Source organism: Eupeodes corollae, chromosome 3 (genome assembly GCF_945859685.1).
Source record: "Eupeodes corollae chromosome 3, idEupCoro1.1, whole genome shotgun sequence".
NCBI classification, from domain to species: Eukaryota; Metazoa; Arthropoda; class Insecta; order Diptera; family Syrphidae; genus Eupeodes; species Eupeodes corollae.
In genome coordinates, this window is record NC_079149.1 from 61,852,419 (window position 1) to 61,996,597 (window position 144,179).

The 144,179-nt window shown below is 33.6% G+C and overlaps 6 protein-coding genes across 7 annotated transcripts; 3 read left to right on the forward strand and 3 right to left on the reverse strand.

Annotated features, from left to right (window-relative positions):
* Positions 1-250: 250 nt before the first annotated feature.
* On the forward strand, positions 251-3,273 carry LOC129951400 (trifunctional enzyme subunit beta, mitochondrial). The gene is made up of 9 exons (XM_056063525.1): positions 251-352; positions 416-548; positions 1,404-1,560; positions 1,630-1,804; positions 1,866-2,066; positions 2,138-2,312; positions 2,369-2,499; positions 2,570-2,959; positions 3,028-3,273. The coding sequence occupies exons 2-9, from the start codon at positions 482-484 to the stop codon at positions 3,139-3,141; spliced, it is 1,410 nt and encodes a 469-aa protein (XP_055919500.1). The 5' UTR covers positions 251-352; positions 416-481; the 3' UTR covers positions 3,142-3,273.
* A 5,440-nt stretch (positions 3,274-8,713) lies between these two features.
* Positions 8,714-11,439, reverse strand: LOC129950304 (zinc finger RNA-binding protein-like). Its single transcript, XM_056062201.1, has one exon. It carries the CDS (start codon positions 11,245-11,247, stop codon positions 8,965-8,967), a length of 2,283 nt encoding a protein of 760 aa, XP_055918176.1. The 5' UTR covers positions 11,248-11,439; the 3' UTR covers positions 8,714-8,964.
* Positions 11,440-14,084: 2,645 nt separating this feature from the next.
* LOC129949468 (oxidative stress-induced growth inhibitor 2-like) lies at positions 14,085-79,504 on the forward strand. Of its 2 annotated transcripts, none has more exons than XM_056060955.1 (8): positions 14,085-14,336; positions 68,967-69,744; positions 75,458-75,663; positions 75,740-75,823; positions 77,045-77,685; positions 77,752-77,942; positions 78,009-78,166; positions 78,332-79,504. In XM_056060955.1, the coding sequence occupies exons 2-8, from the start codon at positions 69,681-69,683 to the stop codon at positions 79,001-79,003; spliced, it is 2,016 nt and encodes a 671-aa protein (XP_055916930.1). In that variant the 5' UTR covers positions 14,085-14,336; positions 68,967-69,680; the 3' UTR covers positions 79,004-79,504. The 2 variants fall into 2 exon arrangements, with proteins under 2 accessions (XP_055916930.1, XP_055916929.1); XM_056060954.1 differs by having other exon boundaries at positions 14,085-14,332.
* On the forward strand, positions 59,814-60,915 carry LOC129950507 (uncharacterized). The gene is made up of 2 exons (XM_056062442.1): positions 59,814-60,264; positions 60,317-60,915. Exons 1-2 carry the CDS (start codon positions 59,814-59,816, stop codon positions 60,883-60,885), a joined length of 1,020 nt encoding a protein of 339 aa, XP_055918417.1. The 3' UTR covers positions 60,886-60,915.
* Positions 79,505-82,059: 2,555 nt separating the features above from the next.
* Positions 82,060-95,498, reverse strand: LOC129951327 (uncharacterized). Its single transcript, XM_056063423.1, has 3 exons — positions 95,106-95,498; positions 94,768-95,034; positions 82,060-82,489 (listed from the first exon to the last, which is right to left on the reverse strand). The coding sequence occupies exons 1-3, from the start codon at positions 95,391-95,393 to the stop codon at positions 82,124-82,126; spliced, it is 921 nt and encodes a 306-aa protein (XP_055919398.1). The 5' UTR covers positions 95,394-95,498; the 3' UTR covers positions 82,060-82,123.
* A 30,541-nt stretch (positions 95,499-126,039) lies between these two features.
* Positions 126,040-133,719, reverse strand: LOC129948859 (tubulin beta-1 chain). The gene is made up of 2 exons (XM_056059980.1): positions 133,526-133,719; positions 126,040-127,393 (listed from the first exon to the last, which is right to left on the reverse strand). Exons 1-2 carry the CDS (start codon positions 133,580-133,582, stop codon positions 126,107-126,109), a joined length of 1,344 nt encoding a protein of 447 aa, XP_055915955.1. The 5' UTR covers positions 133,583-133,719; the 3' UTR covers positions 126,040-126,106.
* Between the last annotated feature and the right edge of the window lie 10,460 nt (positions 133,720-144,179).

Below are 144,179 nucleotides of genomic sequence, written 5' to 3' on the forward strand. Positions count from 1 at the left end.
TTGAATTCATTTGAATTTGTAAATGCACCAAACATATGTTAGAACTTTTAAAACTCTTATTTACACATAAAGTAGAAAAGTAAAATAAATACTTTTTGGGGAAGAAGTCACCAGACCTTAAAAAAAATACACAATCAAAATTCCCATCCTTTCGCCTTTACTTGGTGAAAAAATGTAAACTTTAACTAAAGTCACCTAACGGCAACCTTGCCGTTCTGACATTTTATGACAGCCAAACTTTTACATCTATATTTTATGGGATCTTTGGTCTGAATCTAGATTCTTAACTTGAATCGTGCATTTCAGTTCATATTCATGTACCCGGTTGGTTATTTTGTTCGTCTCATTACTTGTAATATTTTTCTTTCTGGGTGTTTTGTTTAAATTTAAATTTACTAGACTTATTTGATTTCAGATACATTTTAGATTATTTGTAAACAGCATTTAAATAGTTTGTTAAGTTTGATTAAAATCTACAAATATGGCCACCTACATCTGTAAAATGAATCAATTAAATTCCATCGTTGCCGCCAACCTTCGCCGTAATGGTAATTTAATTTAATCTAATTCTTTTCACATCTTTTTTAGCTTTCAATTTTTAAAGAATTTCATTTATGTATATAAAAAAATACTTCATATCTTAAATGCAGTTATAAGAAAAGTTCATTTTAATTATGTGATCATGAATATGAAATGTACTGAGGGAAAATCTCTCGTCCAAAGTCCAATTCTCCGCAACTCTGTCACTGTCATCACCTATCACTATCTCTAAGTACTGGAAGTGATTTTCCTTTTGCGGTATTAAGTATTTCTCATTTAACCAGAATTGTAAAGAATTAAATTTATTCGGTGCACTACTGTTGTCTTAACCTTATAATGAACAGAAGACGGTATACCTAAAGTTTAAAAAGGTTTTAAAAAAACTCATTTTGGGTCAACAGCATTTGTATCAAGTTGTAATTATGCAAGTTTGTGAATTGCATATCTACTTTCAGTTGTTTATTTCTCTTAAAAAAGACAATCTGTAGTACTACTTTGTTTTAGGCAAATAGACCTCAAACATTTCTCGAGGAGTCTCAGATTCGTAAAAAGACTGCTGCATCTGACCTAACCTTATTGTGCCTATTCAATGTTATTAGGATCTGATCGGTGATTGCAAAATGAGGGACTACCCTGGTTTGATAAATTTAGAATTTAACTAAAAAAAGTGATTTAAAAACGAAAGTTCTGAACTCTGGAGTTAAACTGAATTTGCAATCTTATTAAGATTAATTTATGGTCAAAGATTAAGCTCTATTTTCCGATAAAGAGGAATACTTCAAAATGTATAAATCATCTTCTCATTCATTCTCTCACTGTTTGTTGACCTTCCTTACAACTAATTATATTCTTTTATACAAAAGGTATTCGCAGTTTGTCCACAACAACTCAAAAAAGAACTGCAGCTAGTCCGAGTGGCCAAAATATTGTATTGGTCGATGGTGTGCGGTCACCGTTTTTACTTTCTGGCACAACATACTCAAAGTTAATGCCTCATGAACTGGCTCGCCATGCCCTTTTGTAAGTATCTGCTTTTGAAATAAAACAACACAACGAACTTTATAATTACATTCATAATTTAATTAATAGGAGTCTATTGCGGAAAACAAACATGAGCAAAGAACTTATCGATTATGTGATCTACGGTTCAGTTATTCAAGAAGTTAAAACTTCGAATATTGCAAGAGAAGCTGCTCTGGCAGCTGGATTCAGTGATAAAACACCCGCACATACTGTGACAATGGCTTGCATCAGTTCAAATGCTGTAGGAATATGCTTTAAAACAGGCTTCTACAATATTTCTAATCTAATTCACACTGTTTTAGGCTATTACTACTGGTATGGGACTTATTGCAACTGGGACTTATGATGTTATTGTTGCTGGTGGTGTTGAATTTATGTCGGACGTGCCCATTCGCCATAGCCGAAAAATGCGTGGTCTTATGCTTAAAGCGAACAAAGCTAAAACCCCCATGCAAAAGCTTTCACTTCTCGCCTCAATTCGACCAAACTTCCTTATTCCAGAGGTAAGTTGTATTTTTGTTCTTAAGAAAAGTGGAAAGTATTATTTATGGAATATGTTTATTTTTTTAAATAGCTTCCAGCTGTTGCTGAGTTTTCTTCTGGAGAAACTATGGGACACTCAGCTGATCGTCTTGCCGCTGCATTCCAAGTGAGTCGCAAGGAACAAGATGACTATGCTCTTAGATCACATACTTTGGCTAAACAAGCTGAAGAAAAGGGTTACTTCACCGACATGGTCCCCTTCAAAGGTATGAAATAATATAATTTTGTTAATATTTATTAAATTATTTATTTTTGAATTTAGTATCTGGTGTTGATAAAACAGTTGACAAGGACAATGGCATTCGTGTCTCAACATCAGAGTCCTTGGCTAAATTGAAGCCAGCTTTTGTAAAGCCACACGGAACAATTACCGCAGCAAACGCTTCATTTTTGGTGAAAACAAACCAAGAACCAATAAATTTGCGAAAATTATAACATAATCTTTTTATCATGTTCTATTCAGACCGATGGATCATCTGCTTGTGTAATCATGACTGAAGAGAAGGCCAAGCAACTTGGACTTAAGCCAAAGGCATATTTGAGAAACTTCTTGTACGTCTCGCAAGATCCCGTTGATCAACTTCTTCTCGGACCAGCCTATGCTATTCCAAAACTTCTCAAAAAATCTGGTCTGACTTTGAAGGACATTGACTCATGGGAAATTCATGAGGCCTTTGCTGGACAAATTGTTGCCAATCTCAAAGCTCTCGATTCAGATTGGTTCTGCAAAACTTACTTGGGATTGAATGAAAAATACGGAGCTCCAGATTTGAGTAAATGGAACAACTGGGGTGGTTCTCTTTCTATTGGTCATCCTTTTGCCGCAACAGGAGTTCGTCTTTGCATGCATACTGTAAGTGTTTGAATAAATAATATTTTATGTCATATTTCTAAGTAAATAATTTTTGTTGTTTGTATTAGGCAAATCGTTTGGTAAGGGAAGATGGGAAACTTGGCGTTGTAGCTGCTTGTGCGGCCGGTGGACAGGGTGTTGCTATGCTTCTCGAAAGATATCCTGGTGCAACAGCAGACTGAAAATAAGATTTAATTTTATATCTTAATTAGCAATAACTACTATGAAAGTGCTCTTACGAAATTTATATATATTTTTTTCCTTGTTCTGTTAAAATCACACGAAGAGTTATTATAGATTTTTATATTACCTTATCTAAGTTTTGTTTGAATTTTCTAGTCTTTTTTCGTTGTGAAGTTTCAATTCAAGTTGAATGCATACAATTTCTTAAGTTCTTATGCTTATAGAAGCGATAGTTATAACACGACTGACGATTTGATTTCCCATAACATGTAACATAGATCATTGATGTTGGTACGACGGAGAAAACTTTGAATACAAAAAGGTTCCCGTGATTTATTCTATATCGGTTAAGCATTGATATAGAACCCTTAGATCAAAGACTAAAGGGAGTTTAAATTCTTTCGCGATACTAAACAACTCCGAAGAAAACTCTCGAACTTATTTACATTATCCCTGTTCGGAAGTAAAATATACAGTTTTATTATTTTGGCGTGGTGCCATCATTATAAGAGTATCTGAAGTTTCTCAGATTTTGTTTTTTAATCAGATTCCTTTATTACGTGTTTTACATTAAATGTATGGATGAACTGAAGCACTCTGCGGATGGCTTACAAACAAAACTTGATTGCTCCTCATACATACATTTTATACAATTTGTGCCAAGAAAGGAGTGATTTCCACCCTTTAACGTTTGGTTTTACAGCAACTATTGCCAACTATCCAAAAATAATAATAATAATCAATTCTAAGAATTAAAAATTAAATTTATGATTTCTAAACTTAGCTAAATACTATAAAACCTTTAAGTTTTTTTTTCAAAGCATATTTAAGCGTGCACCTTGGATCAAATAAAGACAACTTACATACAGTCCCTGGCCATATTATTAGACGAACTGCAGAATTTTTGTAATTATTAGATTATACGCAATATTTTTAACCTCTAAGAATGGATGTATGGGTACATTTTTAAATCGAGCCCCATGCCACACAGCCCGGTCCATAAAAACTTATTTGAGGGAAGAAAACATCCCATTGGGTTCAGCCCTGATATGAATTCAATTGAAAACGTGTGGGAGCTGATGAAGAGGGAAGTAGCTAAAGATGCGGTCACTTTTTGAAAGAGTAATTCACGTGTGGAATCACCACCCACAAATGCAAAAAACAGTCAAATACATGACAGTATGCCGCGTAGAATTAAAGCTCTTATTAAAGCAAAATGCGGTTTAACAAAATATTTAAAATATTTCTAGGAAGTAGTTTATATTCTGCATACAAAATAATTTAAATGCAAAATAGCTCGAAATCAAGATTTTGCATAAAATCTAAATTGCGTCTAATAATATGGCCAGGGACTGTATATAGCTTTCTGAAAAGCTGAGTTTCAGTTTTGTTTAGTTTTAAGTCTTTGAAGATTGACATAAGTTATATTTAAAAAAATAAAGAAGCAAAAAAACAGTCTAAAAAAAATTGATTATTTTATTGATCATTGACTCTTAGTTTTACATCTTTTTCTTCTCCATCGACATTGTTTTTATATAACATAAGAATGGTTTTAAATTCAATTAGTTATCCAGCTTTATGCGAGTCATAAGTCCCAAGTAGAATTGAATGAGATTGGCAGTTTTTGACTAACTTAAATAAAATTTTGAACACAATAACTTATTATTAGAGTGAAGAAAGATCTTTACTTTACACTTAAATAAAATTAAAAGAATCAAAACTGATTGTACTTTCAAAAGTCTGTGAAACTTGGTGCAATTTTTTTGTTTGAATTAAGATGTTAGCTCCAGGTTTTAAAATATTGTTTATTATTATTATTATATATTTATTAAACAAGTAATAAATTAGGTGCTAATATAAAATTATTGAGCTTCTAGCTGCAAAGGCCTACAGCTCTATACTTAAATTTACACACATACATTTATATAATGGTTTCAATTTCTAAAAGAATATCATTGACCTCAATTATATTTGCCAAACTTGGGTATCTCAGCGTTTGGATGTTGTCGTTTCCATTTAGAATTTTCTCAATGATTGGCTCAGTTCTGTTGCAGTTTTGGAGCAGGTGTTAGAGGTCAGATTCAGATTGAGCATTGCAGGTAGGACAAATGGGTGGAGGTGGGGGTGGCAGAGGTATGGCCAAGTCGGAGTCGTATGAAGTTTTTTATTTTCGATTTTTTTGCAGTTTTAGGGTATATAGGTAATGATTTTGTTGGATTCACACCTCCATATTGATGATTGTAAATTCTCCATTCATTTACTTGGGTGCTTATCAACTTTCGTGTAAGGTTCTTCACAAGGTCATTCTTGGTGTAAATATTATAGAGGTAGGTTGGTGACTTGCTTGCAAGGTTGGCGGCTTTATCGAACCGCGAGCTCATTGAACCGGATACCAATGTTTCCAGGGGTCCACATTAGTTTTATGTGCTGGTTTGAATTTACTAATAAGGAGCGGATGTTGTTGATGAGATTTGTGGAGTTGTTGTTGGTATTTTCAACAGCTTTGATCGTAGAGAGACTGTCTGTACAAATAACTTGCTTATTTCCTTCTTTTAAAGTATCTTGAATAGCAGTAAAAATGGCAAAGGCTTCATCAGTTAAAATGGATGCGACTAGTGGAAGTAATCCAAATAGAATCTTGCTACCGTCTTCATTTGTGATTGCAAACGTTGTAGTCTCTGAGGTTTTGGACCCATCAGTAAAAGTAAATTTCCAGTTTTTGGACTTGAGCTCAGATGAAATCCTTAGAAAAATCTTGCGATATATCTCAACGTTTGTATGGGTTTTCCATTGAGATGCGAGTTTCATTATGAAGGAGTTGGAGTTGATGGGCCAAGAAGGTTTAATCTAATTGTTCAAATTAAATTAAAACTGGGCACTAAACTGATTATATTCTATTTATAACTGAAGAACTTATTTCTTTCAAAATACAAACAGCCCCAATTTATCGTTTAAAACCACCACCACTAGGAAGATTTAAAGTTGCAGATGAAAAATGTGTTGATCTTATTCCTGGTGTTAAATTGAGGGACTGGAAATTATACACAACTCAGTCGACAAATTTTTAAGAACTTGAAATTAATGTTATTTGTCTTCAAAATGACTTAGTAATACAGTTGTGTTCAAAAAAATAGGAGTGCCTGTTCTTTTTAGATTAAATCGTGACTCAAAAGTTGTATAATTTTTTTAAATGTATTTTTTCTTTTGTACAAAATAGATAATCTAGTCTTTTATTATTATGCTTAAAGACTACTTTGTTTTAAACAAATAAGGTAGTAAAAACATGAACTTTATCAAAATAAAGCCAAAACGAATTGTTCAAAATAATAGGAGTAAACAAAATAAAGTATAAAAAACTAAAAAAAAAATATTCAATATTAAGATTTTTTTGTCAGTATTTTGTGGAAAATCCTTTTTTTTTTTTTTTATAATTGCTGCACATCTGCGTGGCATAGAGTTCACAGGGGCCTCACAACGCTCAACTGGAATTTGGTTCCATATTTCCTCGACTGCGTCCCACAACTGCCTCGAATTCGTCGTCTTCGTCGAGAAACACCCTTTTTAACATCTGCCCATAAATTTTCTATAAGATTTAGGTCAGCCGACTGAGCTGGCCAGTCCATGACCTCAACCCCATTGACCCGAAACCATTCCTTGGCAGACTTATTGGTGTGTTTCGGTTCATTGTCTTGTTAAAATACCCATTTAACCGGCATATTCCAACTCGCATAAGGCAGCATCACACTGGACATTATATCCACATAAACGCGCTGGTCCATCCTGCCAATGATTTGATATATGGGGCCAACACCAGCATATGAGAAACTGCCCCATGCCATCACTTTAGAACCTCCATGCTTTACCGTTTTAATGGTGTACCGAGGCTTAACCTCGGAATTTTCTGGACGTCGGACGTATTGCCTAGAGCGAGTTCCAACGAATAAAACAATTTTGGTCTCGTCAGTCCACAAAATGTTTCGCCATTTCTCTGCAGGCCAATTAGCATGGCTTCTTGCAAATTTCAAACGAGCGGCTACATGTTTTTTTGTAAGCATCGGCACTTTTCGTGGACTGCGAGTTGAAAGATTGTGTTCCAACAATCGCCTTCCTATTGTTACACTACTTACTGCCAGTCCTAGATCTTCCTGGATCATCTTAGAAGACGCAAAAGGATCCTTTTCGCTGTAGCGAACAATACGACGAACGTCATTTTCACTCGTTTCTCGTTTCCGTCCCCGGGTTTCGACTTTTTTTCATATTTTACAGCAATGGCGATCATTTGGTCAGAGCACCCCAACATCAACTTCATATCCTTATACGTTTTTACTTCATTTCGCAACTTTTTTATGATTTCCCGTTTTTGTCGGTGCAGTGCTTTCCTCGGCCCACTAAATAACGAAACTTGTTTAGATATTCCAACTATTTAATATTCCTATTTTAATTTAGTTATACTTACTGTTCATTGTTTTCTCATCTTTAATGTCCCGTTATACTTACCGGTAGAGAAATGGGCTGATTACAAGTATACACATGGTAAAAAAAACACTTGAGCAAATTTTGTAAAATCACTCCTATTATTTTGAACACAGCTGTAAATATTCATAGAAATTTTCAAATGTATTTTTGTACATAATCCATTCGGTTAGGAAGTTCCATAATATTAGGTTTATCATTTAAATTGATTCACAGCAATTGAACGTTTTTGTGTACATTTCAAATTACATTATTTTTACTTTGATGTTCGTAAATTGTTTAAGCTTAATTGATAGATAATTTGTAATCACCTTATGTGGAGCAAAATCTTTATTTTTAATGATGAACAATCGACTATCGCCTTGCGCGATCCAACCTCATAACTACAAGCTAAATTAATAAAGCCGTTTTGCTTTTCGATTTCATCCTATCGGGTATTCGACAAGTTTTCTGTGAACCACAGTTCTATGTCCAAATTTCTTTCTCCAAATGTTCAATGAGATTGAGGTGGTCTACTATTATAAAGCAACCATTCCTCCAGAACTAACGATGTATATTTAGGATCGTCATCTTGTTGAAAGTGAAATGTTGCTGATAAGTTTAGTATTTCTTTTTGGAATATCCACAAATTTTCATTTGACCATAATTGTTCCAATGAATTCAAAGGTTCCCGTTCTACTTGCATCCATAGACCCAAGTTATTTGGCATTACCTCCTATGTTTACCAAATTCTTCTTTTTCTTGAATTGTTTATTGGGCTTTCTGTAAGCAATTTGCCTCCCTCCAGATTAAAATAAATTAATTTAAATATAATAAAAAAGAATTAAAAGGAAATATGTAAGTCGCATCTTATATTTTACCAGTATGGAATTTTGAGAGTAACTAAACTATGCTTCTTTAAGAAGCGAAAGAACTTTTAGAATTCTTTAAATTATTCTTATCTCCAAATATTGACCACAGAATAAGAACACACAATTTTATTCCCTTTATAGTAAGTGTTGAAATATAGGAACTTTTTTTACTCTAAAAATGTCTTGAACTAATAAAACTGAATTCCAAAAATCCGAAACAAAGCTATTCAAAAAAAAACTCAATAAATGCAGTTAAATGATTCTTGATAATTTTTATTTGTATTGAGAATGAAGAAAATATCTCTCAGATATAATAATATATAATATATGTATAAATAATAACATTATTCATGAATTGAATTCTTAATGTTCTTGCTTCGGCTTCGTCTTCGTCTTCGGTCATCATGTTTGTCCAATTTTTTGAATCCAACATCATCCCGTATTCTCTCAACTTCATTAAATTTCTTTGTTTTTATTCGCGATTTCTTAATCTAACTATCAATCTGATGTTGTCTTGAGCAATTTACCATCGGTTTCACCTTCATTGTCGCCATCGTCACACGCACGCTTCCTGTTTAGAAGCCAGAATTTCCACTTCAATTTGGACGTTGACATTTGTTCCATACCTAGGATCTTGTATATTTGTTTGAATGCAATGTAACGCAGAAACATTTGGCCACAGTGCGTAATATCTTCGCGCTGTTGCGGAGTTAGGTTTCTAATAACATCTCGACGTTCTTTTTCGCAGGGGTCAATTAGACCCGGACCATTGATAAGGAGACCCGTAGAAACGGCTTCCATTATGCGTCGCAGACCGTCCGATGGTCCGAGCGGGAATCTAGCTGAGGAAATCACCTTCTCGACCAGCAACTCTATGGCCCACTGGGACATAGCCTGCCAAACGGGGAAACGCTGGCGGATGTCGCGCATCACTCGAATAACTAAAACACAAGAAGGCAGAGTAGCCGCCTTAGCCTGGAACCACTTGGAGTGGCGTAATTCCGCAAGGGCCTGCAGAGCCGCCTCCCGAGGAAAGCCTTCATCTTCGTCGTCAGTTTCTTGTTTTACAATACCACTGCGACATACATCTTCTTCACGGAAAAGTGGCGTCGTTAAGGAAATATTTACCGTCATAGTTCCATCTGTGACTGAGATAGAGCCATCGTCAATGCCCACCGAAACCAGGTACGTCTTGTTGCCAGTGGAAAGTAATTTCAGCTGAATGGTCAGTTCGGAGGCCACACGCTCTAGAAGCGCCAGCTTCGGCTTCTCGGCACACAGAACCACTAGTTGAACGGAATTGTCGCCTTGCAGGAGGAGACCCTTGGCCAAAGCGCCAACACGCATAACTCCTTGGAGGACACGTACCTTTCCGTTGTCGCCTGCCTGTTGGAATGAAACTTTTGCCATACCATTGTTAGACTCACCTTCGTTACCAGCGTCTGTTGCTTGATCGTTATTTGGTGAATCGCCGAACCCAGCTAAGATATCTGAGACCTGGCGCAGAACTCGCTCAGTGTTCGACACAATCTCGTGGATGTTATGGAGACTCTTCTCTTTTGGATAGATTTCAGAGTGGCGTGCAATTGTGTAGAAATCATTTATGCCCTCGGGGCGAACATTCGGAACGATGCCTGCAAATCCTCCCCAGCCCATGAAGGGTGGTCCACCTCCACGCGCGTTCATTGCACGTGGAGGCATTCCGGGGGCTGGTCCACCCACCATGTCAAAGTCGTTAAATCCACGGCGTGGTGGCCAGCCACCACCTAAGTCCATGGGATTTCTTCTCATGTTCCATAAATCATTCTGCAGAAGAGCCAAGCGCTTCTGTCGGGCAGTTGGCTTCAGATCTACAACCAAATCGGGCTTTACCTTACGTTTGTATTGCAGTCGATGACGCCGGCCCTTCATGTGCATTTCCTTTGCGTTCGGGTCGCTAAATTTACAATCGCATAGCTTACAATTAAACATTGACACCTTGCCGTCCTCTTTAATCTCCTCAATGTACTCAGCGCCCACTGGTTTCACCTCAGGAGCATCGTCATCTTCCTTAACGGCTGCGGGCGCAGCGCCAGCTGTTCCAGCAGCACCTCCCTCGGCAGCTGTTTCACCAGTGGATTTCTTTGCGTCACTTTTGGCGAATTTCGAAGGATCTTCTTCGGGAATGGGCTTACCAAGCTTTGTATGAAGCTTTACTACTTTCTGGTGCTTTGATCCGCGAACGTGAGCAGCATAGGCATCCTTGTCAGTGCAAATGACATCGCATAACTCGCAATGATATTTGTTGGGACCGGTGGCCGGTTGACTGCCAGCGGGAGCATTCAGACCGGCTTCGCGCTTCTTGTGTTTTTTTGACTCTAAATGCTCAGTGTAAGCACGGGGACAGGAGCAAGAAATCTTGCAAATCTCACAATAATGTACTTGTTTGGGTCGAGGTGGCTGCATCTTTTGTCGTTCTCTGTGGTGGTGGGGATGATGGTTGTTAGGACGAGCGATCTGTGGTAAATTTCGAGTAGGTGGAGCAGAATAGTGGACTTTTGTTTGTTGTGGAGCGCCGGCGGCGTCATAAGGATTGTTAAAAGGTTGCATAGGACGGCCATATCCATAACCAGAATACGGTGGTGGCGGTGGATTTGTTGCATGGTAAGGAGCCGTCGGATAAGCTGCGGCGGCGTACGGAAATGGTGGAGCGGCACCGGGATTGACCGAAGCCGCTGCGGCTGGGGTGCTGTACTGAGTTCCATCACCATAGGGGAAACCGGAATAACTATTTGCCGCCATTTGGAGGTGAACTTGGTGGGAATGGTTTGCAGCTAGATTTTTAGAAAAATAACTGGGTTTTCAAGGTTTTATTTTTCGCGGATTTATAATTTTTATTTGTTTGAGGTTGCCGAGGGTCGGTTTTTTTCATTAAAATTACTGAATTTAGACTTTTTTGACGTAGCGTGTGCGCCAGACCGCAATGCTACCAACCACGACCATCTGTGAAAAAAATAACAATCTAGTACAAAATTGGTTTTCTACTTGGAATTCGAAACCTTTGGAATTCTGTACGAATTGCTTAGGACAATAAGATTTCTAAGGGCGTTACTACATTTATGCAGTTTATTAGATTTTGAATATTTTTTCAGACGAATTGACAGTGCGGGAGAGTGAAATATAAACAAAAGTCACTGTTTTTTCGCACCTAGCAATCAAATTAACTTTGCATTTCTTAACATCCTTTTTTAATTATACGATAGTGTTCTTGGGAAATCGAATCATAAAAATTCAGTTCAGATTCAGATTCAGCAAGAGTTAGAAATTTGTAGGAGAAATGTTTATATTTTAAGTTTTGTTATGTATTCTAGGACGAGATGAGTACTAGAATTAACCTTTTAAAACAGAGATTTGTTAAATTAAAAAATTCTCAAAAACATATATTTTAAACCCTAGTTTCATTAATATTAAATGCAACAGTAATTGAGCAGTCAATAACTCTGTTCAAAAAAAATCTGACAGCTGAACTGCGATTACAACGGCAGTCATTTTATTTCTGTTGCCACTCTGAAGGGGAATGTCAGAACAAGATGAGCAAGTAAAGTAATTGAATTATTATTAAATTCTTGGCAAAAATAAAATGGAATTGTTGTTTTTTTGGATACTCCTTAATTTTGTTTTGTTTTTAAACAAAAGAATAATTTTGTTCGTTTGTTTTTATTCTTTTTTTCTTAAGTATTTTATGCCGTGAACACTTTCAAAATTTTTTAAATTCAATACATTTAAAATAAGTCCTAATAAAACGTATTTAATATGCATTTAAAAAAAAATTAAGACACAAAAAAAAGCATAACCCGTGTAGTTCGAAGAAAAAACTTACTTATTTCTTTCATTCTTTTTTTTATAGACGTCTACTTTGATGACATTTATGACGGATTCTTGCAGTAGTTTTTCTGTTCATAAATGCATTGCATGAATTTTTACGACTTGGCTTTTACAACTAGTTGCATTTTTGAACTCACTCGCTCATAAAATTGTCAACATGAAATTTTTAATTAAAATTACTTTTAATTATATTGTGACCCAACAAAATGAAATCAAAAAGTGAAAATCACCCTAGCAGCTAAGTGTTTTTTTTTTATTTTCAAAAAGTAGCTAGGTTACATTATTTATTGATTAACGGGCATTATGTGTTAACCTAATGAGCCAAATATACTTTAGCAATAAGAAAATCATTAAACACCCTTTAAGGCATCGTCGGTTTAAATTTTAACAGCTTGTTAATTTGTATATATACCATGATATTGGTTCCGTGCCTAGAACCTTGTATATTTGTTTGGATTAAATGTCAGGAAGAAACATTTGGCCAAAGTGCGTAATATCTTCGCGCCGTTGTGAAGCTAGATTTTCAATAACATCTCGAGGTTCCTTTTCGCACGGGTCGATTAGACCCGGATCATTATCATAAGGAAACCTGTTGAAACAGACTCCATAGTTTTGAAAATAATAATAAACTACCTTACTTGCTGTGGGGGGAAACCGTCCAGAGGTAAACTTGCAGAGGTAAACCGGCGGTGGTAAATCAGCAGAGTTATACAGTCACTTACCAAAAATTTGTGGTGGCCTGGTTGTTTATATATCTGACACTTTTTTTTAAATGGTGCCACCAATAATCACAACAAATCTTATCCCTTTTGACCTCGCAAATATTTATTTTTTGTGCTGTCAAAATAACACTGCCAACCGTGGAGTTATATTTAATCCTACGTTGATAGTTTAGATTTGCATCAATACAATTCAAACGGTAGATATCGCGACTATTAATATGGTTATTGGTATGGCGCAATATGGAGTAAAATATTTAAGTGAGCTCTTATTTTGATTCTTGGTAAGGCCTGCAGAAACGAACTGTCAAAATTTGTATGAGAAACTTTTTATACACCTAAGCTTTAATTGACGAAATGAATAGAAAATCTCAACAGCTCATATCTGCTATCCCTGTTTGTCCAAATACTAATTTATAGCTCGCATACGTGTTTGTAAGTTTTGTTTCTTTGCCTAAATTATCTTTTTTTTTGCAATGGAAACTAAATACAAAAATTCAGTTTAAAAGTGTCTCCATATATCCGGTGAACTTATTGATGTCTAACAGGTCAATGTTAATAATAAAATCTTCGGTTTATTATCGCCAATGACACAAAAAAGGTCAACTTACAAAAATAAAACAACGTAGAGATCAAAGACATAAAACATTCCTATATTTAACTCCTTTTTCTTAGGTTTGTTTGTTTTCCAAACATTTTGTGTCTGTTGTCTTTTAACGGTAGTTCACACTACGCTACCATTTTCAATAGAAAATAGTCAAAAATCCATCATTAAAAAAACAAAACCGGTATCAAATTGTTGTTATACTCGTATTATGTGTTAAAGGATTACCCATATGAATTATTTTAGATAATAAACAAAAAGAACATGTTTCTTCGCCTTATCGGAAAAAACACCTTGGAACGCCCCCAATCATACATGTGCATGCACAAAAAAAAACCGAACATATTGTGAATTGAAGTCGTCTGTCAAACGGCAGATTTCGGAAAAACGAAAAAACTAATTTTCCTGCTACTGCTACCAAGTTACGCGAAAAACCAAACAAAAACCTGTGGAAATCTCTGTTAGTTTAGAAAGATATATATATTTAACTACGTGAAAGCATCAATAAATGAGTATTTAGTTTTTATAAATGAAATTTGATGTCGCAAAAGTTTAAGTGTTATGTTTTGTTTTCATAAAATTGATTATTTGCGGTTATGTATTGCTTTTGTTGTGCTTGCAAAAATGTGTGAATGTGAAAACGAATTGTGCATCATCTGATGAAATCTCTTGTTGATTGGTATGTAGGTACCCTTTTATCTTTTTAATAAAATAGAACTTAAATAGTTTGCCAAAATATGTAAAGCATGCTATGCTAAGATAATTTATGATAATTTATTTATTTTAAAAATATTAACAGGAAAGAGCTATTGTTTTTTTTTTTTTATTTCGAACTTGTTCCTTGGAAATGTAAACACCACCTTCTTAAAATTCGATGCCGGAAGTTTTCTACCTAATCAACCTCAATAGCATGGAATGTAGTTATAATACGGAATTCATTAAAAATCAATTCCGGTAGTGAAATTGTGCAAGTTATAATATTATCACCATTGTTGTGCATTTCTACAATTCTGTTCTCTAACAAACACAAGAAACAAGTGATTTTTTATTTATTTTTTAGTCCAAAAAGAATGAGGAACTGATACCTATTATGAATTAGGTGTTTACATACATATTTCAGATATATCACAAAAATATCAACTCTTATATTTGGCAAAAGTCCAAGCAAACTTGGCTCGGATTCTTTTAGCATGTTAAATACAAAAATATATAAACTTTTGATAAAATTTGGAAAGTTCAAATCACCATTCAAAATAAAATAAATTATAAACTGGGTTAATGTACTTTTACCGGAAAATCTAACGCGTTTTAGCTTTGAATACTTAACTTAAAAAAGTATGTGCATATACATACCTTACCTATGTTGTATTTTTTTAACATAATCATTTATTTGTTAATTTAATAGCCAAAAATGTAAAAAGAAGTCATTTGAATTATCTGAAACATGTACGACCATGTCCCAGCCTGATTTGACCCCGTTGTTGGTCTTAAAGAAGGTCATTACTAGGGTGACGCAAACGAGTTAAAGAAGCCAGGGATGTAGTTGCTCTCATAATATTAAAATATGACATGTTTAAGATTCAAAAAGAAATAAAGTGTCCTCCAAGTTTCAAGGTTTCCTTTATGAAAGAAAATTAGTAATAGAAGAAGATTTTTATTTATCTAATTTCATGGTTTTGAACATTATGGAAGACAATATTATACACTACTTTACCACCTACACTTTTATAAACGCCTATCTTTTCAAAATTCATTTCTTTTAAATAAATAAAATTATTGTTTTTTTAAACTTCTCCATAACCTTTCATAAAGAGAAGGAATGCATTCATTGAGGAAAACATGATGATAAACCTTCCAGTTAGAATTTTTCATTTTTATAAAATATTATTTTTGTTGTTAATGATTTTTAACCGAAAGCTGAAGGCTCATTTTTGGCGTGAAAGTAAACTAAAGTTAAAGTTGTAGCTTGTAGGTAGGCTTAGTAATAACAAAACGTTTGTCTGGCGGCACGTAGTTTCGCTATACTTCGATGCCTGAAGCTTGGAATGTTATTTTTGGAATCCAATCTCTTTGTATTGACAGATTTAAATAATTACCTCTTTATATTAATTGTTAACATAAAAATTAGCATTCGAGACTTAAATCGCCACAGTGAGCAGTTGGTTGAATTTAAACTTTTGTCAGTTACCATTTCAAATGTATTCATTTTAGAAGTTAAACCCTTTTTGAGTTACATTCAATTTAAGAGATTACCTTTAAGGGGGTCATCCCATTCGCTCTTCTAACATGTTAACAACATCAATATCAAACATCTTTTTATCGAACACTGGTAATTAACGCGAAAGACTTAACAGAGGATCAACTCTGCAAGTTTTCCTGGCAAAAAATTCTCTGTATAATTTGAAATCTTTATTTCTTGACTCTTGAGCCTCTTCACTTAACATTCCGATCGTTAATAAAGCCTCAAGTACTATAATAGAGCCTCTATTGTAGTATTGATAATACTATATTGTAAATTCTTCTTATTATCTCTGTATCAGTTTTGGCAATGTTTGCAGAAGTACTGTAGTTTTGAAAGAATTTACGAGCTACATTACCATCATTTGAATTGCCAAAGTCCAAGTTCTGTTTTAAATTGGATAGTTTTTTTCGTTTGTTTTACCAAAAGTTTATTTTCACTCGACAAGCGCCAGGTAAGTGTTGGTAGCTTATAACTTAAGTGCAGCAATGATTCTAATGATCGTATCCACGTATGTAGAACGGAGATTCCAAACGACACATATTATGTAATTATGGGCCTTTGGTAAATGTTATCCAGATCGTTAAAGTTTTTTGAAGTGGCATTACCTAAATAGCATTTTAATGAAAATTTAGTGCCAGAAAGTGAGTTACAAATTTTAGTTCGTGAGTAACGAAAATTGTGTTGCCATCTATTAAAACTTTTGTAGGAGTAAGCAGTTTAATTTGACGGTCAATATTCTCTTTTTTTGAAAAAGCCACTTCTGTTGTTTCTTTTTTATACTGAAGTCTTATTGGTCTACAGAATCTTAGGATTTCGCCATAAAACTGAAGACTTACCGTTTTCTTTTCGCTATTTAAATTTAGTGGGACAAGGCAAGCCAAAAATATATATTTGTCATTAGACGGATCAGATTCAAATTTCTGTTTGAATTGTGTGTGGCTCGAGCTGCCTTCAAATCCCCATTTGGAAAACAGAATTATTTTTTCAAAATTTTCAACTTCTGACTTAATTACATTGTTTTCACTTCGTATCAAACGAGTAGCTGTATAGTCTAATAGGGTTTGTAAAGGTACTTCAGCTCCAGATTCCGAAACTTTCACATCATCAGGATAAGATCTTTTTTTCTCTGCCTGTAATTATTTGTATGATGCAAATATATCTTTTACATAGTCTCTTAGTTATATTGTGTTCTACTAAGCTTAGCTTCAATGAGAATGGAAAGTGCGTCGCGAGGCGTAAGTTTTTTGATTTTTGAATGATTATTTAAGTTTATGCAATCTTTAGCGTATGTTGGCACCGTTGAAACTTTTTTAATCACATCCGCTTCCATAGTTTTTCCTTCAGCTCTTGAACTCATCTGTGCGGCATAAGTCAAAAGATCTGAAGTATGTTCAGCACGGATATCAACTGGTTTCATTTGCTTAGAGCTCTCGCTACTTTCGCGAAAGGAAAGACTCAGTCTACCACCTTTTTTGGAAGTGTAAAGAGTAAACTCGCAACATTCATTTAACCAAATCATTTCATTCTTTTTAAATTGAGTTGCATATCTATCACTCCTCGCCCATTTCGCTTTTAATTAACTTTTAAAATCTCGAAGCTTATTGGACAAGTTTGATTTTTCTTAAACGGGACAATTTGTTTTAACAACAACATGTTCAATAAATTCGTCAAATTTGTTATCAAAAACCTTTTTAACACTATTATTGAATATGTGAAAAATTGTTTCCCTCTTAATAATTATTTTTGGTTCAGTTCCTAAAAGAAAATGGAAACATAGGGTAATACTGTGCAAGAACATTACTATATCAAGGTAAGAACAAGAATTAATAAAAAAGGGGCAACTCGCTTTTACTTTTGAATTAAGTTTCACATTAAAGATATTTTTCTGTATTGAAGAGACTCATAATTTTTAAAAGTAATCTGCTCTTACAAAAAATAAACCGTTTATATTGATTAAAACACAAAACCTTTGCAAGCTTTCCCTAAGAAATATTTTTTTTTCAATAAAGCTTATTATGTTTGATCAATTTTTTTAAAAGAAGTAAAAACCATTAAATAAATTGATACAAAAATTATGAAATTCGGGTAATACACTTGACACTTTTGGTTTCACAACTTTATAGCTATAACCTACGCAACACTTTAGCATTATGAGCATAAACAAATCATAAGAAAAAGCCTGAGAGCACAACTTGACATAATAATAAAGAGAAAATAATAACGGTTATAATTTGAAAATTGAGTTTTGTTTATCTCTCCCATACAGTGAGTCGCACTGTGCGGTGTTTTAATCTGTAAGCCTTAATGCATGGAATGAACTATCATCAAATGAAAATACAAAAAAATCGTGAATTTTGCGTTTTTTTTGTTTTAAAAAATTCGAAATTTTTGCTTGTTGATAGTTCATTCCATGTGGTTACATGTGCTGAATCTAACCCAACGAATTTCAAGTCATTTGGTCAAGACGTTTTTGAGATACAATGGAGGAAAGTTTGAAAAACAAGAGTTTTGAGAAAAACTAGTTTAAAGTTTTAAGTCCTCTTAACAATGAAAATATCAACTTACCTTTCAATCGACGATGCCTGGTGCATAGAGTATTCCTTCCTCTAATTCTTGAAAATCTTTCAAAGCAGAATGTTCAGCTCTTGAATCAATTCTGGTTTGTTTAACGGCATCACTTACGCGGTGCTCAGAACGTGAGATTCGCTTTTCATCACGTTTCTCAACATAAGTATGGGCTTCGCGGCCTATAGGGCATCCCATAACCGACATTACTTTAAAATTTCATTAAGGATTTCCTCAACAACTTTATCAGTAAGTTTCCCTGGTCCTTTTCCATCGATTCCTTTATTTGCAAATCAAAATAAATAATTGTCTAGGTATAAATGATAAACAAAAATTAAAAATTGAAATTAAATAAATTTAAACAAATTCGGTTATAATTAACATCCTATGTGTATAAATGGATTTCAAAAAGGAATAGAGTGCTTTCCATTCGAAATTTTTTAACACTTCTACTGTTTCTTGCAGCGTCAGAGATTTTTTTTCCAAAGGTTGCATTTCTGTAGCCAGAAATAATTGGACATATACTCATGAAGTGGAAGCAATCTTCTTTTGCTTTCAAATCACATAGCGTTCAAAACTTATTAAAACTGCCTTTGTATGGTGATCCGCTTATGCTAAGGACTTAACATCTTGTTTTAAATATTAAGGATATTTTACTGTAATTCAATGAATCATTAAAGTAGTTTGATTCCATAAGATTCAGGTTCAGTTGTGAGTAAAGAATCCTGCTTTGTGATTTTCAACCTTCCTCCATTAGAGCATCGCGTTCCATTCAAATTTGATGGATTCAGCGATATTGTTTCTCCACACGCGTTTCCCAGAGCTTTACATATCGATATCCACCGGTCCTCGTTTCTTAGCTCATAAAGTGCTATTTGTTTTGTCAGTCGGTCATCATGATAAATATTAATGGAAGTCATTATTCCAAGTACAAGGAATTTTTAGTGGTAAATTTAAAAGTTTATAAAAAATATTTGTGAAACTTTTCTATCTCCTTGTATTCGTTAATTCCCCGTATCTGGGCAGCATAGCAAAGCTTTTATAACAGCATCTAGTATTTCGTAGATAATACTATTCGCTGGTTTAAAAATATGTTCTCCAGGCTAGATTTAACAAACTTGTAATCAAATTTATACAAGGCTAGATTTAACAAAATTTGTAATCAAATACTATAAAGCATTCGCGACTTTTAGCGCGATATTCTATGGTTTCGTTTGTTTAAAGCATCTGCTAGTTAAGCTTAATTTCATTGGGATTAAAAATCTTTAAATTAGTGTAATTTACAATAGGTTAATAAAAAAAAACACCCATAACACTCGTGAATAAAATCGCGGTTTTCAAGAGTTTAGCAGCACTTCAACAAACATCTGCTGCTATTGTTTTTTAATTTTATTGGTGTTAATATCATTTTGTTAACATTTAACAGAAGTGACTTCCCTCAAAATCCCATTACTAAACATTTAATTGAAAAAATAGCTCCCCAGCTGTTCAATTTCTTGCAAATATAATTATACTATGGCATCCAATAGTTTTCGATTGCGATATATTTTAATGGACTACGTCTGCTATCCAACGATTTTCTTTAAAACTCTGCGATTTTAATAGCGTGTGTTTGGAGAATGCAACCAGATACACGTTTGTCGTGTACATACACATAGTCAAAAAAGCCACCATACAGCAGCTTTATTTTTGTTGATTCGAGATAAAATATTTACTTTAACAATAACAAAACTTATTGAAAATAACAAACACAAATTTTTTAAATCGGTAAAAAGGTGAATGTGGAAACTAACTTTTTTCAATGTTACCATTTTGTTTTATTTCTAGTACTATTTCTAGTACTTTTTGCAAAAAACACTAAAATTAGGCTGCTGTACGAAGACTTTTTGGAGTAAGAGTATAGTCCTTTGAGAACTAGGGCCTAGTGATTTACAACTTTCAACCATTCCTATGTGCGAGTACTGTTGTCAGGGATGGATGGATTCGCTGTATTACTATTTAAATAAAAATGAAAATAATGGTGTTTTAAACTTAGTCTTTATTGACTGATATTATTTTTATGATTGCAATTAGTGATGATTACTACTTCCAGCATTTTTTATTATATTTACTTTTCCAAAGCCTGCAGTGCAGTGAATCATTAAGGTAACGCAATAAATTAAATCTCCTTAAAAGATTACACTGGTCAACACTGGTTTTGTCACACGAACTTTTTGATAGCTAATTTTGTTTTGTCAATCTAGTCTCATTATTAAATCACAATTGTCAAGTGTCAATTAGCATCAGTTTTATTGTGATACGATATAACTCAAAACTTGTACTTGGCAGCAAATTAACAGAAGCGCTTCCAAGTAAACCGTTTTAAAAATGTTTAACACCTTTTTGTTTTAGCATTTTTTTGTTATTAACCCTTTGAACATGTCGAAGAAGTGTAACAATGATCCTATTTATTTTTGTTATGTTTGCGGAGAACTGACATTCAAAAAACAAAGACGAAACTTTACGAATCTTGTGTTGGAGTGTTATCACCAATGTTTTGGTTTTTCTGTCGCCCATCAAGACAAATCCTGGGCTCCTTATGTTTGTTGCTTAGCGTGTGTGAAAAATTCAACCGACTGGAAGAAAGGCGCACGACCTATGCAGTTTGCAGTACCCATGATAGTTTTTGTCTCACTGACATAAACGGTATAAAATACAAGAAAAAAATACTGTTATTTACCCTAACTTATCTTCGGCTATAAGACCAGTCTCTAAATGTAAAAAATTGCCAGAACTATTACTAGTTGCAACTACGTCTGTTGAGAATGACAATTCACACCCGTCCATTTCAGGTAAATGTGTTGACGAGGACGATGACTTACAGTTTAAAGAAACCACAAACGTGCCACATTTCATAACTCAAGGAAACTTAAATGATTTAGTTCGGAATCGAAATTTGTCCAAAAAGCATTCAGAACTATTAGGATCTCGTCTAAAAACTAAGCGATTTAGAAAAATCTGCATGGAAGGCTTTTAAAAATGTTGTTGCAAATTTGTTGGGTAACCGCAAAAGTGAAAGCCACAGGGAGTTGGTTAGAGAGCTGTTAATGACATATAAAGCTTTGGGTTGCAACATGTCACTGGACTTTTTTTTTACCATTTAGTGCCTGTCAGCGACGAGCTCGGTGAGAGGTTCCATCAACACATTTTGAATATGGAAAAGCGATACTAGGGCAAACCCAAATATGTTAGCGGATTACTGCTGGGCAATTAAAAGGGACCAAGCAAAAGCGAAACATGGAACAAAATCTAAGATTTATTAAGGGGGTATTCGGTCTAGAAATAAAAAAAAATCGTTTTTTTTGTTTTCATATTTTCATAGTTTAGCTATTTAAGAATATGTCTAGGAGAAGATTTTCCCAAATTCAAATTATTTTCGGAGAAATAAGTATTTTTTTTTTTGCTGAGCAGCCATCCAAATCTATTGAGCTGCAACTAATCGAACAAAAGACATTATGGGGTACTTTAAACGGGTTTTTCTCATAACTGTCTTTTTTAATCGGATACCCACGATTTCTCAGGTTCTGCTGAACCGATTTACTTGAAATTTAAATTGAGTCTTCTTTAGGGACTTGTCTACGTTCGGAACTACGGCCATCCCCAAATTTTCGTTTTTACTATTTTTAACAAATCGAAGAATGTTCAAAAAAGTGGTAAATTTTGTATTTCTTTAGGCAGTCGCCAATTTGTAAAAAAAATGTTTGTAACTTTTTCGTAGTTCCAGACATTGCGAAATTATTGTAGATTAATAATCTTTTTTAGTTTTTAATTTCAAATTTCTAGGAGAGTTGAAATCGTGGGTATGGTCACGCACCAAATTTTTGAGACGCACCACTCCATCAGCTGATAACTATCGGAATTTTGATTTTTGTTTTACTTTTTTTATTTTTTTTTGTATGCTTCTAATGTGAATAAATAATGTATAAACAAATTTATGGTAAAATTGTTGCTTGCTTTTTTCTACAGCACTTCAAAAATTACCTAAAATTCATGTCTCTAGACCAGAATACCCCCTTAAGTCATTTATAAAAAAATACAGTTTTGATTAACAAGATCTGTGTTATTTCGCAATATTTTAAATTACTCAATAAAATAAAATCTTTGGCCAACACATTTTTTTTAACTATTAATTTTTTCTTATGATCACCAACAAAAGCAAAAAATATCAAAAAAGTTAAAATTTTGTTGACCAGTGTAATTTCAGGTTTGTTTTTAAAGTCTTCTTAAATTGGACTAATATTGGTTTTCATATGATTTTTCTTACTTCGAAGAATGTGTCGCAAGACCGCATGTCTTATAGCATATTTTAATAGCGATTGCTACGACCATCGTCCTTTTTTGCTCGTATTTGAGCCTTTTCTTTTAAACATTTTTCCTTGTCAAAATTGATAAAAATAAGTTTTTAACTTATTTTTTGATCGAATTTTCTAAAATGTTTCACACTGTTCTTTGATAATATTTTTTTAATTTATTACAAACTCAATGAACCTGTTAGAGTATACTATAAATATATATCACACATGAATATAAATACAAAATATGCATGTTGTTTGGTCATGGCCATTGTCAAACTTGCTTTTCCGTTTCCCTGGACCAATATTCCACGAATTTATAATTGTGTTTTATTACGACCTGAATGTTTCTCCTACGCAATATTATCCTATTTGATTCTATAATTATAAGAAAATAAATATGTCCGCAATTTAATAAATCTCAATTCAAAATAGAACAAAAACAATAAACGAACTAGAAAATTGTAAACTTAGTATTTTTGAGGATCACAAGTTAAGCAACAAAAACAACAAAAAAACAATATTAATATACTAATAATTCTAGTCAAGGCTTATTCTAAATACAGAAGAATGATTCATTAATTCTTCTTGATAACATATCAGCCTTGATTCTTAAACGTGACCAAAATTGTTGCATTAATCATTAGAAATACTACTAACAACCTCGGGTTTCCGATTCCTCTAGATCATACCGTTCCCTCAGGTATTTATATTGTCTGTCAAGTGGGCGTCTTGTCTCGTCGTTATTCATTCATTGTACTGTACAAGTTATCTTAATGGCACTTAGCCAATTTAATCTGACGAGTGAATGAATTGCAGTAATTAATTGCAAATTATTGGTCACAACGAAACCATTCAAATTTTTTGGAATGATCTGTTAAAGACAGATGTCGAACAATAAATATGCAAATAAAAATATTCTATTTAAAAAAAAAAAAACAACATACATTCCTTTGTGAAGGTGTGAGTTCATTAGACAACAGAAATATACAAAAATAATTTTAAAAAATGTGTTCTAGGCTTTACACATAAACGACCACTGCTTCGTTTGCAATTGACAATAAAGTTCTAGGGTTGCATACATATTTTGTTTTTCATTAAAATAATGAAAATATCTTAATTTCAAAGAATTTACAAATACAATTAAAATTCGCTTTCAATTGAAATGAAGACATCTAAGTTACATGAATTTACAGTGTTGGACAGAATTAAAACCCATTTATACAAAATAAATCTGATGTGTAAATAATAAATATAAGAACATTTTTAGCCACTGGTAATGTACATATTTTTTATTTTATTTATACATTTTGTATTTATTTGGAATGTATAATTTTGTTAGTTTTTATCAATATTTTCGTTTTGATTTGATTAACAGTCATGAAAAACACGATTATGGGGATAATTTTGATTTTCTATCTAAATATTGAATACTTTCTATGTCTGCTTGATATAAAAATTAGCTTTAGTCAAGAACTCTTCACTTTTCCAAAAATGTTTGATGATTTGTCATTGTTTTGAAAAACCTAATGTATAAATTATTGTTTGGATATTTTTTTGTCAACACTGTACAGTGCATTTCTACATTCTAGTTCCTTTGTTTATTTTTCTACTATATTAAAATATATTTTATTATATTATGTACGTACATACGTATGTATTTATTTTTATGAAAGTGGAATACAAGACTTTAATGCCGAAATACTATCTAATGTCTCATCCATCACACTAGTACCGTTAGTAGGTCATCAAAAATAGAACTGATTTTTGTTTGCAAAAAAAATACGGTTGCTAATCTTGAAATAATTTTGTCTAATAAATTATGTGCACATAATTGTATTTTTTCAACAAGTTAATATTGAAAATTTAAGTTGATTTCTTAAGTGTTGTGAAATTTTTCGCATTTTCTTAGACATTGATCAAAATAATTGAAAAATAAAATGCACTATACTCGGGTTGTAAAATTTCAAATTCCTACTTACTTACTAACATAAAGTAGCGATACAGTCCTGTGTAAACTTGGGCCTCTCCCAACAAACTTCTTCATCTAGCTCGGTATCTAGCTAGATGTCTTTAGTTGCGAAATCCAAGTTGGGCTATCCACTTGTGCGAGCCAACTGCTCCGCTGTCCTGTGGGTGTGGATTCAAAGGCTTTCCGGACTTGAGCATTAGTTTCCATGCGCTCTATGTGATCCAGCCATTTCTGTTGTTGGACTTTTATCCTTCTGGCTAAGGCTACAGGGCTTTTTATGTAAGACAACTAAGAACAAAGTTGAGTTGTAATCCGGCAATCGGTATTACCGATCACAACTTGTTGGCTGTCATAAGTCAACCAGTAGTCAACTAAAAAATGGTTGACTTTTTAAGTGTGTTGGGGCGTTGGGGGTATTATGTAAGCCAGTTCGGTTTTCTTTCAGTTGTGATTGTTGTCAAAATTCAACAACTGTGCATTTGTGTGTACACAAATTTGTATGTAAATTAAAAATACGGTCACTAAAATGAATTCATTATCCTGATCAGTTGCTCCATGGACAAAATCATTGACATCATGATCATTTGAATCGATCGCGTCAACATTGTGAATTTTACCGACATATAATACTTTAAAATGTTGACTTATGTTATGTAAAGCATAACTTGCATTGACAAATTTCGCAGCTCTTTCAGTACTGTAATGCAGTCCTCGGGCAGATAAAAGGAACTTGAATTTACTTTTGATCACGCCAATCGTTCTTTCAATAATATTTCTTGTTTGTTGTATGGTTTTGAAACGTGATTCTGGACACCCACTTTCAGCCAATCAAAATGGAGTCATTAGATGTTTCTCTAAAGGATATCTAGCATCTCCCAAAATAAAAGTGTTATCATCCAATTCATTTAACATTTCCTTATATTCACTTAAATTCTAAATGAATGAATCGTGATTAGCACCGGAAACACTTACAATCATGACATCCAGAATGTAGTAACCTTTTCTATTTAAATAGAGACGTTGAAGATTTTTTTTTGTGCTATGATTCGAACATGAGTTCCATCGATGCATCCTATTACTTCAGGAAATCTGGTTTTCTTCCATAAATTCATCTCGTAATTTGTCATATGAGACTTAATCCATTGTAGACAGATACGTTCTTCTAATACTTCTAGCACTTCTTTTAATACTACCGAAACTGTTGGCAGAGCAAGGCCTAAACCAAAATCATTACCACTACACTTTTGGTAACTTCCTTCTGCCATGAAAGGTAGGGCAGTGTAGAGTTTGGGAATTGGTGGGATTGCGGAGGAACGCTGTGGTTGTTTGTAATAATCTTTGATTTCGTTTAGCACATAAACAAATGCGTCTTATAAATCTGCAACAAAGGGAAGACATTAAATCAACACTTTTCATCAAAGAATTTGTTTACAAACAATACTTTTTGTTTAGAAGTTCCAAAGGATTGGAGTGATCTCGTATATTTTTTCTCATCACCGCAACATTGAGGGGACTTTATTCTTCCGAATTTACAAGAAACAAATCAATAGAACTTTCCATTTCGTATTATTTTTTTTTTTTTATGTCTTTTTTATATATTTTGCACTGAATTCAAAACTACCTATTTTACTTTACCCAGCTGATTTTGACAAAAATAAGTTCATAAAAGTAGGTAATGTATTTGGTTTACTCAATTGAAAAAAGTTGTCGCCCATAATACGATTTTTTTTGTAGTTGTCTTCAAATTGAGTTATCTTTATTACAACTCAACTAAGTTGAGCTGTGGGCCATAATAGTCCCCTACGTCGCTGTACAGCCCGTTCAGATAGTCGTTCCATCTTCCCATTCACCTATGCATATTGCATATGCATACCTATGCATACGCTAAGAACTTTTCTCTCTAAACGATTCAATTTACTTTCATCATCTTTTGTCATTGTCCATGCTTCTGTACCGTATAGCAGGACGAGAATGATGGGGATCTTATAAAGCGACAATTTGATTCCTCGAGAGAGCGCAGTACTACTCAATTGCTTTCTTAGCCCAAAGAATCAGCGGTTAGTAAAAGTCATTCTTCGTTTGATCTTAGCGCTGGTCTTGTATTCTGTGTTTATAGTGGAGCCGGATTCAAAAGTCCTTAACTATATCAAAGTTACGTCTGCCGATGGCTACGTTTTGACTGAGACACACACAGTGTGGTAGATCGCAAATCTAGCAAATTGACAAAAAAAGTTAAGCCACATGACTTCTGATCTTTTGCTTAGCTTCTCAATACAATAGGTAACTGTTATTCATTTTTTGTTTTTTTTTTTTTTAAACTTCTAAAACTTTTAAACTTCAAAGTCAGTTGTTGTCAACAGGTGCATTCACATAACAGAGAAAAGTGTTTTTTTTTTTTTGGTATAACTTTGGCTTACGATTACTGTGATTTTATTGTTATATTTTTTTTATTAAACCATATTCAAGGTAAAATATTATAATTTTTATTTCCATTGGAAATTTAAAAAAAAAATATTTTGGTGAGAGAGGAAGAAGAGGAAAAATAAAATATTTTATTTTTTTAAGTAGAGTTAAAGTTAATTATTCCGCTGCAAGGATATACTTAAATTAATCTGTTTAGTGTTCACTTCAAGGTAAATAAAAATTGTCTTGCTCGTTTTTACGACCGCCATACATTTTTTTCACTTTTCCAGTATGACCTTCACTCTATCGCGCAAGAAATTTTTTTAAGAATGGGAAAAAACTCCCAAAATACATTGAAAAGACGTCGTTTTGTCATTAATAATGGAAAGATATGGTCTTCAAGACATATCAGAAAAAGTTAAAACAAATCTTAAAGCAGATATTAACATTGTTTGCTTTAAGCTAGGCGAAAGATTTGAAAAAAGTGGAAGGCATCGCAACCATTTTTTGATAACAAATGCAGTTCGGCTTAATGAACCCTTATGTTTTACCTAAAAGCGTAAAACCTCAAAATCTTGATAAAGTTGGAAGAAAATCAAAAGTCTTTAATGACTTTTATGAAAAATCAAAAAAAGGAAGATTCAAAGTCTTTTAGATTCAACTGACATTCAAGAAATTGTTAAGGCTAGTGAGATAGTGCTTCGAAAAATGGAAAGGTGAGATTCAGCCAAGCTTTTGAAACATTTGTCGGAAGCTTCGTCCAGTAAGGGTACGAAATTGGAAAAAACGTCGTAAAAGATATAGTTCTGAGTATGTACATACCTTCAGTGGGCTTTTTTGCTGATAAAGCATTATCTTTAATGGTTGATGCTAATTTGCCGAAAAATCAATATGATGTTATTCTGCAAAAAGTCGAGGCAGAATGCAAAGATCTTATTCCCTCATATACAAACATTCAAAAAGCTAAGAAAAGCTGTTATCCAGCTAAGTTAACAATCACTGGGGTATATGCGAAAAATTCACTGCAGTCATTAGTAAATCATACTATTGCGGGGCTTTGCTTTGGTCAACAGGAGGTTTTACTCGGAATAGACGATTTGAAAATTGGCGAAAATCGTATTCAAATTTTGGTAAGGTGGAAATGCGATGGGGCTCAGCAAAAGTAGTTAAGTAGAAATTTGTTTTGGAGGAGGGTCATACGGAAAGTTTATTAAGTATTTCAATGGTGACTATTCAAATGAATTTCAGTTATTCAAAAGGAAAACTAATTGTTTGGCTAAATCCAGCTCCTTCATATACAAGATATTTCCGTCCAATCAAATTTGTTTTGGTCAAAGAGTTTACTGAATTAATTTCTCAAGAATTTAATTCAATCCAGCAAGAAATAAGAGATTTGTCTCCAATTCGTATCCGAAATGGCGAAACAAAATTTCTTGTCAACTCTACGTTTATGACTACAATGATAGACGGTAAAATATGTACTCCACTTTCATCTGTGACTTCGTCTTCTCAAACGTGCTTCATATGTGGAGCAAAACCAGATGAATTAAATAAACCTCCCGTGATATTAAATAAAACTGTCGATCAAAGATCTCTGACCTTTGGAATGTCTCCGCTATAAGTGTGAACAAAGAATTAATTGAACGATTTCACATTATTTTTAATGCTTTAGAAAGTGGATTTCCAATAAACGAAGATGCTTTTGAAGGTTTCATTATTGCAACAAGAACCTTATATTTAAATGAATACCCTTGGTATAGAATGCTAGTTAGCGTCCACAAAATTCTTTTTCATGGAAAAGATATACAGCCCTATTTTGCAATTCACGTGGATCGTATATTCGATTCACCCATTCGATTCCCTTTTACACTGCCTTTGCATTCTGCTATCCATCGGGTGAATTACATTATCCCAAACCAATTTGACATTCAAATAAACAGCTGTTCATGTAAACATCTTGGGAATGTTGGAAAATTTGTTTTGATTCATACACAAAAATTCACAAAAAACGGAATCTTGATATTTTAATATGTAAACAAAGAAAAAGGATTTTTGTGCGTAAGATAAAGCACCCTGTATTGTAATAATTCTTGCCTAACGTCTACCGAACCTAAGTTATCACTGTTGTCCTGAAAATTCGAACTTTTTTTTATTTTTCATTGTTTTGTCTAGAATTTTAAATTTAAAATACCACCAAAACCAAGCAAAAGGCACCGTGCTCAACAACAAAAAGTGAGAGTGATTCTTCTCTGAGAGACGCTGAAGTTAGCAATTCAAATTGCATTGCTGACAAGCTGTAGAGCCGCATTGAAAAGAGACTGGAGGAGTGGATGCTCACATTCAATAAATCACTGGACAATAAACTTGCTTCCTTAGAAGAACGATTGAATACTAAAATCAGATAAAGCTCATCACTTATGGAATAGAACAACTGCAAAAAGCAGGCAAAAACATCAAACAACTAGAGCTTGCAGTTGATCAACTCGAACGAGAAAAGTTCTCTTGTGATGCTGTACTGGTCGGCTTACCGGAATATGAAGGAGAAGACTTAAAGACGACATACAACAATATTTGTGTTGCTGTAAGTATTCAGCCACCTCAAATACAGAACATTTTTCGTGCAAAAGGAAACAACATTCCCCTACTGACTTCAGCATCATACTAAAGTTTGTAAATAGACGTGGTAAACAATTATTTATGCAGGCAGATGCGAGCTTTCGCAAGATGAAAAAAAGTCCGCTTAAGCTTTATCCTTATCCCTATCCTAAAACAAGGAAAAAAGAAGGAATATAGATAGACCGATAGCTATCCTATTTTTTTATCTAAATTTTTTGAAAGTCTGATAAGTAACCAGATAAAATATTATATTAAAGACAAGCAATTATTGAATCCTTTCCAATGTTGATTTCGGTCTGGACATAGTTGTGTTTCAGCTTTACTCAACGTATCTGATGACATAAGACATTCTTTAGACAATAAATTTACAACTGTGATAACCTTACTTGACTTTTCAAAGGCATTTGACTTTGTAAACCATAATATTCTCTGTGATAAACTGACGACCCTATTAAGCTTCTCCGACACAAATAAAAAACTTATTTACTCATATTTGACAAATCGTATGCAAGCCGTGTCTTGTAATGGTAGAATGTCCTCATTTCTGCCTGTTAATAATGGTGTTCCCCAAGGATCAATCCTTGGACCTTTACTGTTTTCATTGTTCATTAATGATTTGCCCTCTGTTTTGTCTTACTGTCAATCATTTTCATATCTATGCAGATGATGTCCAATCATATGTTTGTTTTCCTGAGATGATGCTTAAGAATGCAATATCTAAAATGAACATTCATTTACAGGCAATATATGACTGGTCGACACGGAACGGACTTAAACTCAATCCTGAAAAAACGAAAGCTCTTCCAATTTCAATAAACAAACCTAATCCAGAAAATTTCCCTCCCTTTAGGTTGAATAATTGTATTATTAAAGATGTTGCCCAAGTTAGAAATTTAGGTTTGGTCTTTAACGACAGGTTAACTTGGAATAACCATGTCGATACAGTTGTGTCAAAGAATTGTGCTTCACTTAAAGGACTATCTGTTACTAAATCCGTACTACATACCCATATTAAATTACCTATAATAACATACGGGTGTGAGCTGTTTGCTGATCTTGATTTTCAATCAGCTCACAAACTAAAGGTGGCATTTAATGCTCGGTTTGTTTTTAACCTACTTATACGTAGGTTCGATCATGTCTCTTTTCAAGCTCGTCAGCTTTTAAATTGCGATCTGGTAGCTTTCTTCAAATATCGTTGTTGTATTTTACTCTTCAAACTGATTGTTAAAAAGACTCCAAGCTATATATCGCCCCCTTTCTGCCTTAACCACGTATCTACAAAACAACAATTTTTCAGAAATTATGGTTAGTTTCCTTTAATGGAACATAACATCGAAACATTATATTTATTTAATTTATATTCCCCAATTGTTAATGATTGCAAGTATTCAATCTCGTTTAAATGTAATAATATATGTTTTCCAGCCTTTTTTGCTACTTACGAGTTCCCATCACTTATGATTTGATATACAATATGCAGATACGAAGTTATTGCTTTTATTTGAAATACCTTTGAATGATTGCCACTGCATATTCAATGCACACAAATAGTTGAAATAAAAAAGAGATTTAACAAAAATATGTTTATTTAATTCATGTATTAAGCTTATTTTTAAATATAACAAAAGTGTGTACACTTTTATAAAGAGAGTGATGATGAAAAAACTCAAATTCATTTAACTTAAAAACTAAAAATAATTCTATTCTTTTTCAGAATTAAATTTTAGATTATCATAAAAGCTGTGGTAGTCTTTTGGAATTATTTTCTTCAAACTCTGTAAGTCCTTATATTTTTTTATCGGCAAAGGTATTGAGGTTTCATATAGAGATTTTAAAATAATTTTTGAAATATTTATTTTTGGTTTCCTTTGCGGTGATAATGTCCAATAATTGTCAAAGTCAAGTTTAAAATACATGCCCGTGGAATCATATTTAATACATTTAAGATCTGTGACTTGTGGATCACCTGATTTGATTCCTGGTCTGATAGATTTATAATAATTTATTTTCGAAAAGTTTTTAAAGAAAGAATGATCTAAATACGTCACTTTATAAGGTTCTGGAAACGTTCTAGCTTCTGCAATGATTCGAACAAAATCTGCAGGAACGTACATTTCCTTGGCCTTTTTTTTTCTTTCGATTGTTGAGTGGACAGAATCACATTCCATCTGGGTATGTCCAACAGTCAAATACTTTTGATAAATAGTCGTATTATACTTTATCGCAACAAATTGTAGAAGGTTAGATAAATTGACATTTCGATTTTGTGCGCTACAACCATCGCTAAACAGAACTGTTGGGATAGTGAGATCACAGTAATTTTCTAAAACATGAGAAACACAGGAAGCAAAAACATTAGAGTCCATACCACCTTCTCCTTCGTGCCATACGTAGCAATAAACTTTAGATGTTTTCAAATTGAAAAATGTAAATTGATGTACAGCAAGCTTTTGCTTGAAGTATGTTGCTGATGCAGCTATAAAAGGCACTGATTGAACAGCCTGGACGTCCACAGTATACGCATTTATTTAATTTTTTTAAGCTTTATCTTTGTCAGTTTCTTTTTCCAACCGTGTTTTATTTTTATTATTAACGTGTTGATTGTATGTGGCTTCGTCAATGTTACCGTTCTTATAACTAAAGCACAAATCACACTGATCCTTTTTAGGTTCATATAAACCAATATTTAATGAATGTGTTATCTTCAAAAAGGACAAGTACGATGATTCTTCATTTCGTGGTATGTTTTTATCCTTCACAAACTGTTCATAAATCCTATAAACATCTTTAAAAGCTGTGTAGTTAAATTTTAAATACTGTTTGTCTGTTTTTTGTCTGCAATAATGTGATTCAAGTTTAGGTAATCCGGTTAAAAAATCTTTGACATGGTCTTTTTTTTTAATATTAATCATGGATACTTTTTTTCTTGACTTTTCTGTCTAAAGAGGAATTCCAGAATCATCGCTTTCTAAAATCCAATTTCTTACTGTCCATTCGCCCAAACTAAATGTATTCAAAAACATTTTCTTGCAGACTGGTATAACTACATTTTCAATTTTTAACTGATATTTCAATGTTAAATTACGTCTTGAATTACAATCACTTGTACGTCGGCTACTGGGCGCTTTTCTACAAGAACTCCAATCATAACTTTACGTTCTTTTCCAAAAGGAATTAAATATTTCTTTCCTTTGGGATTCGGTAACTTCGTTACATTTAAAATACTTGCTCATTTTACACTTATTTGAATCACAACCACACGTTTTTCTCTTTTTTGTTTCCCAACTTTCTTGCCTTTTTCTGTTTTAGCACTATAGTATTGTTTTCTTTCTTGTCTTGCTTTTTTCACTATGTTTTTCTGCCATTTATATGGTTTCCCTTGGCCTTTCTTCCTTCTTTTTTTAGAAATCAGACCGAAATTTTCATCCAGTTCAATGTTTCGGCGATTAGAATCGTTAGAATCAACAGAGAAAGATGTTGTTGAAGGTTGCCAACAGCTCGATAAATCAGTAGGAACGAAATTTTGATCATCGTTTTTTGGTATAAATAATCCTGTTTGTTCATCAAGGATAAAGCCCGAGTAGCCTGATGTAGAAACATTGTCTTCGGTTTCACATTCAATATACTTGAATTCCCCTGTCGTTTCATCTAACACCAAAATATGTTGTTTCAAAATGGTGGATTTAGAAGTACCTGGCAAAATAATGTTTTCATTGTTTTTTAAGTCCTCGTCCAATTGATTTTCTTTGAAACTGGTATGCCTTTAAAGTTTAAAATTGACTTTCAACTTAACACAATAACAACAAATTTTTAGAGGTAAGCATTTAAAATTGAAAAATTATTACCTACCGATCCATATTAAATTTGATAAATGATAACTAATAATTAATAGGTATTTATAAATGTATTACATTGAGGTAACTAAGACTTCTCAAATGAACTCTTAAAAAGACGCTAGAGTACTAAAGGTACCTAGTTAATATTTTTGATAACAGAAAAACTTATGTATGCAGAGAAATGTAACTTACTTAAATTGTGCTTACGGTACTTACGAGCAATAATTCATTAACTGTGCGAAAGGTTAGGTAGATACGAGGTTTTCATAGAAACTCAACGACATGAATGAAGTTGCGAGGAAAAAGAATTAACTGTAAAATATTTTAGTTGTATTATTTCGACATTCATACTCTTCTCTCTTTATTCTTGAAGAATTTACCAGTGTTGTTATATAAAAAAATAGATTTCTCAAAAAACGTACTTACGAGGTTAAGGCAGAAAGGGGACGATATGTGACAGACTTAATTTTTGTGTTTCTAGCCGTTCCATTTTATTGCACTAGTCTACCTTTACGTGTTTGACATCGTTCATGCTGTTAGCCTGTGGTATAACCTTCCCAGTCACATGAGGTCTATAGAATCGAAAACAGAAAGTTTCAAGCAATTTGTTTTGAGTATTTCTCAAACTTGAACTGAATTTACTTTCAAATTAATCATTTTCAATTTTATTTTCTTCTTTCTGAGATCTTTAATTCTTAATTTTAGGCCATTTTTAATGTATAATTAATTTTAATGAATTTTTTGTTAATTTTGTTCTCACACGTTTGTAAATATTTCATTTGTTAATTGTTTATTAAATCAATGTTTTATATCCTGTTTATTTATTTGAGAGAATGAAAACCACTCCTAATTTAAATCAACCTTTTGAACAAGCCGGTTTTAGATCAGGTTTTTCAACAATATATCATCTACAAACCGTTAATCAAATAATAGAAAAATGCAAAGAGTATAACATCACAATATACTTTGCCTTCATCGATTTTGCAAAAGCCTTTGACACAGTAGAGCAAAGATTTATTTGGAAGGCGCTTCTCAATCAAGGTGTAGACGAAAAAATAGTTCGAATCCTAAAGAAAATGTATGACAGGAGCACATCCCACATAAAAACGGAATGCATCGGATCAGATTTTAAAATATCGCGAGGTGTAAGGCAAGGAGATCCAGAAGGAGTATTTAGAAAGCTAGACTGGGAAGACAAAGGATTAAAGATAAATGGCAAATGTCTCTCAAACATCCGATTTGCCGATGACATTTTAATTATCGCAAACAGCAGTGAAGAACTTCAAACGATGCTAAACGAACTATGCTCGGAATGCGAAAATATTGGGTTGTCAACAAATCAACAGAAAACTAAAATTATGACAAATGGTGCTTATGATCCAGTTAGTGTTAATAACAATATATTAGAATACGTTGAAGACTACACATACCTTGGTCAGATTATCTCATTCAAAAACAAAGAAAAAAAGAATATAGAGCAGCGAATGACGAACGCTTGGAGGCAGTTCTGGAACGTTAAGCATCTTCTTAGATTGAATATTTCGAATAAAACAAGGAAATATGTGTTTGACTCAACAGTTCTTCCTGTCCTCACCTATGGGTGCCAAACTTGGCAAGTCACGAAAAACACTGAAATGAAACTCCAATCATGTCAGAGAGCAATGGAGAGAGCTATTTTGAACGTTCATATTGCCTAGCAAATTAACCATCACAATATAAGAAGTCAAACTAATTTTGAAGACGTTAGACACAGGCTTGGGAATGGGCAGGACATGTAATACGTACACCTGATAATCGATGGACAAAATTAGTAACCGAATGGATACCCTCTAAGAAATGACATCCGAAAAATATGCCCACTTTATTGGAGAGAAGCACTAGATAGAAGAAGATGGAGAAGTCTGGGGGAGGCTTATGCTCAGATAACCTAAAATAATACCTCTCTTTTCAAATAATGTATATATTTAAATTAGTTTTAAACCTTCATTGAATTATTTGTTTCTTGTAATTTAATTAATTTTACGTACACATACTTGTTTCAATGTAATGTAAATATATTCAATCAAATGGTAATTATAAAATTATTGTAAATTTTAAAGTATTAATGAGTGAATAAAGCTTGGAATAATAATAATAATAATCCTGTACTATTCATAAGTTTAACTTGATGTACAGCTGACATACAAATAAATAAATATAAAAAAAGTAAAAAGTAAAGAAATTAATTTCATGATAATTAGCTGAGCTAGCTTAGTATCATATTGATCCATCCCTAGCTAATTCAGCTCAATAATAATTAACTTTAAATGTATCGTTACCTAAGGTTTATTATTGTAAATGTACATTTTATAATTGAACGATTATCAAGTAATCTTTTTTGAAGAAAAAAAGGAAAGCGGAAAGAGATTAGCACTCGTTTTGTCTAAGGTATTGATTGCACCCGTGCCGCAAACATCTAAGTTTTGTTTTTATTTTATATTTATTTTTAATTTTATTTTGCAGCGCGAGGTTTAATTTTTGTTTATCATACCCAATAGGTATGGGTATTAAATATTTATGTTTTTTTTTTATTTAACTTTATTTTGATATTAACATATGGAAATTGTTTGCTGTTGCCACTTTGTCGATTTCAAATAAAAGAAATATATTTAAACGCTATCAGTACAAACAAAAAATTTAAAAATGCTTTTATGGTTAGTGCAATGCCCTTATTTATATATCCGAAGAGCTACGAACAAAAAATTCCACCACAAAACAGTCGAGATAAGTGTGTTAATGTGTACAAAATTTCAAGATCAAGTGTCATAATCATAACTCATAAGTACTTTCTTGTGGTCTTTCAAAAGATGGTAGACAAATTTGCTTTGCTAAAAAGTTATTTCTACTTTTTGCAAAGACTAAGAGTGTTGTTAAAAGTTTAATTTAGTTTATAAAAAAGCTAGAGCTATCTTTTGTGCCTCAAAAAATGTGTTTGCCAGAGTAGGTTTAAGTTCATAAAAACAAACCCTAGGGGTAATTTATTGTCTTTACGAATATTTTCATTTTTTTTTTGCCAGTTCAGTAATTAGTACCATAATATTTGACCTCTAACATTCATACTGATTTTACGGACTATCTGCTATAAACCTCACATTGTTGCATTGATTGATTACTATTATTTTATTACAATCATTACTTGCTTATTTCCGTTTGGTTGTTTTTTTTTGTGTACATATTCCTCGCTTAATTACACCAATTATTTTACCTTTTTTTAGTGGACTAATTGCCTAAGTTTTCATTAATTAACAAAAAGCATCTACATGAAACGCTGAGCAATTAAACAATATTCACTTAGTTGAACGAATAGGTCTATCAAAAAATGAACAAAACATTTAACAAAAAAAAATACTTTTTTTGTAACAATAAAAAAAGAAAACAAGTACAGCTGCGGTCAAAATAATAGCAGTAAGAAGGGAATACTGAAAAAATTGAACCTAATAAATACCTAATGATTTTTAATCGTTATAAATATTTATATTTATTAAGCCACATTAATTTTAATCCAGGTTATGACAAGAAAAGTTTGGATTTTATCAAATAAATAAAAATAAAAAATTTTACCTTCCAGGTAAAGATTTGCTCCGGTCAAAAAAATAGAAGTATTCACAAAAATTAAGGAAATTAACAAAATGTTGATAAAAATTTCAAGAAAATTTATTAATATTTGTTGTAGACCCCTTATTGCTTAAAACGGCCTCACATCGTCGCTTCATAAAATCAACCAAAGCCTGACATCTCTCTAATGGGATACTTTTCCATGCAGTCTCAACTGTTATCCAAAGCTGATTATTGTTGGTCGGTTTTGATGCTGCAACCATTTTTTTAACATCTGCCCAAAGGTTTTCTATTGGGTTGAGGTCAGGTGAGGCCAATCTAAAACAGAAATATTATTGACCCGAAACCACTCCATAGCTTTTTTGCTGGTGTGCTTCTGGTCATTGTCTTGTAGAAATACCCATCTGATTGACATTTCCTCCTCTGCGTAAGGCAGCATGGTTCCCTGAAGGATGTCAACGTAAACATGCTGATCCATCACACCATTTATTCGGCATATGGGACCTACACCGTGGTATGAGAAGAAACCCCATACCATAATGCTAGAGCCACCATGTTTAACGGTTTTACGCACGTATTCAGCAATTGGTGGGCGTCGCGCATATTCACGAGAACCAGGGCTGCCATACAAAACGATTTTGCTTTCATCCGTCCATAAGATATTTCGCCAATCCTGAAGGGGCCTTGGCAAACTGAATTCTTTTGGCAATGTGTTTTCTTGTCAAAAGTGGAAGTTTTCTGGGGCTTCTGGCGTTGAGATTATTTCTTCTTAAAATTCTTCTAAATGTTTCTACACTTGCATTCAAATTTAATTCTTTTTTTATCTCAGTAGCAGGCAAGTCGGGTAAGGCTTTCGAGCATCTTACAATTCTTCAGGAAGAAGTTGGCGAATGATTCGGCGTTTCTCCGGAGTGCAGTGTTTACTACGGCCCATACTGTAAGTGTATCTGAGTATAAATATGATAATACAATGAGGCATTGAAAGCTTACCTTGAAACTTTAGATAATTATAATTTAAATGTGCACAGGATCAAAAAACAATATACAAATACCATAAGCTTGCTAAAAGTGCTATTATTTTGACCGCTAAGATATACACTTTAAGAGCATTCGAGTAATATTTGGGAAAAAACCGTTATGTCATGGAATTTTTTTTCCGGAAATGCAAGACAAAATATCCTAGTACCAAAAAAGTATTTTAAGAATGTAATTAATTGTTCATATATTGCATTGTACTAGAATATATTAATAGGAAGGTTACACTGCTATTATTTTGACTGGCACTGTATGTATAGGGTTAGCCATTTTGCTGTTTCGAAAGTAAATGTAAATAAAACACATTTTTTGAAGGCGAGAAATTACGCGGTCAGGAAATGTCTCTTGCAATAAAGCCATATTCGCTGGAGCTGTGTGGCATGTGGCACCTTCTTGTTGAAACCACATATTCTCCAAGTCGTATTCTGTAATAGCAGGCAAAAAGGTCGGTTATCCCGAGTCGAAATTTTGGCTCTATTTTTGTCCCCAAAATTCTGGGTTTCTTTTTACTTTCTGTTAAAGTTTTGCTCCTCATTTGAACCTTATAGTGGCAGTTATCGGACAAAATACTATGTTTAGGATCAAATGAGGACGACAGCAAAGAGCTTTAAATGAACCTTTTTCATCTTGACCATAGCTTTTTTCTTTCTTTCTTTCTCTTTCTCTGATGCTACTTTATTATACTCTCTCATTGTTTTTCTTATTTCCTTTTCTCTCTCTTTCTTACTTGCTTTTGCTCTTTCTCTCTCACTCGTTTTCTACTCGCTTTTGTTCTTTCTCTCTCACTCTTTTTAATTTTATTTAGCTTATTAAGTTTTTTTTTTTAAATATAATATAATTTAATATTATTCTTTTTTTTATTCATTAAACAAAGAAGTTTTTATTAACATTAATAATTAATTTAAAAGTAATAATTCTTCGTCGAAATCATCTTCTTCGTCAGCGTCGTCGTCGTTATTGTACTCGTCGTTGGTGTCGTCGACTTTTTCACTATTGTGACAACAACAAAAAAGCAGGTACACGGCAAGGTAGGCTTATTAAGTATGAAAAAAGAACGACATCTTTTTTCTATATTGATAAACCTTTATTTAGGACGAAATGAGGTTCACAACATATGCGTAGAAAAACGGAAAGATTCATTAAGGATGAAATTAGGACGATGAAAAATCGTTGAGGATGATATGAGGTTAATTTTTGTGTATGTATTAGCAAATGAGGAGAAAAGATCCTTTTAAGGATCAAAATAGTGCCAAAATTTCGTCTCGGGATCATATGGCCATTACGCTCAGAATTGACGGTGAAATTCGTTCCATTGTCGTTTTCGAAGAAGTAAGGTCCTATCACATCTCCGGATCAAGGAGCGCACCAAACATTGATTTTTTGTGGATGTAATGGCCTCTCTTCAATTACTTCAGTATTCTCAGAACCCCAAATACGACAGTTTTGTTTATTAACATACCCACCGAGTGAGAAATGTGCTTCGTCGTTTAAGAAAATTTTGTTTGATTGTCTTCCACATATTCGATGTATCTACGATGTTGTGAATGGTCAGCTGGCTGCAGTTGTTGTGTGAGCTGGACTTTATATGGATGTACAATGTGCCCTAAGACAGTCCTAATTCCTGGGAACGAATTAGGACTGTCAACACTTTCACTTACAGCATCGATATGTTCAGTGGTAATATCTGTAACCAATCCAGGCTCTTCAAATTTCTTCACAATTTTGCCAATTGCTTGCGTAGTTGGTTAAAGCACGATATATTGCTGTGGCAGAATCACCATTTTTGAAGAATGTTTCAAAAATTTGTATGCGTTGTGCAATAGTTAAGCGATCCATTTTTATAAATATCAGACATTTAATTGACATTTTAAAAATTGATATAACAACTTAGTTTGACAGATGTAGATTTCTAGACCTATACTTTTGAAAACGCAAAATGGATAACCCGCTATTTTGTACGTTCCGTCATTTGTTGTGCAATTCTAATAAATTGAATATAAAATTAGTTCTTCTGATTCAGATCGAATTGGATCTGCGACAGTCCGTTGAGAACTAAGGCCTAGTGACTAACTACTCTAAGGGCTTCCCGTGTGTGAGTACTGTTGTCAGGGATGGAGGGGACCTACAGTTTTAAGCTGAATTTGAATAGCTAATCTGAGAAAGCACTTTTCATGACATGAATTACTCTTGGAGAATTAGTCTATTCCTCCGAAGTAGGATTACCCGTAAAACAACTTTAGATGGCAAAAGAAGGGATTAAACCCAAGTCCTGTGGCATGACAGTCCAACAACAGTTTTAGTTTTATACAATAATGAGGCATACATTCAAAAACATGAAGCTCAATTCTCGCATATCACAGTAAAAGCCCTTTTACTCTTTCCACAATAACTTTTTGTGTGTAGATACTCTCTAACTAGCATTGAAATGGATCAATTTACTATTGGTTCCCGTGCTTTCATAAGCATACAAATGTGGGCAGCACACGGACGACTACTTTTTGGATCTGGTCATCTATTCTTAAAGACGTAGCAGACTCTTGGAGAATTTGATTTCTGAACATATTTGTTGTTTCTAGTGGTTTGTAAAACAAGGAAATTTCGCCAGAACTCATTCCTTAAATATGTTATTGCTATTCTATTTTTTTCAGCGCATCACTCCATGTTAATAGAAGCAAGACGATAATATACTATTTTATATCAAATGGATGTCTTGAGGAACCAGATCTTGAAGTTTTGTAACAGAATTCATGTTTTTTTAAATTTTTTTTTATTTTATCAAAATTTTAAAACTATCTTAAAGCTAGATGAAAATTCTTTAAAAAAACTAGCGTGAATTTCAAAAACTTCTTCCTGCATCTATGTGGGCGCTCTAAGTTCATCCATTATCTAATAACTACTGCCTTTCGGCCTAAAAACAATTTTAATACTAAATAACAATAACTTTATCTAAAACCAAGAAAATTAGAAAAAACTTGGTATCTTTATTTTTATTTTTTATTTTATATAAAACTTAAAACGAAATAAAAAAAACTGAAATTCGTTATAACACTTAAGCTTATTAAAACTAACCAAAACCAATTATACTACTTAAAAATACTTAAAAACTAGAATAGCCACAGTAAGCTTCTTTTTTTTGTGCCACCCTGACTGTCCATAAGCTAATACTTAAACCTATGTAAGCCGGCCAAGACCAAACGCCCTGGACAACTTTAAATGGCATTCTTAATTTGAAGCCACCAAAACAGGTTTTCCTGCCTCACACTATTTCTTCGGTCCCTATCGGAAACAGTCCTACTGGACCGAAGGCGCTCGGCACCGTCCAGGGCAAGGACGTCTCAACTGTAAGAGAGTCGCCTATCTACAGTTTTACAGCTGACGTGGTAGATTAGCGGAACCGCCTCCTTATCCTGTATCACCCCTTGATTGTCTAAATAGAGGAAAGCTTCGGGCGGAATGTTGGTACTTAAACGTGCATTTTCGCAGTACTCATTGTTGGGGTAGTAAGCCCCAAAAATTAAGCTGTTAGTTAACGACATCGCTCTCGCAATGTGACCCCTACCAAGCTTCAACAAGAAATTATCTATTCTGTTTATGTTGGCTTTGTTGTATATAACCTGGTTGGAATAGTAATGTTTGTACTCCGGCTCTGGTGTTCTGTGTAGTCCAAGGCGACGTCGCAGACATTGTCTCGCAAACACCCGAATCTTTTCCATTTGAGATGGGGAAACGTTGAGCCATAGGCAATCATCGGCCGAATAAGGCCCATGTAGCAAATACCCTTCACACTGCTGTCGAGATGGCTGCTAAAAAACAACCATTTTGTCGGAGCAAAGGCTCCCCTAGCTCTGGCCAGAGCAGCACTCATATGTCTGTAGGAATACAAGAACTGATCCAACCAGATGCCAAGGTACTTTACTACACTTTTATTCGCCCGTGGCTGTAGACTTGGTCACATCATCTATAGATTTGTCCAGTTCTATCTAATATCCTATGAGGCTCTATACAACGGATTCCTGAACAGAATAATTTCATATTTTTGAAAGTGGATTTTCAACTTCCATACGTCGCAATATTGCTCTTCTTGTCTAAGTCACCCTGTCTTGATAACCTCAATTTTTGGAGGCGTTCTGTACGCAATTAGATCTTCGGCGTACGCAATTGCCTGAGTCAGACTTGCTATCAGATCACTGGTGTAAATGCTAAACAAGATCGGCGAGTTAACCGCACCCTGTTGAAAACCATTTTTAATATCAAAGACTTTGGTAGATATTACATTGCCAATTTTGACTATAAACTGTCTACCATTAAGCATGTCATAAAGCATTATACAACAGTGGTTTACTTATGCCAAGTCTGGCTAACTTTAGATACAAACAAGTACTCGTACATTGCCTTTTAGATTCGTTCCACTGGATATCAGAAACAAGTTTGGTCGCAGCATGAATAGTGTCATGTCTCGCCCTAAAGCCGAACTGATTATCCGGATTTATTTTGTTGTTATCAGCCCTCTTGGACATAGCTCGATTTATAACCTTCTTGAATACCTCACTGATACTCGGCAGAAGACTTATCGACCGAAGATTCGACGGATAAGAGTTGTCCTTTTTGGGAGAGGATTTACCACAGCTGGCTTCCAACGGACCGAATAATATACATTATTCAGAACGTTTTTAAACAGAGTGGTATACATGTCCACATTTTCTGAGGTAAATGTCAGAGTACAATGTTAAATATACCATCGAATTTATGGTAGTTGACATGAGATGTACACAATTTTAAAACAGATAAATGAAGAGGTATTTAATCAAAAAATTAAGTTATACATATTATAAAATGCATTCTATTTAATTTTTGTTTAAACAAAAAATCCGCTCTTAAAAATATGGCAATAAATACAAAACCGTTGGTATTCGTGCTCTGATAGTTAGTATGTTAGAGGTATGGGTTTAATCTCTGCTTCAGCCACCTATATAGTTTTTTGGACGGGTACAGCCTTTTGTAAGTATTTGTTAAATTCTTCAATAGTAATTATTGCCGTTCGAATTTGGCATACAAACTGTAGGTCTCCTCCATTTCCGATAGTATTTGAAAGATTTGTTAAGAGTTATAAGCGACTAGACCCCAGTTCCCTAAGAGCTGTATCGCCACCAAAATACATTAGAAAAACATTAAAGTAATTTCAAGAATCAAAATCAACATGTAACGTAACAACTCTTTTTCCTTTTCAATACCGTTGTATTTATTATGCTTACTAAATACTTACTACATACATTTCAAACAATATTGCATTTCTAAGTTCAACTAAATATTTATTTAATATTCAAGATAAAACTGTATATTTTTTTTAATGGTCTTTAATCTTTAAAATGGTTTATAATGTCAAATTTATTTACAGCTTTTCTAATGTAAAGAAATTTTACTTTTAAGAAGGAGAGATTTAAACTCATAAAATAACTCCCCCACAAGAACTCGTAATGCACAATTTATGGGCTAAGTGTTAATTTCACTTTAGAAGAAGAAAAAAGGAACATTGGGTGTAATTTTGCTGACTTGTATATTTATTTTTGCTAATTTATTAAGTTAATAAATATGTGTTGTTGTGTGTGTTTGTAAGATTAAATAAACATCAAAGGAATAATTAAGGTTGCAGAGCCAATAATTATTATTTAACGTTTGTTTATGCAATATCAATTTACTTTTGACTATCTCTAGTGCTAAAGATATTTAACAGCTTATCGTTGAAAATTAATTTGCGTCTTATATTATACATATATGCGATTTGAAACAATTTTTTGCAGCTTGTTCAAGTTCAATGTTAATTACACAAATTAAAAGTACTGGTTAAGCAAATCATACAAGATTCAACTTGGTGGGTTTGGTACATCATATTTTTGCTGTTTCAAATTGATTTAAAAGGGCTGGTTCAGACAACTTAAGGGACTTTATTTGTTTCAACTTCATTCTCTAAAGTACATTTTAAACAAGACAACTATTTGGGTTTTCATCTGTCATACATTTAAACTCCCAACTTTACTTTACTAACCTCTACCTTCAGTTGGTCGTTCAAAAACTACCAAACACATTATTATTAACAAGACACCCTTTAGACAAGCAACAAGGGCAATTACGACTTATATTTTGTATTGCAAAGAAAAATTATTATTTTAACAAGGAACCCTTGCACACAAAACAGAAAATAAGTAAATTACAGAGTAATAAAGTTTAGCTTTCAGGCAAATGGAAAAACATGTTCAGCTGCCATTTTGGCAAATGTAAGTAGTCTGAACTTAATATAGTTAGGAAGATTTTTTTGACTAACTTTTCAGTCAACTTTCCCATAACTTTGCCTTACTTTGAAGAAAGTTCAGACAACATAAGTGACTTCATTAGGTGTAAACTTCATTCTTTGAACGTAAATTTTGCAACCAGTTAGTTTTTCAAGTGTCCTGAATTTCAAATTTAGAACTTTATTTCAGAATCAAAACATTATTGTCAACAAAACACTCCTCAGGTAAGTTACAATTCCATCACGGTTTGTATTTTGTATTGTAAAGAAATATAACTTAAATTGACAAGGAACTCTTTTACAGAAAGCATTAAATGAAGTTTTATAGAAAATAAATACATCATAGAGTTATAAAGTTCAGCTTTCAGTTGAATGAAAAAACATGATCAACTGTTATTTAGATAGAAGTAGACTTGACTAAATAGTTTAGGAGAATTTTCTTGACCAACCTTCTAGTCAAATTTTCAATAAAGCAAAGATAATTTTTGGCAGCTGGCCAATCAGATACTAGAAACTTGCCTTACCTTACCTAACCAAGTCCCCAAAGTCGACTGAACTTGCCCAATGTTTCAATTCAATTGGAATATGTTGAGCCTAGTCATTTGCCTTAACTGACAAACCTTGCCAAACTTTAAGTGGATTGTGCTTTATGTATTTAAGCCTAGTACGCAGCTGAAGTGAAATGCATTTTTTTGGCGATCTCCAAGTGCAGAGCAAAATGGTAACGAAAACCAAAGCGGAAAAATATTTGTGGACTTTCTGTCAGCTGTCAAAAACAATTGACAAGTTCTGACAGTCAGCTGCAGGTAAACAAAAGTGAAAAAGAATTCTATTTATTAAAATTTTGTTTTTTGATTTCTGCAGCTATATTACTCCAGAAGCTAGCAACGAACGGCTGAATTATTTTTGTGAAGCCTATGCTCCAACTTCCAAATTGCTTCATTGGCTTTGACCAACGATTCTAGTTTCTTTTTTTCATCCGAAAGAAATCAATTTTTTTCGGTTTATTTTTTGGAAGTTGAAGTTCACTGCTCGTCTTCATCACTTCTAGTACATCACCAATATCATCTTCAAAATCCTAAGTTGCCGATTAAGAAATGTATTGTTGGAACACATTAGACAAATCCATTTTATTTTAAATTTTAAATCAAATAAAAATCAAGTCAAAGCACCGAAAGTCACGAGTAAACAATTTTGTATTTCTATAAAAAATTAAACGTCAAAATTTCGCAAGCAATTAATATGCCGGGCTATTAAATTGAGAACGAAAAGAGTGGATAATTGTACTAAGAAATCTAGTACAGCTATCCACTAAAATGGCACATTTCGTCGTTAAGCAGCGTACTGAAAAACGAAAAGCACAGCGAAATTTTTCGTTTAAGATTTTGTCATGTCATTTTTTATGGAAATTTTCGTTTCGCATCAGCAGCGAACTAGGCTTTAGAAACAAAATAAATTAAAATTTTGATTAAGAAATAACAAAGGGAGCGTTTTTAGACGTGTGGTTTCAATCTTGCGATACTTTTTGGAGTTGAACTTTTTGACAGCTGTCACTTGATTTATAGTCGGTTTAGTTTGCAATTTTATAATGAATAGACTTACTTCTGAACAACGTTTGCAACTTTTGCTAAGTTATTACCATAACAATCGAATCAGTTTTTTGAAGGAAACTTTTGGTGAATGCATTAAATTGTGTCGTGTGGCGTGGCCTCCAAGATCGTGCAATTTATTTGTAGGGTTGTGTGATGTCGCTTGTCTACGCAGATCTAGTGGTAGTTAAGAATTTAGCAGACTTGTTAAAAAAAAATGAAAACCATTTAATTTCCAACTGATAAAGCTTCGATTCCCATCGATCACCGAAATCAAGCATCACTGAGCGTGGTAAGTAGACAGATGGAGGACCGTCTCGAAACCTACCGCGTGCTGTTGTCTGTTCTTTCTCTTCTGTCCTTCTGTCTTGTATTAATGTCATGTGTTGTTATCACCTTACAAAGTCTAGTCGCTCAAGGTGCTGTGTTCTCTACTCTGTACATTTATGTGCTAAGTAGTGTGTAATGTAATGTAATGTGATGTAATGTAATGTAATATTTTATTTACATTACATATACATATAACTATGTTTTCATCGTACTTCATCAAATATGTTTAGCATCTGTAAGAAGAAAAAAGTATGCAATAAGAAACACCAATTTTTCGCCTGGGCACGAGTTTAGCACATTTAACAGTTTCTTGATAAAATTTTACTTACCTTTATCAATTCTAGATTTTTCTTGGCATTTGGTAAGGAACCCTTTATTTTGGAGTACAGAAGCAATTCTTCTTGGCAAACTTTCAACCAAAGCCTCACATCGTGACTTTGGAATTGCATACCAAGCATTTTGAATCTCCTGCCTCAATTGTGTTAAATTGGTTGTTTTTTTTTGCTCAATGTGATTTTCAACATCATTCCACAAATTCTCGATCGGATTAAGATCGGGTGATTGTGCTGGCCAGGCCACTTCAAAACGTTGATTTTATTCACCTCTAAGGCACACTTCACTAACTTTGAAGGCACACTTCACTAACTTTGAACTGTGTTTAGGGTCATTGTCGTACATGAAGCGCAATGAAAATGGCAAATTGTCTTTTGCGTAGGGTTTCATATGATCCAACAGGATATCTCTGTACACATTCTGGTTAATTTTGGTGTCAATGTTTGAAAATGTTTTGAAAAAGCAGCCCAGACCATAACGTTGCCTCCACCGTCTTAATGGTGTACCTTGGATCATATTCCCTATTTTATGGACGCCATACATATTTTTTGCCATCCTATCGGAATCGGCTGAATTTGGATTCATCGCTTCAGAACACGTTTTTTCAAAAACTTATTGGTCTGTCTAGGTGAGCTTCGGCAAACTGTAACCTAGATTTCAGTTTTTTTTTTATACAAGCGGGTTTCTCTAAACAACGCACCCACGTAGATTGTTTTCATTTAATCGTCGTCTTATGGTCCTTGAGGAAACATTTACTCCATAGTTCGTTGAAAGTTCGCTTCGAATGGCACTGGGGCACTGGAGGTCTTAAACGGATCCTTGGTTGATAACCTATAAATAATTCTATCTTCATTTGTCGTTGTGTTTCTGATCCGGGTTTTTTTTTTTTAAATGACGAAGGGCATTAAAAACCAGTTTCCTGGAGCATTCTAACAACTTAGAAATGTCTGTTACCGTCCGCCCTTTTGACTTCATTTTCAAGATCAGACTTCTGTTTTCCTTTGAGCACCATTTTCCTTTTGCCATGACTAATTATTTTTTTAATATATGTATATCATTAAAGGAATATTAAAATTAAAAATTCACTCTTTGATTGCAAAACGGGCTAGTTTTATGTCCAGCTAAAAACAACGCAAATCACAAACAACCTTCATTTTTCGAAAAACGGTATTTTACTTTTCAATCATTTACACATTTTTATTACCATATAAGGTAGTAATATTAACAACATAAAAATGAACCGTTACTTGCAAGTAGAAAAATATTTGAACTCTTTTCAATGTGCTAAATTCGTGTCCACCACTGTAAGTCCGAGAGCATTTATGCTTTGCAAGAGAATATTGTTGAAATACGACCCCAAAGTGGCACCACATATGGCAAAAAGTGGCCGTAAATTCTGCCTCTCGGCCACTAATCATTTTTAAAACATAATGACAAACTCTTATCTTTATAATAAAGCTAAATTGCCATACAATAAAATGTTTCCTTCTTCTTGCATGCCACACGTCTAAAAAGAAACAAGAAAAGCCCAATTTAATAATTTCATGAAATGTTATGATTGATTAGAATAGGAAAAGAGTGTGGGATGTGGCAGTTGATATTGATATTTATTTTTTTTTACATGAAAGCAAATAAACAATTCCTGAAGAATCCAGACCTACTGAATTGCCAAATAAAATCTACAATAGCCTTGTAAACGATCAAACATCGAAGTATTTTTTTTTTGTTGAAATTAGAAGAAGCAGTTTTCGAGTTGAGTTGATGGAAGGTATGGTGGTGGCTTTCATGACAATACATATCGATTCATAAAAATAACTCATTCAAAAATTGGACCCGGTCTCTCCCCAATTTCACAATGAAATGCAATACACAGTTGCTTATCTTTTATTATTAGGATTCTTTTTATTCATGTAAGAAAATTCTAAACCCCATTTTAGATAAGACAATAATTGTGTGTGTCAATAAAAAAAAGTAAATTTTGAGATAAGGAAACTGAGTGGGATTTTCTTTATGTGGCAAATTGAGCAATTGTATGCTATAATGGATACTATTTATATTTCGTTCGGTTGTTATGATGTATCACTTTCTGCGAAATAAACACATAGATTTGACAATGCGCATTTAAAACAGGAAATGACAGTGTCAATTTTGTGTATAATAATTGGTCAGATTGTGTTTCTAAGATTTCTTAGAATTCTGTTGGTCAGATTGACAGTAGGTGCATTAAATATGTATTGGTATAATTTCTCAGAACTTCACTTTATATGTATTTACCAAGGATGCCTAATAAAAACAACCCAATAGCATATTATTTAAAGTTTTAAATGATATTATTATTTTTTTTTTCTCAAAATTTAGACCTCTAAAACTGTAAGACACATTTAAAAAACACTTTATAAGAATGAAGAATGTGAACTGATTATGAATTACCAGATTTTTAGATTTCATGTATTTCAAATTGCTAAAAATCCAATTGGGTCAGATAAATTCTTTATCTCTCGAAAATAAGAAAACTTCCGAGCCAAATTGGGCCAGAAAACGAGTATTGTGTTAGCCTTGACCTTGGGCCAAGCATTAGTAGTAAAATGGATATTGCCTTTGTGTCTTTCCTATAAATGGAAATAAACAGTAGTTTTCAGTTTCGTACGTGAGTTGAATAATTATATACATACATAAAGTACTGTGCAAAACTTTTGCACCTATCACCGCCTATAAAAAAAACGAACATTTGTATGTACAAGTTGCTTCAATGAATTTTGTTTTTATTGCTTTAGACTTTTGTATGTGTCAGCTTGGTGTTCATAATCTTAAAGCACTGATCCACAGGCAAATTCTACAAATGCACTGCTTTTACAAAAATAATAGTGATTTCAGCTGTGCAAAACGTTTGCAACTAGTTGGCCATTTCTCTTTTCGTCTTATTTTGATAACGGTTAATTTAATTTATTTTGAGGTTGGTAAGTTTATAAGCGTAGCTTGATTTGTTTAGTTAGTTTTAGCTGTGACTTTGATCGATAAAACGATTTTTTAAGATACATTCTTTTTAAATTAAAAAAAAAATGTTTTAAAAATGTTGGGAAACAAATACATATTATAAAAAATAAAATCCATAATTTTGAGTTCTTTCAAAAAAGGAGCATCACAAAAAGATAATTCAAAGAAATATTCATCAAAACTCGAAAGGTGTTATGCCATCGTAGAGGAGGAAGGTCCCGAAGCACCACAACGAAAGATGATTGAAAAATAACAACTTTCTTCTGAAGAAACCCCACGGCATCATCCAGGGAAGCAAAGATTGAACTTAAGATACCAATTGACCTATCAACTATCAGACGCTATTTTCCGATAGCAAAAGAGCCATTTATTTAAAAAAAAAAATGTGGAAGCTCGTTTGGCTTTTACAAAAACTAAACTCAATTGGAGTTCCTAAAAATGGGAAACGGTCTTGTTTTCTGACGAATCAACGTTCAATATGCACGGATCGGGTGGAAAACAACATGTCAAGAGGCCAAGAGGTGAGAGAATAAATCAAAAGTACACTAAAGGGCCGGTCAAACATGCATGTGCTTCTCTGGCCAAAGAATAGGGCAAATTCGACAAGTGTAGGGCTTTATAAAGTCTACAGACTATGCAGACATCTTTGTAACACCACGCTGCCTTATGCCCATTGGAAAATGAACGTTCCAAGACGACAATGATCCCAAACACAAGTCGATGTTGGCCACAAAGTGAATTACAGAAAAAAAGATTGAGTGTTTACCATGGCTAGCCCAATGTCCAGACCTAATCCCAATAGAGAACCTGTGGGAAATTGTGAAGAAAAGAATTGTGAGCAACATTTTTAAGCACAAAAGTGACCTATTCGATGGAATTCAGAGGTAGTGGAATGACATTTCAAAAACGGTTATTAATAACTTTATAGCTTCGATGCCCAGAAGATATACAGCCGTTAAAAAAAAATAAGGGTACGCAATTAAATATTAGCATTTCCTTGCCTTGAAGTAAGCAAATAGTTTGAAATTTAGATGTGAGGTCTAAATTGCAAAATGTTTTGCACAACAATTTTACTAACTATAGAGAATTTAGTGTTTTATTTTTTGTTGAAGAGAAGAGTGTTAATTTTTTTTCCAAATTTTGCCTGTATTTATTTCTAATCAATTTTTTTAATGGAAAATGTTGGAGGTTCTAGGTGCAAATGTTTTGCACAGCACTGTACATACTTTAAATGTCTCTAAAATGAATACTTGTCTTAAAGGGTTTACTTTATGATAAGACAAGGGTGTATGTAAGTTGTTTATTTTGGTTTCTCTGCGGTTCGCCACTCAACCTAAAAGTGTATTTTTAAAGTGCCTTCTTGATCTTTTTGTGATTAGACTTAAAATGTTGTCTGCAAAATAATGCAAAGTCATAAATGAATGAAGCAAGAATAAATGCAATCTTTTTCATGTCAGTAGTAAAAATTCCAAACAAAAAATTAAGATCCAACATTTGTGACAAGAATCTTTCTGGTAATACTGGTTCTTACAGCTGACGGACGTTTTGTGTTTTTATCACTCTCAAACATCTTCAGTTCGGTCTACAATGTAACTATGGATCGTCTTACAAACAAACGTGCAACGCAAATTATTGAATTCTATATTATCTATCTATGGTCTGTTAAAAAAGTTCATGGCGCACTTCTTCCATTTATTGGTCCGTTCAATCAACCTACTCAGGAAGCTATTCGGGCTTCCGCACCAAATATAGATTGTTGGACATCAAGCCAAGCCACTAACACACTTGCGTATGGGGTTAACCAAGGGTGAAGTAGTTTACTTTATTTTTGATCTAGATCTGTCAAAACATTCCCTTACATATTTCCTGATTGCTGCAATTAAACATTTCCATGAAGTTAAGGTTATAGTTGATTTTTGAAAGTATAAAACTCATAAGTGGGTTTTTTCACTTTCAGGGTACCGATAAATAAATAAATTAGGTGGCGCAACAGTTTGTTGAGAACTAGGGCGTAGTGACTTACAACTTTCATCCATTCCTGTGTGCAAGTAATGTGTTCAGGAGTGGAGGGGCCCTACAGTTTTAAACCGGATTCGCACCGCAATTTGAGAAAGCTCTTTTCATAGCAAGAATTACTTTGGAGAAATTGTCAATTCCTTGCAAGAGGCAGTACTCATGAAAAAACTTTAGATAGCACAGGCAGGGATTGAACCCAAGATGTCTGTCATGACAGCCCAACGCACTAACCACGGGTACTACCTCAGGGGACCGATATTGTTCTGGAACCCTACTATGTAACTCGATTCTACAATGAAATTGCTCGAATTCGAAAAACTGGTACTATGTACATATCTATGTATTTGACTACTTTCGAACTAACGAGAATCGAATAGTTGTTGTAGTGCCAACTATATTCTTATGAGCTTTCGAATAAACAAGGAACTACGTAAGTCGGAAAGTAGAATTCAAAACAAGGCTAAATCGAAAATAATCGCAACCTCAAAATTGTTTGCAAGTGAAGTTTTTTTTCGTCAAAGTGTAAGTAAAATGTTGAATATGATTTCCATCTACCACCTCAACTACACCGGAAATTTGTGATTTTTGCCAAAAATAGCGTTTGGACTTTCGTTTCTCTTCCTTATTCATTTCAAAATTCATCATCAGCGGGCACATGACTCTTTCGGTCGAAGTCAAAACTTCGGGAAGTATTTTTGACATGGTTTGCTGTACAATTCCAGCGTTCTTGTCACTGCCGATTTAGTTTTTGTAACCTCCTGTTGCCAAAAACTTAATGATAATCGGAACTGCATTTTGTCTTCTGCGAGTATAGTCATGTCGGATGATATGGTGTTAAGTAAGAAAATAAATCCGTCTTTAGAAAGACGATAGCTCTTAACAGAACTTAAACAAAAGTGTATATTTTATTATTTATATTTATTATATATGTACAAACCTTTTCTCACTCATCTCCATTATTTTGAAATTTTCTCTTATTATTTTCTTATTCTGCGTTCAATTTGCGCGTACCGTTCTTCATTTCCTTGCAAATTAAAACAAATTCCAACGGTGTCCATTTTTGTATTAAATATTCCTCTCCAAAAATTTGATGTTTTATTTTTGTTTTGTTTTTAAAACTGTCAAATAACTCGGTACTCGTTCGAAAGTACACATTTTTTTGAAAACAAGTTGGTATAACCGGCATCCGATTCTACTTTCATACGTAGTACGATTTGAAAGTAGAATAGTAAATAAGTTTCGAATAGAATCAAAAGTAGAGCCGAGTAAAATAACAATTAAGGGCCAATTCTAGCTATTGATTTTAATGACTGCTATAACTGGCCCCTTAGCTTTTTATTGAAAACGATTTTATCATGAAAAAATCAAAAATGAACTTAGAGAAAATGTATCGGTTAAATAAAGTAAAATTCCAGTTATATTTAGCTATAATTGCTCTTCATTATCAAACAATTTGTTTCGAGATTCAAAAGCTAGTAAAAAAGTCAAATTTTGTTATGTTTGGCGTCGGAATGAAGCGAATTAGATGTAGATTATTTATATTAAAAACATACATTATTTAACCCAGCACTTTTCTTTTTAGTTTTCAATGAACAGCTAATTGTTGATTGCATATTTTCGAACGTTTCATTTTCTTTGTATTCCTACCTGCCAGTTTTTAATAAAAGCTATAACCAACTAGTTTCAATAATTGGGTCCAATAGTGAAAACCAATGACCGCTATAATGGGCCCCCAAGGTTTGCATTTGACATTTATTTCGGTCAGAAAGTGTTTGCTATTAAACAAATACTAAACAAACAAATTGAACAAATAATGGAATCAATTTTAAACCAATTTCTTGATTTATAAAAATCATACTTTTCTTCTGAAAATGAATTATGTGGTTAAGATTTTTTTCATTTAGTGGGAATTATATTACAAAAGGAAAACAAAATACGGGTTGAAGACTTTTAAAAGGATCTTGTAAATTAGTATTCAGAAAAAGCGGTGAGTAATAAACCTGCTTTAATAATAATTAACTTTTGTAATACATTTTTATTTTTAAGTTTCCAGAAAAGTGCAGACTTTCTAGACAAAATAAATCCAAAAAAAATAACTGTAACTATTAGGCCTCATTTTTTCAACGATGGTGATACCTTTTGACTCCCGCGCGGTTTCGACAAGACCAGTTTGGTGAATAGTTTTACGTTTGGGGCCGGTCAATTGGAATCCTAGATCGTGTTATTTAACACCTCTAGACTAGAGGCTCATGTCTATAGCGAGAAGACCTCTTCGATTGACGCACTGGAAGTTAACGTGGAAGTATTTATTCGTGAGAAACCGACCGAAACGATAGAAGAAGTATGTCAAAATTATACTAATCGTAACTGCGGCCAGTATTATCATGATCTTCAACATTAAATTATATCGACTTTTCTGTCAATTAAAATGAAGATTTCATACATATATTGTTTTTAATTCCCGATAACTATATACTTAAGATATTCTATCCTATCTTATGTTCTTTTGATAATTGATACTTCATATCAATTCACTTCGAATTTGCTCAACTGTGAGTAGAACGTGTAATTATTCAATCTTTCGGCAGTTTGTGTTCAATGAAGTTGAACCTTAGTGCAATATATCTAACAATACTTCCAATAAGAACATCCCTATTTTGTTCATTGAAATAGAATTAAATTTTATGAGTTACTATATCTTAGCCCATCTTAACTTATTTTTTCTTTTAATAGCTAAAATGATACTTGCACATACATAATGTCTGTTTATGTGAGCTCATTTTTATCAACATCAAAAAAAAAAAAAAATGACAAATTTGCATATAGCCTCTCAAGCGGACTCATTGTCTGCAAAGATTTTCACAATATTCATCGATCAGATGAACATGATATAAATTTCTTAATAAAATTTCATAAACAATATCACATCAAATCCAAAAATTTCACAAGAACTTCGCATTCTTTTTCTGTTTTTGTCTTGTGTTATACGAGTACGAGTACAAGTACTGTTTTCGAATTCGTACATCTTGTACTAATAAATTCTATAACAGAAACCTTGTGGCAAAAAGTGAAATTGTTGAAATTATAAATGTTCATCTTTCATTTATTTATCTATATAAATATATTTTATATGTGATGTTGTATTGTTTATGTACAATTCGAATGACAGCATGTTCGCACAAGTGGTTTAGAACTATTACACATTGGTAATACAATTTGTTGCCAAATTTTCATAAAATGTAATGTGTCTCGACAAGAGTATAAAATTTAATTATTTTTTATTATTGAAATAATTAAGCTATCGACCACCAATTTAACTGTTGGGCATGTGTAGGATGTGTAATGTGTACGAGTATGTTCCTAAATAACAAACAAACAGAACTACGAGTACAGAAAACTTAAAATACGACCGATGAGTCTTAAGAACACAACAACCTGTGTCACTAGACATCAACGAGGCAATTTGGTTATAGTGAAATACTTGTAGACGGATATCCAAATAATTTATATGTACATACATACATTGAGCCTAGCGCAGAGTATGAAAGGCCTTCGTGCCACAAACAGAGATTCTGCATACATTTTTGACGTTTCTTAAGTTAGTTAAGTATTTTAAACTTATTGCATTGGTCGGCAAAGTTTTGTTCCTGGCAATTAAATTGAACTTTTTCAACCGGTTTAAAAAGACTTAATTCAAATTCGATTTTAAAATGAAGCAAAGATTTGTGTAATACTTACATTTTATTCGTTTATATATTTATGTATGAAAAAACACAAATGTGGCATACAAATGCATTTCTGTGGTTCATACGATTTATATAATGTATTTAAAAAAAATGGAAATTTAGAAAATATTTTGTTTGTGTCAAATCAAATTTAGTTATTTTATTGCTCCCGAAAAGAGTGATTTGAGATACAATTTGAACAACAATAAGAAAACGTAATTGAAACCTTGCTGTTCATATTTTTTGGTAGCTCATTAGTTCACGTCAATGTAAATTAATTTTTAGAAAGATTTGAAGCAATAAGATGGTTGGAACAGATCAGTTATGATACCCATTTTGAACTTATTAAGGGTCCGCCAAATAACTTCTTTTTAACTTCCCATAGGAAGTTATTGTAATGGGTCCGATTTGTCAAATTGAAAATTTTGACATTTCTCGACGTTTCAAGGTCCCTAGAGTCGAAATAAAAGATTTTTAGAAAGATGTCTGTGCGTGCGTGTGTACGTACGTTCGTACGTCCGTACGTCTGTACGTCCGTACGTCTGTACGTCCGTACGTTCGCGACGTTTTTTTCGTCGTCCATAGCTCAAGAACCAGAAGAGATATCGACTTCAAACAAATTTTGGTATGCAGATAATAAGGCAGAAAGATGCAGAAAGGGCTCTCAAGAAAATTGCGTGGGTGGTTTTTTTACCATAGCAGTTTAAAAAAAAGGTGAAAATTTTGGTTAACCCTAAATATCTTTGTCACCTAAAAAATTTAACGACTAACATATGATTTCATCTCCAAAACAATTTTGAGCAACGGAGAATAATGTTTTTGAAATATGATAAAATTTTGAGATAAATCGAATTGACAGTTTTTTTTTATAAAAAATAAAAATCTAAAAAAAACATTACTTAAAGTTCGTAAAAATTAAATATCGATTCAAATATCTTTTCAAAAACTTAAAATTTAGGCTTCAAACTTATTTTATCTTATAAGAAATATTGTTTTCAACATTCAGTAAAATTTTGAAGAAAATCGAATTGACAGTTTTTTTTACAAAAAATAAAAACCTAAAAAAAAATTAATAAAAGTTGGTAAAAATTGATTTTCGACTCAAATATCTTTTCAAAACTTTGAGATATTGGCTTAAATTTACTTTTATCTTTCAAAAAATATTGTTGTCAACATTCAGTAAAATTTTAAACAAAATCGAATTGATAGTTTTTTTTATAAAAAATTAAAAACCGAACAAAAATTAACAAAAGTTGGTAAAAATTGAATATGGATTCAAATATCTTTTCAAAAACTTGAAAGTTAGACTTCAAACTTATTTTATCTTATAAGAAATATTGTTTTAAGCATTCTGAAAGATGTTGAGAAAAATCGAATTAACAGTTTTTTTACAAAAAATAAAAACCTTAAAAAAAATGTATAAAAGTTCGTAAAAATTGATTTTCGACTCAAATATCTTTTCAAAAATTGTAGATATTGGCTTTTAACTACTTTTATCTTTCAAAAAATATTGTTGTTAACATTTAGTAAAATTTTGAAAAAAATCGAATTGACAGTTTTCTTACAAAAAATAAAAACCTAAAAAAAAATGTATAAAAGTTGGTAAAAATTGATTTTCGACTCAAATATCTTTTCAAAACTTTGAGATATTGGCTTTAATTTACTTTTATCTTTCAAAAAATCTTGTTGTTAATATTCATTAAAATTTTGAAAAAAAACGAATTGACAGTTTTTTTTACAAAAAATAAAAACCTAAAAAAAAATTAACAAAACTTGGTAAAAATTGATTTTCGACTCAAATATCTTTTCAAAAATTTGAAATATTGGCTTCAAACTAATTTTTTCTTATAAGAAATATTGTTTTCAACATTTGGTAAAATTTTTAAAAAATCGAATTGACAGTTTTTTTTTACAAAAAATAAAACTCTAAAAAAAAAACAATACTAAAACTTCGTAAAAATTTACTTTCGACTCAAATAGCTTTTCAAAACTTAAAAATATTGGCTTCAAACTTATTTTATTTCACAGAAAATATTGTTTTCGGTATTCAGTAATTTTTATATAAAAATCCAACAGTCCGTTTTTTCATAAAAAATAAAATCTACAAAAAATAGTACGCAAATTTTTGTTTAAAATTGATACGAGTACATAAAGACAAACTTTTAAGCAAGACAAATCGACAGACGGGTTGGGAAGTTATCAGTGTGGGTTGCATCCCAGCCTCTTTTTTTTTTAAATGCAAGTGAAACATCGAGTGTAGCTTCGGCTGTGTGGCACTTAGCGTTGTCCCGTTGAAATCAAATGCCAATATCCTCCTTCTCCTTTTGTGAAAAAAATTCGTCTAACATGGCCCGATAACGATCTCTATTGATTGTAACGGTCACTTCTTGCTCATTTTTAAAGAAAAATGCATAATTATGCCTCTGGATCAAAATCCGCAACAAACATTGACTCGTTTTGGGTGTATCGACTTTTCAATGTATGTGTGCGGGTTTTCTGTGCCCCAAATGCGACAAGAACAATAGATAGATAAATTCTTTATTTTTTCTTTTTATTATTATTATTTTATTAATCATACATAAATGTACAAATTAATATTCTTAAAACTAACAGCGTAAGCATACAGGGCTTTCTGCCGCGATTGATATATTTGAGGTTGTAAATAATTTTGATAAAATAAAAATCATTGGGCGGTCGAGGGTGTACAAAGCAAGAGTGAGTGAGTGAGCCCAAAGGAAGAGGTACATAGGTTAATTTAAATTTTACAGTCTAGTTCTAGGGTTTTTCAGATTCTATATACATTTTTTATGTTAAGTTCAGAGGGAACTGAAAGAATATTTAAAAGGTTATTATAATTTAATAGACTATTGTAAAGATTTTTTATTTTACTGCAATCGGTAGTTAGGTGTTTAATTGTAAATGTGACGTTTGTATGGCAAAGATGGCAAGTCGGGCGGGTTCTTTATTCATTAAGTAGCTGTGTTAAACGGGTATGTCCAAATCGGAGTCGGAGGAAGAATCTGTTTATCAAAGTTGTCGTGGGCGTCGGGTATAAAATAGGTGTTGCATTCGGATTGATAGTGCTGTAATAATGAAAGTAATCGTCCCATAATTGTGATTTTCTTTGATCCCAGTAAGTTTTTATTAATTTCTTCAAATTAAATTTTAAAGTTTAACAATAATAAGAATAAGGACTTGGTAATTCTGCCGTCTGCCTGACTTGACATTTCATAATACAAGAAAAATATAAAATAAATATAAGGCTCAGAATCACCAAGGGGCAAAATTAAAATTAAATTAAAATATATATAATAATATAATTTATTAATAAGTTCAATTTAAAATGAAATCAAAATACACGCATGGAAAATCATTTCGGGAACGCGTCCGAATTTACAATCTTCAACAACAAGTCCAAAATATAATTGAAAAATTTAAGGTATTTAACACCGGTCATTACTCAATACACCGTATTTTTTTTTATACAAAATGTAGTTTTAGAGTAGATACTAAAAGATTATTTATTGTTAATTATAAAAATGCAAAAATTGCTTGTCCAATACCGCACAAGTCATTTCAGTGAACATTTCGATAATCGATCAAAATTAATTTTAAGTATATTCAGCCATTCGGTCAAACGTCAGTCGAGCAAGAGAACAAGAACAAAACCGTCCGTCAGAATATTTTTCGTCAAATAAATTATATCTTAATGTTAAGTATCTTTCTGTTCGTTATTCGTAGAGCGTACATCATTCCGTAAACGTATTTATTACATTTAATTATTGATGAAATTCTTTTTTACGACTCGAAATAACAAAGGAACCTTAAATATGTTCCTATTGACAAAGTCAGATCGCATTTAAGATGGCCACCGTATAATCAAAGGGCGCTCTTATTTGAAATCGTCATTTCGTGAACGTTCCCGGACATGATTTGACGTATTTTCCTTGTAGAAAATTTTGTATGTATTGTTTTCATTTATTGCTTATTTAGTATACATAATACACCCATGTTATAAAGCTTAAATTATATGCTTTGTTTTGTTCTTGTTGATTTTATCAAACTTAAAAAAACGTTCCTGAATTGATGGTTTCTATAAGATATTTAATACTAAAAAATATTTCTAATAAAGTATAGAATTATGTGCCCTGCCCTGTCAAAGTTTAAATATATGTACCTAGTCTAGGCATAAGTTCTGTTACACGATTTTAAGAGCGCATTGCTTATAACTTCCAATAGGAATAATATCGTTAACTATTTTTTCGAAACACGTGATCTTATAAGTAAAGAATGGAAGCTTGTTTGGTTTCAGCTTTTGATCGGAAGTCATGGAGTGGGGCATTAAAGAAAATCGAGTCGCGAATCGCATTACATAAATGTGGAAAAAATTCAAATCAAATTTTCGAACTTTTAAAACCACTTGGTTTATCGCGAATGTTTGTGTATCGCACTATAAAACGTTTTGATGAACTGTCAAGAGTAGAGGACAGACCAAGAAGTGGTCGTCCACGCGTCGCTCGAACGAGCGCAAAAGTAAAAGCTGTGCGTGAACGAGTTCGTAGGAATCCTCTCCGGAAGCAGAAGATCATGTCCAGAGAATTGGATATATCCGCCAGATCCATGTCAAGGCTGATCCGAGATCTTCACATGAAAGCCTATCGTCGAGCAACAGGACATCTATTAACTCCAAGTCTTAAAACAATTAGACTTGAAAGAAGCAAAGCTTTTGCAGTGGCACGCGGTGAATGGCCATACAAATATCTTGTTTACGGATGAAAAAATCTTCACAATAGAAGAAGTTTACAATAAACAAAATGATAAGATTTTTGCGACGTCATCCAAAGGAGCCAAAAAAGTTGTTCCAAGGGTTCAGCGGGGACACCACCCCGCTTCAGTAATGGTTTGGTGGGGGGTTTCCCATAAAGGTGTCACATCACTGCATTTTTGTGAAAAAGGCGTGAAAACCGGTGCAAAAGTGTATCAGGAGAGTGTTCTCGAGGGTGTTGTTAAGAGATTAACAAATACTCTCTTCAACGGGGAAAGATGGGTCTTCCAACAAGACTCTGCTCCAGCACACAAGGCAAAAACGACACAAGAGTGGCTTAAAACAAATATCCTGGATTTTATTGCAGCTGCAGATTGGCCGTCGGGGAGTCCAGATTTGAATCCATTGGATTACAGTTTGTGGTCCGAACTGGAGAACATGGCCTGTAAGACTCCCCATCGAAATTTGGATAGCCTTAAAGCTGCTTTGTTAAAAGCAGCGTCATCGATACCCATCGACACAGTGCGTGCCGTTATAGACCAATGGCCACAACGTTTGAAAGCCTGCATTAAGGCTAAAGGCGGCCATTTTGAGTAAAACTTTTTTTTCTTAAAACTAATATTGAGAACTAATTAAAAAAATAAATTTAATGGTATAAAATGTACTAGATTTGTTTTTATTGCGCTCTTAAAATGTAACAGAACTTATGGCTGGACTAGATATACTAATTTTAAAACAGTTTAAGCTAAAAGTCATCACTTTAGTTTGCAATTTTTTTTTGTCATAAAACCAATATTGAAATTTACAACCTTGGTGATTTCGAGCCATAAATATTTAAAAAAAAAACAATAACAATAATACAACAATTTGGTTGAATTCATATACCAAAATAAATAAAGCAATCATTAACAATGTTGATATGATTTGAAACACAAAAAAGATGTCAATTTGAATATGATTTGAAACATAGAAAGTTTACAATTTTAAAGCAATTTGAAACACAAAATTAAAATTTTTCTTAAATAAGTTAGCCTGATAAGTAAACATTAACAATTTTGGTATGATTGGAAACACAAAAATAATAACAATTTTAATATGATTTGAAACATAAAAACGATCAATTTCAAAATGATTTGAAACACAAAATTAAAAAGTTTTAAATAATGGTAACTGGCCGAATGATTGGACTATACGTTGGGAAACTATTTCGGAAATGTAGGCGTGCTTACAGAAATTATATAGGGTGGACTATCCTAGCGAACCATTTAATATCTCCTGAAGTTTGTTTATTTCTCTTCTGTTACATAAATTACAAATTTGTGGATGATCAGCTCGATGATGCACATAGTTAAGATTTAAAATTTCAATTCGTGCTCTAAAGTGTATAGCTTATAGCTTCGGTTAGCTTTTGATGGTAATTGGTGATTGAGGTTCCTATAGGTGTTCCTGTAGGATGTTGACGAAGCTTTAGAGAGATGCTGATTGTCAATTTAAGCAGTAACATCTACATCATCTTCATTTAACTCCAATAAAGTTATGTTAGCTTCATGCGAGATAGCTAGCTGACTCTATTCTTTGAAAGGTGTGTCATTAAATTGCAGTAGTCTTAGCAAGATGGTTTTATGACGACTTCTTTCATCACTCTTATTAAATATAAATAATTCGAGTTCATTTTGAGGTTTTGAGTATATATTGGCGTTACGCCAGACTCCGCGTAAATAGAATAATTTGGTGATGAAATAGGTAATCTAAACAATCGTTTGAAAAAATGTCTTTGAATTGCTTCAAACTCCTCGAAAGCCAAGCAACCAAAAACTTGAGCACCGTAGCACGTACAAGTATTGACAGTTGCTTGAAAACGCGATATTTTGACACAAGATCGATTTTTGGATTGGCGAAAAATGCGACAGTTTTCCTTGTTTACATACCCGCCAAGATCAAATGAGCTTCATCTAAAAAGATGATTTTTTGGCAAAATCGGCATCTTCTCTAAGGGATTATCTGTCAAATTAGACAAGAGCTAAGTGTTACCATTCACGAAATAAACACTAGTTGAGAAAAAAACAGGCGGGCCCTGTATATGATGTAAACAAAAACTTAAAATTAACGTTAAGTTTATTCAAAAAGACTTGTCCAAATTAAATGTTTGCTTTCTTCAGACGGTCTTGTTATAATGTCTGTGTACACATTGACCGTTGAGAATGAACTCATTTCTTGTTCATGAAACTTGGCTCTATTCAAACAGATATTATCGCCGCTGAATTTATGTCAAGTTGCGAGCAAGAGAAAACAAAACTGCGTCGAGGAATGTGTCGTTCGTCGAAAATTGGAACTATGTATGTACGAGGTGTGTTCAATAAGTACCCGGAATTTTCGTTTTTTTTTTTTCAACAAAAAAATTTAGTTATTCGTTTACATCAATGTGGTCCCCTTCAAGTAATCCCCCTCAGATAAAATACACTTATGCCACCGTTTTTTCCAATCTTCGAAGCACTCTTGATATTCACTTTTTGATATGTCCTTGAGCATTCTCAGCGATTCGGCCTTTATTTCTTCAACCGAGGAAAAACGCCGTCCTTTCATTGGTCTTTTCAACTTTGGAAATAGGAAAAAGTCACACCGAGCCCTAACTGGTGACTATGGAGGTTGGGGCATGACTACGGTATTGTCTTTGGCCAAAAAATTACGAACAAGCACCGACGAGTGAGGAGGTGCGTTATCGTTGTTCAAAAGCAATGAATTGTTTTTCCATAAATCTGAGCATTTTATTCAGATTGTTTTACGCAAACGTCACATAACTTCAAAGTAATATTCCTTATTAACCGTACGAACTTGTGGCAAGAACTTTTGATGCACTATGCCATTATAATCGACGAAAACAGTTACCAAAACCTTAACATTTGATCGAATTTGACATGCTTTGTTCGCTCTTGGTGACGTTGGATGCTTCCAGGTGGACGATAGTGCTTTAGTTTCGACATTATAACCGTACACCTATGTTTCATCACCAGTTATGACCCTTTCAAGAAAACTTGGATCGTTGTTGACGTGCGATTGTTTTTTTTGTCAAAATTCAGCAGTTTCAGCAAAAATCGCCGAGCTCATAAAAACAAGTCGAACCTTAACAACAACCACAGACAAAGTAAACAGTGAATATAGCTAAAAATTGCATCATACTTTAGGGGCATGTATACCAACGCAATACAACAAATTTTGACTTTCGGACTCTCCAGACCCGCGAAATTTAAAAATTCCAGTTACTTTTTGAACACACCTCGTATGCAGGAAAGAGACATAATTGAATACAATTTATTAAGTTTTACTTAAAAATTACGAATTGAAGATAACATTTTATTTTGTTTTTTAATTTTAGGAAGCTGATATGAAACAAAATTTCTACGTACCTACAGCTCTTTTCAAAACACAATCAATTTGAGTTCATAAATGGTTCACAAACTTGCACACATTTATTAACTTCCCATAGAAAGTTATTGTAGTCGGTCTGATTTGTTGACCTTAAAATTTTGACATTTCGAATATTTTACGAACAAAAAATTATATTTCCTCCAACATATTTTATATTTAGCGAACATAAAACTATTTTATCTCCAACATAAGTTTCTGCAACGAAGAATCCAAAGATCTTACTTACTTGAATATGCAATTTCGAAAAGGGCATATGTCGGATATTTTGCCAAATACGTTTTTTTATACCAATGTGACGTTAATGCCCATTAAGATCGAAAACAGCACATATCTAGACTCTATGCACTAGATTGAAAAATAACGATTTTTTTCAATTCCTAAACATTTTAAATTTCCAAAATTGCATATTCACTTACTTACTTATCAACTGCATATTTTGCAAGACAAATGGAAACGGGTATTTTTAAAACTTGAACAGATATGTAGTTAAAATCAAGTTTCAGATTATAAATCTCCACTAGAAATTAACCCCAAAACGTATTTTTCAAAACTATAAAAGAATTACATTCAAGGCTTGCTCAAAACATTACAGATTCAAATAAAGAATCACAATTAATGAGAATTTCCAAAAACTTAGTAAGATACTAAAATGATTTAACTGTATCTAGAAGGCAAAGATTTGTTCTTTGCAAAATCATAATACCCTTTCTTGTTGAGGGTTAAGTTTCAACTTAAAAATAGCGGCAAATTCAAATAGTACGTTCATGTTGAGAAACCTTTTAAAATTGTTGTTGATGGACTTACGTTTACTTAATTTATTATAAAATAAAGACCACCAGATAATAGTATATGTGTACATTTATTCTACCATATTATTTTGTTTATAGTCACATGTTAAAGAAGTAAGTAAAAAAAAATGTTTAAACAATTTAAATTATGTTACCGGGTTCACTTGGTATAGCTTTTTCTTTAGCTTCAAGTTTCGCGGAATTATTCTGTTGAATAAAACAACACTCACACACGCTTATCATGGAATTATTTATGATTATAATTGTAGGTATGTTTGATATACATAATGTATGTACAGCTATGGTCAAAATAATAGCAACACTCTTAACTTTTAACTTTCAAAAAGTATGTTTAACTTAAGTCTATTTTAACAAGTCAATAAAATCAACAACTACTCGTATGCCAAACCATTTTACGGAGAATTTTATGAGTAAACATAAGATATGTGGCATTTAGTTTATTGTGACAAAAAATTGTGCAACGGAGCCCTTCTCCAGTTTATTACATAATTTCACGATCTTAAAAACAAAAAAGTATTCATAATTTGATCAGAAAAGTAAAAGAAAAGAAGCTGGCGACTTACTATGAGAAGCTACTTTTTATGTTTCTCAACCAAAATTATTATCTTCGAAATTTCTAAAGATTTGTTTCAAAGAGACCATGAAAAAAAAGGTAGCAACGAAGCCATCAGAAGAACCAGCATTAACATCGTAGTAATGAAATGACCAAAATGACCGTGAAGCCTTGTATAGAAAGCATCAGTGACAAAAATAGAAATGAAAGGTTTAAGTTTGCTAAGGAACGTATAATATAGGATACGTCTTTCTGGAATAGATGGAACTAACCGTTAAACATGTAATATCCGTTGCATGATTGTTAGTGGGTTGGACTGTCATGGAATTGTTAAGAGCTATAAGTTACTAGGCCATAGTTCTTAACGGACTGTTGCGCCACCCAATTTTTTTTTTAACCGTTAAACATATGATAACATTATAAATTATAGGTTTCGTTTACGGACGGAAGCAAACTCAACCTTTAAATTTCGGATAGAAGAATGTACGTTTGGCGTAAAGCAAATGAAGAATTTTCTCATAAACACACTCGAGGTATTGTGAGGCATGGCGGTTGGTCGGTATTAGGGTATTTTGCAAGTTCTAGTGTTCAGAACAAACATTTTTTGAAAGGTAAAATGTATCAAATGGCTAACATAAATATTTTTAAACAGCATTTAGGGTCCAGTATCAATGAGAACTGGACGATTTCATCTTGTACCAATACAGCTACCAAAAGCACACATCTTGTACAGAAAAGTCGTTTTTCTATTATGTATAACTTCCATAAAGTGTTAAAAAAGTCACTTGACCTTAATGCAATGGAGCATATATAGGATACATTGGAACGTTCGAGTTGCTTAAAAGAACTTTAGAAACATTGATGACCTTAAGATGGGCCTTCAAGAACAATGACTAAAAATAAGTCCTGAATTATGCTAAAAATTTGTCTCTTCAATACCTCGACGCTTTGAGGAAGTCATTATATCGAAAGAATGCGAAACCAAGTACTAATTAAGTGTATGTGTAAGGTTTTAAACTATAAAGTTGCTTTTGTTTTGATATAAATTTGCTGTTTAATGGCTTAAAATCTAGTTTTGGCTTATTTAAAACAAAAACGTGTTTAAATATCATATAAAATGGTTTTAAAGATATACACATTCCATACATTTTCTTAGAGAAAATGCATTGCTAAAATTTATATTTCGTTTAGAGCAGGATAATTCAAAGCTTTTTTTTAATTGGACAACAAATAAGTTTTTTGAGTGGGATTTCCAATAACTGAACCTGAATTTTATTGAAAACCTTTTCATTGGACAAATGATTAAAGTGAGCAAACATTATTTTCCAACAAAACGAATATTCATAGAAATATCAGATCAGAATCAAATTCCTCAAGCAAAACGTCCTGTAACTGTTTGACTCTATGACAAGCAAAATAAATAGATGTCTTAGCTAAAAATATTAACAAAATCTATTAACAAATAAAAAGAATGTACATTTTTGCATCAAAATGTACTGTTTTTGAAAGTTTATATCAAGTGTTTCATGTTTTTAAGAACCAATATTACTTTTTTTTTAACAATCACAAATACAAAAATAATAACAAGATTTTTTTCCAATAAAATTAAATGGTCAAATTTTGGATTTTGTACGAGTGCTAAAGGCACTATGAAGATACATTAAAATGTATTTCTATTACTTCTTTGTCCAGTTAGGAAAATGCAAATCTTCATTGAAAATCATAAGAGCAGGAGTAGCGCAAGGTTCTAAACTTGGTCCGTTCCTCTTCAGCTTGCTGACCAGTGACTAACCCCCATCCATACACCTCATCGAAGTCCCCCATTATTGAAGTCAGGAAGATAGAGTCCCATCTTAGCAGACTGTTTCACTTCTATAAGAAATGGAGAATAAGAATCAACACCACGAAATCGGAACTAGTCTGTTTCCGAAGGTCCAGCAACGGAAGAGGTCGATCGGCGACAAGGTGCAGAAGCATTGCTATCTCACTCCCAGATGGATCAGTGATACCAGCAAGAAGAAATGCCAAATTTTTAGGTATTCACTTCAACGAGTTGTTAAAATTCAACCCCCACTCGAGAGCTGTCTTAAAAAGAAGAACGGGACTCCGCCAACCAACCGAATTGCTAATTAACAAACAATTATTACGTCCCATCATCGTCTGCAGCTTCCCAGTGTGGTTCACAATTTCAAAGATAGCCATGAAGGAACTTCTCGTCGTTGAAAGGAAAATCCTACGGAAATGCACAAACAACAACAACAAAACAGTCTACGACGAAGCCAAAATAATCCCTTGGGACAAGTATCTGTTCCAAACAGCCAGGAAGATCACAGGATGATTGAACAACCACCAAAACAAGCTAATAAGAATGATGAACTCCCAGCACCGTCATTCACCCTAAACCCAGATATCTGTGTGCTATGGATATACTGAACGGGAACTTGAGCCCACCAACGAAGAAGGATATCTTCAATTTAACGCTGAGCCGGAGTCAGCTTACCCCCGCGTCTAACAGACCAATAAAGATAGAACCGGGCCTGAACACCCTGAGGATAAACTAATTTGTCATTGTTTTTTTTTTTTATCTAACAGCAGTAATATTTTAGTTTATTCCTTATTTTCTAACAACACTCAATGTATAAAGTTAGGCCCCCTAAGTGCCAACAAAATATTTTATATTATATTATAAGTTTAATTCAACACAATTGTAATATATGAAAAGTTCAATAAAGATAAATGTAAAAAATGTAAATGTTTCTAATATTTTGGCTATAGCTGAATCTTATTTTATGGATATTGTAACCATGTCTTTGATGTTTGCATATCTACCATAAGCAAATATGACTCAATCGATGCCGGGGATTTTTTGAATATGTACAAACATATATTTATTTTTTTCTGAGAACAGAAAATTAATTGTCTTGTGGTCGTGAGCAGAAACGAATTCCATTGTCATATATTGTATTTGTATAATCCCGACTAAGAAGGTTGTACGAGTATATTCAATTTTGGTTTAAGAGTTCTCGTCATCAATTAAAAAAAAATGGTTAGATCCCAAGCATCTTTTCTGTCTTGTTTCACACCTCAACGACAATACCTACCTTCACTTATTTGATTTTATAAATATTTAATGATCATTCAAAGCTTGCACACTTAAGCAAATGACAATAAGCAGAAATCAATCATTTATCAATTAAAATTTTGTATTTATAAAAAAGAAAGAATAAAAGTTCTTGCAGTTCAATGACATTTGCTTACTTTCAAAGACACTCCGATGATGTTCCATTTCTGCTAATCAACAAAATTGGTATTTCTTACGGTTTAAACAATCCCCATCTCTCATGAACGAGGCTATATATGACAATGACTAGACAACTTTTAAGTTGTACTAGCAAAACATCTCCTAATTTATCTATCAAGAAGCCCAATATGTAGATCTTGGTTTCCCTCCATGTGCCTGTGAACCAACAATCCACATGCAACGACACGACCAACCAAGCTACTAACAATAACAACATTCATTGCCATGCCATTTGTATTTTGCACATTTTCTTCATTTCCCACATCTGAAATGTAAAACAGCCTCCTCTGCGCCTCTGGTCTATGAGTATATACATACCTTTAGTTTCAACTTATCTAAATATAAACATTAGCGCCATAAAACTACATCCAACCAACTAAACCATAAACAATCTCAATCACACACTTCCCCCTACTTTATTATTTCCAAGTGTCTCTGCCTAGATAGCTATAGCGATAGAAGGGACTGGCGGAAGGTGTATCTGATTTCACAACTTATCTTTTGACGTCTTTCGATTTTTTTTACGTTTTGTGCTAATATTTTTTTAGATATAAATTTTAAAATTTGTCATTATTTTGTATACTTTCAGGTAAAAAAGAAGGAACAATAACGTGAATGATCGCGTTTGAATTTCTAATCTTATTAATTTGAAGAGCGTTTAGAAGTGGTCAATTTTGTTGTTGCAAAGAAAAACTATAGAGAGTATATACATAAGAGACAGTCGAAGTGGAGGTACCTATAAAAATTCAAGAGCACAAGCACAACGTTCGACATCAGCTCGGACAGGCAGTCAGCAGTCGGCAATCGGCACGCCACCTTTTAACTTTGCAGCTTTCTAACGCTAACGCAAAAAAACCAAAGAACTAAAAACAAAAATACTATGAAAATAGTCGATGGAAACATTCTCAGAGCAGCAGAATTCGATATTGAACAAATCCTAGCGCGCTGCTTCCGATAGAATCTCACTTCTCCCAGTCGCGCGCCGTCAGCGGAACCTATAAATGAAAATAACAACCATACTCCGAGCTCAGTTTCCGTGGAATTATTGTTACGTTCAGACGTGTGTCGTGTTACCGGTTCGGAATGCGATTGCGATCAGCTTGAACGCATCATTGATGAATAAAAACATTGCATTGTATAGTATTGGATTTGTAAAGCTATATCATAATACAAAAAGCCGGCTTTAGAGACAGCTTGAACGGGCTGAAATAATCGTACATTCTATTTCCCTGTTTCTAACGCTTACACGATTTATTGAGTAAAATTTAAAAGTTCAGAACAATACAAAAATTGGCTCTTTAAAATGAAAGATATTGCCGTGCGGAATATTCCAAGTGATAGTATTTACAAAGATGTTGTAATTATAGGTAAGTTTTAAATCATGCCCCATTGAAGTTATGACGCTTATGTTTATCTTTTGTTTGTTATCTTAATAATTAATAATATTAGAAAAAATACAAAAATCTCATTAACTAAAAGTTTGATTATTTTTTTTATTTTTACAAATTCATAAATTATAAAACGTAGTTTAATTAATTTTTCTTACATAGTAGGTAATTAAAATAAGTATACATTTCTATTTAACTTAGGTAATCAAATTCAGAGATTCCGGGTTTCAAAAAATTCCAAGAAAAATATATGTTCTAGTAAAACATTCAGAGATTCCAGGTTTTAAAGAATTCCAAGAAAAATAAATGTTTCTAGTCGCTTTTATGAAGTATTGCTTTGGTAACGATTTGACTCCATAATTAAGAATAATTTTAAAAATTCCTTCTTAATTAAAACGTTCGTCGTTAATTACTCTTAAGTTTAAAGCATTTGAGGCAATCTCATTAAAATAGTATTGGGAATGATTTAACTGTCAGTTTGTATTCACTCTTCATATGAACTGATACACTTTTGATATTTGAAGTGCTAGCTTACCAAAAAAACAGTAACTATTAACTTTTTGATTCGTTCAAATTTTGTTAATTATAAATTATAATTTGTAGATACTAGAAACATCCATAAATTACGTAGTATATAGAATTTGTATTTATAGTTGAACCCTAACTGATAAGATTTGATCATTTTTTGCATGCTGTCTGTTATAGACTTATGGTTCGCTCTCTACGAATAATTTTGAATTTGTTAAGGCCATTATTATGAGTCAATTGACCTCTACATGGCAACACAGACGGGACTTAGATAAGTAATAATTAATTCAAAAATTGTGTGTTTGGTTGATTGTTCGTTGTATAGTGACTGGGCATTTTTTTTGTTCACTCATAGTGCTTGTTTTAATCGACTTGACCTATTCAAATGGGACCAATTGAATATTCGCCAGCGTTTGAATATCGCGTGTTGAGACATTTGTTGCTTTACTAACCACAATACAAACCCAGTTGGGTATTTAAGTTTGTACACACACAAAAAATTCAATTACATTTAATTACGATTTAATTTTATTTCTTTGAAAAAAATTTATAAACCGTAAGGAAATATGAATTATTTGATAGAAGATAAGATGTATTGAAATCTCGCGTAGTAAGGTATTATCTATCAATACAAGAAAAAATCGTTGAGAGCTTCAATTCAATGGTTTGGAAAGTTCTTTCTTAAAGAAATACCATGTTGAGTGGTTTCAGTAAATGATATGAACTTTTGTTTAACGTTTCTATTTTATAAAAATAAAAATTAGGTCTTGGATATTTAAGGAGCTGATAAAATCATTTCAATATCTAAATTTATTGTGAATTTAGATCTTTAAAATAGCGAACTACACACGGCCCAGACGCTAGTCAACTCCATTAATAGGCATTAAATTTATATTCTTGTTCATTATAAGTTAAATGTAAGCTGGGTACCAATTTGACCCCAAGACCATATACATATATGTACATTTCTAACATATTTAAAGCAACCTTCAGGGTTGAATGGAACCATACCAATAAAGTTATAAAATAATTTTAAGTTGAAATTCATTTTATATTCACCTGAACACTGCCGCTGCTGCGCAGCCCGCCCCTGTTATTCAGAAAGTCGATACATTTGATGTTATCCAATTTATTCAAATCAAATAACACTTTGTTGAAAGACATGCATTTTTATAAGTGCGGCGCGTTAAGTTTATAGAATATCTTTTCCGCACTTGATCACGAGCCCAGACATGCAAGACTGCATTTCCTTTTACATAAACTAAACGATTAAAAGTGTATTGTTTCAAGTAGGTAATTGAATTTAGCTTAGTCTGTTACAAAAGGCGACGAAACAATTAACCACAAATACCTCTAACAGTTGGTGTTGCAAATGTCAAATTAAAAAAAATTGCAATAAATCTTGTATATTACACTACGTGAAGGTCACGAATGCAGCATCAAGCTTAAGCATATTTATTTTTAATAATCAATAAGCGTAGAGACAGTGGGATAAACGATTGTAACCAAGAAAAATTGTTTCGTAATAATTTGACGAGAAATTATTACTACGCATCGTTGCTTTGACCCTTATTCAACATTTTCAGCTCTCTCGATTATATTTACCTTATTAGTGCACCCATTAAACATAAATATTTATGTAAAATTTTGATGAAAGCAAACAATTTTCAATTTAGTGGCATTTTAAATGAAAAATTAGTCATAAAGGTGACAAACCGCCAACAATTGATGGATTTGAAAATGATAAAATAAACGCTGTGTCATTTCATTTTATTGCATACCTGAGAAATTGCAATTTAATATGTTCCATCGGTACCGACACCCTACTGGAAAATTTTTATTTACGCACATGCACTAAAAAACCAATTACTATGATAATAATTTTGTGATACCATAAGACCCGCGATAATTTGTTCATAAGCACAGATAAACAAACCAATATGAAGTAGTAGTTGTATTACAATATTGTTTTACTACACTTAACATTGTGATAAAATTAACAACTGCCTAAAACGTATTTCTATTTATCTTATCAGGTCAAAAAAAAACATACAAATTAAAGTAAAACCCTCTTTATTCACTTTCTTTGAAACTTTGTACTTTTTATAAGCTACTATCGGTCCCAGGTTAAATTAGGTGAAAGTGGCTGTCCATGATGGAAACGGATACACTTAGGCCAGTTTAATAGTGGTACCACATGAATCTTGAGGCTTCCTCCTAAGCTCAATGGAACGAGTTTGAGTCCTTTACAAAACGTGAGAGGTTAATTATGCTGATACGATTTAGATCGTTAAAGAAGAATTCTCCTAGATAAATCTGGCTTTTTTGAGCTAGAGCAGGGCATGTACAGAGAAGGTGAAGAACTTTTTCCTCCTCTTCCTCGTCCATACAGCTTCTGCAAAAGTCATTTGAGAATAGACCTAGTCGCGTGGCGTGCGGTTATGACACCTATTATCGAGCTAATATGCGATCTGCTTAGAGATAGCAAGCACTTGAACGTTTTAAATCTAGAGTTGGACACATTTTTGTGACCTGACACATGGTGATGTTGTTCCACCTAATGTTTGCCTTCTTCATAGCGTCTTGCATTAGCAACAGTTTACAAATAGCGATTGGTATGCCAGTATGTACCAAACGTGGTAGAATGGGCTGCACTGTACCGATCCTGGCAAGTTCATCTGCTTTACTGTTACCTGGAATGTCTCTTTGGCCCGGCACCCAGCAAAGGTGAATATTTAACTGATGTACCGACTCCATTACAGATGATCGACAGTTATGGACTTATAGAGTTTGTAGAGACAGAGTCCATCGATTTGATAACAGCCTGACTATCTGAGAAAATACGGATATCAGATGTTGATATTACGTTTTCTTTAAGCCAATAGTTCCGCCTGGAACACGCTACAATGATTGGGAAAGCGGAATGAGAGACTTAATTTCATTCGTTCACAGTTAACACCTTCACCAACCCCTTCATTTTTGTTTGAAACATCTGTATAAAAATGGATTGAACCGTCTTCCAGGAATGCCCTAACAACACAACAGACCCAACAAACATTGTCCTGTCTAAAACTATTGGTATAATTAACTAAACTAATTATTTCAGAAACAAAGCTTTTATTATTTTGTTATGTCATCCGGAACCAAAGGAATCCGTGAAATTAAAACGTCTTCGCCTTTGTACTTCTTTTTCAAAGTTGTGATTCGATAACGTTGTTTTTTTAATTGTTCACTGAAAAGTCGGCTGCCATAACGAAATCCTGGTATTTATCGTTATAACATTTTTAGTGGTTTTACTTGACAATTTCTAAGTTTGTCGAGTAAATTTAATGTGAGTCCCATTGATTGAAATCTGTATTGTGACCTTTGAGTTCAAAAACTGTTACATTCCAAAATTTAGGGTTTTATGTATTTTTGTATGCTGTATCATAAAAAAATAAAAACGAAGGAGTGGACAACCCTGGCCGATATGCACGCTAAGATTCACAAAAATCGGTCAACCCATTTCGGAGGAGTTTAATTAAAAACACCGTGACAAGAGAATTTTTATAATTGATTATAACAACGGGACAAAATTTTTCCAAAAGCCGCATGTTGTCATTTATCTCAAATTCATATTTAAGAAACATTTTTAAACAGGATTATTTTAACAGCATTTTTTCGTATCTTAAAATTTATTTGAAAAAATTCTGTGTCCAAAGGGTAAAAGCTATTAAGCATATTTTTATAGTACAAAGAAATATTTCGCGACCCAACTTTTTTGATAGCTCGAACTTTGATAACTCGAATTTTGTTTGATTAAAATAATGTGCTAACAGTCTGAAGAGCTAGTCTTTCATAGATTTTAACTTTGACTTCTCGGACTCTTTTGCTTGTACATATATCTTAAATAAAAGTCTTCAAGAGCGGGATAAAAATATCATCACTGCTAAAGACAAAATGCATGACTTTACAAACAAAATTGAATTTTGGTCATCGTCTCTTAATCAAAACCACTCATTTTCCTCGACACAATCTTTTGTTGAATAAGTCGGATGTGAGATAAATATCAAGGAATTTATACCTGGTATGAAAATGGTGTTAGAAAAGTTGAGAAATGTGTCAATACTTCTCAATGGAAGAGATATCGAAGAATTGGGCCAAGGTGGATATTTAATCCGATTTTCAATGCAGCTGTAAATGAGGCAAAATTGGCAATCAAGCTCAAGGAAAGTCTGCTGAATCTATCTGCCGATGAAATGCTGCAATTGAAATTTAAGTCTTTCAATTTGGATACCTTTTGGTTAAAAAGGAAATAAGAATATAATGGATTAACATTAGAGGCTTTGATGTGTTTGATTCCATTTGGCACCTCGGTACTGTGCGAGTTCTCATCAATGGCCAAAATTAAAAGTACGATTTAATTCTCAATGAAGCAAAAACGGATCCACGTGTTGAGAAATTGATTTAAGAATAACTTTTTGTTAATTTGATACAAAAGTTTAAGTTGGATTATATCTCATAGGTTATGTTAATTTTTTGTTGATTTGACAGAAATGAATATTTCCAATTATCATTTTTTATAATAAACCTTTTTTAATTTTATTGGTTTGTTTAACTGCACTATTTTCTTAACCTTTTGGAATTCCTCGTAAGAATCTTCGCGACCCCTCTAAAAAGGCTTCGCGACCCCCTGGGGGATTGCGACCCACACATTGAAAAACACTTTATAAGACGAACCAACTTTTAACGAAACCCTACCGAAATAATTTAATCTATTTTACAAAAGGTCATAAGTTTCTTATTTTAAAAGATTTATCAAATTAGTTTGTAGAGTATAGAATATATAAAAACAAAAGTAAAACAGCGAAAACCACTTAAGTTGACTTAAGAGCCTTTACCTTTTGAACACAGAGTTATTAAATTGAATTACATTTTAAAGGTATTAATAACATAATAGTTAGATTGTTGCCTCATGAGAAAAAATTTATTACAAAATTGTATAATCAAGCGGGATTTCAAAGCATCAGTTTTCACCAATATGCAATCCTTCTTATGTAGAATAAAATGAACATCCCCCATACTTATTTAACATAATAATAATATAAATAATGTGTTGTTCAACAGACACCACTACCGTACCGATCTAATAGAATATTATTATTTATATTTGTATTTTTTGTAGGAAATGGACCCAGCGGAATTTCGCTTTCATACATGCTCGCTGGAAATTGGCCATATTGGATTTCGGAAAAAGTACAAAGGCATCCAGATGAAATGTTAAGAGCACGTCTTAATTATGCCGACCAAAGCAAAAGTTTAGTAGAACAAGACTTAATTGTTTTGGCCGATGGACTTGAAGGGCGAAGTACAAATCCAGTTTCGCTTTTGGTAAGGAATACAAAAATACAAAAAATTGGGACCATATTTAGCTTATTCTAATTTTTTTTTTATTAATTCTTTTTAGTTGGACAGTCTTGAGCATCCTTGCGCCGATTTAGGTATGGAACTGCCATCTATGTTGGAGTATCGATATGATGCAAAGAAAGAGGTAAGGATACGCCATTATAATAGTTTCAAATAAAATTGATATTGATAAGGTACAAACCTCTAAGAATTTTTATGAATTTGCAAAATGTTTTTAACCAAACATTACATCTTGACGCACGTCTAAAAGACATTACATTCGGGAATAACCTTATGCTAAAATTCATTAATATTTTATTTGTAATTATTTCATTTGGTTTGCTTCTTACCGGATTAATAAAATATGTGCCATAATGAATTTAATGTAGGTACTAAAAATGTGATTCAAATAAGATTATAAGACTCAATTCTTCTGCTATGATTCACTAAGTTAGCAAAAAAATGTTAAGTCGAACCTTTTTTTTTAGTTTTAATTTACTGCTCGTCATTTTAAATGAGTATAACTTAAAAAAAAAAAACACGATGATGAATTATTCAAATCTTTTCACGTCTAAATAACAAATACAGTATTTTGTATACATAGCTTTTTTTAAGACAACTTTTAGCAATAAACAAGTTTACTGACAGTTTAAATTAATATCGTTAAAATTTCCGTGACATAAATTCAAATATTATAAAATAGTATAATAAATTAATTAGTTTATATAAAAAAAAATTTCTAGTTTTCGGATAATACACTATTGAATTAACAAAAGAAAAAATATATCTTAGCATACTAAAATTGAATTTCATATCCGAGTTCTTTCACACACTTAGTTACTAATTAAATCCCAGGGCTTTAAATCTAGGAAGTACGTCATAGCTCAAAGTTGCCGACTAATATTTGTATAGCAGATGGCACTTCGTTCGATATCACCTTTAGTTAATAGAAGTGGTCAAATATCTTCTCAAGTGCATCAATTTACCCACTTGGTTGTCGGACTTGAGGGGTTCTAAATGTAAGATACCTTTAAGTAGTTAAATATCAATAGGTATCATAAGTTGACATAAAGCATGCTACTTGAGTTTAATAGATTTCTATAGAAACCAATAAGTCATTTACACAATAAAGTGCAAAAAGTTCCAATGATCCCCGTTGTTTGATATCATTTAAGACAATGGTCGTTCAGGATTTATAAAACGCCAACTCGTATAGCAATAAACTAAGTCTCAAGGTTTATTTTGTCTATTAGTCTTTAAACTTACATTTTTTTGAATAATTAAATGTTTTTAAGTACCTATTTTTCCCGTACCAATTTTTCATATTATTGCATTATTTAATTGTTTTTCTGTTCCATTTTTTTAGGTTGACCACATTGTCCTTGGCCAAGGTCCACCTGGGGGTTCGTGGCATAAAATGGATCCAAACCTTAGGACACTATCCCTCGCTGGATGGATGTCACTTCCTGGACTCAGTTATGGAAGCTGGGAAGCAGCTCAACTTAAAAAAAAGTGCATTCAATCTGATAGGAAAAACTCATCTTTCCTACGGAAAATGGCACTGGCCAAAACAAACTGCCCAAAATGCATCAAACTGCGAACCCTAAAACAACGTAATAGTTCAAATATCGATGAGTTTGTTTTTAACAACAACAACGAAAGTGAACCAGAGGCTTTATGCTGTAAGTGTACAAAAAAAATCTGCAGCAGCACAAACAATAAGATTAATGACGCTAAAACAGAGCGAGAAGATTTGTTGCATGACAATATCGAAGAGACTATTAATTCGCCACCACGAAGAAATCTATCGCTTAAACGGCAAGTATCGAAAGAGGTACAGACAAGAGCTCTTGTATCAAGAGTTGCTGAATACTATGAAGATTATGTTCATCGTATGAATTTAGACAGGTTCTTTATGAACAATGCGAATGTGACGTTTATAGCTCCACTGAGTGCGGACTGTGCAAAATCAGACAAGTTTTCAGGTGCTAGATGGATTGTCACAGGGTAAATTAATTTAATCAATTTGAATATTTAAATTTCAATAATAATAACAATAATAATTGATTTTAGAATCGATGAATCAACTAGGCGAACGTTTTATTTTGTTTGCAAGAATGTAGTGCTAGCTAATGGTGTGTCAGATCTACCAAACCGTTTGGGTCTCAGAGGTGAACACCAGCGAATCAATCAGACTTGGGTTAAGCATGAGCTGAGGGAACTTGAGACTGCGCTTGAAAATATGACAGAAAAGGAAAGAGAAAGTAAGAATATTGTGTTTGTTTTTTTTGTGTACCTAATTGATGCTTAATTATTTATTAAATTTTCAGAACTTAAACCTGTGCTTGTGGTGGGAGCTGGATTGAGTGCTGCGGATGCTGTGACCATATGTCGATCGTCTGATGTTAATGTCATACATGTGTACCGGAGCAAAAGCGTAGGATTGGATAAGTCGTTGCCGGAAAGTGTGTATCCTGAGTACCATGAGGTAAATAACAGTTTATTTTGTTTTTATGTTAATTTGAAACGAAAATAGTTTTGGATTTTTGCCTTGCCATTAATTGCTTTTAAAAATAAAATTTTAAAAATACCACATTAAAATAAAGAAATACCAAAAAAAAAAAACATTTATTAATATCGTATCATTTTTCAGGTACATCGAATGATGAAAGATCCAAGCCAAACATATAACTGTTACACGCCTGTTCCTGAGCACACAATTTCAAAATTGTCCACAGATGTCTTTGGTTCTCACCTTGTAACAGTAAAGAATCTAAAAACCTCCGAGACAACGACTTACGAAGTTTCATATTGTGCCATTTTAATTGGAGCTAGACCAAATTTGCGTTTCATTTCCGACATAACCAAACACCCAGCCAGACAAATAATTCCTCCTAAGTGCTCTTATCCACACGCAGAACAGTACCAAACCCAGATGACTCGAAAATTAACTTGGTTAAAAAATATATGCGAGAAGTGCAAACACTTTAACATTTGTGACTGGAATCGCAAGCTAACACCAATTGAATATCGCCAACGCTTGTATTCTACCAAAAAGACATGTGAGTGCAATAAGGCTGGCAACAACGAGGATTCATTGAGCTTATGTCATCTGGACGACTCAGGCATTGGTCTCGGTATAGAGCCAACTAAACCAATCGATAGTAAGACCAATCAAATCGACGTAGACAAATACACCAATGAGGTACACAGAATGCCAAAAGGACTTTTTGCTATGGGACCACTGGTCGGTGATAATTTTGTACGATTCATCCCAGGTGGTGCGCTGGCCATAACATCAACTCTACACCAAGAGAACGATTGAAACCGATATTCGGTTGCAATGAAAACACTTTTGTGGGTTTCGCAAGCACCAAGATTGCTATAATATTGCAGAAACCTTACATTTTCTACACGAAAAAGATTCATCTTTTAATTTAATTTAAATTATTACTCGGCACAAATGTTATATTCTATCTCTTGCTGTTATAACATGCATATAATTTTCATTAAATTTAGGAGGAGTCATGGGCGCTGAAATGATATTTGAATTTGGAACCATTTTTGATTCTAATTGTTGTTGAGAGAGTAATTGATGTCTAATGTGACTTTATAAAATTACAGAATTGTTATTAGGAGGTGCATTAAAGTTTGAATATTTTTTACTTGTTTTTTCTTTTTTTTTATTAAAAACAAATTATTTAAAAAGTTTTAAACTGTTTGTTTTGTTTATTAAAGTAACTGTTGTTGTAAACAAGTCTTTCTTTGTTCAATTGTAAATTGCAAAATATGAAAAACAAAATATATAAATGGATATAAAAAAGGGCATTAAGTGTTTAAATAGAATTAAAGAAGCAAACCAACATTATAAATGAATAACGTATTCAACGAGAATGTTTAGTCAGAAGTAATATAATGTTGTTATTCACTCGTGTTTCAAAGATTAACCCCTTACTGCATGATTTTCTTCTCTTCATGAAAAAAATATATGTGATAGTTAATTATAATTAAAAAAACACGTGTTTCAGGAATTTAGTTTTTTTTGAAAAAAAAAGTGCAAAATTTTGCGATTTTCGGTTTGGATCATACTCGTATATGGCACATTGAGCAGAAAAGTAACAAACAAATTTTCAACAAATGAAATCCACTATTTATTCAAAAAATAAATTAAACAATATTTACTTTTCATTTTCGGCACTCTACATAAGATCTTCCATGGAAGTCTGGAAGCTTAAACCGCTGTCTTGTGGTCAAAAATGGAAGGTGGCCTAATTGCTCTAATCGAACGTCCTGCGATGGCATTATGGCAACAGGTCCTTCAATTTCTTCAATTGTAGATTATTCTCCATGGCATAAGAGCGTCGTCCACGTTTGTTAGTTGTGCTTACTTGAAATCTGTTGAAGCGTTGGACTTCAGAAGACGGTTCGCTGCCGAAATATGTCGAAGGAAGGTTCACAATTCTGTTGTCAAACTATGTTACCACAGAAATATCCAGGTTATCAACTGTCGCCAGTTTTTCCACAGTTGCACCTCTTCCTTTTTTTTTAAATTTCTTTTCGGTAGGAACTTTATAACCCGGAATCCGATTGGCTTTTATGGTTCCTAGCGTAAAAACGCTTTATTTTCCACATAAATCAACTGCGGTAAGGACGTCTACGAGTTGTCAAAGAATAATTTGTAGTTGAATCCGTCGGTAATAGTTCTCGGCAGTCGAACAACAACGTCACTGAATGTACTAATTTTTTGCAAATCGGTGTACAACTGTACATGTCCTTGGGCTCAAGTATAAAGTTCAAAGTCGTACCTGAACCCAGAGCTACCACTGAGAACAAAATGTTGATATCCCCATCTCTGTGGTTTTGTTTGGGTCGTATTGACGCATAGATGCTCTGCTTTTGGTTGGTATAATTTGTTCATCTTCTGCCATATATTCTTCTCTAGAAACAGTAAGGAGTCTCTGCCTTGTTTCATCCAAAAATGGTCTTATTTTATAAAGGGGATCATGTCCTGTATCTGATTGTTTCTTGTTCTATATATTTGAACATTCCGTCTGTAAATAAGTACTTGTAGAATTGTATTGTCGTATGATCACCTGTGAATGCGGTTTCGTTTCAAATCTCGCACTTCTATTTGAGGGAGGTACCATCTGGAATAGAGACATTTTATCTTATAATTCCCAATCGGATACATCAGACTCTGGAATATATAGAGGCGGAATATTTTTGCATCTGTTTAAATTGTGCTTATCATCTGAAAAATCTGCTGTTGTCGGGAAAATTTTGTATAGAAGTTTGGATACCTCCGTAAAACCGGTGTGGGTCCATATCTGAATTCTGTTATGTCGGTATAAAATGAACGTATATTTCTGCATGGTGTTCCATATTTGATCCAAACCGTTTTCTCAACTTATAAGTACTTGTTACTTTATAAATATTTATATTATTTGCTTTACTGATAAATTTTATTTTTATATTTTGTATACAATTTTTAATTTCTAAAACACGCGTTTCTCGTAATGCAGCCTTTGTGACGAGTTTGAGGGAAAAATGTGTTGCTGAAACTCGTTCATAGATGACGTTTATCAATAAAATTTAGAGCGTTTATGTTACTAATTTCACACTGTGTGCACAAAACAACAGAACTTGTTAAAAACTAGAAAATATCGACAAAAATACGGTTTGACTCATGCATATATGAGCCACCATGCAGTAAAGGGTTAACTATTAATTAATTATTCTGTTTTATTAAACGGCATTGAGACTGTCAATTAACAATATTTTATACCCAACGTGAAAATATTTTAGTTATATTTTTGAATAAAAAAATCTCAGTTTTGTGAATAACAATTTTAAACAATTTTCTGGTTATTTGCCAATTTTGTTTTCAATCATAAATTTGCAGTCAATGAGTTGGTAATAGCTAAAAAATTATTGAAAAATATGAATTGTAAATTATTTAAGGGACAAAATTGTTAGTAACTATCTTTTTAAAGTAATCACAAAGTAGTAAGGAACAAAAATTAGTTGGTGCAGTCAAAGGAAGGGAACTTTGAACTTGCCATATTAATTTGTTGCAAAGTTGTAGTTAATAGAATAGAAAATAGAACGTGGAAAGATCCGGAACGAACTTCAGAAAAGTGTATCGATCTGAAATGTAAAATTAGAAACAGAAAACAAAATAGAAATAACATCTACTAGTAGTTTCAACACTTTTACAAAATCTAACCATTTCCACAAACAAAAGATCATTTATCATTTCATATTCGTCAAAAAGAGTTTAGGAACGTTACCATCATAAAACATTTATTAATTTATGTTGATAGAATGTGTCATACTTGGGACTCATCCGTGTAAAAAAAGATGGCTAGTACAAAAGAAAACTTAAACATTTAACCACACACACATTTATTTTTTAATATTTTTATAACTAAAAACAAACAATAATTTAGTTTTGTTGTTCATTTTTCGTTTCATTGAATTCCGAGCTTTTTGGTTCTTCGTTCAATTTTAAGCTACTTTGAAGAGACAACCTATCATTGATATTTTCGTCGGTCATTTTTTCATTTGAATGTTTGGATTCATTTGGGATTTGATGACTTTCCGAACATTGTAGATCTTCAATCCGCCGTTCGTCTATTTGTGTGTCAATTTTATTTAATACGTCCAATTTCTTGACACGAACTTGAACTGAATTAATGTTAAATTTACTTAGTTCATTTATCCGTGATTGCGAATCAGTCACTTTACTAATATTTTCGTTTGATTTAGAGGGAACGATTTCGGTTGTTGAAAAAAATGATGTTTTCTCCTCCTATGGAAAAAAAAAAACAAAATTGCTATTACTTATGTATGAATCTTAATACCACTAACTATTGTAACATAAGATTAAAAATCAACAAAATAAATGCATAGAGATTGTTCAGACAAGCCAAATATTAGCATAAACCATTCAAAAATCTCACCCACATAGATTCGAGTCATCATTTTTTTAATTTTATCTCTGACAATTTTTTTTTTAAATACCCATTACTTTAAAAATAAATATATATTTTAGCACCAGTATTGAGTCCAACTAAACGTTGGAATAAGAATGTTACTATCTCAAATAAAAATATAGTTTAGACCTATAAAATTCTTATTTCATGATGTAGTTGTCCAGATTCCAGAACACAAGAGTTTGAAAAACTATATTATTGTTTGAAAACAAAGTATTGAAGTCTTAATCTTATTTGCTTTGGTTAAATTCAAATTGTTTTGGAATAACACATAAAGGATGGGTAAATTGTATTTAATCTTCGAATTCCCAGAGTAAAATAACAATTTTGCTAATTGAAAAATGGACCTTGCTTTTATAATTATTGCACTTTCAAACTATCCCTTATTGAAATCCATTAAAATAGTAATTATTAAAATCGTTCAAAACGTATACTTCAACCGTTTTTTTTTTTGGTTCAAAATTTGTTGTTCTATTTTTAATTTAACATTATTTTTGAATCGATATTTTTCGAAATTTTTCTAATGTCAGTTAAATTTTCAAATAATTTTAGCAGTTTAACGACTTAGCTGGTACACCAACCCTATCTTAGTCTCCTGAACGCACCCTTGCAAGGCCTTGTTATAAATTCTATTCTGTTAGTCAATTGCTGTTGTTTTATAAAATACACAAGGCTCGAAAGTTAACTTTGCAGAAAACGCTAAAGGTTCTATATAATGGATCAGTACATACAATTCATAGAACCTAGGAGTAATTGATACACCTATTTATACAAAATCAAATTGATATATCCACTGAGGATATCATTATCGTTAACAAGCGAATAATAAGTTCTCACAAATCCCACATGACCATATTTTCCTGTTAAACTTTGTAAATCATGATGTTGTCGAAGAAATAACTTTTTTAAGATGTTACAGGGGTTTCGAAAATGTCAAATGTCCAAAATAAATACATAAACGACGGTACTTTGTATCGTTTGAGAAAATAAATGTAGTTTAATTGTTTTTCTATCGGAAAAAATAATAAAGTCTTATCGAAAAAATCTATAAATGTTTCTAGATACTAAATCAATATTGATTGAATTAAGAAGCTTGAGCTTGATAATGATCATTTCATATAAAGAAAAAATAAGTATAACTAAGGCGTATACGTACTTTTAAGCTCGCATGTTCGAAAATCCAATTCAAACGCCCATGTTCCTAATTTCGATCGAAAGTGAATTGAAATCACTTTTCAATTTCACGTGAAATGAAATTGCATTTCTTCAATTCGATCGAATTCGAAAACTTCGAAATTGCTTCGAACTGTCAGAATTGAAGAATCATACATTTTTATTTTGTTTCTGAAGTAAAATGTTTGCTGTTTTGAAGATGGATGCAATATTATTACCAATTTTGAGTGAAAAAAGGAAGAAGAATTCAAGAGATAAAATAAGAAAGAAAAAAATATATTGGATTTGCTGACACATTTTACGTGTGTGAAAATTATGTAGAATTGTTCTGATAAATTAAGTTATTTTAGATTAAGCAAAGACGCTTTTTTATATGTTCTAAGGGAAAAAGAACCTTTTATAATACCTTCTTCAATTCAAAACTTGCTGCAACACTCCGATTAATAGTAGAAGGAAGCTTTCAAAGATCAATTCACAAAATTTAAAAATGTGATTTGAATGCGTTCGAAAAATGGAACAAACTGAAATACAGAACATCAATTTGCATGTTCGAAAATCCAATTCACGATAACGAATTGTGGAACACCCAATTTCACTTTCGCAAAGTGTATTCATAATAAGTGAAATGCAGAACATGGGCAAAAATAACGAATTGTGGAACACCCTAATTCACTTTCGCAAAGTGTATTCACAATGAGTAAAATGCAGAACATGGGCGCCTTACATCTTGGATCAACCATAACAATATGCTTAAAGAGTACCAATCGGGATTTAGAGCGGGAATGTAGCTGAATCTTTTGTAGCGCAGGGAAAGAAATTATACGCTGGAAGATACACGGGCTGCTGTCTGGCATGGTGAAGTAGTATCAGAATGGTTTGAAACGAAAATTGGAGTGAGGAAAGGTTGTACTCTAAGCATTTTGCTGTTTGCGCTATTTATCGACGATGTTGTGGACATCCTGCCTAGTGGAATTAAAGTCGGCAGTAATACTATATCTAAACCATAGCACGAAATTTTAAGTTTTTAAATCTGTTGCAAAATCAATCATGCTTTACGCAGCGCAGGTATGGGGAGGTCAGCAATATGATGAAGTTGAAAAACTTTTACGCTTCTACTTAAAACGCATGTTCAGACTATCATCGAACACACCAAACTATGCTTTGAACCTGGAAACTGGATTATCACCGTTATATAACATTATGAAGGTCTTAAACATGGATGAAGGTCGACTTCCGAAGAAGATCATGATGATAACAGTGATCAGAAAAGTTGGATGGTATGATAAGTGGCTGGATCATGCACGTTTGTGTAATTTCGATCTAAGCCTAGACCAAGAGCCTCCCAATAACTGGAAACAAAGACTGTACGAGATCATTTCCAACACAGATATAAACTGCTGGAATGAGTATGAAAGTAAAGCAAGAGGATCCCTTTATAGATGGGTGTACAGTATACACTCAACTATAACCTTCAACATGCAAACTACTTCAGAGACGAACTAGTCGTAGAATCTATCTCAATGATGCTAAGGACGAGGGTAAAACTTCTTAAGCTTAATTATAGGCCACACCGAGATGACCTTCCAATATTGTGCAATATATTTAACACAGCAGAAAGAGAAGACATATTTCTTTTATGGGTAGATGTCCGACTCTTCGTGAAAAAAAGCGACATTTCGTCGGTAAAGATACGCTTTCAACGGAACAAGTTTGGAATATATTGAACGAATTTTCAGAAAAGCTATTACTTTATAAGTTAGAATATTAAATGCTAGCTTCTAATATTTCAAGTAAATCATTAGTGATTCATTTTATTTTTCTTTAAAAATATTTCTTATTTAAATTTAAAAATTGTTTGTTAATTTCATAAACAGTATACCAAATGGCAGACGGCAGAGCCATGCCATAAAGATTTTGTAAATGTAAATTGTTAAATTCTTATGTTGTTAATAAATAAAATCATTTTAATCTAAATCAGAACATGGGCATTAGCTCAGAAAATTTCCAAAGTGCTCAAAGATTCCAAGTATGCACACAAGGATATTCAAGTTTTTTTTTACTAAACATTTTAAAATTTCAAGCTCTAAAATCTATTTTTTAATTTTTGATGTTTTTTTTTAATATATAATTATTTCCGAATTCTCGCAATTAATTTTTGTTCAAAATCGTATAATTTGTGTGTTTAATGTTGTACTTTGTTGCATTGATTCTGAATCCTAGGTTTTTTTTAAGTTTAGGCTACTAACGGCCAATTTCCTTACGCAGTTCTAAAGTAAAATAAAAACTCGATCTTATAAACTATCGGTTTATCTATAGAAAACTTTTTTTTAAATATAATGAACTAGAGCATTTCTTAACATCTTATCATGTCTGTAGAATCATTTTTGAGTTCTAGTAATTTTAGATTTTTTTTGAATGGAACTGAGTTCTAAAGTGTTTTTTTTTGCTATTTTTTCGGAGGATAGGAAGATAATTTGTTTGTTTTTTTTTTCGAAGGAATTCCCTTTAATTTAAAACTAATCATATTGCGTTAAAGGACATGACCCCCATTATATTTTGAATTATTAATTTTTTGTATATGAAAACAAAATTTGTATTTTACTTCTTTGAACTTTGTTGCTAAAAGTACTACTTTTCCAAAAACAGCACAAATTCATCAACTTTTGACAAATGGACGATCCATGGGGTGGGAAGCTCATATGAGCCATAAGGCTTGTGTAAAAAAAGATTGTGTTTAAAGATTGAAAAAAACTTTAGTCATCCTTTAAATTATTTTTATAAAATGTGTTTCTAAGAAAAAGTGCAAATATTCAGGTTCTTAAGAAGAAACCTTGAATAAGAAATCGCCAGTTTAAAATTATGTGATTTTTTTTAAAACTTTCTTTAAATTTCGTGTTCTTAATTTGTCTTCTTTCTACAAGAAAAACATATTTTGGTTTTGCTCCAGAAGGGAACCCCTTATAAAACTTTCATTTTTTTAAGGTTTCTCAAGAACCAATGGACGGATTTCAATAATTTTCTTTTTCTGTGCCAGCTCTTGATAATCAAATGATCAAATTGATTTAGATTTGTAATAATCAAAAAGTACAATTTGGTTGAAAACTTCTAACGCACTTAATAAAAAGAATATTTCATTTGCTGAAAAACTACGTAATAATGCAGGAAACGGGTCTTTCTACTTCGTTTATAAAAAACATTGAAGTTGCAAGGGGACTTCTTGATTAACGTTTTTAAAATGAATGATTCACGAGTCGTAAAAAAGTGACCACGAAAGCCATACAATATCAAAACAGTTGGTATCAAGAATGGCTAGGTCTCGCGGGGGAATGTCGAATTAGTTTTAATTTACCCATCGCTAAAAACATCTTGTACGAAGTCAATTTAGAGGTTGATGAGAAATGTAGAGCTGAATATATTCCTGATGCGTCTTATTCCTTGTACAGAACAACTTACAGCAGATTAAATCATAACCTTGCAGAGAACAACTATTTTAAGGATTCCAATAATGTCTGTGTGATTTCTATGATGGCCAGACTACTTTAGTGAACTAATAGTTTTAAATTTCATTCCACAAAAACCTGATTGTGTAATATGTTTAAACTATCAGAAAGAGAGGATTTTGTCCACTTCTTGGGTAAATGCCTCATTCTCAGAAAAATCATAAGGATGTATTCAGAAAAGACTTTTTATTGGAAGATCAAGTGATAAGTTTATTGAATGAAATGAATTTTGTCAATTTTTACGAATTTTGGAAAACTGCGCTTAGGTATAGAACTGCTGTAATGAACTAACATTTCTGATTGCGTTTCTATTCACTGTTTTTTTTAAATTATTGGTAATCTATCATTAACCTTTTTTATATTGAAAATTAATTATATTGAGGGCTTTTTACATTCATTGCGTTTTATTGTCAATGTGGCTGACGGCAATAATTATTTTTATAAATATTTTTGGTGTGTAATGTAAATCTTACTTTAATTCAATAAAATCTGTATCTATCTATCTATTAATTTTGTTTACAAAACTCGATAACGATTATATCATATAATTTATATATAAAAGCACTTTATTTAGTGCTTACCAAAAATATTTTTAAGACAAAATTTAAAATGATTTTCGAAGAAAAAAGTTATATTTTTAAATGTTAAAATCGTGCATTTTATTTTTTTCAAAATTGATTTGCAATTGAATAGAAAAGATTTTAAAATATCTTAATAAATTAAATAAATCTACTTTTAAAGTGAATTTGGTTTGGGTGCTCTAGAACTGAGATTTAAACAACAAATTTCAATAATATGAGTGTCCCAAAAACAGCAAAAGCGACACTTTTCTTAAGCTAATTGAAAAACATAATAAACTATTCATATTTATTCATTATTTATATAAAAGCTTTGAATCTCTTCAGATTTGAAGTGAAAAGAGATTCGAAACGTGTAATTTGTACTTAAACGTACCTCAAATTCAAGAACCAAGCATTTTTCTTTTTACAATTTTTAAGTTTAGTTGACTCCTTTAAGATCAATATACGAGTAAACTGACTGATAGCGATAGTAATAATAGACTCCCGAAAATTGAGCCCGAAAAAAAACTACGTCAAAAAAAGCCCGACAGTTTTTCATATAGCGTTCTTCGCATTGATAGAAATGGAAACAAGAAAAGTATATTTTATTTTTCGAAAAAAGCTACGTTCCAAAACAATTTCTTACATATCTGCGTGAAACTGTTGTAGACCAAGAGCCGGCAGCAAATTTTGGGAGTGGAGTGATAACCAAAATATATATACATATATGTGTAGATATACGCAACATTATGCCAAATTCAACCGTCTGGGAGGTTTTTTTTTCAGCCGGGGGCGGGGGTGTGGGTTCGAAAATGGTCATTTTTCCGATTTTGGGGTCGAAGTGATAGCCACTTAAATGCATATATAAGCAATAGTGGGTGGTGCCCTGATGTCAAAAAAGTGTGTTCAAGACGTTTTACTTTCAGCCTTCCCCTGCCAGACGGCTGCCAAAATGCGCGAAAATCAACTTTTTGGGTCGAAATGATAACCACATGAATGATACATTAAAAAATCAGAAAAATTCCCCTGATTCTAAAAATGTGGGTCCAAGACGTTTTTTTTCAGCCTTCCTCTTGCCAGACGCATTTTAACACTTTTTAACAACATTTTTCAACTTAAATCCTTAATAACTTTTTTTCTGTTATCCATAACCAAAAGAATCATATACCAAAATATCAGACGAATTCTCCTGTTTCTAAAAATGTGTGTCCAAGACGTTTTGTTTTCAGCCTTCCCCTTGCCAGACGCATTTTAACACTTTTTAAAAACACTTTGTTATTAGTTATTACTAAAAAAAACATCATAAACACTTCATGATTGCAAAAATGTAAGCACTCGAATTTTATAAGTCATACTTTATTATATCGATTATTGATATGATATGCATTTTTTTTTACATTGAACCACCAAAACTATGCACGTTGGACCATTAAAACTGCTCAAAATTTAATGAATATGAGTAAAACCCATCCATACTTAGGCCGCGTTTCCACTTGCAAGTCAACTCGCGGAAGTCTTGCAGAAGTTTCTTGCAGTCGCGTTTACATTGTCATGTGAATTTTTGCAATTTCTTCTGCAATAAATGTCTTGCAAGAAGCTCGCGCAACATACTGTCGCAATTTATTGCAGATGTATTTACACCAGGAGAGTAATTAATGTCGCAAGAAATCTGGTTGTTTACTTAAAATTGTGATAGGTAGTTAAAAATTTGGCAATATCTTGGAACGAAGTTTAAGGTTTCGTTGTATATATTTAAATTACCAGAATTATTTCTAATAATAAGTGTATATATATTAGAAACAAAACCGCCCTTACAATTTTCGAAAAAAAATGTTAATTAACTAATGTTTTTTTTTTTTTTTTAATTAAACGGCATTGAAGAGCATGCTCGTACAACCCATTCTGGCATCTAATTACTTTTAAAATTACTGGCTTAAACTCATTTTTATTCTTAAATGACTTAAATGAGAGCAATTTTCTCTCTTTCTGACTTTCTAACTTATTTCTTCTTTTAAAATTTGTTTCCTTAAAAGCGTTTTTAACAAAAACAAAAATTCTTTAAATAATTGTTCTTAATTAAAAAAAAAAACGACATTTGAACAGAGATTTTTATTATTATATTCTAAACAATATATCAACATAAATAAAACGTTGTCGGGCACAATTACAAGAAATAAATTCTAATTTATTTTTGTGTCAAACATTGATAAATAATAAAACAACGTTTTTATTTCATGTAGAGTTAATGTTCTTGAAAATACTCTAAACTGTGAGCTATTTTGGAGAATCCCGGTTATTCCAAAAACATGGATTACACTCGTAATCTTCAATAAAACGCATAACTTCTTCGCGAGGCCATTCACAACCTTTTATTTTACTCACTTTGTAAAGCAAAGACGTCAACCAGCTACTTGCGCGAGATATACGAAACTGTTTCGATAAGCTGCAAGAACTGTCGCGAGTCGATACAAATGTGTTTAAACTAGCAATTAATTGCACTTGCAAATACTCGCAAGAAGTTATGAAAGTACTGTAGCGATAGAAATTGCTTGGTAGTTTCCACTTGCAATTCACTGTCGGACAGACTATCGGACATTTATTGCAGAAGTTTTCTTGCAAATGGAAACGCGGCCTTAGTCCATCAGGTACAAAAGTGTGGCTTTGGTATAAAAAGAACTGAAAAATGTTTCTCGATGTCACCAGTGGATTTGACACTAGAACAAACTATCAATGCCGATGCAGCAAATAGGTTAACTGGTGTTGCATCCTTTACTAATTGCATAGCTGCCAGGCAAAAATGGGCAAAAACTCATGCGGATAGAACTGCAAATATATCATCCTTGTACAACATGTTGGGGTTATTGCAGAAGGATGACATAACGCGTGATCTTAAAAGTGGGCAGATTAAAAAATTTTCTGAAGACTTGAAGAAGTTGACAACAGAAATAGAAAATTTCAGTAACCCTTTTTCAGATATAATTCGTCAGCAGAGTGAAATTTTCTTATATAAGTGAAGAGGATATTCTAACAATAGAGGAATTTGTTTGCAAAATTTATAAAACAACCGCCCTCAAAGTGAATGATGCCAGATATGAACTATTTTACAAAACTTGTAAACCGACTTCGAAAAAAATTTTCAAAAACATTAAAAGTAAGTTAAAATTTAAAATATTTCTTTAAAACCTTAAGCAATTATATGCTTAACCATTTTATCTGAAGGTTTTGAAGGTAGTTTATTGCCACCAAACAGAAGTGTCTTACTGCAACAAATTAACCGTTGCAACTACATATGCAATATTTGGAAAAGTGCAATATTAAATACAGGAATACTACTTTCCCCATTTCAATGCGGTTGGACCATGGAGGATGACATAGTCAAATTGAAATGGTTCAACGGACTCGCGGCCTCCAGAAACCATTGAACATTTAATTAACTGTGATGAAAATGATAGTGAAGAAGACAATTGTTCGCAAAATTCTTCATCGGACGAATCTGATGATGGAGAATAGTTTTTTTTATAATTTATAATTTCTTATTTCAAAATTTCATTCAATTTTATGTCATGTAATTCAATAATTTTTGTCTAAATAAAATACAATTGTTATGCTTTGAAGGAAAACGGTGGTTTTTGTGCATTCTTTCTTTGGGGTTTTCTTTCAAGCATAAGACTGAAAAGAAAACATATTGGAAATCTTCTGATATTTTGGTATATGACTGTTTTGGTTATGGTTAATAGGAAACAAATTATTAAAGGATTTAAGTTGATTCTGTTAAAGAGTGTTAAAATGCGTCTGGCAAGGGGAAGGCTGAAAACAAAACGTCTTGGACACACATTTTTAGAATCAGGAGAATTCGTCTGATATTTTGGTATATGATTCTTTTGGTTATGGATAACAGAAAAAAAGTTATTAAGGATTTAAGTTGAAAAATGTTGTTAAAAAGTGTTAAAATGCGTCTGGCAAGAGGAAGGCTGAAAAAAAAATGTCTTGGACCCACATTTTTAGAATCAGGGGAATTTTTCTGATTTTTTGATGTATCATTCATGTGGTTATCATTTCGACCGAAAAAGTTGATTTTCGCGCATTTTGGCGGCCGTCTGGCAAGGGGAAGGCTGAAAGTAAAACGTCTTGGACACACTTTTCTGACATCAGTGGACCATCTACTATTGATTATATATTAATTTAAGTGGTTATCACTTCGACCCAAAAAGTTGATTTTCGCGCATTTTGGCGGCCGTCTGGCAAGAGGAAGGCTGAAAGTAAAACGTCTTGGACACACTTTTTTGACATCAGGGCACCACCCCCTATTGTTTATATATGCATTTAAGTGGTTAGACCCCAAAATCGGAAAAATGACCATTTTCGAACCCCCACCCCCGCCCCCGGCTGTAAAAAAAACCTGCCAGACGGTTGAATTTGGCATAATGTTGCGTATATCTACACATATATGTATATATATTTTGGTTATCACTCCACTCCCAAAATTTGCTGCCGGCTCTTAGACTATTGTGTTTTAGCTCAAAAAATGGCATATTTTAAAAACTGTTGGAATCTTGGAATGCTTTCATATGTAGGGAGTCATTTAAATTTAAAAGTTAGACCATACCTTGCTGGACAACAGTGTTCTAACATAATTTGATAACTAAAGTTGCCACTTTAGCAATTGAAATCTGTAAATGTAAGGTTAAGATACAAGTTATGTTATTTAAGTTGTGTAAGCCTCCTTTACAAAACATTAAAGAACATTTTTAAGCGGTGAGTAAAAACTCATCTAAGTGTGATTAAAAGTCTGGATCCGTCCTTGCGTCCTAGTCATTGTGAAAGATAGTATATATGTCTAATGCCCTTCCACCCTTTGATGTGAAAAATATATAAAAAGAAAATAAAGCGCATGAAAAGTAAATAGTTTGATGGGTTTATGTGCATGTGTTACTTTTACACTTTATGAAACTGACAACGTTCACAACATTTTACATAATGCAGCTTCTTTTTATTACTTTTTGACAAACCGCCCATATTAATGTATTTTTTTTTAAATATGGTATTATTGCACATTAACTGTCCTTGTTGTCTGTAATTCAATTCAAATCTAATATGAATCTAAAAATAAGGTCTTTGAAAGAAGTAAAAACATTGCTAAACCGAGTTCTAATACCTGCTATCCGAGAGTCTAATAAATCGAAGTTCTATTTCAGACTGAGATCTAAATAAAAGTTCTAACGCTTTAGAATGTGATGAAGAAACTAGTTAGAAATCATTGGAGTTCTAATTTATTAATAAATCGAGTTTAAGGAACTATTACTTTGTCAAGAAATTGACCGAAACATTCTTAAGAAAATCAATAAGTACTTAAATTAAACCTAAATTATGAAACTTGAGAGTTCGAACTAAAGGTAAAATGTTGGAAGAATGCAAAAACAATCTCATTTTTCGAATTGGTAATTTTGTTTGTTGTGTTGATGGTATAAAATAGAAAGTATTTGTTTCGAAAAGATTTTGTTTTTAATTTATGTTTTCTGATAATAGAACAATAAATAAAACATTCTATACTCAAAAGGCGTTTAGATTATCAAAAACCGTTTAGGCCCAACATATGAAATATCGATATTTTCGTCATCTGATGTTTTGTAGCTTTTAAACCCTTAAAAATAATAAATTGGGTGGTGCAACAGTCCGTTGAGAACTAGGGCCTATTCACTTACAACTCTCAACCATTCCTGTATGTGAGTAATGTTGTCAGGGATGGATCCTTGCTCGTAGAAAAAAAATGTTCCCCACTTAAGTTTTTTCGTAGAAAAACTTTTTTTGTAGTATTTAACGTTCAAAAATAGTAGCCTACAAACCTTAATAATTTTATATGCTCACGTGGGGTTTTTTAGGACTCTTTGTCTCTAATTAATAAAGATGTGCTCAGTGTATATGTACCAATTTACATCGATATGCGAATTTTAACTAGGCTAATATAAAACGATAATAACAAGGATGTATATTCTTTTTTTCGCCATTGGGTAAGTTATAACTTCAAAATAAATTAGAAATTAAAATCTTATAGTTTCAAAAGTATAATATTTTTTAAATTATGCATTCGCAAAATAGAAGATTTAAAGAAATAATGTCAGGCAAATTTATTGAAACATTGGGCAGGTTCAGCAGATATAAGGAACTTGAAAGTAAGGCAAGTTTCTAGTATTTGATTGGCCAGCTGCCAAAAAATTGCTTTCCACTTAAGGCAACTTTATTGGAAAGTTGACTGGAAAGTTAGTAAAGAAAAATCTCCCTAACTATCAAGTCAATTGTTTTTTGATTCAACTAAAAGCTGAACTTTATTACTCTATGAATTATTTATTTTCTGCATAATTCCATTTAATCTTTTTTGTGAAAGGGTTCCTTGAGAGAAATAAGTAATATTTCTATACAATACAAAATACAAATCGTGATGGATTTGTAGCTTGTCTGAGGAGTGTTTTGCAGACAATAATGTTTTTGATAATTTTTGTACAATGAACTCTGAAGGTAGAGGTTAGTAAATAAAAGTTCCAAGTTTGAAGATTATGAAAGCTGAAAAACTAACTAGTTGCCTTGGTCAAAATGTACGTTCAGAGAATGCAGTTGACTGCAAATGAAGTCCCTAAAGTTGTCTGAACCTGCCCATTAATTTAATTAATCTAAAAAAAATAAGCAAACGAATACAAGTGGCTTTTTGTGAACTTTTAAGGAACTATATATAGACCATTAAGAAAAGGCGTGGCATATTTTAATATTTGAGACGACTGTTTTAAAGTGTCTGGAAGATGCTTATCAGTTTGGTAGAAAATATCATTCAAGTTTAAAAATACAGTACATTATATTTTCAATACTAACCTTTCCTTCAGAGTTACATTCAGAATCAGAATCAGAATGAGAACCAGGGCTGGACTGTTCGTCTATTTCAACACATTCATAGATTTCATCTTGGTGATGCGATCTAGCTCTTGGCAAATAAACCCCATGACCCTTCCGCGAAAGGGGTTTACTTGTGCGAAGTCGTTTTAATGAACTATGAGGATCATTCTCAGGAATTGAGTCGTCACTATGGGTAAGTCTTTTTCTTTTGTTGGGATTTAAATTACTTTCTTTTTCTGTCTGAACCTTTTTGAGCAAAGAAATAATATATTTAAAATATGTATCCTAAAGTTATACTTAGTGAAAGTTAAACTCACCGTCTTTTTGAAAATACCTGTATTTATAGGTTTTGAGGGGATTATTGGGGTTGAATCTACGCACTCTCTTCTATAGTAATTTGTGCCTTTCCTCTCAATAACACCAAGCTCGTGAAAATTTTGAAGCGATTGCCTTACTACAGTCTTCAAAAACGGTACTGGTACATTATTTTTCATTTTTTCTTTTACAAAACCGTAAATATTTGAAAGATTTGGTTTTTCTAATCCCTCATAAATAGCTTTGATAACATGACGATTAACTTTTTTAGGTAAACCGAATTTATCCATTGAGAATTTATTTTATAAGATTAAGAATTATTAAATACAAAACAAAAATTTTATTTTATTCAATTGATTGAAATGAAGTAAATATCAAAATAAAAGTGATGAGATAAAATCCAAAACGAGTAAAGTAAAAATTAAATTTCAAGAGTAAATAAATTAGTTTGAAGATAGTTTTTGGATCATTTAAAGTTTCATTATTTTGTTGTTGACGAACGGATGAGAGGACTTTTGGATCATTGATAAAATTGACTAAAGTTTCCAGTAAGTAGTTCTGTTAAAGGATGTTTTAGAGATCCAAAAATTATATGTTTATGAAAGTTTTGTTTAGGGTATTTATTTTGTTGTATGTTGCATAATTTCATCCAAGCTGCTATTAATTTAAACTAAAAATTAAAATATCTGCGTCACTTCCCCATATATTTTAAACTTTATTGTAAAAGTAGTACAAGTAGCGTCATTTACCGATGGAGGCAATTGACATTTGCACCAATCTCTTTAACATTGCACGAATAATGCATATTATCCTGTGCATTGAAAGATCGCTGTGGTTCATCCTATCCCGAAAAAGGGAAAGGACAACTCCAACCCGTCAAATCTTCGGTCGATAAGACTTCTTACGAAGTGGTCTGCGGACAACAAAATAATTCCGGATAGACAGTTCGGGTTTAAGGCGGGTCATGACACAGTTCATGCTGCGTCTAAACTCGTTTAAATCAAAACAACAATGCACAGGTGCTGTTGTGGTTGATTTGGAAAAGGTCTTTGACACCGTATGGTTAGAGGGTCTTTACCTAAAACTGAGCAGGCTTGGCATAAGCAAGCCATTGTTGTATATACTTTATGATATGCTTAACAGTAGAAAGTTTGTTGTCAAAAGTGGCAATGTAACTTCTACCACAACATTCTCAATTAAAAATGGTCTTCAACAGGGAGCGGTGAATTCGCCGATTCTCTTCAGCATTTACACCAGCGATCTGATAGGTAGTCCTATAAAGGCAATTGCGTACGTTGACGATCTAATTGCTTACAGCACGGCACGAAGTTTTTAAGATGGAATTAATACAAATTAATAAAAAAAAAGTGCGTTGGACTGTCAAGCAAGAGTTCTTGAGTTCGATCCCTGCCTGTGCCACCAACCTTTTTTTCAAGGGTACTGCCTCTTGCGATTAATTGACAAATCTTCCAAGAGTAATTCTTGTCATTAAAAGTGCTAAAATTACCCGTTCGGTTCCGGCATATAAACATCAATGAATAACAAAGTGGAACCTTTTGCCAAACACTTTAAACAGAGTTTCACTCCAAAACCATCAACAGACCAAGCCTTCCTGAACAAAGTAGAAACCTCCATCCAGTTGACTCAACAGCCAAACATTGTAGTTCAATTTGACGACAACTGCAAAGCCGATGAACCAGCTAATACCCATAGATAGCTGACATCATTAACAGCTTGAAGCCGAAGAAGTCAACTGGAATGGACGGGATTTCCAAGTATATACTGAAAAGACTTCCGCAAGTTTTTATGATAATCTTGACTATTATCATAAATAACTGAATCAACAACGGCTGCTTTCCATAAAAGTGGAAGACAGCCAAAGTAATGTCAATTCCGAACAAAGGCAGTAACAATATGATCTCCAACTACAGGCCAATCTCACTCCTAAACAACATCAGCAAAATTCTGGAAGAAGTCATTTTAAGAAGGCTGAAGAAATTCTACAACGAGCATAGCAACATCACCGATATGCAGTTTGGATTCCGTCAAGCTCACTCAACCATCCATCCACTTCTAAAAGGAAAGGATGGAGTCACTCAAGGATGGAAACTTGGACCGTTCCTCTACAGCCTGATGACATCTGACTAGCCGGATTGTGAGAACCTGCGGGTTGAATGGTTGAGAGTTGTAAGTCGCTTTGACTTAGTTCTTTACGCACTGTTGCGCCACCTAATTTATTTATTTTATTTAGTGTGAAAGGTTTATCGAATAAAAATGTCCATGAATATAAACCTATATTTTAGGTAGACATTTATGGGTGAGAAAAATATAATTCTTCTACTAATTCATTGTACTTCCTACTGTACATAGTAAAATTCTTGTACAAAAATAATTATTTTAAACTAAATATGTGAGTAAATTTCATTTAAACATTTTTTAACGTGTTTTTAACATTCTTGAATGTTTCAGAGTGATAGCCTATACGGACCCAGAATCACCCATTGGCTATACACATCGGTAATCAGACCGATTTTAACGTACGGTGTGGCAGTATGGTGGACTGCTTAAAGAGAAAGGTATAAACAGGGATAAGTTAAATAAAGTCGAACGTTCAGCCTGCTTATGTATAAGCGGATCGCTTCACGTGACCCCGTCTGCGGCACTGGACACCTTACTCTACCTTACACCTCTTGACATATTTAGCAAACAAATAGCTGCAAGCTCTGCTATTCGCCTCTATGCTTCGTCGCAGTGGACTAACAACAACATTGGCCACTCCGTAATTCTAAGGTACTTAAAATCAATTCCAAAGCACACAGACTACACCATCCCTCAACTACAATTCTACAGAAACTTCCAGATTTCTATACCTAACCTACCAGATCTTTTTGGGAGGATAGGACATTCTTGGTGTACTCTGAACGACTTAAATTAAGTCTATCATTCCGCCTTCAAAATCATTGTACCGTGTTCCAGGCGGAACTTTTGGCGATAAAAGAAGTCTTGTCTTGGCTCAAAGAAAACGTGATATCAACATCTGATATCCGTAGTTTTCTTGATAGCCAGGCCGCTATCAAAACTCTGGACTCTGTCTCTACAAACTCTATAACAGTCCATAACTGTCGATTATCTCTAATAGAGATGGCGCAACAGTTTAATATTCACCTTTGCTGGGTGCCGGACCATAGAGACATTCCAGGCAACTGTAAGGCCGATGAACTCGCCAGGAACGGTGCAGTACAGCCCATCCTACCACGTCTGGCAAGTATTGGCATACCAATCGCTACTTGTAAACTGCTACTAATGGAAGACGCTGTGAGGAGGGCAGGCACCAGGTGGAACAACATCACCACGTGTCAAGCCACAAAAAACATTTGGCCGACACTGGATTTAAAACGTTCAAGGTGATTACTCTCTCTAAGCAGATCGCATATTAGCTCGATAATAGGTGTCATAACCGGACACTGTCTAATAGGAAAGCACACCACGAGACTAGACGTATTCTCAAATGACTTTTGCAGAAGCTGTATGGACGAGGAAGAGGAAGAAAAGGTTCTTCATCTTCTCTGCACATGTTCTGCTCTAGCTCGAAAACGCAAGAATTACCTAGGAGAATTCTTCTTTAACGATCTTAATCATATCGGTATAATCAGCCTCTCACGTTTCGTAAGGGACTCAAGCTGGTTGCATTGAGCTTAGGAGGAAGCCTCAAGATTCATGTGGTATCAGAATGGGCCATTAAACTGGCCTAAGTGTGTCCGTTTTCATCTTGGACAGCTACTATAACCTAACCTAACATTCTTGAAAATGTATTCTGTTACACTGGTCTAAAAATGTTTTTTTTCTGTCACACAAACAAAACATTAAATTTTTTCAAGTATTGCGCTCTTCAAAACTCGAATCTCACCTTTAACTTTTTCTATCATTTTTCTATTTCTAAAAATGCCCTTAAAATGCTGAAGACAATCAAAAACGAGGTTTTTAAGGCTACATCTAAACACAATATATCCGTTTATAATAAATTGTATGTTAATTTTACAAAGTTTAATTCTTTGTCTTTCAGATACAGATTAAATCATTTTGGTATCTTACTTAGTTTCTGCAAATTCTTTTTAGTTATATGAATCTTCATTTGAAATTCTGGCGAACTAATTAAGAACGGTTTTTAATTTTTTTCTAACATACATATCTTAGCTCATTATTTTGTTGAGAAACCCTTATTTTGTATTATTGCCTTTAACCGCCTACGACTGGGCATTGAAGCTATTAGAGGGTTATGTTTTCACAAGCTGGTTTAGTGATCTCATACAATTCCTTATGTTTTCTATTGTATGTTTATTTACTTCTCTTTTCAATTCGTTCCAGAGCTTTTCAATTGGGTCCGGGCTACAAGAAGGCCAATCGATGATACCAACAGAATTATTGTAAAACCATGCTTTAGTTGCTCGCGCAGTATGCCTTGGGTCATTGCACTGCATACATTTCCACGTCACAGCAATTCTCCATCTGCATAGATCAGCATAACATCTTCAAGGATGTTTATGTTGCTTTGGGCATTCATTATACTTTCCTGTTTTTTTGTTCCACTGTGAGATGGCCCAGTTTTCATGTTCTCTGGCAAAAGCTTAAATAGCCTTTCGGTTTTTTAATGAGAGCAGTGGCTGGGCTGGCTCTTACACAAACGTTCTCTAATACAGCGTGCTGAAAGTGCATTTGGGTCTTCAACGAAAACTTCAAAAATTGATTTTTTTTCGAGCAATAAACCTATCCTGGGCTTTCGTGGTTTTACAGGGTCTTCTCCGTCTTGGCACGAGTTCTGTGGTTTTGTTGTTTTCAACATTTTATGTAAATGAAAACCATTGTTTTGGAGCAATTAAGCTTAATTGAAATTTCCTCCGTTGGCAATGGATTTTCTAATCCTCCAATGGAATATAAAAGGCTTTTGCAACAATAAACATACACTAGGACGTTTAATAGCTAAACATAAACCAGATATAATGACTTTGCAAGAAACACGTATTATTGAAAAAACCAAAAAAATCTTTAACATCAAAAATTATTAGTCATTTTACATTAACAAACAATTTGAATATTCAAAAGCAGATGTAGGCATTCTTGTTAAAAATCGTATACCAATAAGTTACCATACCACCTCTGACACAAATTTACTACTTACTTACTTAATTACTTTACCAAACGATTGAGATTGACTATTAAGATTACAAATGTGTATAGGGAACATGAAGTTCACATTAACTCCGACTTGTTAAATGGAATACCTACCGTAAACGATAATTGCCATCATATTATAATGGGTGATATGAATGTCCACGGTACACTATGGGGATCAAACGCTACAAACAGGACATATGAATTATTTGAAAACTTTGCCAATGATCGCGGACTCATCGTCTTAAATGATGGGTCACCAACATTCTTCAGCACCCGAAACACTTTTTCTGCAATCGACGTGACTTTTTCTACTCAAGATCTGGCACCTCTCCTTCACTGGGAGGTACTTCCAAATGCCGAAAGTAGAACCATATACCAATCATTGTACGTACGTCCGAAAAAAGTTTGAGTACTAAGTTTATCCCTCGATTCAAGGAAGAACTTGCAAACTGAGAAGTCTTTAAGTCCATAACAAAAGATCTTAGTTCACAATTACCAAGGATCAAAAACACTAACAGGGAAGCAGCGAAAATTAAAAAATTATAACAGCTGCAGCAAAAGCAATACCAACAACGAAAAAAGTACATTCAAGAACAGATCCCACGTGGTTTAAAAGGGAAATAGCAATTTTGGTAAGAGGAAAAAACACAGCTTGGAAAAACGCCCGCAGATACCCGAACACAGAAAACTGTGTAGCATATAGAAAAATTTGTGCCAAACCTTAACTAGAGTCAATTATTTCTAAACGAGTTTCATGGGAAAACTTCATTAACACAATGAACCCGTCACTTGACATGAGAACCTTATGGAGTAGGATTAAATCTCTTCGCTCACCAATCTCAGATAGACAATTTCCATACATGCTTTTAGAAGGACAATTGCAAAATGAACCAGAAACAATTGCAAATACATTCGCAAAGAAGTGGCAAGCATACAGTTGAGATAGTTCCAATCAACCCAGTATTATTCAAAAGAAAAAAATCTTCAGTCTACAAGATCTTGTACCGCCCACAAACTATAGACCTTATACCGATTCCGAAAACATCGCAAAATCATCATGATTTCAATGAATATCGCCCAATTTCCCTCCTTCTTATTCTCTCCAAAATTTTTGAAAAAATTATTGCTAGACGAATTGGTTGGTTAATGGAAGAGAAGGCTAAACCAGGAAAGCATTGTTCCAGACTTAAAAGAGTTTCAACTCTCCTTCATCTTCTAAACCCCACAGCGTTATCATGTCATCTGATTCGGAAAAAGCATTTGATAGAGTTATTATGGTGCCAATTATTACACAGCTTCACCAATGGGTCGTTCCTAAATAAATACTTGCAGTGATCATGTCATTTATTAGTGGTATAACTTTTCGATAACTCCCTAACCATGAAAATGGACAATGGAACACTACAAGGATCTCCGCTCTCAGTTGTCCTATATAACGCATATATTGACTCGCTAATCATGAAACTCTCGAAGCCGATTCAGAATCTCGACTTTATTGGAGTATATGCTGATAATATTTACGTTGTTGCTTCTGGAGAATTTACCGAGGCAAAAGATTCTTTGGAAAAAGCTGATTTAACAATGTTTAATTGGGCTAAAGAAATTGGTGCGATTATTCCTTCATCAAAAATTGAAGCGTTGCATCTATGCTAAAAAAGAAAATGCACCCCCACCCCACTTGTTTTACGGGAGACAATAATTGCTCTTAAAAGAGAATTTAAAATACTAGAAGTAACTTTGTCTGGAAATCTAAAATGGGACAAACATGCAAAGAATCTAATTAACCAGCTTAAACGAAGGAACAATATGCTTTAAAAATCTTGAAAATGCACTGCAAATTGCAAAAAATTTAGTCTCTGGTACCCTCTAACACGGTGTAACTATTTTTATATGGTTAGGTTAGGTTATAGTGGCTGTCCAAGATGGAAACGGACACACTTAGGCCAGTTTAATGGCCCATTGTGATACCACATGAATCTTGAGGCTTCCTCCTTAGCTCAATGCAACCAGCTTGAGTCCCTTACGAAACGTGAGAGGCTGATTATACCGATATGATTTAGATCGTTTAGATCGTTAAAGAAGAATTCTCCTATGTAATTCTTGCGTTTTCGAGCTAGAGCAGTGCATGTGCAGAGAAGATGAAGAACCGTTTCTTCCTCTTCCTCGTCCATACAGCTTCTGCAAAAGTCATTTGAGAATACGCCTAGTCTCGTGGCGTGCTTTCCTATTAGACTGTGTCGGGTTATGACACCTATTATCGAGCTTATATGCGATCTGCTTAGAGAGAGCAAGCACCTTGAACGTTTTAAATCCAGTGTTGGCCAGATGTTTTTTGTGACTTGACACGTGGTAATGTTGTTCCACCTGGTGCCTGCCCTCCTCACAGCGTCTTGCATTAGTAGCGATTGGTATGCCAGTACTTGCCAAACGTGGTAGCATGGGCTGTACTGTACCGTTCCTGGCGAGTTCATCGGCTTTACAGTTACCTGGAATGTCTCTATGGTCCGGCACCCAGCTAAGGTGAATATTAAACTGTTGCGCCATCTCCATTAGAGATGATCGACAGTTATGGACTGTTATAGAGTTTGTAGAGACAGAGTCCAGAGATTTGATTGCGGCCTGGCTATCAAGGAAAATACGGATATCAGATGTTGATATTACGTTTTCTTTGAGCCCAGACAAGACATCTTTTGTCGTAGATCTTTAGGATTGACTTGGGAGCATTTACCTGCTTTAGGTATAAAAACAACTTTAACTTCTCTCCATGCCGAGGGAACATGGACCAGGTAAAGACAGCTGGTAAAAATTGCCTCAAGGATTGGTGCAATTATATCAGAAGTCTTTTGTAATTCGGCTGGTATTATTCCATCTGGTCCTGCAGCTTTAAATGGTTTGAAGCTGTTGAGAGCCCATTGTAGCTTATCCCTTGTGATCAGACCTTGTGGATATGTTGTATTTGAACTTGAACGTATAGTGAGTGTCCAATAGTAAGTTCAGCGATTCATTACTTGAATTTGTCCAGGGGCCATCTGTATTTTTCAAGCAGCTTGGCATAGCTGGATTAGTTGAAAGAATTTTCCGTAACCTAGAGGCTTCAGAAGTTTCTTCTATCGTGCCACAGAAGGATTGCCAAGAAGATCGCTTGGATTACCTTAGTGCCTTCTTGTAGATTCTTAGGGATTCTTTATAGGAGTCCCAAGGAGAGGCTAGTATTGCAGCTTTGGCCAGGTTGTAAAATTTCCTGCATTCCTTCCTGAGCGAGTCAAGCTCTGAGACCCAAAATTGTGGTTTCTTCTTTCCTCTTATGTGTATAAGTGGATAAACAATTTCTAGCGATCTGTTTATAGCTGAGGTAAGGTCATTGACTTTGTTGTCAAGTTTATTAGCTTTACAGCAAGGACTAGATAGTCCAGGTTCTAGTAAACTCTGTAATGAGTTCCTGTATTAGTCCCAGTCAGTTTTCCGATAGTTTCGAAAAGTCAATGTACTCGGGTTATCATCCACATTTATATTGAACTGGATATATCTATGATCAGAGAACAAGTGTTCTTTGGATACTTTCTAGTCCAAGATCCTATGGAGTATACTATCTGAAACAAGAGTTATGTCAAAGACTTCTTGTCGAGTTTTAGTTGTGAAGGTTGGTTCATTTCCACCATTACTTACCAAGTAATATAATCAAAAAGAGACTCACCTCTATCTTTGATATTCGTACTGCCCCATACAGTATGATGAGCGTTAGCATCGCTCCCAGTAATTAGGCGGATCCTTTGATTTTCCGCTTCAGCGACGACTTTCTCCAGAGTTTTTCCAGGGAGAGGGCCAAGGTGGACCTCGTTAAGAAATATTAGCAATATTGACTCAGCCATCAACGATTGCTTTCGAATAGCCTCTGGAGCTTTAAGAGCCACAAAAATAGAAGCCCTAAGATTAGAAGCAGGCTATGAATCTTTTGAACACTTTATAAAAAAAGGGCAATTAACCTAATCATCAACCTAACCTAATCAATCATCGCAGCACTGGAAGTGCTTTAAACCTAACACCACTTGACATCTTCTCTAAAAAGGTGGCTGCCAACTCATGTGTAAGGCTGTAGTAAAAATACTGGACATACTACTATTCTAGACAGTTTCAGATCTATCCCAAATCGCTTAGACTATACCACCCAAAAATGGTATTCGGTAAAAGCTTCCATGTGTCCATCCCTTCAAGATCCTCTTGGGAAGAAGAGAGACCCCTGGAAGACGATGCGGTACACTTCTATACTGACGGTTCAAAGACCTTTAACCTTATCATCAAAACACTTACTGATCCAGTCCATCCCCTCTTCAAGGCTGCTGAAGATGTAATTAACGCTACATAACCGATCAAGAAATATTTCAAATCTGCCCTTATAAAAATGACATCTTTAGTTCCCAATCTTAACTCTTTTTCATTCAATAAAACGCAGACATTGCGAGGTACTCTACCACCTTGGAAAAGACATATATTTCCCATTAACACTAATCTTGCTAAGTACAAAAAGGAAAATACTACTGACGACATATTTAGAATGCATCACCAACAAATGCCTATAACGCTGATAGAATCTTCTTCCCAGACGGTTCGTACCAAGAAGACAATTGGTGTTCATGCGCAGTCATTCAGTTACAGCCAAATTCTGAAACATCTATTATTCACCAAGCTCTTTTACCAGAATCTGCGAATAGCTACATTGCAGAGTTAATAGCATTTTATAAAGGCATATCTGTTGTCCGAAAATACTCTAACCGATCGCTTATTGTAATCGATAATCTTTGTATCCTCATTGGTCTTAAAAATAATACATTTTTGGAGCTTATAAGAAGATGTTTATTTGCCAATAAAAATATTATTCCTAAATGGATACCTGGACATTCCGAAATAAAAGGAAATGAGGCAGCAGGCTTTGCAGCAAGAACTGCTACAAACTATCCGCTCATTATAGAGTATCCGAAATTGTATAAGCTCCTACGCAGAACTTTGATTCAGGATCATAAGAAAGATCTTATCGAAAGTTGGCAAAACTCTGAAACTTTTCTAAAATAACATCAACCTACTTACGCTCGTATACCATACAATCGGTCTCAAAATAGAGAAGAAGCATAAAACTCTTCCGAATAAGAGTTGGAAAAGCTATTTTTAACACTCAACTTTACTATAATGCTGGAGATCCTGAGCAATGTTCGAATTGTGAAACGATACTCTCCTATATATCTCGACAAATTGAAGTATCATCAGACAAGATAAACGAAAAACTTGCCGAGATCTTGAATCCATCAGATGAACGATTCATTCAGTATATAAAAGATGCCACACTAACCAAAAATTTGATGAAATATAATTTTTGTTTGTTTTTCACTTCTCAATTAAACATAATTATCCTTTGCCAATTTTTGTTTTATTTGTTTACAATTTTGTTTTACTTAAAGTAAAATGAAATATAGAATTTTATAATTAAATGTAAATATGTATAGTTTAGACACGGCATCATATGGTCGGGCTAACCTGATGCCTTTGTAAAAATAATCTATAAATTAAGTTGGTAAATTATTTCAATAAATAAAATATTTATATCTAAGATTTATTAAACTTTAACGCTTAAAACGGAATAATAAAACAAGAAACAAATTGTTATAAATTATATCGCCAATTGAAATAGTATACATTTTATGAAATAACCAATTTAAACCAAATTACATATACAATAACTTTGTAAGTTGATGGCGTAAAGAACTAGAACCATTCAGAAAGAGCTGTCGCAAACTTTTTAACAGATCTAAGTACACTAGATTGACTTCTGACTGGGACTTATACAAACAAGCTCTTAAGCAATATAAAAAGAATTAAAGAAGAGTAAGAGGTCTTCTTGGAGAAACTTTTGTGGTAAAATAGAAAATACTTCAGAAGCCTCAAGACTCAGGAAAATTCTCTCAAAAAGTCCAACAATACCCAGTGCTTTAAAGACAGAAGCAGGCACGTGGACTATCACAAATGAAGAATCTCTTAATCTGTTATTAGATTAGGTAGCTCTAACATACTCAACGGCTTAACATCAGAGTCTTTAGATTCTACAAGCGATTTAGTTTATCTAATAACGCGGGAAAAACTGCAATGGGCCATAGACAGCTTTGATCCATATAAATCTCCAGGACCAGACGGAAACATTCCGGCCGAACAACAAAAATGCTCAGACGTGATCATTTCACCATTGGAAATCATTCTGACAAGCTGTGTAAGGTTGAGATATATTCCCAAAGCCTGGGGAATGGCAAAAGTAGTCTTCATTCCTAAAGCAGGCAAACCCTCACACGTTAACCCTAAAGATCTACGACCAATCAGCCTATCATCCTTCCTTCTTAAAACCTTGGAAAGATTGATTGAAATTTACATCAGACATAATTTAAAACCATGTCTCATTTCCACAGCTCAACATGCTTACTCTAAGGGTAAATCAGTAGAATCCGCACTTCACTCGCTGGTACGTATTATTGAACATTCCCTCAAATACAAAGAATATAACTTGGTAGCGTTCCTAGATATTGAAGGAGCTTTCAACAACGTCAGTTACCAGGCGATCACAACAGCAATGGATAAGCTGAAATAAGAGAAGTCACTCATAGATCTTATAAGTCTCATGCTCAAAAGCAGGACAACAATTTCTAACATGAAAAGTTTTACTACCACCAGATCGGTGAATCGAGGCACTCCCCAAGGTGGAGTCCTTTCGCCTCTTGTATGGAACATGGTAGTAAACGACCTACTTACAGCATTGGAAGCAGAGGGTTTCAAGTTGATTGCCAATGCTGACGACGTTGCGATATCCGTATCTGGGAAGAACCCCCAAGTTCTCTCAGAACTCCTACAAAATGCCCTAAACAGGCTAACTAAATGGGCTAAGCAATGTGGATTGGACGTCAACCCACACAAAACAGAATTAATACTCTTTTCGAGAAGATATAAAATTCCTCAGATTAGCCCACCCAAGATTAAAGGAATACCATTAAGTTTTTAAGACCAAGCTAAATATTTAGGCCTCATTTTAGACAAAAAACTAAATTGGAAGGCAAATATTGATGAAAGAGTAAAAAAGGCTACTGTAGCGCTTTTTATTTGTAAAAAGGCCATAGGATCAAAATGGGGCTTCTCCCCAAAAATAACCCACTGCCTATACACTTCGGTAATCAGACCGATACTCATTTATGGAGCTGTCGTATGGTGGACCGCACTGGACAAGATGGTAAATCTAAATAAGCTCATCAAAGTCCAGCGGTCAGCAGGTATGTGCATCATAGGAGTACTTCGCTCAACACCAACCGCAGCACTGGAAGTGCTTTTAAACCTAACACCACTTGACATCCTCTCCAAAAAGGTGGCTGCCAACTCATGTAAGGCTTAGAGCCACCTCTCAATGGACCAGTAACAATACTGAACATACTACTATTCTAGACAGTTTCAGATCTATCCCAGATCGCTTAGACTATACCACCCCAAAAATGGTATTCGGTAAAAGCTTCCATATGTCCATCCCTTTAAGATCCTCTTGGGAAGAAGAGAGACCCCTGGAAGACGATGCGGTACACTTCTATACTGACGGTTCAAAGACCGATCACGGAGTTGGAAGTGGTATCTTTTCAGAACAACTGAATCTCAGTCTATCATATAGACTTCCCAATCAATGTAGTGTATTCCAGGCCGAAGTAATGGCGATTAAAGAAGCACTATCCTGGCTCAAAGAAAACGTTATATATTGTAAGGATATACGAATCTTCTCAGACAGCCAAGCCGCTCTTAAATCTCTCGCGTCTGTCTCCACAAACTCTCGAACAGTCCACGATTGTCAATCATCTCTGAATGAGATGACTGAACAGTTTAACATTCACCTCATTTAGGTGCCGGCCCACAGAGACATTCCAGGAAATTGCAAAGCCGATGAGCTCGCAAAAAACGGAACACTTCTGCCTCATGTTAGACAAAAACATAACATAGGAACACCACTTGCTACATGCAAATATCTTCTCAAGCAATATGCTCTAGAAACAACAAATGCTAGATGGTCACAAAGTACCACCTGCCTAGCAACGAAGCAAATGCATGGACGAGGAGGAAGTGGAAACACCTTCTATGTACATGTCCAGCACTCTCCATTAGAAGGAATAACTTTCTCGGTAATCCCTTCTTCGATGACACCAGTGAACTGGTAACGATTGACACAAAACGTCTCTCCAACTTTATTAAAAGTACAAAATGGTTTGTTTAAATTCATTACTCTCCCATCAGTTTGTTCTTGCCGTCTGATCTGATCAGACATTCACTCTGTGCGGTACAAAACAAAAGCAAACATTAGTAAAAGAACTCGTTCACCTACTCTGGTTGAAGACATTAGCTTGTCTTTCAACATAAAAAATCGCAAAATGAATTTGCATGATCAAAGGTTTGGGCGTTTTACCCCATTACAATGTCTTCCCGATTCTGAAGATGATGATAGGATTGATGATTCTGATGACATTGTTGTTAAACCAATTAAAAAAATTAAAATACCATCCATCTGTGTATTGCAAAAAACTTGTGAAAATATTCACAAAGTGCTCAGTGATTTAAACATTAATGACTATTTCATTAAAAAAATGTCAATTGGGATTAAAATCAATTGTGCAGTCAGTGATGATCATTCTAAAATTTGTTCTAAGTTAAAAGACCTAAACTGGCAATTTTTCACACATGACCTTTCATTAGTCAGATCTTTTAAGGTTGTGCTTTTTGGCCTTGAAGAAATTTCAATTGAAAAATTAAAATATGAACTAATAACTCTTGGTTTAAAATGCCAAAATATTAAAATGATAAAAAAACAATACAAACATTATAATGACATTTTTTACATAGTTTTTCTTGAAAGTGGTAGTATTAAACTAGCTGAACTTAAAAAGAATGTAAGATCTAAAATGTAAGATTTAAAACCCAAGTTAAATGGGACTTTGCAAGGCGGCAAAAGCAGAAATTTACACAGTGCACCAACTGCCAAATGTACGGTCACGGCGAAAAAAATTTCCATATAAAAACCCATTGCGCGAGATGTTCTGAGGCACATGAAACCAGTAAATGCAAATCAAATAATATTAAATGCGCTAACTGCAATGAAACTCATGAATCAACTGACCCATCATGCCCGAGTCGGAAGAATTTCTTTGAAATGAGAGAAAAATTATCATTGAGAAACAGAAAACATATAACTGTGAGGACTGTGAGAAATTCAAATCAGACATATGTTCCTAATGTCTCCGATTTTCCTCCTCTTCCACTTCGTCGCATGGGTCCACATAATATCGCCCCGGAGCCAACTCAAGGGAATGGTAACCTAAACGATTGTACTGCATGGCCAAACAACAACAACAATTTCAACAATATCAACAACAACACTGGACCAGAAATGGTTAATGAACTGTTCTCGATGGAAGAGATCAACGCACTGACAGCCGAAATGATCACTCTACTTGGTAATTGCAAAACTAAATCAGATCAATTTAATACCATTGCACAATTAGCTATTAAGTATTTGTATAAGTCCAAGTAATGAATAATACATCTTTGAAAATAATTTGTTGGAATGCTAAAAGCATTCGATGTAAATATGTAGAATTTTTTGCTTTTCTTAACAAGCATAAAGTAGACATTGCATTAGTAACTGAAACATGGCTTTGCTATGGTGATAGGTTATCTAATGGGGATTATATGTGTTATCGTTTAGATAGAGACGAGAGAAGGGGTGGTGGTGTTGCCGTGGTAGTCAAAAAAACCATACATCATAAATTAATTCCCATTGTTGATACTAAAGTAGTACAAAATATTGGTATCGAAATTCCTTTTTCTAATGGTTCTTTTTTAAAAGTTTTTGCTGCATACTTTCCGGGTCGCTCTACGTCACCTCAAAAGAGGTTTGATTTAAACAATGATTTAAGAAAATTAGTTAGTATTCAAGATATTTATTTAATTGGAGGAGATTTTAACTGCAAGCATAGAAATTGGGGGTGTTTAAGAGCAAATGCTTGGGGAAATATATTGCATAATTTAAACATTAATCACTCTTTTGATATTTTATATCCACCTCATCCAACTTATTACCCTACAAACAGTAGGGCAAGTCCATCAACTATAGACATTTTTCTAACTAATGTACCGGGTTTATTCAGCGAACCTTTTGCGCTAAACGAATTGAGCTCTGACCACTTGCCTGTGGTCATTGACACTTTTATATTCCCTCTTAGTCAACGAAATGAAGTTTTCGATTTTAAAAATGCTAAATGGTGTATTTATAAAAGAGAATTAAAAACAAAATTGAGAAATCTCGCAGATAATTTCACACCGGACATAGATCAATTTAAAATTGATCAAACCATTGCTTCCTTTACATCTGCAATAATCGAAAGTGTTGATCAGGCTGTACCTAAAAAACCAATGAAAATTAAAAGCACAAATGTCCTTCCACCAAATTTGGTCGAATTGATTAAGGTGCGAAACCGATACCGAGCAAGGTGGATAAGAACTAGAAATAGCTTCTATTTCACTGAAATGAACATTCTTAACTCTATTATAAAAGAAGGTATAGCAGTTTTCAGAAATAGAGCTTGGAATCAGAAGCTGCTAGGGTTGGATAAAGCAAGCAAACCATTCTGGAATATAGTTAAAGTTATAAAAAAACGAAACTCTCATATTCCTGTCTTAAAGGTAGGAAGTAGTTTAATGATGACGGGATCTGAAAAAGCAAATGCATTAGCAACGACCTTTTATGATGCACAATTGTTAGCTAGCAATGCCGTTACAAATGATACCATTGAATCTGTTGTTTCTCAATCAATAAGAATAATTAACTGTGATACGAATGATGGTGAAAATTACTTCATCACTATTGAAGACATCAAAGATGTTCTTAATTCTTTGAAAACTAGAAAGTCAGTTGGATTTGACAAAATAAAAAATTTGTATTTGAAAAATATGCCAAAGCTGGGAGTTAAATTTGTACAAAAACTTTTTAATTCATGCCTTAAATTGGGATATTTCCCAAATGAATGGAAAATAGCAAAGGTTATTCCAATTTTAAAACCTGGTAAGATAGCTAATTTGTCTGTTAACTACAGACCGATTAGTTTGCTGAGTTCTCTTGGTAAATGTTTTGAAAAAATCATTAAAAAGAAGCTTATTGAACACATTAATTCAAATAATGTTTTGCCTTTAGAGCAATTTGGATTCCGTGCATTTCACAGTACTGTACAACAGGTTCATCGCATCACAAAACACATTAAAAGTAACTTTAATGTAGGAAAAAGTACGGGTTTGGTGTTGCTGGACGTTGAAAAAGCTTTTGATTCCGTTTGGCATGACGGACTATTACATAAGCTATTAATTTTCAATTTTCCTATGTACCTTATTAAAATTTTAAAATCTTTTTTGTCTTCAACAAAGTGTATTGTGTCCGTTAACAATTGTCTTTCCCAAAGCTTTATTTGTGTCGCCGGGGTCCCCCAAGGATCTGTACTTGGTCCAATTCTCTACAACGTGTTTACGTCTGACTTTCCAAGACTTCAAAATTGTGAAACAGCCATCTTTGCTGACGACACATGTATTTATTCTTCAGATTCAATTGGTTCCACTATTGAAACTAACTTGCAATCTGCACTGTTTATAATACAAGATTACTTTAGTGACTGGAAAATAAAGATAAATGCTGCTAAGACTCAGGCGGTCTTTTTCTCTCGAAAAAGAAAACCCTGTTTCTTACCAAGTAACAATCTTATTCTTAACGGTTATGAAACAGATTGGAAGTCAAGCGCTAAATATTTAGGGGTTTATTTGGATAAGAGATTAACGTTTAGTACACACATACAAGAAGTTATTAAGAAAATGAACCTAACAATCAAAATACTGTACCCATTTATAAACAGAAAATCAAAGTTGAGTAGTGACAACAAACTACTGATCTACAAAGCAATTTTTCAAGCGATTATGTTCTATGGATCACCTGCTTGGGGAAATTGTGCAAAAAGTCACATACGAAGACTTCAAATTTGTCAGAACAAACTCCTGAAAATGATGCTAAATGTTCCATGGTGCTTTTCAACAATCAAATTGCACGCCTTAGCCAACATAGAAATGGTCTCCATGAGAATTTCAAAATTAAGTGAAAAATATATAAATTCTTGTTTATCTTCCTACAATTCCCTTGTCTCAAATCTAGCTTCTTAAATTTTGTTATAAAACGTTATTTTTGTTAAGAATGATAAAATGTGTATTATAGGCAAATTTATTTAATTTATTTATTGAAGACTGATAAATGTTTTTTTGTTATTAATTATTATACAATTATTTATTATTTATCTATTTATTTATTTTTCAAATTGTATAGTATCTATTTTGTATATCAACGTTATTTTGTATGTAACTTATTTATCTATTAAATTATTCATTTCAAAGTTTTTTTTTTCAAATATTATTATATGTTTATATATGCATTTACTTTTTTGTATTTGTTTATTATTCTGATCTATTTAATATTTTCATTTTTTATATATCTATTTATATATTCATTTATATATTTATATATTTATTTATTTATTTATTTATTTATTTATTTATTATTTTATTTATTTATTTATTTATTTATTTATTCATTTATTTATTTAATCATTTATTTATTTATTTAATTATTTAATTTTGTATTTATTCATACATTTATTTATCTATTTATTTATTCATTTATTTATTTATTATTCTATTAATAATAATACTGTTTATTTATTCGTAATAAAGACTGATATGTATAAGATTATGTACCTACATAAATTATATTTCTTTTGTAAAAGCTGTTTTGAACTGGGTATTGTATCCCTTCGTGTTGAAACCACCCCTTCTCTCAACACATCTACGCCTTTATGTTTTTTTTTTATTTATTTTGTTTAATGAAGGTTTTTAACAGTAGCTTTTCCTTCAAATCTCGAATTTAAGCTTTATAAAATTGATTACAAAATATATACTTGGCAGTAGTAAGGTAGCATATATACCAATCTCTGTAAATTGTGCAATATAGGTTTAAGTATGAAAAATGTAAACACAAAATTTGGCTACAAATAAAATATATATATATATATTACTCTCCCATGAGTAACCTCATTAGTGGTATCACAATGGACCCTTGAGGTCTACGTGTGTCAATGACATCTGGACAGCCACTCAAACCTTGTTAGTTGATGTTTACGTTAGATTAGTGATGAATGAAGGAATAGAGGTACTTTTCATGTTGGTTGTCATGTCTTATGACCAACCAAACAGTGTTACCACCAGTTGCTTAAATCGTTCTTAATTAGTTCGCCAAAACTGTACATATACAAAGTTTTAAGAAATCTTGAATTTAACGCTTTGTTGGTTTTCAAAGTTAATTTTTTAGTACTAATTTTGAATCCAAACTTTTTACTCGTTTTCAATAGGTAATTTATTTGTTTGGTTAGATATTTTACTAAGGTAAAATAGCTAAAACATTCTCCAGACTCGTAATTACCTCCACATCCAAAATCATGTCTTAATATTGCTCCCTTGCACCGTGAAGGACGGACAAACAAGCAAACAAACAAACAAACAAACAAACAAACAAACTGACTTTCCTATTTATAATATTAGTATAGGACTATGAATAATTCAACTGAATATTGAAGATTAAACGATTAAAGATTTAGAAAACCATCACTAATTTTTCCAAAACAACAATCCTCAAAAAAGATAGTCCTTACGTGTCTACACCAAAAGCAAAAGTTTGATACAGAAGGTCTTCAATGAAAGGGTTCATTAAAGTAGATGCAAATTAATCCGGGTGTAACAATCCGTAATGAGAAACCAAGTAATATCAAAAGTGGGCGTGGCTAGATACAAATTTCCAAAATACTTCATAATGCAGTAGGAGGTTGAAAAACAATTCACGTAGATTGTATGTATCTTTAATTTAAACAAATCTATATGAAACTAAATTTTTCTCTTGAGATGAGTGCCTTCAGTCTATAGTGTATAGAATACAATGTATATTTTGCATCAAGTAAAATAAAGTTCCACTTCCTACCCCTTTTGGGCTATAACAAAATTGAATTGAAGTAAAAAGTTCTCATCAAAAAATCCCTCCCAAAGATTTTATGTTTCAGACTTTCCCAAACTTTAATAAATACTTAAGTTGAAAAAAACTTTTTCATTTTTATATTTTTACGTTGTTGTGTATATATGTATGTTAGAACATAAAACCTTAACATTTTAGGGATGACGTTATCCTAGGAAAATCGATTTTCTGTATTCCCCTCCTGGTTCTGCTCAGTTCAGTCAGTCGGTTTAGTTAGCAAAAGGAGTTTTGTCATGCAGAAAACCATGCCACCACCATTACCACTCGACCATTCCACTTTTTCCTTCGAGTTGGGGATTCAATTTTATTATGCAAGACTTGTACAAGTGCATTTCTATGCCATGGTTTTCGCGCATATAATGTAGCTTCAATTTGCTACCCCTCTAAAAGTGGTAGCTGTATGACTCATTCATATCATTTCCTAGACGTGACTTTGCTTATACGTCTGGGTCATGCCACTGGAGTATTTAGAATGTTGTATTTTGTTTTCTTTTAAGATATTACTCATGTCAAGGATTATTCGTCATCTTCGTCGTTGTCGTCCTTATGGTGTATTATATATTTTCCAGCACTTGAAATGACTCAAAAACCGAAACTAAAACGGTGGTAGATATGTTTGTATCTATATGAGAAAAAATCTTTTCGGCAAAATATGGAGTTATGGCTGTTTCGTGGGCGTAGGCAATGAAAAGTTTTTTCAATTGAGGGGAAATATTTTCATATGTACCATCATGAAGTTGTACATCTCCCAAAATCACGACCATACCTATAGTATGGCCTTAGTCATTTTGAATATATACATATTTTTCTAAAAGACCGAAAAATAGAACTTATTTTTTGGGTTCATAAAATTGAAACAAAAACCATTAAAGTTAGTAATTCTAATAATGTAAGAATTTAGGGCTGTTTTTGTTCTAGTTTGGAGCTCTAATCCTGGATGAGCACAAAATTCCTCCATCCCTTAAAACTTGTGATTTTCCAATTTAACATTAAAATGAAAACAATACTTCTTAAGGATCTAAAATAAAAAATATCTAATAAAAGTTAATTTCCTTCAAAACTAGTATAGTGTTCCTAGCTTGATAAAAGGTTGGAGCTCTTCCAATTTGTCGCTTGCCAGTTTGTTTACATAAACCGATGACGTAACGCAGCCCAAAAAAAATAGTCTAAATGCTTTAAATCGCACTGCATTGGTCCATTTTTTGGGATAGAACGTCCATCAAACTAACTGTTCAATAGATCGCTTGAAGGTAAGCGCTTGGCTTGTGGCACTATCCTCTTCAAACCACATGTCGTCTAAGTCCATTCCTTCCAATGTCATATGTTAATGTAGTCTAAATTAATCAGTTTCATATTATAATATTTAAGAGTATTAGAATGCCAATTCGTCAAGTGGCACCAGACAATATCTACTTAGAAGTAATTTTTTTGTTTTGATTTACCATCAAACCGTACCTGTGATTCTGTTTAAGGTCAGTTTTAAATATGATTAGGAAGAAGAGAAAAGAATTTTGGCAAAGGACTTGTGCTTTTAAGGAATTATGTTTAAATTTCATAATATTTAATTTGGCTTTTCTTGATCTGATTCAGCTATCATTTGTTTCCTCCTGTTATTTAGATGGATAGATAGATATATTTATTTAAGCAGAAAATAAATTACATTGATATCTTAACCTATATTGCACAATTTACAGAGTTACGGTAAATATGTAACTACCTTACAAAATAAAAAAAAATAAGTTGGCGCAACAGTCCGTTTGAGAACTAGGGCGTAGTGACTTACAACTCTTAATTATTCCTGTGTGCGAGTACTGTCGTCAGGGATGGAGGGGACCTACAGTTTTAAGCTGGATCCAAACGGCTAATTTGATTACTCTTGGAGAATTTGTCAAATCCTCGTACAGTGAAAGAAACTTTAGATGGCATAGCTTATCTTAAAATCAAATCAAATGGGGTGGCGCAACAGTCCGTTGTGAACCAGGGCCTAGTGACTTACGACTCTGAACCGTTCCTGTGTGCGAGTACTGTTGTCAGGAATGGAAGGGACCCACAATTTTAGGCCGAATCCGAACGGCTAATTTGATTTTTTTTTCGTGCCACCATGCCTATTCTACTTAAAACTAAACCCTAATACTATTAAACAAGTATGTAAGCCGGCCAAGGCTTAAAACCCCATCCCGACTACCCACTATCAAGTGCCAATTGAAGCCACCAAAACTGGTTTTCCTGCTTCACCCTATCAGTTCGGTCCCGTTCGGACACAGCCCTACTGAACCGAAGGAGCTCCGCTCCACCTTGTGCCATGACGTCCCGATTGTACGGGAGTCGCCTATCCACGGTTCTTCGTCTGACGTGGTAGATTAACGGAACTGCCAATCTATCCTGTATCAGACCGCATTTGTTTAAAAAAGGGAATGCCTCTGGTGGAATAAAGCCGCACAAGCGTGCACTTTCAAAATACTCGTCGTTCGGATAGAACGCCCCGAAAATTAAATTGTTGGTCGAAGACATAGCTCTTGCAATGTGACCTCGAACGAGTTTTATCACGAAATTGTCAATTCTGTTGATTTGAGCCCCGTTGTATAGGACCTCGTTCGAATAGTAATGCACATAAGAAGATTCGGCTGTTCGATATAAGCCGGTACAGCGTCGTAAACACTGCCGCTCGAACACCCGAAACTTCTCCATCTGGGAAGGGGCAACGTTGAACTACACAGGACAACCATACACGATCATTGGCCGTATGAGGGCCATGTAGCAAATTACCTTCACTCTGGGGTCAAGCCGACTGCTAAAAAACAGCCGTTTCGTCAGAGCGAAGGCTCGTCTGGCCCTGGTCAGAACAGCATTTATATGTCTGTCGAAATATAAATACTGATCTAACCAGATACCGAGGTACTTCACTACACTTTTGCTCGCTAATGGCTGCCCGTGAAGATCAACGATGACCATCTTGCACCAATTCTTACACCTTTCCCTCGTGGCCCCAGCCAACGGAGTCCGGAACAGAATTGTCTCCGACTTCTGGACATTTATTTTCAGTTTGCAGTCGTCGCAATATCGCTGAATCTTGTCGAAATCACGCTGCAAGAGAATTCTAATAACCTCAACCTTTCGGGCCGTTCTGTACGCAATTAGATCGTCGGCGTACGCAATTGCCTTTGTAAGACTACCTATCAGATCGCTGGTGTAAATGCTGAAGAGAATCGGCAAATTCACCGCTCCCTGTTGAAGACCATTTTTAATTGAGAATGTTGTGGTAGAAGTTACATTGCCACTTTTGACAACAAACTTTCTACCGTTAAGCATATCATAAAGTATATACAACAATGGCTTGCTTATGCCAAGCCTGCTCAGTTTTAGGTAAAGACCCTCTTACCATACGGTGTCAAAGGCCTTTTCCAAATCAACCAGAACAGTACCTGTGCATTGTTGTTTTGATTTATTCCATTGGATATCAGAAACGAGTTAAGACGCAGCATGAATTGTGTCATGACCCGCCTTGAACCCGAACTGTGTATCCGGAATTATTTTGTTGTCCGCAGCCCACTTAGTCAGAGCCCTATTAATGATTTTTTCGAAAACTTTGCTGATGCTGACCGAAGATTTAACGGGTTGGAGTTGTCCTTTCCCTTTTTCGGGAGAGGATGAACCACAGCGGTCTTCCAATGCATTGGATAATATTTATTATTCAGTGCATTGTTGAAGAGTTTGGTGTAAATGTCAATTGCTTCCGTCGGTAAATGTCTCAGTACAACGTTGGATATACCATCGACACCTGCTGACTTTTTATTTTTTATTGAATTGAAGATGAGTTGAAGCTCAACCTTTGTCACTAACAAGGGACTTGGTCCCGTTTGCTCGGCGATTATGGCATTTGCCAAGGAAGCGTCATTCAACCGCATGAAACCGCGGTTCTCAGATCGCCAATGTGTGATATCATTACGGAGGTAAAATTGATTAAGTAGGGCTCTGTTTTCCAGGTCGTGGTTGGGGCGAATGCTAACATTCACCTTGTACACTTGCTGGAAAGCAGCTCCCACCGCCTCCACTTTTTCCTTCGGATCTTCAATTATGTAAAAGTCATCGTCAAAGATGGCTTCCTCTGGATCTATTTGCGCTGTCCTGAGTACGTATCTGTTCTCTTCAGTTCTTTGGAGTTTAAGACACGGAAGGTCATTATCGTTTTTTTTCCTGAATATCTTGTTGGTTTTGGGGAACATACTAGGGTCACTCGAATTAACTGACCGGATCTTGCGGTCCCAGTACTTGTTAATTGATAGCCTGTAGTTCTCTTTAATCAACAGATTGACATTTTTTATTGACGACTTCAGTGTCCTAACCTCCAACAGTCCAACGCACTAACCATCATGCCACGGGTACTACAGCTTATCTTAAAACCTTCATTAAAAAAAAAAAAAAGTTGAAGCTAATGGGAGGAGGTGAAAGTTATCCCATGTTCTTAGCTATCATTTGTTTTCTCCTGTTCTTGTTTCATTATAATTTATTTTGCATATTGCTTCACTGTTTTTTTTTGTAATTTTATACTGCTGCTAGTCCAGTTTATAAAGGTTTTCACCTCAAAAAAATCCAACCGTTTTGAAACTTGGCACACTTCCTAAAGGATGTCTGGTGCAATGGTGGTGACCCAAAAAAAAGTCCCCAAGAATCCAACGTGAGCTCTAGCGGCAGTTAAGAAAAACTTGGAGATTGTTTCAGTTTTTACGTTTATCTCGAATACTAATTGTCGTATTAAAAAAAAAATGTTGTTCCACAAAATTAAAGTTTATAAAACAACTCTATCGGCAGTGAAGAAAAACATAAGGTTTTTTTTCGTGTTTTCGGGTTTATCTTAAAACCTACTTGTCGTATTAAAAAATAATCTACAAAATTAAAGCTGTTTTAGTGCGTAAAATAACTATTGAAGGCATCTAAGGAAAACATGTTTTAAATTTCCTAAAAAAAATATGTTATTCATTTTTTCGTGTCTATAATTGTCCACAAAAAAACTGTGGTATTCAATTTATATGTCCCTTCTAACTTTTGAAACTTCTGGTCTGACCACATCCCTGTCCAAAATCGGTCAGTTCTTTTCATAGTAAAGTAACTCTCTTGCACAAAGTTTTTAAATTCATCTGGGATCATCACAGAAGGCAGTTTTATCATGTCCTACAAATACAGGTGACATGATTTGGAGTAAGAGAAGTGTCTGCACACAGTTAATATGGTCATTCCAATCGCCAGAGCGTAGGCTCCTGTTGGTCCATTAATTTTGAGTTTGTTAAGATTTGTTTGTAGTTTCTCAATATTGGATCAAATGAGTGCACATAACGAAGGAGACTCATTAAGAACATTTTTAATGAGATTTTGGATTTCCTATAATCCATGTTGGCCTATGTCGACTTGTTCCATTATTACGTTAGCTAGAATTGCCTGTATTATTATTAAAACACGAACTCCTCAAGTGAAAGCTTTTCCTTGCAGCATCTTTTCAACAGAAATCGGGCGAAGGTAGTACTTATTAAATCTTGCAGGCCACTTTCACTCATCAGAAAACCATTTTTTAAACAATATAGGACATTAACAGGTGAAATCCATCTTTCTACGCATTTTGATAGACGGGACTCAGATGAAGCTGCGGCAACAATTTCTGGTCGCGTGTGGCAAATAGTTTATATCTCCAAGAACTGAGCTTCATAGTATGAAGAACAAAACCCTAAGCTTGATAAAAGGTTTACCAACTTCTAAGAACCAAGCTTTCTGTATATAAATAAGGCAAGGTTGTTTAGTATTGGAGAAATAAATGATGTGGGACTGATATAATGCTATGCCCTATTGCGATGCACTTCCTTTCTCTTTTTCAATGTTCGTTTTCTTTAGTATAAGAGTTTTTAGAAACGTTTTTAGGATTTTCCTTACATGCCTATTGAGTTGTTTTACAAACTAAAACAAGAACAAACAAATTAATATAATATTTCTTTAGGAAATTTCATACGCTTTAATTTTGTATTTTTTTTTTTTTTTTGATACGACAAATAGTTTTTAAGATAAAACCGAAAAGACCTTGTGTTTCTCTTCAATGCCGCTAGAGTTATTTTATAAACTATAATAGATACGAACAAAATCATTTTATTTGACGTATTTCTCAATTTCCGACTAACTTTATATTTTTTTCGAAACGAGTCCGGCCAGGCAGTTACTGTGAATGGTGTTCACTATCTTGAGATCATAACAAACTTGTTATGGACCGAATTGAAAGACATGGATGAGGACGATAAGTGACTTCAACAGGACAGTGTCATTTGTTACACAGCTAATGAAAAAATGGCTCTTTTGCGCGAGAAATTTAATGGTAGTGTTATCTCACGTGGTGGCGATGTCAATAACGATAACCAATGACAAACATTTCCTAAAAAATTTGTATTTTTTTTTAAATAAACATCTTAAATTTTAACCTTCCTTTTAAGAAAATATGGGTGGGTTTATTGAATTTTATGACTTGATTGAAATATAAATTAATCCATTGGTACACATATTAATTAATCTATAGGCGCACATATAAAAAAATCTACTATTTTTTAAATATTTCTAAATTCAGTATGTTGATGGTAGAGTATGTAGGTTGGATTCGGAGAATTTATTGTGAAAGCCATTATAATTAGTATTAAATTCAAAGATTATCATCAAAATAAGTTAGCTTTAATTCAATAGGTCAATCAAAATAATATTTTTAAATCCGCATGTAGGTGCAGACACTTTTTATTTATAGTATTTGCCTACTTTTGTAGTTTAAGTCTTATTTCATTCAAATTCAAAAAGTTGGTTCACTTCAATCTATTCTTCTTGATTGATAAAAATTAAGATATATCATTGTCCATTTTCTTCTTACCTACTCTGTAAATATAAAAGACTAGATACTATTAGATTAAATTTGACCAGGTATTAAGTCAAGAAATTACTTTTTTTGTTATGTAAAATTAGAGACAAGAAATTAAGCTTCACAAATGTAGGTAGGTACCAAAAAAGGATTATGCAATCATTGATTTGTTTAAGTGTTTTAACAAAATTCTTAAATTTATAACATGTCTACTTAACGTGGAAACCAAAATTGTACAATCTCAAAGATGTTTAGTACTTTTTTCATTTTGTACAATAGCAACCGTAATACTCACCCTGCTAGGAATGCTCGTCAATATACCCTTGAGCCCAACTTCGGTCGTACAGTCAAGTACAGAGATTCGTCCTTTAGCAGTAATACGCGAATGTGAAAAGCCTTGCCACACCCTTTCTTTTCCAGCCATTGCAATATTCAGGAATTCGAAACCAATGTGCACCGCGACTCCTTTGAACTCCTACCTCCATTTCCTAGTGCTCAGACTGTGTCTACAGGGTAGTATTATCCCCTTGAGTATGCGCTTATTATAACAAAAAAAAAAACAAGGAATACATGAGAAGTTATAAGTTTTTTACGTATTTTGTATTGTTTTTCTATATTAACTCTATGCTCAATATTATGACAAAATGGCCAACAGTCACCTTTCTGTGGGCATCGCTCATAGCCCAAATCACAAACAATTTTACTCCATTTTCTTAAATATTGAAGGAAGAAATATAAACATTAAATCAGACAACTACGAAGGTAATTTGATATGTAATACTATACAAATAGTGAGTATACGTCCACGTGTACAACTATTAATCGTGTACTGTTGAGAGGAAATTTAACATTATTTCCAGGCTGCATTTCTATTAAGGACTTAATTTAAAAGCTAAGAAATATATTTTGACCCTATTGTTAAATTTATTAGGACTTAAATCGATAGGGAGTAAGGCAAAGAGCCTGATTAATAGGATGCACCTAATAAACTTATGTTCGTTTGTAGGTACAAGTACTTATGTACATACATAGGTAAAGTTTTTCGTGTTAAAAAACATATTGAGGATAAAAACTCAAAATAAATTTTAAAAAGCCAAAAGTCAAGCTTAAACAAATGTAACCTCCAACAGAAGTCCATAATCACAGTACCACCACTTACAGAAATCAGGATTTATCGTATGTATTTTTTATTTACCTAAACCGTTTATTAATTGTTTCAAGTCATAAATATCTAGGGTTTTTCCTTAAATGCTCAAATCGCTTAAAGCAACAATTATATAGTGCATCACTCTTTGAAATATGTAACCTTGTTTGCGCGTGGACATCTCAATTTGTAGGAAACGCATTTGATGTGTTCCTTTAAATTTGTACATTAATCCAAATCAATATGAATTAAAGACTCAATCATTGTATATGTATGTTACCGGAAATGTATGAAACCTAGAAATTATATACAATTCCTCGGAAATGTATTTAGGAAATGTATAAAAAGATTTACAAAAGATTATTTAAAACACATATTTTCCAAGAGACGTATATATTTCCTAGGAATTCTATACAGCTGCTTAAGAACGCTAGGAAATGTGTTAAATTAATATTATGTATGTATATCAAAAATCTGCAAAAATAAAACATTCCAACTAAAAATAAATTAAAAAAAAGCTTTTTTTTCTTAATTTTGGATTGCTTTATTTTAAAATAAAAGAACTTACTTATTTTTACAGGATAAGCTGGAGTGAAACTTAGAATTACATAATATTTTATTTTTGAAACAAAAACATTTTGATGAGCTACAAGTTACAACCCTTCTTGCAAAGACATTTTGTCCCAGTTGATTGCTATTCGCAACCGTGCGAATGTAAATTTCAGTACTAGGTACTTCTTTGGCATTCACAATACCTCTTGGGCACACACTGAATTCAGATCTAGAATACAATTGTTTAATGATTCCATTCTTTGTTCCAATGTGATAAAGCTAGTTATCTGTTCTATTTAAGATTACACCTATAGATTTTCGAGTGTCACCACGTCTTCGGTCGACTTCTGGTACGGAAACTCTTATAGAAGTTCCTATGGACACAGAAGGAAACTTCTTGTCCCTTGTTTTAACATTTGTTCTGCCTGTTATTGCAGGTTTTGCTTAGCAGAATGACGATTTTTTTTTTAACTACTACATTTTTTGAACACAATAGACAAAGCAGTTTGGACTCCTGTACTTCCGTTGCCTCTTTTACTCTTTCGCTACAGAACATATGCCCTGGCCTGAAAACCATAGTACTCTCATGGTGGAAGTCGAATAGGGCGGCATCTACATATTTTTTGCTCATGAGAGTACTATAGTTTTCATATACAAAGCCCTGGGTAAAGCTACTGGTCTCACACTGATCTAAATTATTACAGACTGAGATTGGTTCTATCATATTTACATTAAGTTTAGCCGTTGATGCCTTGTGATCTTCTTCACCATTCTGTTGAAGGTTTTCGATGATTTTCTCCTAATTTTCTTTAGTTTCGATTTTGACCTACCTTAATTTTACATGCAAAAAAGGCTTCATAAGCACTTTGCTTTATGCCAGCGTGAAAAGCACTGCTTTTCATGAGTTGAACAAACCTTATACCCTTGCTCCAATGTAAATTATAATTGTCTTGCATCCAAGTGGTAAGCATATTTTTGATATCCTGATTCGCCCTTTCCACACTTCCCTGACTTTGCGAATGCCTGGGCTTGCCATGGATAATTTTTAAGGTAGCCCAATATGTTCTTAAATTTTCGATTACTTTGTTGGAAACCTCTAGAGCACCCAGTAGAATAAATATGTCTGATATTATATATACGCCACTTCTTTAGGCCGTTTTATAAATCCTAAGATTTATAAACAATTCCTATTGCTGCTTGGGAGATGTACAGAATTCCTAGGCAATGTGTATGACAAAATTAATTCACACATTTCGTGCCGATTTTTGGCATTGTATACATTTCCCAGGAATTATTTATAACGACGGATTACATACATTTCCGGTAACATATATAAAAAGAATACAAACAAACAAATTTTAAAACTGAAAAACGTCTCTAAACGCACAATACTGAAATGCAGCATAGCAATCGATATTTTACTGGTTCACGCTCATTTCTCCCACCGATCGATTAGTCAATGGTTCTCAAATGCAAATTCGTAGTTCTTACATTTCACAAGGCCTTCAATCAAATATCGTTAAACATCTTTGACAAAAAAAGAAGAAATAGACTCAACATGGCACAGTTAAGTTAAGAGAGAATAATAGGCCAATACTTATTTTGTGGCGAATAAAAAACAAACATAAGCTGCTATTTATGAAGCATAACAAAGACTTCATACATTTGATTTATAAATTTCATAATTGATTCTCTCACATTAGTTGAGCGAAGGTAAGGCAACATTTTTGTTTATTATAAATCAATTTCATATCTTCCGACTTATTTTATAATACAATTTTCAGTTCCTTAAGAGACAAACGGTGTTCATACAACGGGAAGGATTGCACATGTTCAGCCCTATCATAAATTTCATCATAATCGAAAATCCTGACGAATACCGATAAAAATCTATCCCATATACAATTATAGCCAAAAATAAACGACTTTGGTGAAGATTCCCAAATCGATGGAATTCGGGATATTGATGGTTCCCTTTCTTAGTTGAAAAATAACGGTATTTAGGTGTAGTGCAAATCAATGAATGTGTATATGACATATACCTACTATAAGGTAATTGTGTTTACTTTTCAGAATGCAAGTTTTTCCAACAGATTTTTAAGTTATTTTATGCGCCTGTTGAAGCCAAAAAAAATCTCGTTCGACTTCGATCATTTCCATACCAATTTTGGAAGATGGTACAAGCCCCGATTCACAATAGCCCCATAATATAAAAAGTTAAAGCTTCCTTGAGAAGATTCTGCAAACAAGTACAAGTTTGCTGCCTTTCAACCCAAGCAAAGAGAGTTCACGTCATTGTGATTTCTGATGTCAAAACAACAACCATGTATTTATGTACATAATTATGGCAACAGCATAATTTTGTTTGTTTATACCATAAATAAATTTAGCCCAATTTGTTAATACCAAAAAAAGAATAGCCAATTTTGTTTTCAGTTAGATGTTCAAGTATATTTCTTAATTTTTATCTTTCCATTAGATGTTATTTCTTTTGTGAGTAGTACATTAAAGAGAAGGAAATTGATAAAATTTGAATGCATATAATTTTTCTTAAGAAAAACTAAAACAATTCTTCTTACGACACTCAAATATAATTACAATATCAATGTAACACAAAGAGTGCCTCTTGTTGTCTTTTTTGTTGTTGTTGTTTTAAGAAATAAAAATGTGTATTTAATTTATAATGAAACGGATGTAAAAGAAAAATAAGAATTAAATGCATTTTATCTGCTTTTATAATTATGTTGTTAACACTGTTGTTTTATGGAGAATATTAAAAAAGCAGACCATGACTGATAAGAAACAAATAATCAAGTGAGTCGAAATGGAGCTTCTATGGAAAAGAACACACACACTCACATAATGTAAGCTATACAAAAAATAACTTATTTTATAAAATAGTTAACAAAACTTATTGGATATATAGAAGGCAGCACTTAGCGAAGGACAAATCTATCACTGAGGATAAGGGATAGGGGAAAAGGAACGTAAAAGAGTGGATAAAAATACTAAAAAAAAGAAAAGTTTTTTTTTTTTGATTAGTTTTTTAATCTTTTCGGAATTTTATTTTTTAGTTTGTTTTTTTGTTTGCTTAGTTTTCATCAACTTCGGCTTCTTGTTCTTCCTCGAACTCGGCGTCTTCATCAGCGGTGGCTTCTTGGTATTGCTGGTATTCGGACACCAAATCGTTCATGTTGCTTTCGGCTTCAGTGAACTCCATCTCATCCATACCTTCTCCGGTGTACCAATGCAAGAAAGCCTTACGACGGAACATAGCGGTGAATTGTTCTGAAATACGCTTGAACAGTTCCTGGATGGCAGTGGAGTTACCAATGAAAGTGGCAGACATCTTTAATCCTCTTGGTGGAATATCGCACACGGCTGTCTTGACGTTGTTTGGAATCCATTCGACGAAGTAGCTGCTGTTCTTGTTTTGGATGTTGAGCATTTGTTCGTCGACTTCCTTCATTGACATGCGTCCACGGAAGATGGCAGCAACAGTCAAATAACGTCCGTGTCTTGGATCGCAGGCAGCCATCATGTTCTTGGCATCGAACATCTGTTGTGTCAACTCAGGTACGGTCAATGCACGGTATTGTTGGGATCCCCTTGATGTCAATGGAGCAAAGCCGGGCATGAAGAAGTGCAAACGTGGGAAAGGTACCATGTTGACAGCCAATTTACGGAGATCAGCGTTCAGTTGACCAGGGAAACGAAGGCAGGTGGTTACTCCGGACATAGTCAGCGACACCAAATGGTTCAAATCACCGTAGGTTGGAGTGGTCAGCTTCAGGGTCCTAAAGCAGATATCGTAGAGAGCCTCGTTATCAATGCAGTAGGTTTCGTCTGTGTTCTCGACAAGCTGATGCACTGAGAGTGTGGCATTGTAGGGTTCAACAACGGTGTCTGATACTTTTGGTGATGGTACGACTGAGTATGTGTTCATGATTCTGTCGGGGTATTCTTCGCGGATTTTTGAGATGAGAAGGGTGCCCATACCGGATCCGGTACCACCTCCCAATGAGTGTGTAAGTTGGAATCCCTGCAGGCAATCACATGATTCGGCTTCTTTGCGGACAACATCTAACACGGAATCGACCAATTCGGCACCTTCTGTGTAATGACCCTTGGCCCAGTTGTTTCCAGCACCGGATTGTCCGAAAACAAAATTGTCGGGGCGGAAAATTTGTCCAAATGGACCTGATCGCACAGAGTCCATGGTGCCGGGTTCTAAATCGACGAGAACTGCTCGTGGAACATATTTACCACCGGATGCCTCATTGTAGTAGACATTGATGCGTTCCAATTGCAGGTCACTATCACCATGGTATGCGCCTGTGGCATCAATTCCATGCTCATCGGAGATAATTTCCCAAAACTGTAAATAAAAACAAAAACAATTAATTATAATGCTTTGGAAAAGGAAAAAGTAAACAAAAAAAGATGTTAAATGCAATAACCTATCAAGGTACCTACATATATCTTCTATTCGATTCGAGTCAGTGGATATGTTCGACAATTGAGTCGCCACACCTAAAAAATCGATTAACTCAATGTTGTATACACAAAAAAGCCATCTGCTTGGACAAAACATAGTTTTGTTGCGTTTAAAGTTATAAAAGGGCGTGTATTGTGTAGTCTTGTTAAGGGTTTTACTTTGTTTGTTTTGCATAGCAACGCTTCCGCTTTCCCTTCCCCTCTGTTCCTTGTTTTTTTTCTTTTGTTTATAAAACAACACTCAACCCCATCACTTTTATTTACCTACCTATCGACATTAGAAAAATTCAAACAATGGATTATTCGAGAGAAAATTCAGTTTGCGTGCGCGAATACAATAACAAAAAATCGAACTATTTGTACAGAAGGGAATGAACAGGACGAAGGTGGGCCATTTATCAGTCGAGTGTCGAAGAAACACAAAAATGCTTGAAGAAACATTTGTGCAAGTTCAACTTACCCCAGGCACAAAAACTGATCTCCTGGACTGTATTTTGATGTGTAGTGTTTCAAGATATTTACATGGTCTATTCTAAGATCATTTGTTTCCTAAATTTATTCATCAAAAATAACTATAATTACTAATTTACTATATTTATTTTTCTATGAATTAAATCAGCAGAATTACCTACTTAATTTAATCAAGTCCACTTAATGTATGAATGACCATATGGCGTTTCTGTTTGCGTATAAAGATCGCTTGAGGTACAATTATATACATGTTCCTATATACATAATTAAAAACAGGTATTTGAATTACGCCAAAGGACAATGTTTTTGTAAAACGATCAAAAGATTACGTATACATAAACAAGCCATACTTTGTAGATCGACAAATTTATAAAATTCTGCTCAAGTTGTATTTTTAATTTAAGAGTATTACCTCACCACTTTGTTGGAAGGAGAGTCTGTCTTTCCCGTTTCATTTTCTCGGTCTCATACAAATAAACATTATCTCCAAATATGGTTAAATTATGAGCAACATTCTTCTTAGGCACATACTCAGGCATATAATTGAAGCCACCACAGCGGCATAGTCAAGTCAAGCCCACACCACTATGGCGCGACAAACTGTCAGCAACAGAAAACAGCCCACCACAACGCAGTAGACCTACCTACCTACATATTTATATGAATGATTTCTTTTTATTTTTTGCGTGGGGATTTGAAAATAAATAAAATAAAGAAGTTGTTTTTGTTTCACTCCTCAATTGGGTTTAATTGAAGTTGAAAAAAAAAAGACATGGTGCAGAAACAGAAATGAAGGCTTAACGCACCATATGGCGCGTCAATTTAAACCTTTTGCGACTAACTCTAAAGCAACTTAGTATCAAGTGCTTGCCAAACAATAATTAGTAGGACAACTATTTAGCTTTTTTACAAAGCATCTGTTTTGTATTTAAGTTTCAATTAGTTTTTAAGTAATGCAAGTCGTGTGTTTACCTATTATGCCGGTTGTTTTTCTCTTAAAACCTCTGTAAAACTAGGCATGTATAAAAGGGCATTGAATATATATGTTTTTTAAGTTTTAACTGTTGACTCATCACTGCCCCATCGAAAAGAAACATATACACGCCTTTGTTGTGATACCCACGAATGCCGGGATTTCATTAGAAAGCAATATCAATCTCTTTTTGTTTTCTATGATATCATCGTTGGAAATAAAATGAAAAAAATATGAATTCTTGAAAGAGCACTCAAAAGTCTGATGCTGACGTAGATACGTACATACATATAAAATATGTATACCTATGTTCTCAGCTTAAAACACCTCATAGTTATTGTGTATATGTAGGTACACCAATGAGATCACTGGCTTTTGACTAGGTTAGGTCCGTAACTAGAAATTATTACATTTCTTTTTTGTTGTCAATTTTAGAATAAGGTACTTTAGTCGATTAGTTCATTTTATAACAGCGCCGCAAACTTGTTTTTATAAACTTATTGCATACCTTTATCGTTAATAATACATCATCATTACTCATATAAGCTTGTAGTTGCTTTTTTTTTTACTTTAAATTGTTGATTAAAGTACACAGATGTTCGGGGACGTTAGTAGATGTTATCAACTTTGTTATGTAGAACACTTGAATATCAAAGAAAAATAAGAATTTATGTTCAAGTACTTTTGCTACGTGATCACTCCCGATTAGAAGACAACAATTTTATTTCAGACAAGAAGGTACATAAAGTGATTTTAATGTTTATTAAAATAAGATTTTTGTCTTTCTTGAAATTATTCCTAGATTCAATTCAGAGTTTTATTAAAAAGAACATAGTTCAGATAACTAAAGATAATTTTATTAAATATAAAAAGCATTTGATAACATGATTGACTTTTGAAATAACAACGTTCAAAAAAAAGTCCAATGACAAAGACGAGAGTTACCTCATCCAGTGATATTATTTATGACATAACTACATGTCTCATGTTTTATTTTTACTCTGCATTTAGAGGACATATCAGAACTGAAAAACTCCACAGTAGGTATGTAATTGTACTGCAAGTTTTAAACTCTTGGATAGCAGTCGTAAACTTCCTGCAAGAGCTCTATAAAAATTATATGTACGTGCATGTGTCCTGTTTTAATTTTATAAATAACTAAATGGAAACAGTTACGCACACTCCAAGACACTTGGAAACATATTTATTTTTTTTTAAACATGCATCTAGAACTCTATAGATGATGCGTATAGAGTGATATATTGATTTAAAGCAGGAAAATTCTTTGACAGTGCTTCTATTTTTAAATGCAAATTCAACGACCGGAGCAGCAGACGATTGGAATGCAATGTCGATTCTGTTGCATTTTTCTTCTTTTTTTTTCTTTATAGACCCAAGTTCATTTTGATGATTATTTGTTTAAAAAATGTTTCTTATTTATTCGAATTATAACTAATGGGTATGGGAAATGTAGAATATGTGCACAGGAAGTTGTCTCTTAGTTACCTACGCATAATATATGTATAAAATAAGTAAAGCATCAAAACAAATTAATTGCCTTGAAGCTATTATTTCAACTAAACTTTCTCATAAAGAACAAATAAAACTATCGATTAAACATATTTATTTTCAGAATAGGAATGTTGGTATGTGTCTACAAACTTTTGTTTTGTATTGTATTATTTATCGTCGCTTTAAATGCAATGCGGCGTATACCTTTCGCTGGAAAGTTGGCACCGGTAATTATAATGAATCATGTCATTCCATAAAACTAAGAATAATAGGCAACAAACAAAACAGCTTCGTATAAAATTCTTATACCTATGTACAAAAAAAAAAAAAATAAAAAAAAAAAGAACACATCGACACGAAGTTCTTTGATTCTTTTAGACTCTTTTTAGTCGATGATGGCTCGTTTTAGTTATGGTAGCCCCATTTTTTATGCTTGATAATGTTAATTGCTTCTATAAAAGAAACGGAATGGCAACTTATAGAGAAAGCATGTGGCATTAATTTACTACTAGGTAAGTCTACTACTTCCCCTTTGTTTTTTTTTTATGTTTTATTTCGAATGATCGATGACCGAAAAAAAGAGGTTACTCTCCATAACTTACATTTTTTTCCGGTCTAAAGCCTAGTACATACTTCCTCGTGAAGTGAACGTTCGCCAGTGGAGAAAGTGAACTTTTGACATTGCTCACTGGTACACACTTGTGAGTACACGTTGTGAACATTTGACTTCAGCTTCACCAGCAGTTCCCGTACATTTTGCACGTGAATTGCCCGTGAACGAAAACTCTCCACTTTGTTCTCCACTCAGCTTCACGAGCAAGTTCACGGGTGAACCAAAAACTGAAATTTGTATGGGTTCACGAGATGGTTCACAAGTATGTACTAGGCTTAATAGACAGAGCAAATGAAATGGGGGAACAATTAAAACTTAAACTAAGTATTATCTGTCACTTTTCGAGTCTTTCTTTATTATATGAAAGTCTAGACGAAAAGTTGGTTTTGAATGTGAAAGGATATTTCAAAATTCAAAAACTTCGCTTTTAATAGAAGTACAATTTTAGTAGGAACTAATAGTGAGATCGGGGCGACTTTCCATTACCGCAGCACGAATTTCCTTGATTTTTTTTTTACAGTTAGGTAGGGGTCTCAATAGAACATGTTTTAAATATTAGGGCGAGGAAACAACTTTAAGTCATAAAAAAAAATATTTTCTTTTTCGGACTTAACCCTACTTTTTTTGTATTGCATTTGTTGAGCCTAAAACAAGTTTTTTTTAATTGATAGCACGGCGTACTAAGAGCTAGGTATGTAAGGGGGGCATGCTGCCCCCCTGCAACCCCCCTGCTTGGGGTCACTATAGGATTTGGGGTGGGTGCGAGTTTGGGTATATGCAAAGTACTTTTCGATTTGAGCACTAAAATAAAAGAAATTACCAAGAAAAAAAAAACAAGTATGGCAACACTGAACAAAAAACAGGGAAGAAATGTCAAAATCCACCATTTTTGAGTGTTTTGTATGGAAAAAAGTGAACTTTAATAATTAATTAAAAATAGAAATAAATGTTTCCTCGCTCTAAAATTGCTATAGTTATTATTTATTTGCACATATCTATCGAATAAAAAAAACCGCGAGTCGAAATTCGTGCTGCGGTAATGGAAAGTTGAGCCGTGAGATCTTCTAATTGGAAAATTGGATTTGACTTTATGAAAATGTGTCACTTAAGCGACAGATGGTCACTGATATTACATTTTTTGAGCTGTGAGTAAGCTCGAAATACAGCTTTGGATGTTTTTTTTCCTGTGATTCATTCTTGTATTAAATAAAAATTGATTATTTAGAATGACCCAATTTAATAGGTATCTATCTCAATAGTAGTTCTATTCAGTATCCTGAACCATCAACAAAATAGTGTAATTTTAAGCTACCTTAATTCTTCTTTTCCTCAATCCTTTTTAATTAATACTTAACATCATAGTAATTATTACAAATACAATATTTTTTTAAAAGCTACATATATACTTTAAAAAAAGTTAAAATAATATAAATACATTCTCTACTCATATTCATAACTGGTCAACTCTCATCGAAAATTCAATTTTTCAATAAGTACAAAAAATAAAACCTACGCCCATCAGAAATGTATGTAGGTACACCCTATGTTCTTTTTTCAAATCGTATCACCTTTTCTCTTTTCTGTGGTGTTGTTGTTGTTGGATTGTCTGTACTAGCGCTGGGCTGGTTTTGTTGAACTTGTGGTCTGTGCTGTGGACGTTCTTCTATGCATTGGTATTTTATGAAAAGAAAAAACAACACTACGCGAACACCACATCGCCTTTATATATGTAGGTATATACACTTTTTTCCAACGATTTCACATCTGCCGTTTTAGTGTGTTGTATATAAAACATTATATACTTCTAACTATTCCAGTCCAAAGTATTCACACACAAATACCACTAAGTTTTTGCGCAATGTTGGTAGAGTACATTATATACAACAAAAATACATATATTATCTTAGTACATACTGAATATTAAATTTAAATAATGAAATCACTAAAAATTTTAGAAATTCAATTATCAGGAAATTCCAATTCAAGTCAATATTTCCAATTATATTTTAATAAATAACAAATTAAAATTCAATGGAATAAGAAAACAAAGAAAATTTTGCCGGCCGGTGAAATTTGCGAAAACCGACTTGCGAAAAAAAAGAATATGGCGATTTGACTTTGGCTACTTCTTTCCCAATCCACATGGAATTCATCATGTCCAATCGATAATCTTTTTCAGCAGCTCGCTCAAAGGCAACGTATGCAATTTTCTTATAGGAAATTTTCAAACACTTTAATTTTGTTATTTTTACTGTCAAATCCCTCACACACTAATGTTTTAATTTTGTTTATTTAATAAAAAACAAAGAAGATAAAGATTAACTCTTCTTGTCCTTAATTTTCTTTCTACAGGTAACTTTAGTTCTTTGTAAAAGGAGGTATTCTTAACTTAGGTAGATACATTTTTTTGTAGGTATGACGAATTAATGGGAACATCCGCTTACCTTAGCTCCAATTTGGTTTCCGCACTGACCAGCTTGAATGTGAACGATTTCCCTCATATTTATTTGTTATTTTTTTTTATTAAATATATAAATAATTTACACAAAAATGTACTTTAAGTTTTTCCTTTGGAAAATTAACAGAGAACACGACACAACTGAGCACTTCGAGCGTCACTGACTTTATGAAGACTGCGAATTTTCGAAGCGGTTCAACGGATTTTTACACAGCAGACAACGCCCAATCTCGCGTTTTGATTGGTTGGCAACCAGATCGATGTCTGCAAAGTGCAGAAATGACTTCATAGGTTGCGCGGCTGCATGGCTGCCACAACACGCAAGTAAAAATAAAAATAAAAGAAAACCAACATTTTGAATAGGCATAAAAGATAGGGGTATGATGGGCATCAGGCATAATGGGCTGTTTACACTGCAGTAGATTTAGATAGATGTATGGAAGTGATGCGTGGGATATGGATAATTCGACAGACGTTCGTCGTCATCGTCATCGTCGTCGTCGTTTAGGAGTTTTATTTTGTTTTATTTTTCCCCTTAATGTTTGCCAATATATATTTGTTGGTTTTTCTTTAATGTGACACAAAAAGTTTTCATTTTGCAGGCAGTTTTGAGTCTCCTTATTTCTGTTGTTTAGAATCTGCAAAGCAAGCTGCCAAGTGCCAAGAGGCAAGAGCCCAAGAGGCGTGAGAGTGGGCATGAGAGAAATGTGTAATTTTACTGTTGAAGTGGGTATGGGTAGGTCTTGGTTTGGTTTTGGTTGGGACTTGGGAGCTTAGCTATAGGTATAGGTAGTAGTATTTTTTTCTTAAGGCCGATTTCATTGCTACTCCTGTTATATGCATATTTTTGTACACATATAAAAAAGTTATTTTGAATTATTGATTTATAATTTTATTTTCCATACAGATACATAGCTAGGTAGGTACAATTTAATAATAGTTATTATCTAGATGCAAGATGTAATTGAAGGTTTTAAGAAGTATATATTAACCTACATATATTGGCTAAGAAACTGGTTTAGTTCTTGTTGGGATAGGCGTTATACCTACCTATGTACAAATAATATAAAGTGGGTGCTGAGATAACAGATGACTCAATACTTATCATTTCAAACCTAACAAACAGATGGTAAGTAAATATAGGTGGGTTTTGGTATTGTCGCCTGCGTGTCGATATCGATAGCTCCAACTTCCAAAGATGGTAATTAAAGGTGCTAATGACCCCGATTTTGTTAAAGAAAATGCATATTATTACAAGAATAGTAACATTTTGCTCAAACTCTTAAAAAGGTAAATAGGGTGCATATACATACATGGAAATGACATGAGCATTACATAACTTGAAATTATATAATTAGAAACCCAGGTACAGACGTTTGTTTTCTATCTGAAAGAAAATAAAGTATATAGTATGTTGGTACCTCTAATTTGTTAGATAGGTAATTTTAACGTCCTTATATAGGTAGGTAGGTACAAATAGATAGTAGGAGGCAAATTGGATATTGAACGCGTAAACTTGTACTTATGGTTCAAGGCAATAACTTTGACTAGACTACGAATGACTTCGATACTCGTAACTATTAAATATCTACCTACTACAATACATACTAGGGAAAATCACGGTGGGTAGATCAGACACTTGCAAATAGAAATAAATATATGTTTTACTCATCTACCAACCTCTTCCAGTAGATAGTAATATTAAACATTTTTCTCTTAAGTTCATTAATTTAAAAAATATTAAATATTATATTACGTAGTTGTCTCTTTTATTTTAAAGAAAAAAACCAAGCAGATGAGAAAGGAAAGACAACACTGTGGTATGTAGGTTACGGCTAAAGCTTAGTACAGACGATTTTAAGATCTTACAATTTTACCAGATCAGTCAGTACGCTGCCGAAAGCTACCAGTGATTTCCATAACTTTTATTAAATAAAAGCCAACTTTATTGGAAAGCTGGCTGAAAAGTTAGTCAAAACAAATCTCCCTTAGTATGAAGCCAAGTTTACTTACAAATGTCAAGATGACAGCTGATCATGTTTTATTATTTAATTAAAAGCTAAACTTAATAACTCTGTGATTTATTTATTTATTTCTTACTTACTTACTTACTAGCAGGTACCCGTGGCTTGATGGTTAGTGCGTTGGACTGTCATGCAAGGGGTCTTGGGTTTAATCCCAGCCTGTGCCACCCTAATTTAAAAAAAAAATAATTTTCGCGGGTACTGCCTCATACGAGGAATTGACAAATCCTTCAAGAGTAATTCTTGTCATGAAAAAGCTTTCTCAAATTAGCCGTTCAGATTCGGCTTAAAATTGTAGGTCCCTTCCATTCCTGACAACAGTACTCGCACACAAGAATGGTTGAGAGTTGTAAGTCACTAGGCCCTGGTTCACAACGGACTGTTGCGCCACCCAATTAAAATTCAATTCATTACTTACTTACTTAAGGTAGCGCTACAGTCCAGAGCGGACCTGGGGCTCAACCAACATGCGTCTCCAGCCAGCTAGCTGTCTCCTGTTTCGCACGCCAAGTTGGTTAAGGTCTTCACCCACCTGAGTGCGCCACCTGTGTTGCGGTATTCCTCTACTGCGCCGTCCCTCGGGATTGGATTCAAAGACCTTCCTGGCTGGAGCGTTGATGTCCATTCGCTCTACATGACCCAGCCATCAAAGCTGTTGGAGTTTAATTCTGCTAGCTAGGTCAATGTCGCTGTACAGCCCGTACAATTCGTTGTTATGTCTTCTCCTCCATTCTCCATCTATGCGTACGGGACCAAAAATCATCCGAAGAATTTTTCTCTCGAAGCAACCTAAGACGCTCTCATCTTTCTTTGACAGGGTCCAGCCCTCAGCGCCATAAATGAGAACCGGGATGATGAGTAGCTTATAGATGGTGATTTTAGATGCTCGAGAGAGGACTTTACTTCTCAATTGCCTTCTAAATCCAAAGAAGCAGCGATTTGCAAGAGTTATTCTTCATTTGATTTCAGCGCTGGTGTCGTTGTCTGTGTTAATAGCGGTGCTTAGCTAAACTTGCTTAGCTTAAGGTGGCGCTACAGTTCGGGGCGGACCTGGGCCTCAACCAACAAGCGTCTCGGTCCCTAGCTAGCTGTCTCCAGTTTCGCACGCCAAGTTGGTTGAGGTCCTCTCCCACCTGGGTGCGCCACCTGAGTGGGAGACAAAGTCCTCAAATTTATATCTGTCCATGGTGACGTTTTGTCCAAGACGTCGTTGTTCAATGTCCTTTTTTGACAGCATATACTTGGTCTTGCCCTCATTGACCACTAAACCCATCTTCTTCGCTTCCGTCACAATGCTCAAAAACGCTCCACTGACATCACGCTTTGATCTTCCAATTATGTCAATAACATCTGCATATCCGAGTTATTAGATGGACCTTTGGACGATTGTGCCTCTAGTGTTGACGTTTGAGTTTAGCACAATTCTTTCCAGAACGATGTTGAAGAAGTCGCATGACAGTGAATCGCCTTGTCTAAAATTTTTTTGACATCAAATGCACCGGTGAGATCTTTTCCGACCTTGATAGAGCAGCGTGCATTCTCCATCGTCATTCTGCACAAACGGATAAGTTTGACAGTGATGCCAAAATTAGACATTTCTCTGTAGAGCTCTTCCCTATAGATGCTGTCATACGCGGCTTTAAAACCGATAAAGAGGTGGTGGGTATCAATTTGAAGTTCCTGGGTTTTTTCCAAGATCTGCCGTAGTGTGAATATTTGGTCAATAGTGGACGTTCCTGGTCTGAAGCCACACTGATAAGGACCAATCAGGTTGTTGACGAACGGCTTCAGACGTTCACATAATACGGCAGAGAGGTTCTTATATGCAATGTTAAGGAGACTTATGCCTCAATGTAGAGCGTCTCCTTTCTTATGTATCGGACACAATATGCTGAGACTCCACTCATCGGGCATGCTTTCTTCCGACCATATTTTGCAGATGAGTTGGTGCATGCTCCCTGTCAAGTAATCGCCTGCTGCTTTGAATAGTTCGGCAGCGATGTCGTCAACTCCAGTTTTCACTTCGTCAAGGTCGGGTAGGCGGAATTGTTGATCTGAATCGTCTAGGTTGAGTGGTTTTATCCCTTTTTAAAGCGGAATTCGGTTCGCCATCGCCGTTATATAATTTGGAGAAGTGGTATTTCCATATTCTCAACATAGACTGCGGTTCCACTACGATGTTCCCCTGATGCCTGATCTTACAGGCTTCGGTTAGTGGCGTGTAGCCTTGGGAGTTTTTTTTTACCTTTTGCAAAAGTAATAAGATTCTTTTTTATAGGCTTCGGTTCGTGGCGTGTACCCTTGGGAGTTTTTTTTTTACCTTTTGCAAAAGTAATGAGAATCTTTTCTTTTCAATACACAACACAACTTATGATGGATTGTAACGGTCCTTCTTTTGTTGATAAAAATGTTTTCGGTAATTACTGCAAGTAAAGTTCTAAGTTTGAAAACCATGAAAAGTAATAGCTGCTCAATGGTCAAATAAAATCCATTTTTGTAATTGTCTTTGTTGTTATACTTCCGACCAACAAAAGAACCGCCTTCATCAAAATTTGCTACTTTTGACAGGGAAATACACAGCGGTCAGCGCTCAGAGGTATATGCATGTTCTTTTTTGAACATTTACTGACTATTGTTATTATGTCAAAATTGTAAAAAAGAACAGGTTAAGGCAACATAAGGGGCTTCATTTGCAGTCAACTTAATTCTTTGAACATAAATTCTGACGAAGGCAAATAGTTAGTTTTACCAATCACACAAATTTCAAATTCAGAACTTTACTGCACAAACCTCTACTTTAAGTTCATAGTACAAAAAGTACCAACAAAGCTACAAGTCTTTTACAGAAAGCATTAAATGAAGTTGTGCAAAAAATAAATAAATCCCAAAGTAATAAAGTTCAGATTTCAATTGAATGAAAAAACATGATCAACTGTCATTTTGACAGAAATAGACTTGAATTAATAGTTAGGAAGATTTTTCTTGACTAATTTTCCAGTCCATTAAAGTTGCCTTAATTGGAAAGTAATTTATTGGCAGCTAGCGAATCAGATACTAGAAACTTGCCTGAATTTCAAGTCCCTTATGTCGTCTGAACCTGTAAATGGCTGCGTTCAATCTTAGACAGATAAGGTATAATTTACCTTTTTGTTAGTGTTTTAAGTGAAAAATAACAGCTGATCAAAAACAACAGAGATGTCAAAAAAGGAATCCAAAGGTAACCAAGCATTTCTGACAGAACAGCTAAAACTTGAAAATTGATTTCAGCTTTTTGTATTTGTTGATAAACAAAAAGATACAAAACGTTAGTTGAAGTTGTATTTGAGAATGTTCTGTACATAATAGACGATGAAGTAGCTATTTGCCTCCGAATTTTAAAAGGTACGAGTACATAATTATCATCTATTTTTTTTCGCAAGTAAATTATTAATCGTATAGAATTCAAATTGACCTAAGAGGAAATTTAACATACATACATAGATTACAGATTAAGGATTAAGGTTTATTAATTAAATTGTTACGCACCTATCAATTCATCTTCGTCCGACGAATCAGTTGAATTATCCATTAAATGTTTTAACTTACAACAATTTTGACTTCATAGCATTTCTCTGCATTTTGTGAAAAGCAGAAAGTTGTTTTTATTTTTTGACAGCTATCTCAATACAGCTATCCAACTCGTTCAACAAGGTATCTACAAATCCACCTATCGAAGATGCCCTATCCAACACGAGTTTGAACGCAGCCAATGTTAGAACGACAATTGTTTAAAATTGTAGAATTGTCAATCTACCAATATCAAAATTAAAGAATATTATTTTTACAACCTTAAATCGCAATGTAAATAACGAAAGAAAATTTAAAGCTGCTCTAAACTTGTTTGAAAGATGAAGTCCTTAAAATTATATCTAAAATCAAAAATAAGTTTGCAGTCTAAGTTCAGTTACATTTTAAAAACTGATCATTCATTTTATGTATGCAGTATGCAACTCTAATGGTCTGTTTATTCACAATGTTGCCCAATTTGGAAAAAAAAACAAATGCTCTTTGAAAACTTCATTAACCAAGTGAAAACAAACATACATATTTACATATTCTGTTGCGTTCTATGCTTAGGTTGTTCTGCAATCAGTGCATGGGATTTAGAGTTTATCATATAAATGCACACAGTGTTCGTAAAAAAAATTGACGAGCTAAGATATGTTTTTGAAGGTTTTAGAGTTGATGCTATCTGTGTCTCTGAAACTTGGTTTCCTATTAATTTTCCAAACAATATGTTTAAGCTAAAGGCTTACAGACTTTTTAGGACTGATAGAGGAGGAGGTGTTGCAATCTATGTTCAAGATGGTATTACCCGTAGGATAAATTGTATGTCAAACCCTGATAGTGAAATTGAATATATTTTTTTGGACATAGTGTGCTGATTTTTCAACCCTCGTATCTCTCATGGAGACATTAATAGTAATCTTCTACATAAGAGTATATTAATTGACACTATGGGATCTTTTAATATGTCACCGGTAAATGTGCATACGCCAACTCATTTTACAAGTAGTTCCAGTTCGCTCATCTCTTTAATACTTATGTTCCACTTAAATAAAAATGCCTAACTCATCAATCTCGATTGTGGTTTACTTCAGAAATATCCTCGCTCATGTACCGCCGAAAACAAGTGTACCTTCGGTAAAAAAGATACAGATTAGATAAACTTCACAAATCTTACTGTTTGTTAAGAAACAAAGTTGTTTGTAAAATACGCTCAGAAAAGTAAAAAAAAATTAAAAGTCGCCTTAATTTGGCAATGAATTTCCGAAAACTGTGGAACAACTTACGCGAGGTCGGAATTAGCAGGCAAAAAAGTTCAAATGACTGTTATAACATTGATAGTAGTGAGTTGAACAAACAATTTTTAACCTGGCCCGGTACGTCCTTGTTAATCATAATGCTGTAATAAATGAAGATCATATCTCTGATACTGTGCCTAGGTTTGAATTTTCTGGGATAAATGGTACTGTTTTATGTTGGTGAAGTCGAATGCGGTTGCATCATCTTACATAACACGTGTTTAACACTGTATTAACAAGTGGTATCTTTCCCAAGCTTTCGAAGTTAGAAAAAATAGTTCCTGTACCCAAAACTTCCAATGGCAAAGAGTTTCGTCCAATTTCTCTACTTCCCTTTCTCTACAAGGGGTTGGAAAGGATTATGCAAAAGCAAATAAGTATACATATTAGTGGAGCCAATTTACTGACACCTTTTCAGTCTGGTTTTGGTTGTAAGCATAGCTGTACGACAGCACTTATCACTGTGACTGAAGACCTAAGGCAAGCTTTTGCTGACGATAAGGTGAGTTTTCTGGTTCTTTATTGGATTTTTCAAATGCTTTTGACACAATTGACCACTCTATTCTTATACGTAAGTTAAAACACCAATTTAATTTTTCCTCTTCTGGAACAAATCTGGTACTTTCATATCTAAGTGATAGAAAGCAGGCTGTATCCGTCTCCAATACGCTCTCTCCGTTTTTGCCAGTCTTCGTTCCGCAAGGTTCGATTTTAGGCCCAATTTTTTTTTCACTTTATATAAATGAACTGCCATCCATTTTCTCCCACATGAATGCAGATGATGCGCAACTTTATTGAAGTTGATCGCTTGGTGTTATTGAAAATTGCACCCATAACATAAACCAGGACCTTCAAAGCATTCACACATGGTCCCTGGAAAATGGACTGTTCTTAAACCCCATCAAATCTAAATGCTTAGTTATTTCTAAACGGTCTCTAGATCTCTCTTAGTTCCCTCGATTAATGCTTGATAATGCCACTATTGAATTTGTAGAGACAGCTTAGAATCTTGGAGTAGTTTTTTACAGGTCGTTATCATGGAAAAATCACATTAATACTACTGTTGGTAAGGTATATGGAGCTCTTAGAATTCTTCAAAATTCCCAACACATAACGCCTATAAATACTAGAAAGATGCTAGCAAAAACATTGATCATACCTATACTTACGCATGGTTGTGAAATCTATTGTAACTGTGATGATAAGAGTAGACGAAAACTTACCGTTGCGTTCAACGTTTTGTTGTACGTATATTGTCTAGATTACAATTCCCATTTTCTAATAGATCAAATACACTAATAATTCTAAGACATTTATGCCTTACATCCGAGCGACAGTTCTTTGCCAACGCTATTCGCCTTTGGAACTCCTTGCCAAGAGATATAAGAAGACTTGAAAATGTTAAAATATTTGAAAACAAACTTAAACTCTACTTCTCTTCGTCTTACTTATTTGTGAGGTTTTACCTTAATAATTTAATTTAAATCAATGGTGATACCAATTAAATTAGACTGCTCATTTTTTCCATTAAAATGTAATTTTTATTTTATAATTTTACATATACTTGCTTGCTATTGTATTAAATTAAATTTAGCTTTTGTTATCAAATTTGTACATTATTTAAGCTATCACTTTTTAATAAGATATTGTATCTTTATGTGTATAGCATATCAATGAATTAAATAAACTAAACTAAACATATATTAAGAAATTGAAAACTGAAGACATAATTTAGATACATATGTAGTTGTAGATGCCGATAAGTTTCAGACATCTTATATAATCCTCGCCGGTTCGAAAGGTTAGCAAAAAAAAGCTGTAACCAAAACAAGATTCAAAATGCTTTAAGTTCTGCGTGATCCGCATATTATTCCATGCCAAACAAGGGTGTGATTACAAAAATAAAATACAATTTAAATTTTATTCTAAAATATTTCAATTCAAATGAATATACATATGTACATATGTATGTAAATATATAATAGCCTGCATTTATATTTGAACTCTGCCATCATATTGAAAGAATTTTTCAGTGCGACAATAAGAACACAAAATTACTCATTTACGATTAGGTATAACTCTTAATAGTTTGTTATTTATTTTCTTCAATAAATCTCAATTATAAAGCCTTAGTTGAACTTATAATTGCCTAATTGTGATGAATCTATCCTTTTTGGAATCGATTTTCTCCTTATTTGTCACATAAAATTTATTCTGTAGGTATAGTGCTATTTGATTCGTGACATGTTTTTCAAATAAGAAATTGTGTTTCCATTGGACCTTTTTTTAAAAGGTAGGTAGCAATGGGTAGTCTAGGAAAATTAAATATTAACTTCGAAAGAATTCCAAAATAGATGAATTATGTTGAAGAGCTTTATATATACGTCCTTAAAAGTCTTCTTATTTTGTGTTGCAAACATATATGGGAGGGGAATGCAAGTGCGGATCCTGATTTTTAAACAGGGGGTTGGGTTCAGACATTACACATAAAGAGGAATTTTTGGGCATACAAAATTAAATAAGATAATGTTTCATATGCTAAAAAAGTCAGAGAACTCGGACTCAGTTTCATATGCAAAAAACTAAATTAAGTTTTAATGGAGAAGTCGCAGTTACCAGTTTTAAAGGCAAGAAAAAGAGATGCTATTCTTAAAATTATAAAGGGTGATTTTTTTGAGTTTAGGATTTTCATGCATTATTTCAGACATGGTGTCAAAGAGAAAGATGCTCAGTATGCTTTGACATTTCATCATGAATAGACTTACTAACGAGCAACGCTTGCAAATCATTGAATTTTATTACCAAAATCAGTGTTCGGTTCGAAATGTGTTTCGCGCTTTACGTCCGATTTATGGTCTACATAATCGACCAAGTGAGCAAACAATTAATGCGATTGTGACCAAGTTTCGCACTCAGTTTACTTTATTGGACATTAAACCAACCACACGAATGCGTACAGTGCGTACAGAAGAGAATATTGCGTCTGTTTCTGAGAGTGTTGCTGAAGACCGTGAAATGTCGATTCGTCGCCGTTCGCAGCAATTGGGTTTGTGTTATTCGACCACATGGAAGATTTTACGCAAAGATCTTGGTGTAAAACCGTATAAAATACAGCTCGTGCAAGAACTGAAGCCGAACGATCTGCCACAACGTCGAATTTTCAGTGAATGGGCCCTAGAAAAGTTGGCAGAAAATCCGCTTTTTTATCGACAAATTTTGTTCAGCGATGAGGCTCATTTCTGGTTGAATGGCTACGTAAATAAGCAAAATTGCCGCATTTGGAGTGAAGAGCAACCAGAAGCCGTTCAAGAACTGCCCATGCATCCCGAAAAATGCACTGTTTGGTGTGGTTTGTACGCTGGTGGAATCATTGGACCGTATTTTTTCAAAGATGCTGTTGGACGCAACGTTACGGTGAATGGCGATCGCTATCGTTCAATGCTAACAAACTTTTTGTTGCCAAAAATGGAAGAACTGAACTTGGTTGACATGTGGTTTCAACAAATGGCGCTACATGCTACACAGCTCGCGATTCTATGGCCATTTTGAGAGAAAACTTCGGAGAACAATTCATCTCAAGGAATGGACCGGTAAGTTGGCCACCAAGATCATGCGATTTGACGCCTTTACACTATTTTTTGTGGGGCTACGTCAAGTCTAAAGTCTACACAAATAAGCCAGCAACTATTCCAGCTTTGGAAGACAACATTTCCGAAGAAATTCGGGCTATTCCGGCCGAAATGCTCGAAAAAGTTACCCAAAATTGGACTTT

Excerpts from the sequence above, each read along its gene's own strand:
- LOC129951327 (XM_056063423.1), bottom strand. The coding sequence starts at position 95,393 with ATGGATAAATTCGGTTTACCTAAAAAAGTTAATCGTCATGTTATCAAA. Across the intron at positions 95,035-95,105 it reads CAGGTATTTTCAAAAAGACG|GTTCAGACAGAAAAAGAAAG; the intron begins GTGAGTTTAACT and ends TTGCTCAAAAAG. Across the intron at positions 82,490-94,767 it reads AATGTAACTCTGAAGGAAAG|GAGGAGAAAACATCATTTTT; the intron begins GTTAGTATTGAA and ends TTTTTTCCATAG.
- LOC129948859 (XM_056059980.1), bottom strand. The coding sequence starts at position 133,582 with ATGAGGGAAATCGTTCACATTCAAGCTGGTCAGTGCGGAAACCAAATT. Across the intron at positions 127,394-133,525 it reads GAAACCAAATTGGAGCTAAG|TTTTGGGAAATTATCTCCGA; the intron begins GTAAGCGGATGT and ends TTTTATTTACAG.
- LOC129950507 (XM_056062442.1), top strand. The coding sequence starts at position 59,814 with ATGGAAGCTTGTTTGGTTTCAGCTTTTGATCGGAAGTCATGGAGTGGG. Across the intron at positions 60,265-60,316 it reads AGCTTTTGCAGTGGCACGCG|AAGAAGTTTACAATAAACAA; the intron begins GTGAATGGCCAT and ends TCTTCACAATAG.
- LOC129950304 (XM_056062201.1), bottom strand. The coding sequence starts at position 11,247 with ATGGCGGCAAATAGTTATTCCGGTTTCCCCTATGGTGATGGAACTCAG.
- LOC129951400 (XM_056063525.1), top strand. The coding sequence starts at position 482 with ATGGCCACCTACATCTGTAAAATGAATCAATTAAATTCCATCGTTGCC. Across the intron at positions 1,805-1,865 it reads CTTGCATCAGTTCAAATGCT|GCTATTACTACTGGTATGGG; the intron begins GTAGGAATATGC and ends ACACTGTTTTAG. Across the intron at positions 2,960-3,027 it reads TTCGTCTTTGCATGCATACT|GCAAATCGTTTGGTAAGGGA; the intron begins GTAAGTGTTTGA and ends TGTTTGTATTAG.
- LOC129949468 (XM_056060955.1), top strand. The coding sequence starts at position 69,681 with ATGAAAGATATTGCCGTGCGGAATATTCCAAGTGATAGTATTTACAAA. Across the intron at positions 75,664-75,739 it reads CAAATCCAGTTTCGCTTTTG|TTGGACAGTCTTGAGCATCC; the intron begins GTAAGGAATACA and ends AATTCTTTTTAG. Across the intron at positions 78,167-78,331 it reads TGTATCCTGAGTACCATGAG|GTACATCGAATGATGAAAGA; the intron begins GTAAATAACAGT and ends ATCATTTTTCAG.